At 30.4% G+C, this 118,463-nt stretch overlaps 4 protein-coding genes and 3 pseudogenes across 8 annotated transcripts; 4 read left to right on the plus strand and 3 right to left on the minus strand.

The window, feature by feature from the left end:
• The first annotated feature begins 9,684 nt into the window (after positions 1-9,684).
• LOC149889283 (uncharacterized) lies at positions 9,685-39,029 on the plus strand. Of its 2 annotated transcripts, XR_016451993.1 has the most exons (8): positions 9,685-9,823; positions 10,323-10,583; positions 18,646-19,953; positions 20,217-20,632; positions 20,813-20,958; positions 21,138-21,247; positions 21,318-21,494; positions 38,755-39,029. XR_016451993.1 is itself a non-coding variant. In XM_090085873.1 (4 exons), exon 4 carries the CDS (start codon positions 24,074-24,076, stop codon positions 25,160-25,162), a length of 1,089 nt encoding a protein of 362 aa, XP_089941999.1. In that variant the 5' UTR covers positions 9,736-9,823; positions 10,323-10,583; positions 18,646-19,638; positions 23,993-24,073; the 3' UTR covers positions 25,163-25,973. The 2 variants fall into 2 exon arrangements, 1 of the variants encoding a protein (XP_089941999.1); XM_090085873.1 differs by lacking the exons at positions 20,217-20,632; positions 20,813-20,958; positions 21,138-21,247; positions 21,318-21,494; positions 38,755-39,029 and adding an exon at positions 23,993-25,973 and having other exon boundaries at positions 9,736-9,823; positions 18,646-19,638.
• On the plus strand, positions 19,035-23,125 carry LOC149889284 (uncharacterized; annotated as a pseudogene).
• A 3,092-nt stretch (positions 39,030-42,121) lies between the features above and the next one.
• On the minus strand, positions 42,122-43,579 carry LOC149889285 (uncharacterized). The gene has a single exon (XM_090084139.1). It carries the CDS (start codon positions 43,577-43,579, stop codon positions 42,122-42,124), a length of 1,458 nt encoding a protein of 485 aa, XP_089940265.1.
• Positions 43,580-54,310: 10,731 nt separating this feature from the next.
• LOC149889286 (uncharacterized) lies at positions 54,311-78,613 on the plus strand. Of its 3 annotated transcripts, none has more exons than XM_090086342.1 (5): positions 54,341-54,428; positions 54,896-55,037; positions 55,959-56,219; positions 67,225-68,535; positions 72,502-78,613. In XM_090086342.1, the coding sequence occupies exons 3-5, from the start codon at positions 55,970-55,972 to the stop codon at positions 78,036-78,038; spliced, it is 7,098 nt and encodes a 2,365-aa protein (XP_089942468.1). In that variant the 5' UTR covers positions 54,341-54,428; positions 54,896-55,037; positions 55,959-55,969; the 3' UTR covers positions 78,039-78,613. The 3 variants fall into 3 exon arrangements, with proteins under 3 accessions (XP_089942466.1, XP_089942468.1, XP_089942469.1); XM_090086343.1 differs by having other exon boundaries at positions 54,896-55,033; XM_090086340.1 differs by lacking the exon at positions 54,896-55,037 and having other exon boundaries at positions 54,311-54,428.
• LOC149889287 (uncharacterized) lies at positions 68,577-72,174 on the plus strand (annotated as a pseudogene). Its single transcript, XR_016452199.1, has 4 exons — positions 68,577-70,079; positions 70,178-70,208; positions 70,387-70,606; positions 70,701-72,174. The product of XR_016452199.1 is annotated as an uncharacterized LOC149889287 (transcript).
• A 20,841-nt stretch (positions 78,614-99,454) lies between the features above and the next one.
• LOC145181406 (uncharacterized) lies at positions 99,455-102,006 on the minus strand (annotated as a pseudogene).
• A 3,431-nt stretch (positions 102,007-105,437) lies between these two features.
• Positions 105,438-108,957, minus strand: LOC149889288 (uncharacterized). Its single transcript, XM_090083653.1, has 3 exons — positions 106,658-108,957; positions 106,287-106,407; positions 105,438-105,552 (listed from the first exon to the last, which is right to left on the minus strand). Exon 1 carries the CDS (start codon positions 108,840-108,842, stop codon positions 107,061-107,063), a length of 1,782 nt encoding a protein of 593 aa, XP_089939779.1. The 5' UTR covers positions 108,843-108,957; the 3' UTR covers positions 105,438-105,552; positions 106,287-106,407; positions 106,658-107,060.
• Between the last annotated feature and the right edge of the window lie 9,506 nt (positions 108,958-118,463).

A 118,463-nucleotide genomic window follows, 5' to 3' on the forward strand; every position in this document is an offset into this window, starting at 1 on the left:
TTTTTGGACAAAATCGTTTTTGAAAAAGAAAAAAAATATGAGATGACTTTTCTCGGCCTTGAGACGTACAACAGCTTTCCAAACATCACCAGCAAAAACAATTCTTTCCGATACAGCATGACCAACGGTGCCAATTGGGAAAACGTCATCATTCCAGAAGGAAGCTACGACATCATCGACATCAACAATTTTTTGCAAAAAACCGTCTCAAACACAATCAAAAATTACGCGTCTCAAAGCGCAAGTTACGTCACCACAAATAAAATCAGTTACTCTCCAGAAAACATCAAATTTGGATCCAATTCAAACACTTTAAAATAAACCATCAAACTTGGATTGAACTATATGATGGACCTGAACGTGGAAAACAGCATCGCATCCCTTTTGGGTTTCACATAAAGACAATTGGACTCCAATTCCGAATACGAGTCCGACGACATTGTCAGAATCACGAACGTCAACACGATCAGAATCGTCAACAACGTCATCGGATCAGCATACATCAACGGATCACAATTAAATTGCATTTACTCCTTTTACCCCTCTGTTGGTCTTGGCTTTAAAATCATCGAAAGACCCACCCATTTGGTTTACCTCCCTGTCAAAGTCCATGAGATCTCAACGATGATCACACGTGTTGTCGATCAAAACGGTAATCTAACCAATTTTCGCGGCGAGGACATCACGATCCGTTACCACATTCGAGAAGTAAAATAAATATTTTTTTTCCGACATTTCAAAATTGAGCAATTACATTCGTGTCAAATTAAATGTGTCTCAGGGACAGATCGACAAAATAAAAAAATCAATCATTGAAGGAAAACCCGCCAGCATCCGCATTTCAAATGAAAATCTGCACGGAAACGACATTTTGCTTTTAACAGAAAGCCAACATCGAAAAATTGTGGACGCTCTCAATCGAGGAGTTGGAGTCACCATAAAAATGAGCAAAACTCAATTGGAACACAACACAAAAGTTGAAGGAAGATTTCTTGGTGCTCTTTTGCCTTTATTGGGAAGGGTTGCAGCCAAAGCCGTCCCAGCTTTTGGAAAGGCCGCTTTGGGCGGTGTCGCCTCTTCTCTTGGTTCCAATATGATCGACAAAATTTTGGGAAATGGAATAAAATCAGAAGGAGGGTTTCTTCCTTTTCTTTTACCTTTATTGGGAGCTCTTGCACCCACTTTGATCGAAAAAATTGTTGGAAATGGCATTGCTTACCTCAAAAGCAATGGAAAAGGAATGAAAATTGTCACATACAAAGGTGACGGACTCTTTTTGACACCTTGGGTCACTGGATGCTCAATCAACGATGGATTGTACTTCAAGAAAAACAGAAAATATGTTCCCATCTTATCATGATTGCTTCTGAGACACATCCTTCAAAAAATTTTTTTCTTGGCTTAATAAAATGAACGCAAAAACAAGGATCTTGAGAAATGAGGACGGAAAAATTAAAAGCATAAAAAACACTCAACCCCATTCAATACTTAAGGAACAAAGGATTTGGATGGCGCGAAATTGAAATTTGCAAATCAATTCTCGAACAAAAACATGATTAAGAGAATGAACAAAGAAAAAAAGAAATTTTACGAGAAAGATTTCAACACCTTTACAACCATTAAACTTTTTTCATCACGCGTTTTATCACGTCATGAAAAAAAAAACTCACAACGGGCTGCAAAAATTCAAAAATCGTTTTTGCCCGCGATTATCAAAAAAAACTCAAAACGGGCTGCAAAATGGTTTTGTCCCAGAACTCCCCTTTTCTAGTAGTAGTATCAGTGTTGAAATTAGATTTTCAGCTGCTTTCTTTCCTTCTTGTAACATTTATTCCTTGTATTTCATGCAAGATTGTTAAACAAATTGTTTCCCAAGTCACCTCAATTTTTAAATGCTTTCAAATAAAGCGTTTAGCGATTTCTTAGTGCTAATAACAGAGAGTGTGCACACGAGATTTCAAGTTCGTCTGTTTAAATATTATTTATTATTTTTTATAAAAACTTTTGACAAGTGGTCTTACTTTAAATAGAAAGCTTGAAACTAAGGTCCTTTGAGAACAATATTAAACTTTTTAAAAAAAGGTCGCTGATTTATGAGTATTTGTTTAGAGTGTAATTTCTTCTTTCAATTTTTTTTTTTTTTTAAGAAAACATTTAATTATTTTGTTTCGTTTTTTTTTTTTTTTTTCTTTTTTTTTGAAGTTGATGAAAGCTCTCATAAATTAAATACTGTTGTTAGGTCATACTCTAGTTCATACATGTTACAAATACTAAAAAAAGTTAAATAATAAAAAGTCATTAAATAACTAAAATGAATCAAATTACTTTCAATTGATAATGAAAAATAGACATAAAAACCTTTGACGTCCTCCTTTTTTATTAAACTACATTGGAAAATGCAGAAAAGCAATGGTATCTTATTATGTAACCCCATAATTTTTTGCAAAACATAAATGCAACTAACAAGTGCGAAATTACGAAAAAAAATTTTTTTCGAAACAATAAATCTACTTCGCTTAATTTAATTGGAAAAGTCGCATTTGTTACGTTTGACTTCAAAAAAAAAATCAAAAAACCATAAACTTTAACTACCTTCCTTTTAACCAGAAGAGATTTTTTTTCGGATTATATCATTTGATTGCAAAAACATTGCTTGGTGAAATTCAGGACTTTGATTAAAACCCGTCTAACAAAAACAATCGGATAGACCAGGCCTCTGCGTTTAACTTTAGATTTTTTTACCAGAAAATTTCAGAAATCACATGGAACCTTCGTTCTTAGCTAATTCAATTTCCAGTGAAGTAACAGTAACAGTAACAGTATTAGGGCATAAAGCGAGTGCCATAATACTACACTTCTATGCTCTTTTACAAACTTTTACTGACCTGCAAGTAGGATTAGCAGGGCTAGTTGAGCATAGGGGCAAGTTGGGCAACTAAAATATCTCAAAAACTACGCAACAAATGACAAATCATCTAATAGATGAAAGATAGGTATATATAATAGTAATACAACGCGCATTAAATGATTGTTAGACTGCGATCAAGTGAGATTGGACTTTTACACTTTTGGACCAAAAAAGTAAAAATAAAATTTTTCTTTTCTTATTTTACATTCTTAAAAAGATATTTATCTGGCATCACTTAAGTTTTGATATTTTGCCAATAGATTTGACTTTCATTAAACTTAGCCATTTTTCCCTAAGTATTACAGCTCTTTTTATAACCTAGCTTTTTTGTCACCTAGTCTCGTCGGGGTAAGTTGATCAGGTTTGAAAAAAATTTGTAAAACGGCATTATCGGATACGGAGAAACAAACTTCGTTGGGTAAACTTTTAAGGTCCTTAAACACATTTGATTTAATCATATTTAAATAGTGTGAAAAATTTTAAATGACATCTGAAATCCATTACTTAAAATGATATGTTAATGTGATTTAAAACTATTAAATTTTTGCTTCTTTTAAAAATATATTTACTTAAAAATTACTTTTACCATAAATTACGAAAGTCAAAAAATAGGGAAAAAATTTTTAAATAACAAACTTTACTTTTAACTTGACCCACACAGCAGCTCAACTTCCCCGCTGGGGTATGAGGTATGTAGTTTGAGCAGCTTGGTAAACTTTAGAGAATATTTTCACAAACAAATCTAAAAGCTTTTTATTTTTTTAAAGTAATTTTTAGCAGATAAAATTATCTTTCGAATAGAGAAATAATTATATAATCCGAGAAAGAATCAAGCGATAGAATGAAAATCTATTAGTTTTAGTAAAAGTGGCTCAACTAGCCCCACCCTACCCTATGAAAAAACATTAAAAAAAAAAAAACAGCTACAGAACTAGAGTAAAAAATAAAGCAACAGGAGAAGACTGGTTTACCGCTTACCTCAAATATTATACTATTTCCAGTTTAGTCCGCTTCAGATCATAAAAATTGAATCAAGAAATGAGTTTGTAGCAGTTAAGATGGGTTAAATTTGACCATGTTTAGATCAATTGTCAATATTCTGAATGAAAACAAAGAAGGTTGTGGGCAAACAATAAAAGTGATAAGAGTGATGATATAATTGGGGTAAAAAGAAAAAAAAAATAACAAGTCAAAAATAAAAATTCTTCAGATTTCAGACATTACAGAAGAGAAAGATAACCATCGTTAGGAAGATATCACAGAATCTACAGATATATATTAAAGGGTACAATTAAGAAATGGTGAAAATCTGCAGGTCCCAAAGTAAGTGCGAATGTCATTCAACCATTACATTTGTTTAAACTTATTTTATACCAACCAGCTAGTTGAAGAAATAGTAACTGAAACTAATAAAAGTGTGCATAAAAAAATGAAAAAGAAAGAGTCTGGAAAACAGGAAAGATTTAACAATACAAGAATTTCGTGCATTGGTTACGGTAATCCTTAACATGGGAATAATGCGCGGGTTGTAACCATGATGTCGAATCGTGGCGATTCCAGACTGACTACCGTAAAAAAGTTTCAACGAGGTGGTGTTGAAATTGCTGTTAAAAAATCAAATGTTATTTTTAAATACAATGAACATCTAAGTGCTGTTTTATGCGGAAAAAGTAAAAAAGGTTGCGAAAGTTATCTTTTTGGGGATTGGAAATATGTGTGATCATTTCTATATTTCAAATAAATTGGTGAAAAAGAAAAGAAACGAGTGATCAATCAGTAATTTAAAATATGTGACATTGTTAGTGAATCATCTAAAAGGAGATGGGTAGCTAACTACCAATACAAATAAATGGTTTGGGTGCAAAGGGTTCATCCATCCAAAGTTAGAATGTTTTTAAAAAAACATAAAAACTGTTCTAATTCGTTTAAAGCAGAAAATTGAAGGTTTTAACAACATGGGTAAAGCTGGTATTACCACAGTTCAAGTTCCAGATTGCTTTGTAGCTCGAATAGGTTTTAAACATATTGGACAAGTGCTGAAAGAGGCATTTTACTTGTTACTGCAGTTGCCACTACCTCCAACCCACAGTCTGATTTTAGTGCACAAGTTCTTTTCTAAAAATATGTATGTAAAACTTGCGATGCATGGATGCCAATGCACCTTCTTTTAAGAACTTATGATATAGTTGGAATTGTTATTCATTTCCACTGGCATTTAGCTTAAAATAATTAAAAAACGAAGTATATAGCCTGTAAAAAAAAACTTTGATGACGAGGAGTGTTCGTGATTGCTTTGTGTTTTAATTTTTTTCTAAAAACACTGACCTGAAAAAAACTGGGTTTAGTGCTATTATCCCTAGTCTCCCAAGTCTCCCCTGCATTTTTGTTATTAAAGTGGGTCAGATTTAACATTAAGTGGCAAAAAGTTCAATATATTTTCCAAAAAACGCCTTGTTTTAGTGTATAATACTGATGAATAATAGTTCTAATTTTTTATGTGTGGCATGTGAGGATGATGATTGAGCCATATGCATTTAACAATATCATTTCATACACAATGAAACACTAAAGTACGAACAATTGTTATTATTATTAATATTACTATTATTATTATTAATATTACTTCTATTATTATTATTATTATTATTATTATTATTATTAATATTATTATTATTATTATTATTATTATTATTATTATTATTATTATTATTATTATTATTATTATTATTATTATTATTATTATTATTATTATTATTATTATTATTATTATTATTATTATTATTATTATCATTATTATTATCATTATTATTATCATTATTATTATCATTATTATTATCATTATCATTATCATTATTATCATCATTATTATTATCATTATTATTATCATTATTTTTATCATTATTATTATCATTATTATTATTATTATTATTAGTCTTTACTGTTAATTCGTATATTATTAATGTCATTATTGGTATTCATATTATTATCGTCACAGTTTTTTAATGTCTACTGTTACAGTAAAAAACTATTATAACACGATGCTGTCTTGCCGTTGCATAAGTGCATTTATACTAAGTTCATCCTCACAGCCGATCATGGCTAATTCGAGTATCTTCGAATTCAAGCCCCACTTTCTCTATCTCTCCACCATCCGTTTTTATATGGACTTTTCTCTTCGTTTTTTGAGTAACACTTTACTTTACTAACACTTATTTCATTAGAATTCAATCTTTCTTCTTCTCTTGCTTCTACAATTGTATGTGTTCCATTAATGTAGCTAAACTTTAAGCTTTTGTTGTGGAGTCCAAAAAACAAGCCCTGACTTTATTGTCCAGTTGCGAATGTAAACTATCTCTAACCTTTAAGTTTTGTCATAAGCCTAATTTTTTTTTTTATTATTTTTTAATGTATCAACTGTTTCTTATTACATTCAATTGTTTGTTATAGAATTTGGGGAAGCAATAAAATATTAGTTGTTATTTCATTTGTTATAAGTTCTCTAGTTATCATACCACCTTCTTTTTTGCCTCCTAAACCTTTATAGCTTTTAAACTTGTTTGAACCCTAACATCTAATTTCAAAACGAGATATTGATAAATACAATATTAATCCAAAAACTCATCTAATAACCAGTTCTTAATCTATTTTCTCTATCATTCAAAACTAGTAAACTATAAAGTTTTTAAAATGTTTTAATATTCATCTATTAGAATATTTAGTTGAATTCATTTCACCCCAATTCTTCGTCAAAATGTTGTCATAGATATTGTAAGTTACCACTGACCTGTTCATGAAATGAGCAATATCAAAGGAATCTGTCTTGCATAATGAAAGTTTGCCGAGTTTACTTTAACCAACTACATGTAAATTCTACCTTATATTAGTAACATCAGAAACACTTCTATACCAGGTGCTTGAGTTTTTAATTTGTGCAAATGCAGACTTTGTATATCAAGGTAAGTAACAGGTTTCAAGAACTTCTCTTTTTATCTAATGAAAGAAACTTAAATTTCTATGTATCAAATTATATGAGCAGTGTTTAAAAGTCCTCTTGCTCGTTGTGTATTCACACTTTAATAAGCATGATGAAAAGCTTTACGAAGTTAAAGGTTTAAACGATGCCATTTGGTCAATGTTCAGCATTTCCGAAGATAAAAAACTTTAGTCGCGACATTATATAAACTATGTTCGATGTACTTATGCATTTTTTTTCTCTACATTTTTAATGATTTTATAAAGTTATTTATTTATCTATATATTTATCAATTTATCTCCAATTTTGTTATCTAATATTTATTTTTCTATATATTTTCTATATATTTATAGATTGTTTTTGCATTATCTGTATATTTCAATATTTGTTTAAATATCTATTTAAATATATGTATTTGTTAGTTTATTTCAATATTTATTCCTATATCTATGTTTTTTAGAGTATCCAATTCTGGTCAAAAAATCAGGACGGGTATTTCTGTGTTATAAGAATATAATACAGGAATACCGGTTTTAATAATTAAATTTTTTAAAGCAAAGTAAGTAAATTTAAGAATCACGACAACTTTAAACGAGTGCAAATTTATTGATCTATTAAGTAAAACCGTTTTCTTTTATTCCATGAAAGTAACCTCTTAAAAAAACAAAGAGAATCCAGGGTTTTGTCGTCCATTCTGCACCGCAACTTGTTTAAAATAATACTGGCAACAGAAAATGCTCTTTCCGATTCAACGCTAGCTGGCCGAATCGTTAAAAGAAAATCATAAACCTGTTAGAGATACTTTTCTCGCACACCTTCATCTTTGAAGATACTCATTTCTTTTTTTACACACTGGATTATATCACCAGCGCGTTGTAGTTGTTTCCCGACAACCTTTTAGTTTATTTGTTTATTTGTTTCTCATAATTTTTTAAATATTAGTTTCTTTGTTTATTTGTTTATTTGTTTCTCATAATCTCAACTTCGCTAACCTCAAAGTGAAGAATTTCCCGGGTTCTTTTTTCAACAGCAGTGCTTTGATTCCAAATTCCTTTCTTATTAAAATGCCCATGTTTTGATTCGGAACCCTAAACCTCAATTGATTCGGAGAAGTCCTAAATTTCAAAACTATGTCTCCGAGTGAACATTCACGCTTATGTATCGCCGGTTCCTAATGGAAGTTCACTTTTCAAAATTAATTCTTAAACCTTTTCCATTAAATTTATTTCTGATATTTCTTTAATTACTAACTATTGAATAATTTCGCTATAACTAGTGGCAATTTTTAGTATAGTCGTGGCATATTTTTGAAGTTTATTACTTAAATTTAAAGTTTTTAACGATTTTCGAAGATCATTGGATGTTATGAAAAATCTGAATGGAAGCCCATCAAGTGCTGTCATACTAGATAAGATAGCTGCCAGCGAGTATTCTGTAGTTTTTTTAAAATATTTAGTAACTTTTGGAGGAGGCGTATCAGATATTGAACTAGATTCACCAAGAGGTTCAATAGTGTTGAGCCATATGCTATTTTTATAACTTTAGCGCACATCTTACACTTTGCGCTATGCCCTTTTTTCATATTTGAGAAAGAAACACCAAACAGAATATTTTTCTCCGCCCTTTGATTGCTTAATAAACTTTTTAATTTCACTCTCCATTGGCTAAATTAAAATATTATCTCTATTTGTAAATATGTGTCACATATTTTATCCTCACAATGTTTATATCAGTTACATAATTTGACTGATATAAACATTCAATATTTAAATGAAATGAATTTAAATAACTTTAAACTTAAAATGTTAATTTTTAAAACTTACCAAAGTTGTTCTTGGTAATTGTTTTTAAAAATGCTATTAAAGAAACAGTTATATAAAGATATTGTTATTTGTAAAAACGAGAAACCGTTATTTACCTTTAGATCCTCGCCGTATAACTAAAAATATAACATGAAGAACTCAAGAAATAAAGAGTTTTTAACAAATTGCTTTAAAGTATACGCACTTATGATTGTTTCAAAAAAGAATAAAAACAGCAACCCGTAACTATAAACCTCCTGGGAATTTAAATGATTTGAAAAATGAGTCAAGTTATAATGGGCAGAGTTTCATCAAAAAGTTTTCAAGGAATTAGAATTTGACAACTTTACTATTGTATATCAGGCTTTTACCCAAACAAAGAGCTTAAACACATGATAGAATAAAAAATATTTTAAAAATAAGCAACAAATGTTTACGAACTTTTGTATATTTATAATCTGAAATACGACAATGCAATACGTCTCAAATGTAGTTGTATCTTAATATCTACTTAAATGTTGTAATACTTTAATTAAGACTTTCGTTATAAATCAAATATTGCTAAAATAATATATAACAAAACAGCCATTCAAAGCGAAATACCGGTATATAAGCCTTTTAAACCGGTATTCGAAACTAGACAAAATCGACCGAAATCCCTGTTTTTGGTATCCCGGTACACCGGCATTGGATTCTCTAATAATTTTATTCATTTATCCATAATTTCAATTTTAATTTTTTTAATTTTAATTTTAATTTTCATTTTTATTTTTTTATTTTTTAAGTTTATGAACTTTTTTAAAACAAAAGATTTAATTAGTAAATTTAAATTATCAGCAAATTTACATTATCAGAACATTTTACCATCACAAAAATAAAAATAGTGATGAGCATTTCAACCGATCAGTTTATGACATTTTCCATATCTTCTATCATGCTGTTATCTCACTGACTTTAAACAAACATCAGCGCGATTATTTGTTTCGTAGCATGTGCTCAATGAGTGTAATTGCAAAGTTATTGTATAAACCTGTGATGAGATATTCAATAATAGCAATTTAAAAATAGCGATTGATTTTAACTGATGTTTGCATATTTTTTTAAAGATACGTAGCAAAAAGTAGAAAAGGAAGTGAATCGGTGGGTATGCAATTTTTGTTTAAAGATCTCTATGATCGACTCAGATTCAAATATAGATTTTTAAACTACTTTACAGCAAAAATGTTTACTTTCTTCGTTTTTTACTCTAAAAGATAAATTCAGTACTCCATTATCTTCTTCGTCAAAACTAATTATAAAGTACCAAATAATAAAGCCATTTAAATGATCATCGTTGGTATTCTCAATGCTTAAGAATAGCTTTTGCCACCACCACATTCTATAGTAACAGTCTATAGTAACAGTCGCCTCATATCTATATTAACAGTCATGCTAATGAGGGACCTCTTGTAAAAATAAAGTTTATTTCAGGCTATCTTACCTATATTACAAATAATTTTTAAAAAGGGTGTTTTAACAACGGTGTGATATGAAATGGCTTTAAAGATACTAACATTAGAAATAAGATGAAAAATCGACTTTACAAAATGAATGACCGATTTGTTAGAAACTAAGTGCAGGACATCTGTCATTGTTTTAGAAAAATTCATCATGGATCCAAAAATAAAATGCATTTTGGTTGACAACATCTCTCCGGAATGGAAAAGATTTGCACGTGATGCTGCTTTTGATAAAGCTGTGATTGATTATATCGATCTCGATGAACAGAGTGATCAGCTTAAAATGGACGAGCTGCTAAAAAAGTTGGTTTTACGAAATCCTTCCGACTTTATATCTGTGATCGAAAAATCTCTCACGCTGATGGGTAAAGTAGATGTTTTGAATGAAATCCAAATGATTTGTAAGTAATGCTTTCGAAATAGAAATACTTTAGAAACTTTGTTCTATAATTCAAGTTGGCTAAGGATTGAAGTAACAGAATTTATAAATGATTAAGAAATAACTTAACAAAAAAAACGCTTTTAAAATATATTTAGTTAGATAAGCAGAAAATTTAATTGAATAATTAGTTGCAGGATGATAAAATGGGAACAACTAAAGTGTTCTATTTCTCAGACCTTCAAAGAAGTTTTATAATGGTTTTTTCAAAAGTGGTTGAGTTACATTCTTCAAACTTGAAAAATAACCAAAAAATTAATTTTTGCAAAGTTTGTTAATAAAATATTAGTAAAAAAGAAATGCAAGAGCTTGCTCAACCCCGTTTGACCAATGTTTAACCATTAAGCGATGATCAAATTTATGGTTAAAAAATTGAAATCTAGCATTTAATCTTTTGACTACATGTTCAAGCATTAAGCTTTTATAAATTATTATAAAATTTCTACCATTATAAGAAACTTGGAATAGAACTTATATGACGTGAATGACCCATTATGGTCATTTGTTTAACATTTCAGCAATGATTAAAAATATGGTTAAAATTTTTAACCTGAAAACGCGTTTTAAAAATCGATCCAACCATTAAGCTTAGCTTCAATTTAATCATTAGTTTTATTTTTGACACAGAAATCAATTATTAATTTGAACCATATGTCCAACTATTGATCGATGGTAAACTTTCAATCATTGCAGAGATTTTATGATATTAAAAGAAAATGAGAGGAAATGTAGACATTGAAGATTTCACAAAGTAAGGAATGCTTGAGTGAGGGAAAAGTTAAATAAGGGTTTTGCATTCACATTGGAATTAAAAATCATTGTAAAAAAATATAAAGGTGCATTTAGAAAATGGAAATTTTGAAAGAGACTTTTTAGTAAAATTAGTAAGGTGTGATATATTTCTTTTTATTAAATAATAATATATAAAAGCTTGCGTTAGTACAGTGGTTTTTTATATTTAAGCATTTTTGGTGAAGGAACAGACGTATGAATCAATCAGATGGCAAATTTTAATTACCATCTAAATATCCACCAAAATTATCACTCTCTTTTACATTTATTTTTGATAATATTATTGATATACCAATTCTTTAAATGTTAATGAAGTCATTTTTAAATATGGAGTCCCACGCACCAATGTTCTCTAATTATATCTGCCACTAACAATAAAAGAATAAAATAGTAAACGCATCTCATTACACTTGTTACCAATAACAAACTGATAAAGTTGCTATTAAATGAGATCAAATATACCTTATAAGAATTTTAATTAGGTATAGTTTTCACCTAATTATAACAAATTGCTTGACGAAAAACATATGTAACCTCATGCATTTTTTTCATAATTCTTTGTAGCAGCAGCTTGGTTATTATTTCATTCATTTACACTTGTTATCATATTACATCCCATATCCTACACACCATTAATTGTGCCACGAGATTTTCTTATAAAACTTTTTTCTAAATATGATGGTGATACTCCAACCTCAGTTGAATTTGTTTCAGATTTAGCACTATCAATTTTTTCAGCAGTTTTTTTTTTTTATATAAAATAGTTAACTGTAAAATTATTCTCACCATGGCAAGTTAGCCTAAACTATAACTAGATTACACTTAACAAAATATCTCGAAAAATTCATCACTGACAAAAAACTGTGAAAAATTGTTTATCTCTATTTAGAAATCAAATCATGTTGGGTTTAAATAACTTATGTTAATTTTGTACGTCCAATTAATGAAAGTGAAGTAAAGTTAACTAATCTTTTTTGATTACATCATACTTAACAAGCTAATAAGCCATTTAGTACATTCCATTATATTGAATAACAAATCTTTTTACTTTGGCTTCAGGATTACTTTAGCTTGATATATTGCATTGGGACCATCATTTAAATCAGGAACACTTCCAAATATCATATAATTTGTCGAGTACGATGATAAACAACAATGATGGATTACTTTAGACATAAAAAATTTAACAACATTAAAATCAGCATACTTCTCAAAAGCTGCATCTCTTTTATTTTCAGAACTAAACTTAATTATGCAAGAATTTTTAGATGATTAAATAATTTAGTGCAAAGGCTACATACCATGACACTTTCATAAAGGAATTGATAATCAACCAAGTTCATAAGATCCTAAAATGTTACCCATGTGAATATGAACACTATCTACTCTTAGTAAAGGATATTCTTAACAAACATATACCTGATTGATATTTTTAAACCCTTAGACTGATGAAGTGGATTTTGCGTCTGTATTATCTACTTGATATTTGTTTTCCATCATTAGCAAATAGATTTAGTGTTATTTAATTTACTTATATGGAAATATAGTATTGATCGTTAACACCATCAAAATGCACATTCACCTTCACTAACGGTGTATGCCAGCTCAGAACTACCTTCTGGTATGTAAATGACATACCATGTGACTCCACTATTTGGTGATGACCTGAATAAAATTTAAGAAAGGGTCAATGTTTAGAAACGATTATTATGTTGCAAAGCTAGACAATGTATAATAATAGATCTATTTTCAATTGATAAGAAAGATTAAATTTGGATAGGCTAGAAATACATTTGTGCTTTACACCATTCGAAGCTCTATAAATATTTTGTATATTAATATATTAAGGTATGAAACAAAAAAATATACATTTTAGATAAGTATTAGTTTATGAGAATGGAATCAGCGAGGATGACTTAAGGAGGGCATCATTTTGGTTTTAAAATAATACCAGAAAAACACCTTTAAGACATTACCAATATAGAAGGTGCTGGTAAAAAATACTTTGCTTTAATGACTTTGTTTATCTTTCAGAGTCTTTTTGAGATCTGAATGATTCTTTCAAAGAAATAAGCGTAAAAATCTTATGTATCCATTTTAAAGTCTATTACCGTAAATATTATTATACTAAGCAATAATCATGCATTTGAAATTGAGTTACTAACTATAGTTAAACGTAGCGAGTCAGCTTTTAGTACTCCGCACAATTAAAAAAGATTGAAATATGTTTGTGACAGAAATTGAATTATACGACTATTAAATATAGAAAATGGCAAGATAATGGAAACAGTAACAAAAATTATTGTTAAATCCTTATTGCTATAATTTAAAAAAAGAGATCTTAAAAACGTTTAAGAGGTTTTGTAAATTTAAGCGGTGGAAGCAAAATTCTAAAAGTTCTAAGAGTAGACGAAAAACATATTTCTTTTAATATCAAATTATCAGATGAATATCAATTAGATGCATATGCTTCTGAAGTGAAATAAGAAAAAAGAAAAGGAACTCGAAAGAGATTTTGAAAAAATAAGAGTAAAGACCAAACTACCAGTTTCAATAGTCATAGTAGATAACTTACTAATTATATTAAAAAACTGAAGGAGTCTCTAACAGAAATCAAAAAACCATGTTATATATCCCAATACGAACATGTTAAAGATCCAATTAAGTGTAATAACTTACACCTTTAAAAACCATGATATCAATGAATAAAGAAAATTATCAGAGAATCAAAACGTAAATTGTTTTTAGCACAATGGTGCTTTCAGCGCCATATTAAATATTTTTTTAATTTTAAATTATTATATTCAAATAAAGTTAACTATTCCAAAGTAAAAACTAAATTTTCTGAAAGGCATTAACAAAACATGTGAGACGCTCTCAAATCAGTTTGAACTGTGTTTAATTGTCAAAATTATGAAGGAAAATGCGAATCCATCTGATAACAATGATTTGCATGTTTTTTGAAATTCATAACTAAAAATAAATGAAAGCGCATTTGAGAATGGTAAAAGAGTTAAAATGAGTTGTGAAAGTGACAAAATGTCGAGTAGCTTGTAATATCTAAATTGAAAAAGGATTTATAAGTGTATTAGCAGGTGTTGCAGCAAGTCTTTTACCAACTAGTGCAAAAACTGTCTTACCTGCTCTTAGAGTTGGTGCTCTATCTGGTCAAGCCACTGCTGGTGTTGAAAATTTACTTGGAAATAGAACACTTGGATAAGGTTTCAATCAGAAAAAGGGTTATAAATGTGCTATTCACAATTTTCAAAGTGATGGAGTAGGTTTATATTTATCTCGATGCAAAGGATGTGAAATCGGATTGAGATGATGGAAGAAATGTTAGTCATGCAGGTAAAAGGTATGGACAAGGTTTACTACTAGCAACAAGTTTTGTTTTTAGCTTTATACCTCTATTGGAAATGATCTAAAAAAAATATTTATAGTATAAAAAAAGTTTACTCATAAAGTTCTTCAAGAAGCCAAATCAAATTGTGCAAAAAGCTACTATGCAGGCATGACCGGTTTCGTATGAGACATATCTATAAAAAAAAAATTTTTAATTGGTTAATAAAAAGGTAATTAAAAAGGCTGAAAAGCATGAATAGAGAAGTACGATTGCAGAAGCCAAGATAATTAATCATATTATTTCAAACTTCAATAATCAATAATTTTGTTTGACAATTGACGTTTGCTATAGTACTAAGTGAGTTGTCAAAGTATAACAGTTGAGGGAAGGGATTAAGTCAAATACTCGTACTATATTTGATGAAAATGTAAAAAATGTCGCTCAATAGTAACGGAAGAATTTCGGAAAATTGTTTTCTAAACCTTACGATGATGATCATGCTAATGCTGGTAATGCTACATTTGCAAACAACTGTTTGACCTAGCTTTGTAACCATATAATGTATCAACTAGGAGATGAAGGGTGTGAGACTATAAATCATCATAGTCAATATACAACTATGTTTGCTTTGTATAAGTATACTGATTGATGATGATCCAAACATAACACCATCTTACTTTGTAACAATTCACCTTATATTTGTTGTCCATGTAGTATCTGTGACTAACATTCATGTAAAATGCTACTTTTCACCAAGATAAAAAATTTTCCAACTAATACTAATACATACCTGTCACTAATAAAAGCCTTTAAAGCTTTTATTAGTGACAGGAATGTAAAATATAGATTTAATGGAGAGAAAATTAGCTTCATGTGCTAGCGCTTTGCGCAACTATTGGGAGCACTAAAATCAGTTATTTCGTTGAAATATCTGCGCAATTATGCGTAATAGTAAAAGCCCAAATTATTTAGTTTAACAATTTCAATGAATGATACCTTGATAATAAAAATTGCTATTTACAAGAAAGTGATAAAGCTAGAAGAATTAAGAACAGTACTTAGAGATAAACAGATCAAATTTCAAAGGAAAAGCACTTGAAAATTTCATTGAACTTTTTTAAGAAAGGTTTCAAAATATCCGTTACAAGTAAAGCTTATATTTCTCTAATTAAAAAAGTCAACGCTAAAAGAACTACAACGTGTTGAAAAGAGTTTAGGCCTAACTGGTTATACAAAACTAAAGGGTTAAATCACTTTGCGAAGTACTGCGCAGCCCTTAAGAAAAATGTCCGCTATTTCAAATGCAAAGAGATAGATTGAGTAGGATTTCTTCAGGCTCATGAATATGCTGTTTACGGAAAAACTATGAAAAAAAATACCAAGTAGACAAAATATTAGCACACTTTATGATGAAGTTAAAGCAAAGAAACAAGCTGCTGAGCCATATTCTAAGCAATCTAATATAATTGCTGATAATCAAATAACTCTAAATATGAAAAATAAGAAGGATATATGTTAAAAAGCAATATATCTAGGCATTTTTGTTCTCCGTTTTTGAAGGACATAAATGTTTAAGTTTCTTTAATATTTGAAGAAGATTAAATACGGAGAAAAAGCAGAGCAAATCAGATTTTTGTATCGATTTAGTTGAGGATAATGAGTTTAAATTTGACAATAACTGATTTGTAAACCGTCTAGTGTCACAAGCCATGGCACCTTCAGTGCTAGTGTTTTTTCAAATGGAAGATAGATTAAAAGGCTAGTGAAAAGAAAATAGGTTAAAATAAAAGCTATTCTTTGTGATGTGCATGAAAGATGAGCGGCAGATCTTATTGATATGCAAACGTTCTCCAAACTTAACGAACGTATAAGATACTTTTCAGCAGGAATTAATGTTTTTTTTAATAACGGCTACTTAATTTCTCTAAAAGATAAAATTGGAAACACTGTTGCCAAAGCTTATAAAACATTATTCATTGAAAAAAAGCCTAGTAAAATTTGGGTTGGTAAAGGTAAAGAATTTCATAATAAAGGTTTACAAAGTCTAGTGGAACTGCACTTTACAGAAAATGAGTAAAATTTGAGTGTAGTAGAAAGATTGACTTGTACAATGAAAGCGAAAGTAAGGATACATTTTACAACCAATTCAACTCATGCATACATTTGGATGATCTAGTTAAAGACTATAATACTATTCATTCTTTGATAAATGCGACAACTGTTGAAACAGGCATTATGAGAAATGAAAATATAGTTTGGAAAAGTCAATTCGCAGAAAACTTTCAAATTATAGAACGAAAACTAAAACCAAATGTTTCAGTTGGTGAAAAGTTAGAATGAGCAAGAAAAAGTCCATTTTCAAAAAGGCTGCGTCACTAATTAGACTGAAGAAGTATTCACATTATCTGCAGTGTGAAATACAACCCCAGTTTTAGGTGAGGTTACATTATTGGAGTTGTATTTTACATTCATTCAGCTGGATAAGAAATCAATATTTATTTGACAATCCTCGTAAATTTAAGTTGTAAAAGTTGTGGTTTTTTAAAAGTTTTCAGTTTTTGAATGATAAAATGCAGGCTCCTTATTAAAATTTCTATGTTTAAAAAGCATTTTTTAAACTTTTGACAGTTAAGATCAACTGTACATAATTTTAAGAGAGAAGCACTCTAAGCATTCAGTTTTGACTAATTTTTTACATTTTTAATTATAATTAAAAATGTAAAAAATTAGTCAAAACTGAATGAAAAGCTAGAATATTTTTTGTGTTTCGTTAGTTATTTAAGAAACCTAATATTGCCAGAATTTTGTTGTTTAAATTAACTGGTGTTTAACGCGTTATTTGCAAAATAAAGTTGCATAAAACTGAATATTAGCAAAAATATCTAAAACATAAAGATATCTTATCTATATGGATTTCATAACTATGACCTATAGTTAAGTGAAGACAAGTAAAAAAATGAAGTGAAAACAAGTATAAAAATTGAATTAATCAAACCCAGAGATCTTTCCAACATGGAGAGTTTCTTCATCTTTTTCAAATTATAATGTTTATAAAAACTGAAAAGCTGTTTGAAAACTATTGATTTGATTATGCTTTTAATTTTTTCATTTACAGCTAAATCAAAATATTGATTCTGACTCTTATAGGAGAACTTGAAAAGAAAAAGCTGAAAAACTTGCCTCAGCTTCTTTTAACAATAGTTTAAACTTTATGATGTCGAAATTCCGATTTGAACCACATGTAACAAAGCAGACAAGGTTCATAAAAATCAATTAATATTTTTATTGGGATCATTATCAATAACCACAGCAGTATTGTCTTTTATTGAAAATGTTGAAAATAATTTTACATACATACCAAGTTTTTTAAATTCAAATTCCATTTGATATTAAAAGGCTGCTTTCACTTGTGTCTTTCAATCATTATTTTCACATATGGTACATTATTCTACAAGTTTGTTAAACGTAAAAAACGTAACTCAAAAGTCTATTGTCCTAATGTTTAGTGCAACAATCTCAATGAAGTTAAATCCAACCAAAATTTCTCAACTCTTTATTTAGCTAAACAACTTCTTATAATCATCATTAGATAATCCTCTCACTTAAAAAATATTCCATGAATCTTCTACAAGTTTTTAAGATTTAATCAAAAATAAAGTTAAATAAAATAAGGAATAAAAACTTAGCTGAAAGTAAGTTAGCTTCTCAAGTGTTTCAAAACTGTTTCCCAATTATCCAGAGAGTTTTACTCCTGTGCTAAAATTTAAGAATTGCCCATTCAAAGAATGATTAGCTGAATGGTTAAAGCACATTTTCCGATTTTTTTGAGAAAACAAAAAATTAAGTAATACACTTAAGTGGTGCATATTCATATAATTCTATTTAGATGCAAGCGGTCTACTGAAAGCTTATTACCAAAGCACTTACGGGACAATTAACCGACATGGACAGAGTCAAAGAAAAGATCTCGAACTTCTCTTTAGTAACTTAAAGTTTGCTTCAGTAGCAAAAGCAGACATTACGATTCCTAATGATGACTTTAATGAATGGGAGTACTTTTGTCAAAGTCAAAACAGTTACAGAACAATGAAATATGAAGAGGTACTGGATAAAAACTCAGAGTTGATTATGATTTCAGGACCTAAAGGTGTTGGGAAAACAAACCTTCTGCAAAGTTTTCTTTTTTATTGGTCAAACGGTCTACTTTGGCAAGATTTAAATTTTGTTTTTTATTTCGAGTTCAAGAAATTGAACTAGCATCTAAATGTTTCAAACATGAAACAACTGGTAAAGAAGTTTTATAAAAACATTCTAAAAGGATATGAAATTTCTTCGTTTAAAGCAACAATATTTATTATGGATGGATTAGATGAGTTCAATTACTTTGAACATTTAATCGATCCAAAACATTCAAATACGACTCCTATAACAACAACGCTCACGGATGTCTTTCGTTCAAAAACTTCCAGGTGTGTTATTAGTGGGAATATTGCTGTTGCATATAGACTCTGGAGCGCAATTAAAGATTACAAAGATGCCGCAAGCATGCAAGTTATGGGCCTTAACGTTAAAGGAACAAAAAGTTTTTTAGAAGATCTACTACCGAGTAAAACTCTGATTACTGACCTGGAGAAGTTATTTAGCTTATCTCGAAATGAGGCGGCTTTATTCTCTGTGTCATTTTATTTAAAAGCAGCCTGTTCAACGTTGCTTACTTTAAAAATTGAGTCTGCTAAAACCATGACCGAACTACAAATGCTGATTTTCCTACACATCGTGCAACAAGACTGCGAAAAAAATGCTCCAATTTCGCTTTTTATACAAACAAAGCAGCATATTTTAAATGTCTGCAAAGTGGTCTTCACGCTTATAAATACAGGTAAAGTGAATCTTTCGCATAGTGAGCTTGGCCTTATTTTAGATGAGAACGGCTTTGAACCACTTGGTCTTTTAAAAAAATCGGTTGTAAGTCATCAATATCATTTTGTCCATTTCTTTTTAATGAGGATTTGCGCCTCAATCCATCTTTTGTTCAACGCTTCTCTTTCTGATATTATTAATAACGAAAGATTGCACTGCTGCTTACCTTTTATTATCGGTTTTGTACACCGTAACGAGAGAAACATTTTGAGTTTAATTTGCAAGCTTAAGGAACTGTCACACCAACATGTTTTTTGGCTCAGAGACATCTGCGGTAAGACATATTCTTTCTTTCATAGGCCAACTTATTTTTGACATTGGAGCATTTGTTTCTGTATTTTTTGTCGATTCTTCTAAAATAAAACATTAACGACGGTAGTCACCTTTATTAATAAATTTTTGTGGGACTGTTCTAAAGTTTTGTCAAGGAATGAGAACGATGATTAGAATATAAGGTTTTCTCTATTTAAAGAGATTGCTTAACAGTTCGTTTTACATTACCTCTTGGATAATTAAGTTTGTTTTTTTTTTATTTAGAATGGGAGGATAGTTGATTTGGGAAGGAATTTAAAAATAAAATAAAAATTTCGGGTTACTATTCGGTTTTTGTTCACTCAATATCAAAATAAATTACTTAGGTTTCAAAAATCAGGATAGATAGAAGGATTTTTTTAAAAACAAAATATTCAAATATGATAATAAAATATCTTGGTTTTTGCAGAATTTTCATTTTAAGAAATACTTTACCGTGTTTTAGCTTTAAAGTTGCTGTAGTACTGTTATTGTTAAAATCTTATTCTCTAAAAATATTGAGAGATATTATCTTAAACGGTTAGCCTTAAGTAAATTTAGGTTTTCTGAATTGTGTCCAAACTAATTTCAACGTTTACTGAAAGAGTATAGTTTACTGATCACTATGTGTATAGTCCACCAAATATGAAAACTCCTATTAAGTAATTATGGCATTTTTATGATTTTTTCGCGCCATATTTTCGCGCCTTTTTTGTCTTTTATGACCATCTTTAATCCACTATTTTTTCTGCCACAAATTTAATTGAAAAAGACAATCATAGAACAAATTTTGTTTAAAAAAATGTTAAGAATCGGTAAATCACATCCTCAGACAATTTTAGATCATCAAAAGAATAGAGAAAAAGTTTGTCTTTTTTGTGGTCGCAAATGTCATATGAAAATAAACAGCCAAAGCCATATAATCTCTAAAGTTCAGAGCTGTTTTTCGAATATTAACATTGCTGATGATGATTGGATTGTGTTCAAGGTTGGTATACTTAATTATTTTTAACTAAATGAATATATATAAAAAGTATATATGTTATAGACGTAAAGCCATTCACATAACTGAAAAATTGGACACCATGTTGAACTCAAAGAAATAAGATTTGATAAATGAATCAAATCTCATTTTGCTTGGTACTAGCATATCTTTATCTTTTTAAGGTGTAGGGGTATAGTTGAAAGAACAAGTGTTGATCTCAGGCAGAAAATTGATTTTGACATTATTTGGTCAAAGATGACACGAAAAGCTAAAACACTGAAACATGAAATGGGTAAAATGTTATTTTATTTGTGTATCTGTTGTAAAGAAATATAAAATTATAACTTTTTATATAATTTCAGGAAACTAAAAACTTACAGCTGTGAAATATGGAAAATCGCATGAACGCAGGGAAGGATACCCTAGAAAAAATCTGGTATAAAGAGTTTTAAAATGGCAGCTATTAGTCCGCGGTGTAGTTCTTTTCTGACTAAAGTTAAAAGAGGATTGCATCTTAAATGAAATGCAACTACACTCAGGTAGAAAACTTTTTTATAACTTTGATTATTTCACTGTGAAAGGTTGTATACCATGTTCTATAGAAAACAAGTTCATAAATGTAACTTTTTTTTAAGAAATAACATATCAGCTGCATCCGATATCAAGGTATTAGAAAAACCGCATTAATTTGCGTTACTAAAAGTTATGTTAAGAATAATAAATCGAAAATGATAATTTTAATTTAAATAAGCCTTTGTAAGCTTTTGAACCGATAGCCTTTTTAACAATACAAAGTTGTCGAAACCTTTTTCATTCAGTCTACATAGATTTGTAACTTATTTAGATGTCAAGGAACAAATGGCTTCTCACGTTTTTAATGAAAAACTATGTAGTGAAAGTGGTAACACCATTTTATTGAAGACAGGAGGTAGTAAACTGAAACTATCTATTGGATCTGAGAATACTCCAAAAACAACCAATTTTACTCACAAAAATCTTCTTTATATTCAGAATTCTCTTTCCTTAAGTAACCATCAAACGATAAAACTTGCTAATATGATAAGGTAAAATCACAATACTAATACAAATTTAATTCAGCACAATAAAATGATGCAATACTTGGAGTAAAACTTATTATATAAAGATTGTTAATTACAGAGTTGTTGAAACAAGAAAAAACGCTGTAGAACTATATAGACTGAATAATATAGACTATATAGACTAATAGACTGAAAGACTGTGTCTCTAATTTAGCCAGTTATCTTCTCCCATTATTTACCGAAAAAAATATTTTATTTGAACTTAAAAACAAAGATAAAACTTTGGAATAAAAAATATTACAGTAGCGTACTGCAATGATGTTATTCTTTTTGTTAAACTACTCCTGGATCTTAAACGTGTTGATTCTAAGAAATAGTTCCTAAAAACTACTGTTGACGGGGGAAGTGATTTTATCAAACTTTGTTTAAATATAGTTAATCTCAATGAAATTTTTGAAAATTACGGCAAAGTTGAAGTAGAATACCTTAAAACAAAAGCGGTAACAGCTTGCAGGTCATTATAGAAAGATGGTCTAAAAAAGATATTTAAAGATTCTTCAGTAAATGCTTTATTTCTTCTTCTGGTTGCTTCAGAAATCCCAGAAAGATGTTTAAACATTAAAATATTATTTGAAAAATTAAATCTTGAAAAAGCTGAGAAAATTGTGGTATACGACATAAAACTTAGTCAAATTCTGACAGGTATATCTCCAAGTAGCGGTTCAATTCATCCCTGTTATATATGTAAGTGGGTTAGAAGAGAAAATTGGATAAATGCTCCTTACAGAACTTTCGAGAGCTGTCAAAACAACTATACAAAATTCAAAGAATCTGGTTCAAATCCTAAGTGTGCACAACATTTTAAGAATTGTATAAACCCTGTATTAGTACATGGAAACCCCTCTGAATTTCTTGTAGATAAACTTGTTTTACCGGAGCTTCATATAATGGAAATTTTTCTCGAAAAATTCTTAAAAAGTGGGAAGTCTTTAATGATAAGCTGCCAATTAAACTAAAGTCTTTCGGAGAATGCTTAAGGTTGTAAAATTTAGCTGTTTAGTCTTGCTTAGGATCCGGACTTGATGAAAACTTTCAAACTAATATCGAAAACTTAAAAGCCTGCTATAAAAATTTGATGTTGGAACATGGTATTACTTTAACACCAAAATTTCATATCCTGTTCAATCATGTGTCTGAATTCTGTAAGACAATAAAAAAGGGCCTTAGAGTTTATTTAGAGCAATCAAGAGAAAGTGTTCACTACCTCTTCAAAACTGCCTCGTAGAACCGGTACAAAGTGTCCGCAAATAATTCTAAGTATGGACATAATTTAGTAAGGGATTTTGAGTTCTTATAATGAAAAACATCTTGTTTCTCTTAGGCATGTTGATCTAAATGTTGATATTTTTTAGTGATTCAATTCAAGAAGAAATAGTTTTTTAATTTATATTTATAAATATTTTGATGATTTAAAACATTCCGACTATGTGATTATCCATTCTTAAACTATGTAATATAACACAATACCATCTGCATTATTAATTTCCAATAAATTGTCTGTAACTTTTACAATAAAGTTTTGAATAAAAACATGGCGGACCAAAAAAAGGCGAAAAACACTTGCAAAAAAAGGCGCAAAACAAAACACGCGAAAACAAGGCGCGAAATAATCTTGAAAATTTTTACCATAATTACTTAATAGGATTTGTATGATTTGGTGAAGTAAATACACAGTGATCTGTAAACTGAGCTCTTTCAGAAAACGTTGAAATTAATTTGTATACAACTCAGAAAACCTAAATTAAGATAAGGCTAACTGTGCTTATAATTATTATTAAAAATTTAGAAACTTATAGAATGGTTTACTTGGTAAAAAAGATATTTGTTAAAGTTAACTAATTTTCGACGAGAGTAAAAAAAGAAAAAAAAAAGCTATATATTATCTGTTTTCAACAGCACACAGTGATCGCGAGCTCTTCATAGAATGTTTCATTTAGGCACAGGTTTCAATTGATGAGGAGTTGAAAAAAGCAATAAATAAACATAAAGGATGGTTCAAGGAGGCAGAAGATGAAAATATGGCTGCTCATAATTCAAAACAAAAATATTTTACAGAAAAAGTAATTGAGGCAGGAATCCATTTAAATTGCATAGAAAACCACAAACATCTTTCATCAATAAAAAAAAATTACATTTCAGATTCCCAGAGATTAAAAGTATCAAACGAAGATAAAAAGGAAACTGATATATCACATTTCAATAACGCAAAAAAACGGTTTTGCGATACAGAAGATATACAAATTGAGGATTTAGGAGTAAAACATCGACATATAGTAACTACTGAAAACTGCACTGCTAAGTGGTTATATAATAAAAAGCAATATTATAATGCTGAAATGCTATTTAGAAATGTAGAAATAATGCAAAAAGAAGTTTTAGGAGAAAAACATGCAGATACAATAAATGCTAAACACTGGATTGCAAGGTGCTTATATGAAAAACAGCAATATGATAATGCTGAAAAGCTATTTAGAGATGTAGAAATTATGCAAAAAGAAGTTTTAGGAGAAAAGCATGCAGATACAATAAATGCTAAGTACTGGATTACAAGGTACCTATATGAAAAACGGAAATATAATGCTGAAATGCTATTTAGAGATGTAGAAGTTATGCAAAAAGAAGTTTTAGGAGAAAAACATGCAGATACAATATATGCTAAACACTGGATTGCAAGTTGCTTATATCAAAAACGGCGATATGATAATGCTGGAAAGCTATTTAGAGATGTAGAAATTATGCAAAAGGAAGTTTTAGGAGAAAAACATGCAGATACAATAACTTCTCAAAACTGGATTACAAGGTGCTTATATGAAAAACGGCAATATGATAATGCTGAAACGCTATTTAGAGATGTAGAAATTATGCGAAACGAAGTTTTAGGAGAAAAACATGCAGATACAGTAACTGCTAAACACTGGATTGCAAGGTGTTTTTATGAAAAACAGCAATATGATAATGCTGAAAAGCTATTTAGAGATGTAGAAATTATGCAAAAAGAAGTTTTAGGAGAACAACATGCAGATACGATTACTACAAAAGAGTGGATTAAAAGTTGTTTAAATAAAAAACAACGAGTCCAATATGCTGGAAAATGTTTTCTAATGTAGATTATGTGCAAAAATAAATTGTAAAAGTTAACACTCTGTTGCTTATTTCCTAGGTAGCGATTAAACACTTATTTAAAAAGCTTGGAACATTCCTTGGTGAATGTGTTGGGTAGAGTTTTTTCTTAGAAAAAATCCAATAGGTAATGTCAAATGGTGACTATGTAGTATTCGACTCTGTGTTGCAGATATGATCCAAATGTTCTACAACGAGTTCGCTTATTTATTTAAATCACAAGTATTTAAAGCAACTGAACTATAGTATGCATGAGGTTTTCTAGTTTATATTGCTGAAAGATAACTTTTTCTTTTTTGAAATTTATATTTTAAGGAACAGGTTAAAAATGGGATTGGATATTTATCCAAAAAAATTTTGGGTTTTCTTTGGAAAGAGGGTTTAAAGTGAGCGGTGTTGAAATTTATGTTTATACTTTATTGAATATTTATGAACAATTAGTAATCCTTTGCCCACTCTTTTTGTTAAGTAGAAAATAATTTTTTAGATCTATTGACCTTAACATTCATATAATATCTTTAAGCATATTAAGAGAAACTTTATTGACATTATCGATCTTATAGACTACCATTTAGCAATGGTTAAAGATTACGGTGAAAAAATATAGAAAATTCATTAAAAGAGTCATTTTTAAACAAATGCCAGGCTAGTAACACATGATTATTTTTAACCATTTGAAAGAAGTGTGCCAGAAACTCATTCATAAGTCTTCTTCAAACCAAATTGAAATATTTAACAAATGATACAAATTCAACTATTTTAAAAACTAAAATACCTATAAAAATTGAAAAAATCATAAAAAAATATGCATTCAACAATTTGTAAAAATTGAAAAAAAATAATTTTTTTGTCAAAATCAAAACTGAACAACCTATAACAATTTTTGAAAACTAATAACTTTAACAAATTAGATTAAGGTGGAGTGTAAAATTAATCTTAACTACTTTTCCATGAGCTGAATGAATCTGGGTTGCAAATCCATTTTACTGAAGACTATGTTTAACTTTCTTTCAGATCTTTTCTATTCTATAAATATCTTGTTCTGTTTATTAGTAATTCTTTTTAATAAAATGCTCCAATTATTTCATCTTCATTTTAATTTTCAATCATAAATGTGACTGGAATTGTTTTTTAGCCTGCAGAAAATGTGAATACCTTTTCTGTTCATCTAGAGGCGCAGCCGCTTTCGAAAATGGACTTTTTTCTTGCTTATTCTTACTTTGTCTCTTAATGAATCTTTTGGTTAGGGTTTTCGTTCTGATATGTCAAATTTTTCTGCGAATCGACTTTTCCACTCAACATTTTCATTTTCCATAGTGCCAGTTTAAACAGTTGTCATGCTTATTAAAGAATGAATAGTTCTATAGTCTTTAACTAGATCATCCAAAAAGTTTATGTAATCATGAGTTGAATTGGTATTAATGTATTTCCTCTTTTTTGTTTTCATTGTACGAGTCCATTTTTCTACTACACTCAACTTTTACTCATTTTCTGTAAGGTGAAGTTCCAATAGATTTTGTAAACCTTTACCTTTACGAACCCAAGTTTTACTTTATTTTTAATGAATAAATATATAAAAGCTTTGGCAACAGTCTTACCAATTATTTCTTTTAGAGGAATTAAGTAGCCGTTATTAGAAAAAACATTAATAACTGCTGGCAAGTATTTTATATCTATGATCAGTTTGGAGAATGTTTGCATATGAATGAAATCAGCAGCTCATATTTCATCCACACCATTTGTAATAACTTTTATGTTGACCTATTTTCTTTTTACTAAGTTTATATTGCATCTACCAATTGAGAAAAACTAGCCCCAAAGGTACCTTGACTTGTGATTTACAAATTCCTAACACCAAAGGTACCATGGCAAATGATTTACAAATTACTTATTGTTAATTATAAATTTATTATCCTCAAATAATTTCTTACAAATATCTCATTTGCTCTACTTTTGCTCAATGCTAACTCGTTATTTAATATTATTGAAATCTAAACATTAATGTCTTCCTCAAGTCAAGATCACAAATATCTAGATATACTGGTTTATTATATAATAGCTTCTTTTTTTTTCACTTGTTCAGTGACTTGGTTTTAAGCAATAATTTTACAGTTTAAATTTTGGCTCTGCATCTAGTTTCTACGCTTACATAGCTAAGTATTTAAATAACTTGCATATTTCTAATGTTTTTCATGGTTTTTCAAATATCAGCATTATTCATGAGCTTGAAGAAATCCTTTTCAAAATCTTTGTTGGCATTTGTCATTAACTTAGCATTCAAACCAATAAGATTCTTTAGCCATTGACTTTCCTTAAATGTTATTGTTCTATGACTTTTTTCGACAGTAAAACGTAAACGTTGTTTTAATGTCCTGTTAAAAAAACGTAAACGTTTTTTTAATGCCTGATGATAACCAATATAAATTATGTGATCATTCTTCAGCATTTAGATTGGATATAAATTTTGGAGGTTCATTTTTTATTTTATATATCTCTTATGTACTTGTTATTAGCTTTGGCATATTTTTAGAAGCAATGACATTCCGAGAGCAGTGTTATACCATGCAGGATCCTAACCATACATTTAACTTCACCTATCTTTAACATTCTCAAAAATATCACCAAAGAGTAAAATTTTCTGGCTGATTTTAAAAAGATGATATTCTCTAAAAGTTTTCATTCCAAACGTTTTTCGCGCTTTTGCTAATGAATCTTTAGTACGGAATGGATTTATTTGATATTTTTGATGCTAACAACTTTCTCATTTCAATAATTAGTCATTAGTTATTTATCGTGGAAATGTCCGAGTCTGCTTCTTCTGACATAAGTAATTGTTTCACACATAGTTCAGCACCATATTATTTTACTTTTTCTAAGCTCGCCTACACATTTTTCTTAATCAAATGCGTTGATATATTTGGATTTTTCTTTTTAACATTTGTCTATAAAATTAAAATTTGTAGAATACTTAATACCAGTTTTATCAAAAACATTCTCATGGATGTTTAGACTAGGATCAATTTGTTCATCGTTTAGATATTCAGGATAAGTTGTTCTCAATAATTTATGAAGTGGTAATAATAAGCTACATTATTTGACTTGGTTCATAAATGGAATGGTTCATATTTAACAGTGTGAATATTAACAGATGTTATTGAGTTTAATAACTAACAAATACCATTTCTAATAAAGCTAGTAAAACTCTCAATAAAACGATGACTCATGGTATCATCTTAATACTAGTTTTATCAAAGTCATACAAGTCATGTAAATCAGTAGCTTTTAAACTTTTATCTTAAAATGAAAACTTAGCATCTGTTTCAAAAAAGTGAAAATCACCAGACATTCATTTGCTTTTTTCGTTATACATTTGAAAATCACTTACACTTTTGGTTTTTGTGTTATTAGCCAGACAACGTTTTATTGTTGTTCTAACAGATGCCAAAAAAGAAAGAACATCATTATTTCACCATTAAGCTGTTGCACTACATCAACATCAATAGAAACATTTGCACATTTTTTCAAAGCAGATTTTTCTCTTATGGTTGGAGATAATCCTAAATGCTGTTTTTGTTTGTTTTGCTTTTCTAATACCGTTTTAATCAGTTTTTTCAGCAACGGTAGGTTATTTTTAAATATCAATATTTTTCACATTTTTTACTTTCTTATCAACATCAACTAACCACTTTCCAGACAACAACATTTTGTTTGTCTGAGGTAATTCCACTTCTTATTGTCTCTAATAATTTAAGAATGTTTTAGACGTCTGATTCTTTCGTGAATACCTCGATGAACCTATAGGTTTCTTTCTATTCTACGACCAACCGAAGTTTATTTTTTTTGTTTTCTTGAACCACTACCATAAGTGGTAGCTGGCCTTTTCGTGGTTCTATCGTGGAACATTCAGTATCAATAATAGCTCTTGCATTTCTACCATCCACCTTGAAGTGAATGACAAGAAGGGTGCTTTACACACGAGTATTCGAGAGCGAGCTAGCGCACAGCGGCTGCTATGTGCATTTTTCCGCCCCTTATCCCATCTCTTCACATGTGAAGCACAGGATTTTCATCCCTGCGGCTGCGCAATAGTTTCGCGACCTGATTTAACTCTCGACAATTAAAGCATACTTCGAACTTAGGTAACTTTGTTCTCATAACGTTCCGGTTGGTGGTTGAAGCGGTACTACTAGGAAATGCGGATTCTGGCAACTTGGATTATAAATTTCCCAAAATCATACCTATCGTTTTCCACAATTTGTCTGGCTACGACAGCCATTTGTTCATCAAAAAATTAGTTGGAAGACTCAATTGTATACCCAACAATGTAGAAAAATATATCAGCTTCTCTAAAAAAATCAAAATGAGAGAATTTATTAAAAATGGTAAACTTCGAGAAGTGTGGAAAGAATTGAGGTTTATTGACAGCTTCAGATTTTTACCCTTCGGTTTAGACAAACTGTCTAAAAATCTAAACAACGATCAGTGTAAAAACGTGGCTGAATATTACAAAGAAAAAAAAAACAGCTTGATTTGATAAGGAAAAAAGGGATTTACCCTTACGATTTGGTAGATCCGTTAAAAAATTCTCTGAAACGCAATTACCACCTATTGAAGCATTCCATTCAAAACTAAAAGATGAACCAGCAAAAGTTGAAGACTATGCACATGCGCAAAACGTTTGGAACGAATTTAAATGTAACACCTTTAGAGATTATCACGATTTATATAATATTTCAGACGTGTTGATACTTGCAGATGCATTTGAAGATTTCAGAAACACATGTTGCACTCATTACGGCCTTGATTCTGCTTGGTATTACACCTCCCCTGGTTTGGCCTGGGATGCTATGTTAAAGAAAACTGAAGTCGTGATAGAGCTTCTAACCGATATTGATATGCTCAACATGGTTTAAAAAGGAATACGCTGTGGAATCAGCATGATCTCCAATCAATATGGAACTGCTAACAACAAATACATGGGAGACTCGTACGATCCTTCAAAACCTTCGAAATTCATTCAGTATTTAGACGCTAATAATCTTAATGGGTGGGCCATGAGCAAACCTATTCCCGTTAGAGGATTTATATGGATGACTGAAGACGAACTCACCCATTGGAAATCCATGTCTTGCATTCTTGGAGTCGACTTGACCTACCCCGATCAACTTCACGATGATCACAACAATTATCCTTTGGCTCCTGAAAGAATGCTCATTGGAAAAGTAGAAAAACTAGTTCCCAATTTAAACAACAAGGAAAAATATGTCATTCACCACCAAAACCTAAAACTCTATGAACTAATGGGTTTAATCATTACCAAAGTTCATCGTGGTATCACCTTTGAAGAAGAACCTTTCATGAAAAAGTACATTGACCTCAACACTAGATTAAAAACCGAAGCTAAAAACGAATCTGATAAAGAATTTTTTAAGCTCATGAACAACTCTGTCTTTGGAAAAACCATGGAGAATATTCTAAAACGCGTTGATGTTAAACTCGTTACCACGAAAAAAGAAGCTCTAAAATTATCTAAAAGCCCTCGATATGAACGAAACACCATTTTTGATGAAAACTTAATCGCGGTTCACATGAAAAGAACAGATGTCTTTTACGACAAGCCTGTTTTCTTGGGAATGAGCATCCTCGACATCAGCAAGACTCTCATTTTTGAGAGTCACTACCAAAACAGACCCCGTCCTGAAGAATCATTGCGGGAAGAAATATTTTAGAACTTAACGGAAAGCAATATTTTAGAACTTCAAAACGGAAAAAAAAAAGTTAAGGCAACAAAAACTTTCTTCCCGCAAGAATATTTTATTCACGATCTTAACACTTTCCATTAAAACACGACGCCATCTTGAATCCTTAAGTATGGGAAATGAGCCAGAATCCGCATTTCCTAGTAGTAGCGGTGATATTCAGCTCATTCGCATTCTTACAATTCAAAGCGACCCTTACCTTAGACAAAATCACCTCTATGTTCTCTTTCATCTCCCTAAAGCAAAATGAATTTGCTTCGGACAATCCAACCATAAATGCCTAACGTAATACCTTGTCTGGCAACCTCGCCAGATACGTAAAATGTTTGAAATCCACCGAAAATACGTCCACTCGTTCCTCATCGTTCTTCGATACGCTTGGAAAATAACTCACATACTTGTTTCGCTGCAACGAATTTGCGCCATACGACGTACCATTTTATTTTTTGAAGATTTCCGAGAATTTCTAGATGATTCCATCACGCTCGGTTGGCTTGTAGCTTTATCACAGAGAACACAGCGTTGCATATGTAAATCTTCATTACTCAAAAAAACTCTCCTCTACATAAGTTTCCCATTCATTTTACACTTACCGAAAACATCTCAAATATGCTCATCAAAAACCACTCAAACTAAATTTTCAGGTTTTCAAGGAATTCGATTTATACTTTATGTAATTGCTTTCGCGTAAAAACATTGAAGCTAATAGGTTTTTACAACAATCATCTTTGAATTTAATCAACTCAACCTTTCTTAGTTTTGAAAAACCAGTCCGGCTTAATTTTTTTTCAACAATTCGTGCTCATTTACGATTGACTTTTCTAAATAAGAAGGTATTATTTGAACTTGTTACAAAAGTTGCAAAACTATTCTTAAAAAGCTACTTTGTAATTTACCAGTGCTTTTTGCGTTAGATAAATTTTAAGTTCATAGATCGAATGAAACTTTTAAGTGTTTTTAATGTCAATTGCATATTTTTTGTTCCATACACGACCATCCCAATACGATGACACTTTAGATCCTTTCACTGTAAAAAGAGAACTTTGCGCAAGCTAGAAAATTTAATTTCTCCTCAAGTTTCAACAGATTTCAATGAGAATGATCTTGGATTTTTTCTTGCTATACTGAAACATCGATAAGATTTTGATTCAATGGAATTTCTTGATCATTAGATTTATTTTCGTTAAACTTATAAAAGATTTTAACCCTAAGCAAGTCTAATTTTTTTTTTTTAAATATAACCAACGTGATCTTGTTATCTCCAAATATCCTCTTTAACTCTTCTAGTTATACCTCTTTCCGTACCACTGTAAATAAAAGTGTTTATCGAGATACGAATCAGTGAAAAGTAATATATCTAAGTTTGTTGATAATATTGGGAGAATTAAATTAAAAGCAAAGATCGGAAAAAACTTATAAAAGATGACTAGTCAACTCTTCTTATAAATAAATGATAAAGCGAAAAGATATAAGTTAAATACAACAACTAAAAAAAGACGTACACACGGAGACTTATTCAACCTGTCATTTAAATGAACTTTGAGCGAAAAGAAAAAAAGTTAAAAAAAAAAACAAATGGGAAAAGATGTAAACGCGAAGACTCTTAAACGATAAAGCAAAAAGAAGAAAGGTTAAAAATAACGACAGGGAGAAGACTTATACTCGATTATTCATCAAACTATCACATAAGAATATGATAAAACGGAAAGAAAAGAAGTTAAAATGACGTGAAAGACCTAAACACGAAGAAGACTTAACGACGTAAGTCATAAAAGACGTAAGCACGAAGACTCAACAACCTCCCATGTAAATAAATGATTAATAGGCATCGAACAGAAAACAACCAAATGCTCAAAAAAAAGAGTTTTACGAGAGAGAAATGAGGTTGTTTTAAAGAAAAGTAAGAGAGAGTTTTCAAGAAAGTTTTTAAGAAGAATTTTAAAACAGAGAGAATTTTGGTCATTGAAAAATGCCTTGACGAACAAACAGTTTTATGAATGAACAAAAGAGAAAAAGAAGAAACTTTTGATAATCGGAAGAAGTAAAGAATTTAATGGAAATCAGAAGAAATATCGATTAAAGAAGAATTACCAGAAGTTTTAAATAAAGAAGAGATATTCGTATAGAAAAAGAAGAACAAGGAGAGGAGTAATTGATAAGAACAGTATCGAAGAATACAAGTAGAGTAAGAGAGTATTATTTGTAATTTAAAAACGTAATGAATAAAAGGTTGCTAATCATAACACAGTAATAGAAAGTTTATTAAGTTATACTGTATAATAGAATATACTGAGGACGGTAAACACAAACCCCAATCCTTTAACGATTAAACCTTGACCATTCCTAACCAAACTATACCCAAACCTTCTTTTTCCTAACAAGAACTTACCATCAACCTCGATTCTAACCTCCATTTACCCTTCCACATAAACCAAGAACCCACATCACTTTATCTCTTACACTTTACCATCATCATACAGACAAACATTAAAAACGCTCTCACACGTTACGTTTAATAAATTAGGTTTTTCAACGAAAAAACTCATATCGGTGCATCGTTAAATGGTGCTTAGCGCTTGTACCTTAATCTAAATTTCTCTCCATCAGACCGACATTTTACAACTCTGTCAAATATAACACCAACAAAGGCTTGTGTATTTGCTTGAACCTTTGGTGAAAAGTAGCACCTCACATGAAAGTTAGTTGACTACATTCATGTACGGGCTACACAGATGACTACATGGAGCACAAAAATATATAAAAAGGGTTATAAATTGAGATAGTGTAATGTCTGGATTTGATAAAAGTTCATTCATTTTGTAAAAAATTAATCTGAATGAAATAGAGAGTTCATAAACACGTCTAGTTCTTTGTCGAGAAAAATTAATATCATAGACAGCAGCACGATATCTAATTGATATCCATTTGACGTATACGTTTGCCACATTATCAAAAATAGCAGGAGTCTGAAGCTGATGATTATCTTTATCCATTTGGGATCAAAATAAATCTAGGTATCTTTGGTGATGACTTTACAGAGAGTCTTCAATTAAAGTATGATGATGCAAGCACTTATCTATGATTAAGTGATCATATTGTCTCATTCTATAAAATAATCACTATTGTTTTCAAAAATGTTAACTTTTCTTCTAATGAAGTTGTAGCTTTTGGCTTCCACTGCTGTATTCTATCTATTGTTTCTTTTCCAGCAGTTTATTCATTGTATTTCACAATCATCAGACTTTTTTGTGAGTGTAATTATATATAATAACAACCATTACACAGTGTAATTGTATGTTATAATAACCATTACAGATTCCAAAGAAATAATGTAATCGTACTTTCAAGCAAATTGCACTCTTTGGACCTGGACATTCAGTTATAAAGGCTAGTCTTACAGCAAAATTAATAATATCGGTTATGGTATAGCTGTTGAGGTATCTTTGATCAATTCCTGATTCAATCTATGGGACTTAGAAAAGTCATCAGTATATTTAAGCATAGCAGAAGTTAGATTAAGCAATTGTTTGCAATAAAAGCATTATCATAATATATCAACATTAGCATAATTATCATTATTAGAACTAACATAATTATCGCCAGTAGGTTCAGATAACAATATTCTAGTTTCCATAATCTGTATCTATAATATTTGACAACTCACAACCTTTTTAGCTTAGTTCGGCATTCTTTTTGACTAATGGACAAGTACTGAACTTTTGAAATTCAAAAAGACAAAACTTTTTTTTTATACATGCTAGAAAAATGTTTTCATTAGTTTCACAGAGTTTAATTGTTCATCATAATAACCATTACAGATTTCAAAGAAATGACGCAATCGTACTTTCAAACTAATTGCACTCTTTGGACCTTTAGTAAGAAAGGCTTGTCTTAAAGCAAAACTAATAATATCGGCTTTGGTATAGGTGTTGATGTATCTTTAATCAATTCTTGATTCAATCTATAAGACTTAGAAAAGTCATCAGTATATTTAAGCTTGTTAGCAATAGAAGCATTATCACAATATATCAACATTAGCATAATTATCTTTATCAGAACTAACATAATTATCGCCAGTAGGTTCAGACAACAATCTTCTAGTTTCCATATTCTGTATCTATAATTTTTGATCACTCACAACCTTTTTAGCTTAGGTTAGCATTCTTTATGACTAATGGACAAGTACTGAACTTTTGAAATTCAAAAAGACAAAACTTTTTTTTTATACATGCTAGAAAAATGTTTTCATTAGTAAATAAACAAAATTTTATAATCACAACTTTTTGTGCAGGTCCTCCTTTCGATCGAATGGATCTATTTAACTTAAGGACTATCAATGCATTATTATCTTCTAAACCCATATTTAAGTCGATCAGCATTTCATTACTTGAAAATTTATTCTTTGGTATTCCAGTTTTCTATTCCATCGTAGGTTGTTGCTTGGATGTTATTGTTTAAGATGCAGTTTATCTACCACTTCTATCTATTGAAGCAGTCTTACAATTAATTATTCATGCATTAACAGCTATTTTACTAACCATTAGCAATCAAATTTATCCAGAAACCCATTTTGATCACTAAGAATAGAGCGTTTGTCATACCTTAATCAGTTGCTTTGGATTCATTTCAAATTGGTTTTGTTTGTTGTTTCGTTATGAAATTTTACTTGATCTAGGAGTTGTGACATTTTTTTAATATTTTTTCATTTAAGTACAATTCTTGTTCACTTAATTTCCGAATACTTTTTATACCCTTCAGCAGTTTAATTTTTATCATCTGGCTTCTTTATCATAAATAATTTCTAAATGACTTTGAGTACCTTCATATCCTTTATCACATACTGTAAAATTATCATTAGAAGAACAAACTTCAGAGACACCTATGTTTAGTTTCCCATTATTTGTTCACTAATAGCAAGAGTTTAGTCAACTCTATTTAATGCAAATATTTTCAAATATTTAGCTCCAGTTAGTCCAAGAAGACAAAGCATATCTTCTTTTTTAATATAATATATAGCCTCTCTCATTCCGGTGAAATTCTCTCTTTTAAGGAAATCTAGCAACTCGAATATTATAAGACATGTACCAGAAAAATTCTGCGCGTGTTCTGATGTGGTGTTTACGGTAACTGCGCATCATTTTAAATAGCTAATTGTTTTAAAATGTCATTGTATTTATGTTATTCAAAATTTAAACAATTCTGTTATTAAAACAATTAGTTTTAATTGAAATGTTATCAAATCAAGATAAGAAGCGAGAAAAATTTTTGCATTTTCTCGTTGAAAATCCTGGTGAATCAAACAAAACAATTTCTAAAGAGCTGCAGATTGCTTTGAGAACGGTGCGTTGTGAAACAATTTAAGGACAATGGTACAATCAAAAGAAAATCAGGAAGTGGAAAAAAAAATGTTTTGTTAGACGAGATCTTGGTAAAAAAGTGAAAGATGCCATAGACAGAAAACCGGAGATTTCTGCTCGAGCTTTGGCGAATATATTTAAGACAAGTGCTTCCACTATAAAAAGAGTAAAGAAAAATTGTGGCTATATATCTTATTAAGAGAAAAAAAGTTCCTCGTCGTGAACAAAAGCTAGAAAATGTCACAGTTCGATGTTCAAAGCTGCTCCATAAAGAATTATGTGCTAAAAAATCTTGTTTCATTATTGACGATAAAACTTATTGTGCTGCATATTTCCGATCTTTTCCAGGACACCAATTTTATTCAGCAATTAATTGCAAGAAACTGAATTCCAATTATAAATGCTTTGGAATGCAAAAATTCGCTAAAAAATTCTCAGTTTGAAAAAGGCTCTTGTTTTGTGACTACGGACAATTAACACAAAAATATTCATAAAAGAAACGTTTTTCGCCGTTTTTAAGAACACACACGGGTAACCCGTTATTTTAGCCCGATTTAACATCATGTCACTACTCTGGGACAACTTTAAACCGGCTTAGAGAACACAAAGTAGATTTCGTTGAAAAACACTGCAATCCACCAAATTGTCCCGAACTATGTCCTATCGAAAGATATTGGGCTCTTGTCAAAAGAAAACTGAGGTTCAATGTAAAAGAAGTAAAAAACATTAAAGACTTCAAAAATAAATGGATTAGAGCTGCTAGTAATGTCCGGCCCAAGACTGTGCAAAAGCTGATGTCAAGTGTAAAACGCAAAGTGCGTGCGTTCTTACGTGCCAAACATCACAAACTTTCTGAAAAGAAATATAATAATATTAACATATGTACTTTCAAAATATATATAACATTCAATATTGAAATACAAAAGTTAAATAAATATCCTTTGTAATGTTCGTGCGGATTTTTTCTGGTACATGTCTTATTTCTAACTTCTATTGTTTTTTTTCCAAAATGTATTCTTTAGTGATTTTCTTTTGATAAGGTTTTTGCAAAGTGTTTTGGGTTTCGATTTTTTGTATGGATGTGGATATGCATGAATGTTCTGTAAAATGATTGGAATGTTGTTTATTTATACTTTGCATTTACTTTTTTGACACCCTATTTTCCTTTGAATTCTAACATTGTCAAGTGGTGATGTGTATACAGAGTAAGAAAAGATCATTGCGCACCACTTTCCTATTGGTTGTCTGAAGTCATTAGATCACTTATGACATCGCCTATTTGCTCAGCTGTGCAAGCACAATCTCGCAAATAGCCTCGTTGTCATCGGTCACATTGCTTCAATCAACCAATGGGAAGTAGGTGCAGAATGATCTTTTCTTACTTTATCATACAGTTTTTTGAAGCAGAGCAGAGCTGAAATGAAAAATATCCCAAGTAACAACCATTAAGTGCAAAAAAGATCTAAACCAACAAACAAACCGTTCAAAAAACAGCAAAGACCCGGTCAAAAAATAAAAGTTAACAAAATGAAAAACCACTTACTGAGTCCTTGGTTAGCAGAATTGAGCTGAAATGAAAAACCTGAAGCAGCAACCATTTAAAAGTCGAAAAAAACACAAAAATATATATAATTCAATAATAGTAAAAAAACGCATCATAAAGTACCAAAAAACCGTTCAAAATGCGCAACAAATACGCGTTCCCAGTCGCAAACCGCGTATTTTTGAAAAAAGGACAAAAAATAAAATACAAAAAAAGAAAAGGCCGCTAACCTGTTCTTCGCCGCGATGTAAATATAGTATATTGAAAATTCGGGTAGAGTCTCCGCATCCGTTTATCTCTGGGGCATTCTTGAACAGAGATTTTTTTTATTTGCTCAAGTATTTATACCCTTCGAAAATCGACGGCCTTTAAGTAAAAAAAAGCTTTTTTTTTTTGCAGAACAGACAAAAATAAACCAATCAGATTGCAGGGAAAAGTAAACAAAAAAAAAAACGAACTCGACCAATTAGAAACGAGCAAGTGCCAATAAATCTAAAAATAGCGACCAGTCAGAAAATTCGAAACAGGTTCTGTGATGCAACTTTAGCGGGTGCAAAGTGCGCCTTCTTCGCATTCTTTTCTTTTGTGTGTTATGTTTCCTTCATGTTGTAATTGTTTTTGTTTTCTTATTTTCTCTTTTTCTATTTGCTCGAGTAAGTTTCTTTCTTTTTTTTTTTGCTCTGTTGCTTCGACTTTCCCGCTCTGTTGCTTCGACTTTTTTCTTTTTCCTTTTTGGGCATGTTTTGCCATCTCTTTTCGCATTTTTTCCTGTGAGCTTGCAATTTTTCTTTGTATATTTTCCAGTCTTAGTAATTTATTATTGTTTTATTTTATTATTTGCTAAAACGAAACGTGTTAAAATGTCATAAAAGCAAAGTGACAAGTTAAATAATGAACGATTTTTTTGTATTTATACTTAGAAACGAAATATAAAAAAAAGTTTTTTGAAAATGTTGGGAGAAGAAGTGTTGGACAAATCGCTTAACGAACAGACGCATTTTATAACTCGGAAACTCGTGGGGATCGTTCTTCGACGAAAGACCATTTCAATGTTTTCGACAAATTTTCTTTACCATTTGTTGATTTCAGAAAAGGCGTGGGACGAAATACTTTTTAAAAAAACTCATTCATTCACTTGCAGTCCATGATGATTCCGGCTTATATGTCGCAGATGGAAAAAAAAGAAAAAAAAAAACTATCCCTTGATTCAATAAGTCACGAATTATTTCAAAAATAATTCTTTTGAGTTTTTTCACGCACTGGTTTTAATGACAAACCTGTAATATTGGATTATATCACCGAAAAGGTGATTGTGGCAAACGGTTTATTGGGAGATTATTGGAAGAAACCAAACATTTGTAATAGCATTTCAATGTTGATCAACGACCAATATTTGAAAAGGACCAACTTGAACAACGGAACAAAATGGGAACGATTGTGGAGCAAAATTAACGACAATTTTCAAATGCAAGGATTGATGCATTGCGAACCGTAGTATGCAAAAGACCCGAAAAGCGTAAAAAAGAATGGATTCAATAAAGTTTACAAAAAGCTTTTAGTTTATTAGAAACCTTATTTGAAATATATTTTCATTTTAAAAAGTTTAACAGGTGTTGATCTTCTTCTGCTACTTTGTGCTCCCTTGAAATCTCCATCAAACGTTTTTAGGAGAGATCAATTTTTCGTTTTCTTTTAAGGTGTTGACTGAATCGTTTAACCAATAAACAGGTAATTTGCTTAAATCATTTTTATGTAAGAACATTAAGTTTTTTAGACTTTCTTGCGTTCTTAACCAATAAAAACAACGAAGCAGGTCCTTCGTGTTGTTGTTTTTCAAGATGTTCATTTCGTTTTTTAATATATCCTTTACATCGTAAACAAAAGCGTTGGAAAGTTTGTCTTCGCCTTTGATTTGTTGATTTTCGCTCTGCAAATCTATTAAAAACGGTTTTTTTGCTAAAGGTTTGTAAAATTTCGAAAATTGGTTTTTGTCAAAGTCGTTGAAATTGTAAATGAACCATTGACAACGTCATAAGATACTTGTATTTCATCATTTGATATATTCCAAAGTTTAGCTGTTTTTACAAAAGTTGACGAATTTTTTAACTTTGTTATGTTTTTATCTAAGATTGGTAAAAATATATTTACTAGATATTGTGATATTCCATAACTTGGTGTCCCGATGGTTGAAACTACTAATCGCATAGGGTATGATTTTTCCGGTTTGTGCGCTTTAATTACACCATACATACGTGGCGGTACTGGGTCGCTTGGGTAAAGACTTTCATATTCTTTTTTGGTAAATCGCCCTTTTTTATTCAATTTTGATAGGTAAGTTCTAATTTTAGTAGCAAATGAAATGGTAGGGTCCTCTTTAATTATCTTTGTTTTGCCAATCTCTTGACGAATTTTGTCAATGGCTTTGTTGTGTTCTATTCTAACAAAGCCTGCTCCTTTATCAAAAGAGTATATATCAATGTTTCTGTCCTCTTTTATTTGTTTTAATGCTTCCCTCTGTTTATAATTTAAGTTATTGTTTTTTTGCGGTTTAAGCATTTTAAGTTGCCTCAACACGTTTCTGCGTAAGTCTTGTGAACTCTCAATTTTGTTGCAATACTCTAGTTTTAACGCAGTGGATTCTGTTATTGAAATAATGTCTAATTAGGGTATATTTTGTATAGTTGGAACAAATTTTGGTCCTAGTTCTTAAAGATTCCTGTGGTTTTCAGGTATTTCCGTTTCACATAGGTTTAATACAACATCTTTAAGAATTGAAGGAGTCTCAGCTTTTTCTTTTAAATAGCAACAAGAACAAAACAACACCAAAAAAATGTTTTTGAAGAAAAATTAGAACAATATGCAATTGGCCATCATAAAATTAAATATTCAGGTAATATAAAATGGGATCAAGTAAAGACGCTAAAAGTAGAACCCAAAAAATTTGAAAGAAAAGTTCGAGAGGCAATCGAAATTCAGTTCAACAAATGCGGACCTAAAAATGGAGGTATGAATTTAGATGACGGTCAATATGTAAAAACGCAATTCTGGACGCCATACTTTTTATACCTACGAAATATTAAAGAAGCCCAACTAAAGCGAAGTTTAAAGAAGCCATTAAAAAGTGACATTACCGTTAATGTTTGTTTGTAATTTAATTTAATAATATTTGTAATTAAAGCTGAAGATGCTAGTATCAATAATCTAGCGAAAATTTCTTAGATAAAATAAAAAATTAGTATTGAGAGAATTCGTATTTATTGAAGTTCATATATTAAATTTATTCAACTCTCATACAAGATGTCGTCATTTAAAATATATATATATATATATATATATATATATATATATATATATATATATATATATATATATATATATATATATTTGGGTGGTGCTCAAAAAACTTTTTCAAAGTAAATTGATGGGACAACCTCTATTTTTGTTCCTTTTAGCATAACAAACTTATGTGCAAAATTTGAGAAGGATATTTCATCATTAAGGGGTGCCACACGGGGTTGAAAGTTTCACTAAGGTTGACGCTAATGGCTGTAAGCACTTTAAAAAATTTTTTCAATATAAACTATTTTAATTCAAAAGTTTTTAAATAACAAAGTTATGAGCATTGAAAACCATGAAAAAATAACTATAATTTCAATATCATTTTAGTTTTTCATTTTGTTTTGAATGGAAAAATGACTATTTAGTCCTGTTTAACAACAGTGGATTTCTTGGCATCTGGAAACTGTTTTCGATGCTCAGACACAACATGGAGAAGTGCTTGCTTTTGTCCTTCATCTTTTGTAAGAATTTGGTTAAAGTCTTGGATAAGAGCAACTCCTCTCTCTGCTCTGTCATTCACAACGCTCAAACCGGCTACAAAATGCTTAGCTGCAATAAAAACTTGGTCCTCGTTCCACAAAGATGAATCCAATTCGAGCCAAGAAGTTGAGATGCCCAGTATAACAAAAAACCTCATGGTGTTCGAGTTAATGAAATCAGCAAGCTTTGATGATGAAATGTTGTTTTCACGTAGTTGAACACGTTTTGCAGGAATTCCATTTCCAGTTTTTGTTTTCATTGCATTTACCATCTCGTATTTTGTAGCTGTATCAACACGATCATCAAAAGAACTAAAGGCAATCAGTTCCTCACTGAGGTACCACATATGACGAGACAATGTCTTTATCGCTACATTTGCAACATTTAAATTTATTGTCCTGAATGTGTGAGTCGTTTAAGGCACATGAGATCATTCAGTGGAGCTTGAATGGACAGCGAAGCAGTAAACTATGAGTTGAGATAGACAAAGCAGACAAAAATATTCAAGAAACGTGATAAATTTATTTCACGCTTTGTCATGCGAAACTGGGATCTGAAGAGAAAAATTTTGATTGAATAAATAGCCATGGCCATCCATCTGGCCCGATGCATAGCCCCAGGAGCCATAAAATGAACCCCGCGAGGAGGAACATGACCCAGGTAGATCAAAGACAGTTCTAAAAGTTCCCTATAATCATCACAAGGCTGGTTCTCTGTTAGCAAGCAGTTTTGAATGATATCAATAGCTTCTTTCATCATTTCTCTGTTGCTGTTAAAAACTAAAGCTGTTTCAGGATCTGATATACCGTCTTCATATCTGTCACGAACGATTGATAGCCATGCTGTTTGAAACCTTTTAAACATCAAAATGTCTGGTCCAGTAGATGGTCCAGCTAATGAGTTAAACACATCTCCAAAAACAACTTCAAAAATATGGTGCCGACATGCAAGATGGAGCAGCTCTTTATTCATCTTTTGTTCAATAAGAACTGCTGCACCAGAGCGAATCCCAGAATTACTGGCTGTAGTGTCAAAAGACATGGCTTTTATATTCTCTGCAAGATTCCAGTCGTCGATTGCTGTTACAACTGCATTTGCCATTGCCTCTCCAGTGCCATTTGGGAGCTTAGGCACATTCAATAGACGTTCTACACCTTGACCTGAAACAAGAATAGGCAAGCGATCTATTTTTTCATGTTTTCCTGATATATCAGGGAGTAACTTGCCGTCCCAATGCACTACGAGTGGAACATCCCTAATATTTTCACCAAAACTTTCCTTCAATTTCAAAATTGTTTCGTATCTATGTTTCATTTTATTGCGTCGAATTGACCAGCGATTTAGAGCTAGTTCACTTGGGTTTTGACCAACAGCAACTGAGAATGAAGCCAAAGCATAAACCGCATTTCGGTCGCTGATCTTCGTTCGATCTAAAGCTGCTGCAACTTGTGGACTGACAATATTTTTTGGACGAGGTCGTTTTGTCTGCGGTGTCACTGCTGAGTCATGGTCAGAATCTACGTTCTCATTGCAACTTTTTTCTGAATCTGATTCAAATGTTTCAACTACAGCTTCACCGCTGCTGACAGTATGTCTCAATTCTTCTCGTTCTGTTAAGGCTTTTATAGCCTCTTGTCTCTCATGTTTACGCTTCAACTTGACTGCCAATTTTCTGTCTATTTGTGCCATTGAACTTGAGTGTCTTCCATTTCCAAGCTGAGCTTTAAGAAAAAGTTTGTCTTCTGGATTTTGTATAAGCCTCTCGGCATCAACATGAGAAATGTCGAACGTATCTTCCAATGATGCAACAAAGGCTGTTTCTTTCGCTATCTGAGTTGCTCCTCCTCTTTTTGAAGCCTTTTGTAGCTTTCTCCACTCATTGTATATTTTCTCTAGCCTCGCAATTGCATGTTGCAATGTTGTCATTGGCACGTAAGCTTTGTTCCAAAAATCAGCAACTGTTTTAATAGTAATGTCCGAACTTTCTCGCACGGTTTTTTTGTTTATTTTCAATTGATGGAAGAAAAACTGTAATGCTTGCTTTCGTGACGGTAATCTAGTACCATTAATGGAGGCATTTGTGAAACCGAGAAGGTAAATTTTGGTTGCAGATCTAGTTGCAGGTTTTGATTGTGACATTTTCTGATATTTGTTAATCTAGAAAAATACAAATAAAGTTATGCAATAAGCATGATGTGAATTGCAAAAGTTATAAAATTTTATTCAATTAGTATATATTCAGTGATATCCATTATTCAGTATCTTTTTTGAGTTTAGATATATGAATTTATACAAAATAAAATTCAAAGTAGTTTACATAATTTATATTACAAAATAACAACTTAAATGTATACTGACTTTTCACAATTGAGATGTTCCACTGCAAAAATGTTAAAAATGAAAAATTTTAGTTAAAATAATTAATTTGGTAGTCTGATAGTGATAAACATACAAAATGGCGATTTGGTGGCAAATTAAAAGGAATTCTGGGATAGAAAAAATAAGTAAGTGGGCTGCAGCTAAGTAATTAATATATAAGCACTATAAAAATTTAACTATTTGAATGTAACAAATTTCTAAAAATGCTATGAAGTAAAATTTCTGTTTTTTTTATCTGTATTTTGAAATTTATAAATATTTTTCATATACAGAACATTAATTAGTTGATAAATTTAACAACTGGTCAGATTCTCAAAAAAAACATAAAGAGTACACCTCATTGAAAAGACATCTGGTTGTGTTCAAAATGGGTTTACAGATAAAAAAATTTATTTAAAGATTTCAATAATATTCAACAACACATTAATTTACACGGCTATCTTTTCTATCACGTACATGTGATTTTATCAATTGGCATGTGGCACCCTTTAATGAAAGAATATTTTTATGAAATTTTGCACCTGAGTTCATGAGATCAATAGGAACAGGACTAGAGGTTGTCCCAGACAAAATCTGAACATTTAATTTTTGACTACCACCCTAATATATATATATATATGTATATATATATATATATATATATATATATATATATATATTATATATCTGTTAGATATAATTCACTTTAATTAGTCTTCTAATGAACAGCAGATTATTAGAGGGTTAATAAAAAAGAATTTAAATATGCAAATAAAAAAGAGAGTAAATATATAAATAAAATAGAATAATTTTTTTATAAAAATTATTAACATTTAAATTTTCAATAACAGATTTAAAACATTTATTTGGAAATTTATTTTTCTATTTTGTGTAAAAAATAAAGGCTTTTGTATTGAAAAAGGGAGAAGTTACCAAATATAATTGACACTAACAAAATCTTTAATTCCTAGTATAAGTTTTTCTTACTTCTCTTCTAGTACCCATTCATTTACAAATAAATGGCGAATTAGAAGATATAAAGAATCATTCAGAAGCTGATTCTTCTATATCTTTTATTTACTTTTGGGCAGTTTCTGTTCTTAATCTTATTCTCTCACTGCTAACATTAGAAGATATAAAGAATCATTCAGAAGCTGATTCTTCTATATCTTTTATTTACTTTTGGGCAGTTTCTGTTCTTAATCTTATTCTCTCACTGCTAACATTGCAACAAGCCATAAATGCCAAATTTCCAATTTCTTCCAGGTATTTCTTTCACTAGTCTACTGCAGTGATTATTTTCAAAAAAAATTTTTATCATGGGTTTAATTTTGATTATAAAAATTGAAATGTCAATCTTTCCATTGTCTTCAAACAAAAATTCTACTAAGTGAATTATTACATCCAGTTTAAAAATTCAGGCATGAAGATTTGTGACAATAGTTAAACACAATTTCTAAGAAAACTTACAACCAAACTTTATAATTTTCATTTCTTTCTGTATCATTCATACATTCAAACAAAAGTTTTCAATTAAGCACCAATCTTTTTCTAAAAAATATATTTATATATAATTAAATATACATACAAATTTTTGCTTGAAACGAAGATAAACTGATATTAAATTTTTTTGCTAAGTCTTTTTATGGACTAGACAAAAATTTTGCGTAGAATCATAGGTTTTACTTTGCATAATTTTAACTGCTGAACTCTGGATTTGATCCACCTACTAGTTCTCATTTGATGGTGATATGCTAAGACAAATGATGTTTTAACATATCTGCTGATTTCCCTTTATAGAGTCCATTGGAAACAATATCAGGTGTTTAATATTTTAAAAGAACGTTGATTTGTGACCATTTGTTTTATTTGATTTGTTCAGAGTGTAATTACTTCTTTGAACTTTTTTTTTTTTTTTAAAGAAAACAATTAAACATTCTGTTTCGTTTAGCTTTATTGTTATTTTTGCTTTTGTTTTTGTTTTTGTTTTTTTGTCCCAAAAAATCATAATAAAATCTTTAATTTTGATGAAAGCTCTCTTAAGTTAAACATTGTTGTTAGGTCATACTTTTCTCTTACATACCTTATCATTATTTAAGAAAGTAAATTTATTTAATTTATTTATTTAGAATTAAAAAAAATCATTAGATAAATAAAATGAATCAAACTATTTTCAACTGCTAATGAAAAAAGAGATAAAAACCTTTTACGTTGCTCCTTTTCATTAAACTACAGTGGAAAATGCAGAAAAGCAATGCTATTTCATCAAATAACCACATTAATTTTTGGAAAACATTAATGTAACTACCACGTGCGAAATTAGGAAAAATATTTTTTTTTTTTCGAAACAATTCATCTACTTTGCTTTATTCCATTGAGAACATCGCATTTGTTACCTTTGTATTGAAAAAAAAAACCCAGAAAAAGATGAAATAAAAAAACTCCCTTTCATCCAAAAGCGATTTTTCCTCGGATTGCATCCTTTGATTGTAAAAAAATTATTTAGTCGAATCCAGGACTTTGATTAAAACCCGCCTAACAAAAACAGTCGTAAAGACCGGGCCCGGTTGGCTCAAGGAATGATTTGACACTGCGTTTAACTTTGGAGTTTTTCACCAGAAATATAAGAAATCACATGGAATCTCCAAACTTAGCTCATTCATTTTCCAGTGAAGCATTAACTTATTGATTTTCCAGTGCAATATTAGCGCAATTAGCGAGTGTTCTAATAATACGCTGTTAAAGTTAGAAGATAAAGCAATTTTTGTGTTTTTTTTAGAAACTTTTAATAACCTACAGGTATGCGAAAGAATAGGAGTAAGAAGTAAGCAAGAATTGGAGTAAAAAATAAAGCAGTAGACGAAGGCTGGTCTACCGCTTACCTCAATAGACAAGAAGCTGTCAATAATTCGTAGCAAAAGCTTTTGGCGCTCTGTTTAGTGAAAATAATGCTAAGTAAAATTAATTGATATAAAAAATCGAAACAAACGTTTTTTTGATTTCTACGTACATCTATTTATTTATTATTTTTTATGTTTATTATTTATGTAATTTTTTTTTGTGTAGTCCATCTTTTTGAAAAACCTCTTTCAAGTGAAGGTAAGTGATTTGTGAACTTATCAAAATATTATACTTTTTCCAATTCACTACGCTTAACGTCATAAGAATCTAATCAACAAACGCAATTTGTAGCATCGAAGATGAGTTTAAATCAATTTTTAATACTCTGAATCAAAACAAAGAGTGTTGTGAACACTTGAAAATGTTTTCTTTTTTTGGTTTTTTTTTTTTTTTTTGCAGTCAATTTTATGCATCATTTGATCACAATGTAATAACAGAATATAATAATAAATAAATAACACAACTAAGTTAATATTTTTTGCCTAAATTGAGCGAACTAAACAATTAAACTGGAAGGTAAAAAAGAAAATAGCTAACAAAAACATTTTCGTCCGAGAAACAAATGCTATATAGCTTTTCAGCAAAACTGAATCAAGAAAACAAATTTGTCTTTCCATTAAAGAAGTCTCGTATTTATTTTTCCTCGATTTAAAAAATCAAGGAAAATCATACTGTCCAATCCAAAAAGAAATTAGAATTCCATTTACCGCAGCGTCCTCAATCATTAAGAAACATGATCTGACTAGAACTGTTGCTAGTATGGCTGACAGAGGACGAAAATGCAAGACTGTTCCTTATGCTGCAAAAGCAGGGACGTATTGGATTACTTTCTGCAGTTTACACAAAATTAAATGAGGGAGAATATTAATAATTGAAAAGAAGAATGTTAGAGAAAAAAGTGCAGCACCAGTTGTCTCTTCAACAACATCTGCCTTAAGTGTTAAATCGCTATAACTTTGTTCTGCAATTAAAATGGCTGCCCGGAAGATGATGATACAACAATCATGATACCTTAACACTGAAATTACAAGATTGGTTCCGTTTCTAATAAATTTCTAGCTAATGAATAAGCAAGTTCTAGCTTATTAATAAGCGAGTCAATAATTATCAAGACTATTCATATTTCAAACTTAAGAAACATTTTCTTCTTTTAGCCTCGTTTGCATGCTACATAAACGTCATGCAAAACAAATTGCGAAAGATACAATCATCAGGGAGAGAATGCTTCATAAAAATGGATTATGTTTAGATGCCTTAAAATAAATAATGCTTAACACTGTCATTAAAAAGGTCCACAGTCATTGTGTTTGTTATTTTTATTTATACAACATTAAGAGAAAAATAAATTGCCTTAAAATATTCTCAGAATCAGATATATATTTTTGGGCAACAAACCACACAATCGTTTTAATAACATCTTTATGTGTTTCAAAATGTTTAACAAGTTTACTAAAAACATGTAAGTAAATATATAAATGTAATATATATGCATTTTTTAAAGTATACTTAAAAAGAAAATTATATATATATATATATATATATATATATATATATATATATATATATATATATATATATATATATATATATTACATTATATTATATTTCTCTGTGTGTATACAGCTATTGATTAGTGCTTCATTTGACAAGATCTTGAATTCTTTCTTGATCCTGGTGACAAACTCCACCTTTGGAATTGCATGGGGATAGAATATAATTCTCGGACAAAAAGTATTTATAAGCTATTTTCTTTTTTACTTTCCAGTTTAATTGTTTTGTTCGCTCGATTTATGCAAAAAATGTTGACTTATTTTTGTTATATATTTGGTATTATATTGTGTTATTATATTGTGATTAAATGACGCATAAAGCTGACAGCAAAAAAAAAAAAAAAAAAAAAATAGAAAACACTTTCAAGTGTTCACAACAATCTTTGTTACTGAACACTTGAAAGTGTCATTAACTTTTTTTTTTTTTTTGCAGTCAATTTTATGCATCATTTGATCAATCGTGTAAGTATAAAAAGGTTCAATAATCACTTTATTGCACAACAACTATATTACAATGCACAATAAGTTCTTAAACAATACTTAATTAGATATCAAGCAAAAAAAAATTCAAACATTTGACGGACAACTTTAATACGCAATTTTTAAACTTATGGGAGTTTTTTTTGAAAGTACGATTTTTTTTATTTTTATGCACACCATCAAATGGTGTACACAATATTTGGGAAATTTTGAAAAAGCTTATCATGGTTTTTCAAATAATCGAAATAAGTTTCAATCTGGCTTCAGTCTGAAAAACCGACTTTGATTTTTTGATGCACTTTTTTATTTTACTGTGTAGTGTGAGAAATGTATGAAATTTGTGAAAAATGTATGAATTAATAAGAAATTTTACACTTTACTTCTGTTAAAAGGTTGTGCATTGAATTAGAGCAAGTTCGGGCGACTGATCTTTTCTGCTTTCATATATACCTATTCTTGGGAAAATGCTAAAACTACCATGGAATCTTGCGGAATTTTAGTTTTTCATTGGAACTCATAATTAATAAACAAAAAATTACTTTAAACATATGCCTTCAAATTAAATTTTGAACTGTTTTTACCCATACCAACCATAAAAGTGTGATATTAAAGCAAGCGTTTTGTGCCCAAGTTTCGCAATGAAAATAAAATAAAATAATACTTTTCAGGAATATGTGCAAAAACTGGAGAATTCCTAAAAATCAAACAAGAAGTAATTAATTCGAGTCTTTTGCTTCAGACAGTTGCTAAAAAAAGTCTTTTAGAGTATAAGTTGGATTGTGACTCAGTTTATTAGTTCCTAACAATTGTGTTTTTAGGAGGTTTTGTGCTTAACTAAAACAATAAAAAAAAAATTTTTTTAATTGCTTTTCAAGGTTATATATTTTAGGTAAATATTACCATAATCATTTAGCTAAAAAAGAATTTTAATATTATTACTATTATTATTATTATTATTATTATTACTATTATTATTATTATTATTATTATTATTATTATTATTATAATAATAATAATTATTATTATTATTATTATTATTATTATTATTATTATTATTATTATTATTATTATTATTATTATTATTATTATTATTATTGTTATTATTATTATTATTATTATTACTATTATCATTATTACTATTATTATTGTTATTATTATTATTATTACTATTATTATTATTATTATTGTTATTATTATTGCTATTATTATTATTATTACTATTATTATTATTATTATTATTGTTATTATTATTATTATTATTATTACTATTATTATTATTATTATTATTGTTATTATTATTATTATTATTATTATTATTATTATTATTATTATTATTATTATTATTATTATTATTATTATTATTATTAGAAGTATTATTATTATTATTATTATTATTAGAAGTATTATTATTATTATTATTATTATTATTATTATTATTATTATTATTATTATTATTATTATTATTATTATTATTATTATTATTATTATTATTATTATTATTATTATTATTATTATTATTATTATTATTATTATTATTATTATTAGAAGTATTAGAAGTATTATTATTACTAGCAAAAAGCAACCCGTAATACGGGTTATGGTCGGTCTGTTACTTAATTTATAGGGGCTTTTTCCACAAATTACAGTTACGAAACGTTAACTAATATCTTTTCAGAAAAACGCCTTCAAATAGAAAAAATTAAACCATATATTAAATTAAAATTTAAAGTATGCGGAGGTAAAATAATTTACTAATTATTTAAAACTATTTGAGTAATTTATAGCTGACATAGGTCATATCAGTGTAAGGCAGAACCATTTTCCTTGACATTACTAAGTTCAAAACAATAAGTTTTTAGTTACTGACACATAGTAATAACACTTCATCATGCTTTAAATTGACGAAACAGTAAGACTAAATTCTTACTATGTTTTTTACAACATGAACTTTAATAAGATTAATAAAAAGCAAACGCAAATCATGCAAGAGTTATTAATTTTTTGGTATCCCGTTGATACATGTTCCTATAAAGAAGGAAATTGCCTTTAAAACGTTAAATGCACGAAACGAAGTAACTTTACTAAAAATAACTGACCGTTTGACCATTACTATATAAGGCACTAATCTGACCATTTTCATATATGCCCTCTTCGTTTCAATAGTTTTTAGTAAACGGTAATTTGCTACTTAAAGTTTTGTTTACTTTTGTACTACTTTGTTTACCTTTTGTTACTCGAAATTTAATTCTCTTAAATATTTTTTCACTCCCTTCCCTGTTTTTGTCTTATTTGTGGTCAGGAGAATAGAGTTAGTTTTATTAAGAGTTATCAAGTTTTCGATGAAGACCTTTTACCAGAAAAAAAAAAAGTAAAATAATTATTTACATGAATAACAATTTTTTCTATTTGTAATGTATATAAGAATTTAACATATATAAGAATTTTTTCTTTCTTCAAAAGTGTTGCAAATGCAAACTAAGCTAATTAATTAGTTAAACACCTTATAAAATTTAAGTAACTCGATATTTGACAAATGCGCAAAACTACAATATTCACCCCCCTCCCCCCGTAAAAAAAGATCCCCTAAGTTACATACAACAAATTATTAGGCATAAAATAGAGAAAATTTAAAAAAAAAATTGCATATATTTATACCATTTTAACTGACAAAAATTTACAATAAAAGGTAATCATGTTTTCCTTCATAAATCGTATAAATGCGTCAATCGTAAACCTTACAGAAAAAAAAAAAAGGAATTATGATACCATAATTACAACAACAACAAAATAAGAAAACACAACATAAAAACTGAAAATCGATTTACCTATTTATAGTAACCTACTTTGACATGGCAGTTAATATAAACATTTATCAAAAATGTAACTATAAAATCTGTTTTGAAGTACAAAAGGATTAAAAATACTAACAAACAAAAAAACAAACAAAAAAAAGTTCCAATAATGAAACTTCCTATTATTCATTTTTAACAATAGTCACCAACGTAAAGGTAAGCCAAGCAGTCTATCAACACAAAACATCACAACAATAACACATAACAATAGAATATTTACACCCTTGATCCTAAAATCCAGCGAAAATATCAAACCAAACTAAAATATGAAAGGCAAAATTATATATATATATATATATAACTTATAAATATTTAAAGGGAAATAATAAAAAATTATTAAATAACTATAATGGATCAATCTATTTTCAATGGCTAATGAAAAAAAGAATTAAAACCTTTGACGTTGCTCCTTTTCATTAAAGTACAGTGAAAAATGCAGAAAAACTATGCTATCTCATCAATTAACCCCATAGTTTTACCAGGTGCGAAATTACGAAAAATTTTTTTTTTTTAAAATAAACATCTTTTTCGCTTTATTTCATTGGTAACAACGCATTTGTTACCTTTGATTTGAAAAAAAAAATTCAAAAACTTTAGCTACCTCCCTTTCAACCATTAGCGATTTTTCCTGTGTTTATTTCCTTTGATTTTATAAAAAATTTTTTAAAACCCACTTAACAAAAACAATCGGAGAGACCGAACCCGGCTGGCTCAAGGGATAACTTGACACCGCGTTTAACTTTGGAGTTTTTCACCAGAAACTTGCAGAAATCACGTGGAACCTTCCTACTTAGCTAATTCATCTTCCACTGTAGTATAAGGGCAATTAGCGTGTGTCCTTATACTACACTGTTACAATTAGAAGATAAAGCAACATTTGTGTTTTTTTAAAAGCTTTTACTGACCTGCATGAATGCAAAACTATTAAAAGAAAAAAAAAACAGCTTAAGAACTGGAGTAAAATTAAAGCAGCAGGGGAATGCTGGGTTGCCACTTACCTCAATAGAAAAGAAGCTGTGAATAAGAAATTTTTCCTTTGCATCCGAACGGCGCTCCTCAAGTGTCATACTATACTTTACTAAATTCGAACGGTGCCATTACTAACTATACTAATATGTACCTTAAACCATTCACGCATTAAAAATATTTTTCCTAGGAGCGAGATTTGTCCAGTGTATATCAGATGGTTGAAATTTAGATCTTTCAGTCTGAACACTGTTAGTTTTTTAAGCAAATTCGTTGCAAAAGTGTTTGGCGCTCAGTTTAGTGAAAAAACTGATAAAGCAAAATTAGTTGAAATGCAAAATCGAAACAAACATTTTTTTGATATTCTAATAAGCAAAGGAATTGGTATAGAAACCTTTTTTCTTGTGTGTAGTACATCTTTTTGAAAAACTTTTAAGTGAATTGTGAGCATATTAAAATATTATACTATTTCTAATTCCGTCCGCTGATGGTCAAAAAAATTGAATCGAAAAATAAATTTTGTAGCAGCGAAGATGAGTTTAATTTGGCGATGTTTTCATCGATTATTAATATTCTGAATGAAAACAAAGACGTTTGTGGTCAAAAACAATGCAAGTGATGAGTGATGATGTAATTGTGATAAAAAGAAAAAAACAAGGAATAATGAAAAGCAAAAATGAAAATTCTTCATATTCAGACGTCACTGAAGAAAAAGATAATTCTAAATGGGAAGATATCACTTAAACTACAGTAATATCTTAAAGTGTACAATTTAGAAGTGGTGAAAATCTGCAGGTTCTAAAGTTAGTGCGCATGTCATTGAACCATTAAATTTTTTACAATTATATTATACCAACCAGCTAGTTGAAGAAATTTTGGCTGATACTAGTAAATATGAGCATAATAAAATGAAAGATAGTATTAAAAAGTAATATAAAAATAAATTGAAAGAGAAAGATTTATTGAAGTAGTCTACTTGGATAATCGGGAAAGAATTCGCAACACAAAAATTTTGTGCATTCATCGAAGTAATCCTTAACATGGGAGTAATTCCGATTGTAAATGAAAACAGTCAAGTTCCTGTTTATCGAAATAATATTATAAAGTATAAAGAACTTATGAGCAGCGTTGATTGTCCCGATCAATTTAAATCTAAATTCGGAGGTCGTTAAAATTATCTTTTTAGGGACTTGAAATATGCGTAATCATTTCCATATTTTATATGAAATGGAGAAAAAGCAGAAAAACGAATGATCAAATAGTCATTTAAAATATGTTAAACTGTTAGTGAGTCATCAAAAAAGAGATATTAAGTTTAGTTTAAAAATCTTATGCTTGATGACTTTTTGTTAAAACTATTGTCAGGTAGCTGATTACCCTTACTAAAAAATGGTTTCTTTATAAAATCTTAAAGCTGTTAAAGAATAGAACTTACTTTACATAATAAAATATATATCAAATAAAGAATCGGGTTTTATACTTGAACAAAGAGCTTAAGTATGTCTTCATAAAGTCGGATTAGATGATTTAAAGGAACACCTAAAACCGGTATTTACTCTTTAATTAAATAGGCGAAAAGCTTTTCGAATTGAAACGTTTAAACGATGCCTTTAGGTCAATATTGCACATTTCCAAAGATAAAAAACTTTGAATACGACATTATGTAAAGTAAGTTCGACGTACTTTTGAATTTTTTTCTTCGCATTTTAACCATTGTAAATACTTTTATAAATTTATTAAATATCTATATATTTATCTATTCATCGACGTAGTTTTTATCTCATATTTTTCTATATATTTTAAATAAATTTACAGATTATTTTTGCATTATATGTATATATCAATATTTGTTTGATCATTTATGTATTAATTAGTGTATTTCAATATTTCTTCTTATATCTATAATTTTATTCATTTATCCCTATTTTCAATTGTTTTTTTATTTTTTAATTTTATGAACTTATTTACTATAAAAGTGTTAACAATTAAATTTAAGTTATCACAACATTTTACCATCACAAAAGTAACAATTAGTGATAAACATTTCAACACATCAGTTTATGTCATTTAACATATCTACTATCATGCTTTTACGTCACTGACTTTAAGCTTACATCAGCGCGATTGTTTTGTAGCATTAACCTCGATGAGTTTAATTCCGAAGTGTTTTATATAAACCTGTGATGAGTTATTCAACAATAACGATTGTTTTTAACTGAAGTTTGCAAATTTTTCTAAAGATACGTAGCAAAAAGTAAAAAAGAAGTGAACCGGTGGGTATGTATTTTTTGTTTAAAGATCTCTGCGATCGATTCAGATTTAAATATAGAATTTTAAACTACTTTACAGCAATAATATTTACTTTCTTCTTCTCCTTAAAAAGATACACTCAGCACTCCATTATCTTCTTTGTCGACAACTAATCATAAAGAACCAAGTTAAAAAAAAAACCATTTAAATGATCATCGTTGGTATTTTTAATGCTAAAGAATAGCTATGGCCATCGCCACATTTACTCTTTACTTTTATTTTTAACGATTATGTTATCATTTTGTTATTAATACTTTTTCTATACATTGAGTGTATATCAAGAATACCAAAACAACATCCCAGCTAACAAAAACGTTCAAGCACCATTGGAAACGTTCTTAGAACGTTTTTAGAACGTGCCCCACCGTTTCTAACGTTCTACGAAAGTTTCTTGAACGTTTTGTGTTAGCTGGGATATGGCTATTCATTTTACACTATATATTGCAATATTGTATCAACTTTTCTTTATTCATTGGAATCATTATTACTTTTTTCCATCATTTGGTCGACAAAGACCTGTTCTTTTGAATCGAAACGACTGCCATATTATTTTTTATTTGGTAATGAACCAATTAAATCTGCATTTTCTCTAAGTTTACGTTCCATTTCATCTCTTTGTTTCTAACCAACTCCCACTTAAAACTAAAAGTCCCACCTCAATTTTTATCTTTGCATTTTTACGTTTCATATCTATATGAAGAGTCATGCTTATGATGTGAACTTCTAATCTAGATTACAAATAGTTTTTAACAAGGTTGTTTTTACAACGAATTTGATATCAAATGGCTTTAAAGATACCAACATTAGTAATAAAATGAAAAATCGACTTTGCAAAATAAATAACGAATTTGTTTAAAACTAAGTGCAGCAAATCTGTCCATGTTTTAGAAAAGTTCATCATGGATCCAAAAATAAAATGCATTTTGGTTGACAACATCTCTCCAGAATGGAAAAGATTTGCACGTGATGCAGCATTTGATAAAGCTGTCATTGATTATATCGATCTCGATGAACAGAGTGATCAGCTTAAAATGGACGAGCTGCTAATAAAGTTGGTTTTACGAAATCCTTCCGACTTTATATCTGTGATCGAAAAATCTCTCACGCTGATGGGTAAAGTAGATGTTTTGAATGAAATCCAAATGATTTGTAAGTAATGCTTTCGAAATAGAAATACTTTAGAAACTTTGTTCTATAATTCAAGTTGGCTAAGGATTGAAGTAACAGAATTTATAAATGATTAAGAAATAACTTAACAAAAAAAACGCTTTTAAAATATATTTAGTTAGATAAGCAGAAAATTTAATTGAATAATTAGTTGCAGGATGATAAAATGGGAACAACTAAATTTGTTCTATTTCTCAGACCTTCAAAGAAGTTTCGGAATGGTTTTTTCAAAAGTGGTTGAGTTACATTTATCAAACTTGAAAAGAAACCAAAAAATAAACTTTCGCTAAAGTTTGTTAATAGAATATTAACATGTTATTAACAATATGTTAATAGTAAAAGAGAAATGCAAGAGCTGGCTCAACCCCGTTTGACCAATGTTTAACCATAGGCGATGATCAAATATATGGTTAAAAAATTGAAATCTAGCATTTCAACTTTTAACTACATGTTCAAACGTTAAGCTTCAATAAATTATTATAAAATTTCCACCACTAAAAAAAACTTGGAACAGAACTTATATGACCTGAATGGCCCTTTTTGGTCATATGTTTAACTTTTCAGCTATGATTAAAATTATGGTTAAAATTTTAAACCTGGAAACCCGTTTTAACACTCTGTCCCACTTTTCAGCTTTGGTTCAATTTAATCATTAGTTTTATTTTTACAGCAGAAATCAATTAGTAATTTCAACCATATGTTTAACTATTGAGCTATGGTAAACTTTCAATAATTGCAGAGGTTTTATAATATTAAAAAAAATGAGAGGAAATGTGGATATTGAAGATTTGCACAAAGTAAGGAATGCTTGAGAGAGGGTAAAGTTAAATATGGGTTTTGCATTCACTTTAGAGTTAAAAATCAGTGTAAAAAATGTAAAGGTGCATTTAGAAAATGGAAATTTTGAAAGAGACTATTTAGTAAAATTAGGAAGGTGTGGTATATTACTTTTTATTAAATAATAATATATTAAATCTTGCGTTAGTATCCAAGCATTTTTGGTGAAAGAACAGATGAATGAACCAATCAGATGGCAATTTTTAATTGCCACTCATTATCCACAAAAATTATCACTCTCTTTTACATTTATTTTTGATATTATTATTGATATACCAATTCTTTAAATGTTAACGAAGTCATTTTTAAATATGGAGTCAGAAGCATTAAAGTTCTCTCGTTATATCAGTTACTAACAATAAAAGAATAAGATAATAAACGCATCTCATTACACTTGTTACTAACAATAAACTTATAAAGTTGCTTTTAAATGAGATCAAATAAACCTTATAAGAATTTTAAATAGGTATTGTTTTCACTGATAAACCATAACAAATTGCTTGACGAAAAACATATGTAACCTCAAGCATTTTACTGTAAACATAATTCTTTGTAGCAGCAGCTTGGTTATTATTTCATTCATTTACAATTGTTATCAAATTACATCCCATATCCTACACACCATTTATTTATTGTACTACGAGATTTTCTTATAAAACTTTATTCTAAATATGTTAGTGACACGCCAACCTCAGTTGAATTTGTTGCAGAATAAGCACTGTCGATTTTATCAACAGTTTTTTTTTATTTATATAAATTAATAAACTGTAAAAATCTTCTCACCATGACAAAAAACTCCACTATAACTAGATTACACTTTACAAAATATCTAGAAAAAATCATCACTAACGACAAATCCTTAACAAATTGTGAAAAATTGTTCATCTCTATTTAAAATTTAAATCCCGTCGGGTTTAAATAATTAGTTAATTAATGTTTATTTTGTACGTCCAATTAATAAAAGTAAATTAAAGCTCAATAATCTTTTTTGATTACATCATACTGAACAAGCTAAAAGCCACTTTGTATATTCCATTGTATTGAAAAGCAAATCTATTTATTTTGGCTTCAGGATTACTTTAGCTTGATATATTGCAGTAGGACCATCATTTAAATCGGAACACTTCGAATTGTCTATAAAGTATGAAATAAAAAAAGTATACGTTTTAGATAAGTAGTAGATTTAGAGAATGGAATCAGCGATGATGACTTAAGGAGGGCATCATTTAGGTTTAAATACAATATCACATATCCACCTTTAAGACTTTGCCTATATAGATGGTGCTGGTGAAAAAATACTTTTCTTTAATGACTTTATTATATTTGTGACGGAATTTGAATTATACGACTATTAAATATAGAAAATGAGTAGGAGTAATGAATTCCAAATATCATATTAGATACCTTACTGATTATATTTAACAACTGAAGGAATCTCTAACAGAATTCAAAAAACCATGTTATATATCCCAATACGAATATGTTAAAGATCCTATTGAGTTTAATAAATCACACCTTTAAGAACTATGATATTGAAGAATAACGAAAGTTGTTTGAGAACCAAAATATAAATTATTCTTTGCACAATGGTGCTATTAGCGCCATATGGAATACTTTTGTCATTATAAAATTATTATATTTAAATGAAATTAACAATACCAAAGTAAAAATTAATTTTTTGAAAGGGCATCAACAAAAGACGCTCTCAAATCAGTTAGAACAATTATCAAAATTATGAAATAAATACGAATCCATCTGATAACAATGATGTGCATGTCTTTTGAAATTCATTACAAAAAATAATTAAAAGCGCATTTGAGAATGGTGAAAGAGTTAAAATGAGTAGTTAAAATGACCAAAACTCATATAGCTTGTAATATCTAAATTGAAGATGGATTTATAAGTGTATTAGCAGGTGTTGCAGCAAGTCTTTTACCAACTAGTGCAAAAAAAATCTTACCTGCACTTGGAGTTTGTGCTCTATCTAGTCTAGCCACTGCTTGAGCTCAAAAGTTAATCGGAAGTCGAACACTTGGATAAAGTTTCTATCAGAAAAGGGTTATAAATGTGCTATTTACACTTTTCAAAGTGATGGAGTATGTTTATATTTGTTTCGATGCTAAGGATGTGAAATTGGTGGTGAATTAGATGATGGATGAATTGTCCCGCCTTAAAAAAACTTCAGGGTCCCCTAAGGGCAAACCCTTAAGGGACCCTTATGAAAACGTCCGAGCCAATTTTCAGGATCCCTTAAGGGCTACCCCTAAAGCGGCCAAAAAAACAACCACACTTTACTACTCATCCTGTATGAATAGTAAAGCGTGGTTGTTTTTTTAAACTAGTAATATTCAATAGTTTAACACAGTTTATTTAATAATATTTATATAAATCATCATTAAATATCTTTATTTATAAAAGTGTTTTCTAAGTCTTTTGCTTTTTTTGTCGAGGATCTTTGTTTTCACTGTCGTCTTCGTTTTTACTGTTGTCATTATTTCCTTCATAGTCGTCGTCTTTACTCTCTTCCTCAATCGAAACTTCAAGTGTCTTTTTCTTACAGCGCTGCAAACGACCACCAGACCGATCCTGGCGTTATTAAAAAATCGTGCTACTTTCAGTTCTATCTTTTTAGACGTGGTGCCAGGGAAAATGTGAACAGTTGAAACTATAAACATTTAAATAAATACTTATAAAAAAAAAGAGAAAAAATATGTAAATAGTCATTTAAATCTATAATTACATAACCAATTACTATAGTTATGCCTAAATATATGGATTCAAATGTATTAGAGATTCACATTTATTAGAGATTGTATTGTTTGATATAGCCGCATTGACAATATAAATTATATCTGCATATAAAAAGATATTAATAGTTTTACTTTATTTTACTGTTAAGTCAAACACCACAAGTCAAACTGTGGACTCACTGTCAAACAGATTCATATTTGTACAACTGTTCACAGTAGATGTAGATTACACTGATTTTCTTACGCTGATTTTCCAGGCTATCAAAAACTTCAGCTTCCTATGTGTTCCAAGCCAATTGATCAACCCTCCTTCACTCTTCATCAATGCTAACTAAAAAAGATCAGTTAACAACTTAAATATATTACACCATCATTCACACTATGTTCCCTTGTCAAGAACAACACATCATGGCTATTCTTACATAATCAGAAATTGATAAAAACTTACCATATTATTTGGGTGCTTTTCAATCTCAGAATATTGCTGCAGAGAAGTAAAGATAGGAAATTATGTATGACAGGCATTCTGATCAACGAGATCACTAGCAACACATGCCTCCAATCTTCCCTGTCTTTGCTCAAGATTGGTCAACTTATATTCAGTTCACGAAGAATGAACATATTCATAAGAAATTTATCAGTCTTACTAAGGTTATCAATCTTGCTCAACATAATGCCAAGTTACACCACTTTGAAAACATGGAAACAACATAATTTAAACATATATACAACTATAAACAAATATGGTTTTATATAACACATATACACACATTTTATAACAATATTAAACGACAGATATATTTATAAAAAACTATGAAAAAAATATTAAAATAAAGTTGTACATATAAAATGTAACATATAAAGTTGTACATATAAAGTTGTACATATACAAATAAAGTTGTACATATAAAATGTGCTTAAAACCTACAAACAGTAAATTTTCGAAATGAAAATCTGAAGACTATAAAATAAGAACATTAGAATATATGACATTATTTTTGAAATATTTTTTACCTACCATACCTTAAATGAGATGTTTGTCCATTTTGAAAAACAAACTACTAAATGCTCTATGTCTTGAGCCTGCAACATATATGGCCATGAGACAAACACGGGTTTTTGAGAAATACCCCAACTCTCTCAAATCTTTGACCTTGACTTTTATTAATTGTTATTAAATAAGCCAATCTGACAGGAAACTGAAGACGTTTAAGAACAAAAGGTAAATTAGAACGTGATGGAGCCAACTGAATTCGAGGAACAAAAACCTGTTTACCACCAGAAACACCTGTCAAAACCTCTGCATCAATATGATTATTTTGAAGAGCACAAACTTTCCTTCAAGTACTATTGCATAACCCAGCTTTGAGTTCTAAATTTCTAAGTAGCATAATTACACAAAGAATTTTCAATTTTTAACAATGAGGTGGCATACCTAAGGGAGTTAACCTATTCAAAAACTCAATAAGAAAATTATTTCTCTCATTAAGATTATCAGTATCAATTTGATCAGCATGTAAATAAGTTTTGACATCATCCGGCAAACATTCAAGCACTTCTTCATTGATTGATAATGAATCAACATTAGTTGGTGTTAAAATCATGCGTTTAGAATAATAATTTTGATCAGCATCGGTTCATTTTCTCTAATAATGCACTGCTTTGGTATTTCAATGCATTCTTTAAAAAGATCCTCTTCTTTGACATGTATTGTTCCATTCCCAAGTTTTAGTAGCCCTTGGGAAAATTCACCTTACCCATCTTGTACTCTCATATTTTTAGTTAATGCAAACTTCTGCACCCATTGCCAATGCAAAGAACATTTTATACACGACTCTTATATTTCAGCTGGTTGTCCTCTTTTCACAACAGGCAGAATTTGCCTAAAGTCACCGCCAAAAAGAATGATTTTTCCTCCAAACAGAAAGTTGTTTTTGCAAATATCTTTTAACAACCTATCAATTGCATTTAAGGCATGTTTAGGTATCATGGATGTTTCAACAAGCAAAAACAAACTAACTTTTCTTAAAAAATGCCCGTGTATAAAGTTAGGAGTTACATTACATGTGCTATTATCCAATATTGGAATAGGAAGTTTGAATAAGCCATGCAATGTAGATCCTTTTGTAAGAATTGCTGCTCTGCCAGTCCATGCAGCTGTAGCAGATTTAAAGCCTCTACTTATGGTTTCAGCAATGAAATAATTATAAGTAAAGGTTTTTCCTCTACCAGCTGGTCCATCTATGAAAAACAATCCAGAATGTTGATTTTTTACACTTGGTTGCTCATTCAGTACTGAAGGATAGCATTACATACATTTAATTGATTGACATTAAGCAACAGTCTTATTTTTATACCTTAAATACATATTTAAACACATTTTTAAAACAATTATATAACACATATTAACACATACACAAACAAAAAAACACTTTACATTATTATAAAAACACATTGATAAAACAACTATAAAGTACTTATTACCAAATACATATCAAAAAAACATATATGCAAACAAAAAACCTGTGCAAACAAAAATTTTAAAAACGAAGCGAGAAAATTTAAAAAGATTCAATGTAAACAAAATATACATTTACAAACAATACTCTTTATCTTCTTTTTTTTTCAAAAGAACCGTAATCCTCATAACAAAATTTAACCTTTACATAAAAAACATGTGACATGCCATGTCAGTGTTGGCACATAAGTTTAATTTATTTTTCTAAATTTTCTAAAAAAGAATAAAAGTAGTTAATAGCATCACAGAAACTTCAAAGTAGTAAACACCATTTTATGGAAATAGCATTAGTATAGCTTTAAATAACGTCCATACCCCTATATTCTTTCTAAAAAATAAAATAACAAAAATAAAACTGTTAAAAGAAAAACTAAAACAAACAAAATGTAAACGATTTAAAAAATTAAAATCCTTTCTACTTTTAATCCTTTCTACTTTATCTAATAAAAATTTAAACCCTTTCTACTTTATCTAATAAAAATGTGTATATAACTATTTTGGCGCTACTCCACTTTCTCCCTTCCCCTAATTTTATGATTGATTCTGATAGAGAATTTTATGCTGATTAAGAGTCGTATAAAAACATGGGTCTCAAAATCAACGGAAAGTGCTCTAATCTGAAGTTGAAAGTACAAAAATATACCACAAATCGCTAATATTCGCCATCTTGAATTCACTAACTTTACGATTGATATTATTTCTAACCGCAAAACATTGCCAGCCTGGTTTTTACTATAAGTAATTGTTTCTGGTTTAATATAGATGCGTAAGTTCTTTCCAGAGCTATCAGGCAGACGATCGAGTTATAAAGTTATAAAACGTGTTGCTCTTGCGAAAATGCGATTCCTTCTTATGAATTTTAGTTTTATAACAGAATTTACGATTATTTTTTCGATTAATTTTTTTTTTGTTATTAAAGAAAAAAAATAATTGGAAAGACAAACTTTCATTAAGTAAAGAAAAAGGGCTTTCTTAACGTTCTTTGCAAAAAATGTTCTTAATAATTTTTTGTGGCTATGAAAATAGCCGTTTTTTGATTTACACAACCTTAGACATGAATTATAATGTATGCTACGTTTGATGCACACAGGATATCAAACAGGATATGCTGTTAAAACTTGATCCCAAAAGTGAAAAAACCGATGTTCGGAAAATCTCTGCATCCACAAACTCGGATAAATAATCAGCTACCATTTCACAATTAGTTGGCCCCATCATTGATTTAAATTTTGTTTTTGCTCGACACCACATAGCTTCCAAGTGATTTATTGTTACACTTGTCTGTGGATCTACAAAGTTTAGGGTGTGGTTAACGGTACCATGTAAATATGCAGGAGCTTGCAAATCATTGTATGCTGCCCACATATCACTCCACACAATAGAGCCAGGAAGTATCCATTGATGTATGATTGGAATCAATGTTGCAGCATCGCGATTTTGGACAGGAACCAAAAAGCCTTTCTTCGTTGCAGGTTCATACCCACCAAATACCCACTGCTGCTGGATTATTCTACCAACTTGATATTTTCTTCGACAAAAAACAGATTCATCTATTTCAACAATGCACCCTGGACCGCCTATTGGATCAGGGTTATTAAGGAAATATGAGACGCAAATGTCTCTGCAAAATTGATTCCAATCAACAATGGTACTGTCGTTTCCGATATTTAACTCTTGCCTTAAATCACTTATTGATAATCCCCGGCTCTTACCTGCACTTCTACTCCAAGCGTAAGTTAAGCCCAATATTTGCCACAATTGTAGGTGAGATTTCTCAAAGAAGCTGCCTTTTCTATTGTTGAAGGTTCTTTTGCAGCGCTTGACTGGACATCTCCAAATAACTTGATCAACTGACCCATTCTTTGTTTGCTGTGTGCAGGGCACGTTACATACACTACAATTCATACTTTCAGCGAGTAAACCATAAGTTCTGCACCAGTGAATTGTAGCTTCGATATCGTATTTGAATTTCGCTCCTATTTCTGTCAAAGAAAGTGAGTCAAAAGCGTCTATTGTTGGTCTTCGAAGAGCCATGATATGTAGAAAAATGAAGAAGCAGAAAAAATATTCTGAAGCATTCCTTTTTATATGACAAACATAATGAAAATAAATTCACGGGGTGTTAACTTGAGGTATTAAAAGAAAGTCCATAGTTTTAAAGAATTAATTTTTTAATTAAAAAAGTTTTAATAAACACTCAAGCTAACAAACTAAGAATCCAGTTAAAGCAAATTGACGCGATAAGAGTAAATGCCATTGAATTCCATTACCTGCTAGTAAAAAAAAATGCGGTCAATACACCTGATTATGAACTTAACGCACCGGTTCTTTGTTCTATTATTCGAAATCCTAAATAAAAACCAGGTTGTTGATACTTTGAAAAGATAACTTTTAAACAAAAAAAATCACTTTTCAAGATGACGAATATTAGCGATTTGTGGTATATTTTTGTACTTTCAACTTCAGATTAGAGCACTTTCCGTTGATTTTGAGACCCATGTTTTTATACGATTCTTAATCAGCATAAAATTCTCTATCAGAATCAATCATAAAATTAGGGGGGGGGGGGGGAGAAAGTGGAGTAGCGCCACTATTTTTTATACTTACTTCAATTATAATATGACCTTATGATCTTAACGATGATTATTTATCTTGATATGATTCTTTATGTATTATATCTAAACTAATAATTAAATTCCAAAAGAAAAAAAGTTTTAACCCGCTTAAAAGATTTTTCTCCAATTACCGCGTGCATTAACAGAACGCGCTCTTTCAAAGCCTTGTAACTAATTCAAGGCCCAGTAACTAATGACGAATTGACGTTAAATATTAAACATTAAGCATTTCTGTAGGAATTATGTTAAGATTATATTAAGATAATCCAGTCGCACCATCAAAAATAGTAGGCACACTTCTATCAAAGTTATCTTCACGAATTTTAATATTCTCCCCCTCTACAACAGGTTCACCCTGCGTCATATAATTGGAAGATTCTCCTAAAATGAATATATTTGACCAAAAATATTTTTAAAAAAAGTTACAAAAGTTTAGATAAAAAAAAGCAGTCAAATATTTGTCTGACAGTCTATAAATAGGATGAGATAAAAGCAACGATGTACTATAATTACTTCATAACATTACTTTGATATTTTTAAATTAGCAAGATTATTAGCTACCTATTTATATTGCTGTATTACCTTTTCATCTTGAGACAAAAATATCAAGTTGATTACGACGTTTTCTTCTTTCAGTTCTTGAAGCCATTTTTAAATTATACAACAAATATTTTGTTGCTATTATAGGATTATATCTTTATTATATTAAATAACTCATGAAAAATAGTTTAAATAAAAATTGATCATCATGATTAATGTCTATCAATACTTAGAAGCTATATGAAAGGACAAAAATCTTTGAAGCAAATCTATTTTCTAACCATGTAGCTTTCTCGTAGAGAACACAACGGTTCAATTCTATATTTCCTCTTATACTAAAAAACTCTTCTCTACTTAAGTTTTGCATACAACTTATACTTATAAAAATCCGTAAGAATATTTTAATTACTATCATAAAAAAAGCCACTCAAACTATATTTACAATTTTTTAAGGAAACAACGTAAATATACGCTTTACGGAGTTTCTTTCTGAATGGTTCAAAATTGTTCTGTTAAATCGTTTTTTTCCGAGTTTTAAAATTCCAGAAGACTAGAGCCGATTTCGGGCTAGCCCGAGTTTATCCCTAAGCCACCCCTTATTAGGATCTGCCCTAAACACACCCTAATTTTAAAAAATCATCAAAAGTATACTAATTTTGTGCTGAAAAGAAATGTAAGCTAATATTTTTTAGTCTTGTTAAAAATTTGTTTGAGAAAATTCGCCCTTAGAATACCCTGAACCACGAAGGGACCCTTAAGGGGCCCATAAGTCATTTTAAGGCGGGGTTAGTCATACAGGTAACAGGTATGGACAAGGTTTACTACTAGCAACATGTTGTCTTTTTAGCTTTATACCTTTATTGGAAATTATCTAAAAAAATATTTAAAGTAAAAAAACAAACTACATAAGAAGGTCTTTAGAGCGTATTTTTATCAAGACTAAGGCTAGTTTGGAAACATAAACTCTACAAATAAGATATCTTTTTTAAAGAAAAATCTTAAAATCTTGCCTCAGCTTCATTTAACTTTATTTCAAATTTCCAACTTGACCCACAAAAAAATAATAAATATTTTTAATGGGTTCAATATAATTAGCCACAGCAACACTTTCTTTATTAAAAATATTGAAAATAGTTTTAGAAATTATCACTATTTAATGCCATTTGATATTAAAAGGCTGTATTAATATGTGTTTTTCAGTCATTGTTTTCACATATGGTACATGAATCTAGAAGCACAGTTAAACGTAAAAAACTTTACTCTAAAGTCTATCGTCCCAATGTTTAGTGCGACTAAACATTGGGACGATAGACTTTAGAGAAAAGTTTTTTACATCTCAATGAAGTGAAATTCAACCAAAATTTCTCAACTCTTTATTTAGCTCATTTCCTATAAATACTCGATAAACAACTACATATCATCATCATTAGATGTTCCTCTCCCTTAAAAGTTATTGCATGGATCTTCTACAAGATTTTAAGATTCAAACAAAAATAAAGTTAAATAAAATAAGGAATAAAAACTTAGCTGAAAGTAAGTTAGCTTCTCAAGTGTTTCAAAACTGTTTCCCAATTATCCAGAGAGTTTTACTCCTGTGCTAAAATTTAAGAATTGCCCATTCAAAGAATGATTAGCTGAATGGTTAAAGCACATTTTCCGATTTTTTTGAGAAAACAAAAAATTAAGTAATACACTTAAGTGGTGCATATTCATATAATTCTATTTAGATGCAAGCGGTCTACTGAAAGCTTATTACCAAAGCACTTACGGGACAATTAACCGACATGGACAGAGTCAAAGAAAAGATCTCGAACTTCTCTTTAGTAACTTAAAGTTTGCTTCAGTAGCAAAAGCAGACATTACGATTCCTAATGATGACTTTAATGAATGGGAGTACTTTTGTCAAAGTCAAAACAGTTACAGAACAATGAAGTATGAAGAGGTACTGGATAAAAACTCAGAGTTGATTATGATTTCAGGACCTAAAGGTGTTGGGAAAACAAACCTTCTGCAAAGTGTTCTTTTTTATTGGTCAAACGGTCTACTTTGGCAAGATTTAAATTTTGTTTTTTATTTCGAGTTCAAGAAATTGAACGAGCATCTAAATGTTTCAAACATGAAACAACTGGTAAAGAAGTTTTATAAAAACATTCTAAAAGGATATGAAATTTCTTCGTTTAAAGCAACAATATTTATTATGGATGGATTAGATGAGTTCATATACTTTGAACATTTAATCGATTTCAAACATTCAAATACCACTTCTATAACAAGAGCGCTAATGGATGTCTTTTGTTCAAAAACATGCAAGTGTGTTATTAGTGGGAATATTGCTGTTGCATATAGATTCTGGAGCGCAATTAAAGATTACAAAGATGCCGCAAGCATGCAAGTTATGGGTCTTAACGTTAATGGAACAAAGAGTTTTTTAGAAGATCTAATACCGATTAAAACTCTGATAACTGACCTGGAAAAGTTATTTAGCTTATTTCGAAATGAGGCGGCTTTATTCTCTGTGTCACTTTATTTAAAAGCAGCCTGTTCAACGTTGCTTACTTTAAACATTGAGTCTGTTAAAACCATGACCGAACTGCAGATGCTGATTTTCCTACACATCGTGCAACAAGACTGCGAAAAAAATGCTCCAATTTCGCGTTTTATACAAACAAATCAGCAGCATATTTTAAATGTCTGCAAAGTGGCCTTCACGCTTATAAATACAGGAAAAGTGAATCTTTCGCATAGTGAGCTTGGCTTTATTTTAGATGAGAACGGCTTTGAACCACTTGGTCTTTTAAAAAAATCGGTTGTAAGTCATCAATATCATTTTGTGCATTTCTTTTTAATGAGGTTTTGCGCCTCTATCCATCTTTTATTCAACGCTTGTACTTCTGATATTATTAATAACGAAAGATTGCACTGCTGCTTACCTTTTATTAGTGGTTTTGTACACCGTAACGAGAGAAACTTTTTGAGTTTAGTTTGCAAACTAAAGGAACCGTCACACCAACATGCTTTTTGGCTCAGAGACATCTGCGGTAAGAAATATTCTTACTTTCATAGGCAAGCTTATGTTTGATATTGGAGCATTTCTTTATGTATATTTAGTCAATTGTTCTAAAATAAAACACTAACAACGGTAACAACCTTTATGAATAAGTTTTTCTGGGACTTTCTTAAAGTTTTGTCGAGGAATGATTACGATGATTAGAATATTAGGGATTCTCTATTTAAAAAGATTGCTTTACAGTTCGTTTTTCATTACCTCTTGGATAAATTAGTTTTTTTTTTTTTATTTAGAATGGGTGAATAGTTGAAAAAAGGAAGGAATTTAAAAATAAATAAAAATTTTGGGTTACTATTCGGTTTTTGTACACTCAATTCCAAAATAAATTACTTAGGTTTTAAGAATCAGGATAGATAGAAGGATTTTTTTAAAAACAAAATATTCAAATATGATAATAAAATATCTTGGTTTTTGCAGGCTTTTGATTTTAAGAAATAAATTACCGTATTTTAGCTTTAAAGTTGCTGTAGCACTGTTATTGTTAAAATCTTATTCTATATTAATATTGAGAGATACTATCTTAAACGGTTAACCTTAAGTAAATTTAGGTTTTCTGAATTGTGTCCAAACTAACTTTAACGATTTCTAAAAGAGTATAGTTTACTGATCACTATGTGTATAGTCCACCAAATCAGAAAACTCCTATTAAGTAATTATGGCCTTTTTTTAGATTTTTTCGCGCCTTTTTTTCGCACCTTGTTTGTCTTTTATGACCATCTTTAATCCACCATTTTTTCTGCCACAAATTTATTTGCAAAAGACAATCATAGAACAAGTTTTGTTTAAAAAAATGTTAAGAATTGGTAAATCACATCCTCAGACTATTTTAGATCATCAAAAGAATAGAGAAAATTTTGTCTTTTTTGTTGTCGCAAATGTCATATGAAAATAAACAGCCAAAGCCATATAATCTCTAAAGTTCAGAGCTGTTTCTCAAATTATAACATTGCTGGTGATCGATGCCTTACTGGATTGTGTCCAAGGTTGGTATACTTAGTTATTTTGAACTAAATAAATATATATAAAAAGTATATGTTATAAACGTAAAGCCATTCACATAACTGATATATTGGATACCTTGTTGAACTCAAAGAAATAAGATTTGATAAATGAATCAAATCTCATTTTGCTTAGTACTAGCATATCTTTATCTTTTTAAGGTGTAGGGCTATAGTTGAAAGAACAAGTGTTGATCTCAGGCAGAAAATTGATTTTGACATTGACTGGTCAAAGATGACACGAAAAACTAAAACACTGAAACACGAAATGGGAAAATGCTATTTTATTTGTGTATCTGTTGGAAAGAAATATAAAATTATAATTTTTTATATAATTTCAGGAAACTAAAAACTTGCAGCTTTGAAATATGCAAAATTGCTTGAACGCAGTGAGGGATACCCAAGAAAAAAACTGTTATAAAGAGTTTTAAATGGCAGCTATTAGTCCGCGGTGTAGTTCTTGTCTGACTAAAGTTAAACGAGGATTGCATCATAAATGCAATGCAACAACACTCAGGTAGAAAACTTTTTTATAACTTTGATTATTTGACTGTGAAAGGTTGTATACCATGTTCTATAGAAAACAAATTCGTAAATGTAATTTTTTTTTTTCAGAAACAACATATCAGCTGCATCCGATATCAAGGTATTAGAAAAACCCCATTAATTTGCGTTACTGAAAGAAATGTTAAGTATAATAAATCAAAAATGATAATTTTAATTTAAAAAAACCTTTGTAAGCTTTTGAACCTATAGCCTTTTTAACAATGCAAAGTTGTCGAAACCTTTTTCATTCAGTCTACAAAGTTTTGTAACTTATTTAGATGTCAAGGAACAAATGGCTTCTCACGTTATTAAAGAAAAGCTATGGAGTGAAAGTGGTAACACCATTTTATTGAAAACAGGAGGTAGTAAACTGAAATTATCTATTGGATCTGAGAATACTCCAAAAGCAACCAACTTTACTCACAAAAATCTTCTTTATATTCAGAATTCTCTTTCCTTAAGTAACCATCTAACGATAAATTCTGCTAATATTATAAGGTAAAATCACAATACAAATACAAATTTAACTCTGCACAATAAAATGATGCAATATTTGGAGTAAAACTTATTATATAAAGATAAATAATTACAGAGTTGTTGAAACAAGAAAAAACGCTGTAGAACATAGACTGAAAGACTGTGTCTCTGATTCGGACAGTTATCTTCTCATATTATTTACCGAAGAAAATATTATATTTGAATTTAAAAACAAAGATAAAACTTTGGAATAAAAAAATATTACAGTGGCGTACTGCAATGATGTTACTCTTTTTGTTAAACTTCTCCTGGATCTTAAACGTGTTGATTCTAAGAATCAGTTGTTAAAAACTGCTGTTGACGTGGGAAGTGGTTTTATCAAATTTTGTTTAAATATAGTTAATCTCAATGAAATTTTTCAAAATTACGGCAAAGTTGAAATAGATCACCTGAAACCAAAACCGGTAGCAGCTTGCAGGTCTTTATACAAAGATGGTCTGAAAAAGATATTTAAAGATTCGTCAGTAAATGCTTCATTTCCTCTTCTGGTAGCTCCAGAAATCCCAAAAAGATAATTAAACATTAAAATATTATTTGAAAAATTAAATCTTGAAAAAGCTGAGCACATTGTGGTATGCGACATAAAACTTAGTCAAATTCTGACAGGTGTATCTCCAAGTAGCTGTTCAATTCATCCCTATTATGTATGTGAGTGGGTTAGAAAAGAAAATTGGACAAATGCTCTATACAGAAATTTCGAGAGCTGTCAAAATAACTATACAAAATTCAAAGAATTTGGTTCAAATCCTTAGTGTGCACAACATATTAAGAATTGTATTGACCTAAGTGTGCAAACATTTTAAGAATAATATTATTACATGGAAACCCCTCTGAATTTCTTGTAGATAAGCTTGTTTTACCAGTGCTTCATATAATGGAAATTCTTCTCGAAAAAATCTTAAAAAGTGGGAAGTCTTTAATGAAAAGCTGCCAATTAAACTAAAGTCTTTTGGAGAATGCTTAAGGTTGTAAAATTTAGTTGTTTAGTCTTGCTTAGGATCCGGACTTGATGAAAACTTTCAAACTATTATCGAAAATTTAAAAGCCTGCTATAAAAATTTGATGTTGGAACAAGATATTACTTTAACACCAAAATTTCATATCCTGTTCAATCATGTGTCTGAATTCTGTAAGACAAAAAAATGGGCCTTGGAATTTATTTGGAACAATAAGGAGAAAGGTTCACTACCTCTTAAAACTGCCTCGTAGAACCGGTACAGTGTCCGCAAATAATTCTAAGTATGGACATAACTTAGTAAGGATTTTAAGTTCTTTTAATGGAAAACATCTTATTTCTCTTGGACATAATGATCTAAATGTTGATATTTTTTAGTGATTCAATTCAAGAAGAAATAGTTTTTAATTTTATATTTGTAAATATTTTGATGATTTAAAACATTCCGACAATGTGATTATCCATTCTTAAACTATGTAATATAACAAAACACCATCTGCATTATTCATTTCCAATAAATTGTCTGTAACTTTTACAATAAAGTTTTGAATAAAAACATGGCGGACCAAAAAAAGGCTAAAAACATTTGCAAAAAATTGCGCAAACCAAAACGCGCGAAAACAAGGCGCGAAAAAATCTTTAATATACCATAATTATTTAATAGTTTGCTGATTTGGTGAAATAAATACATAGTGAGCAGTAAACTATACTCTTACAGAAAACATTTGGACACAAATCAGAAAACCTAAATTTAGTAAAGGCAAGGATTAAGATTTAGGATAAGATTTAGAAACCCATAGAATGGTTTTATTCCGTTAAAAAGATATTTTTTAAAGTTAACTAATTTTCGACGAATGTAAAAAAAGAAAAAAAAAGAATATAAATTTTCTGTTTTCAATAGCACACATTGATCGCGAGCTCTTCATAGAATGTTTCATTGAGGCACAGGTTTCAATTGACGAGGATTTGAAAAAAGCAATAAATAAACAAATAGGATGGTTCAAGGAAGCAGAAGATGAAAATATGGCTGCTCATAATTCAAAACAAAAATATTTTACAGAAAAAGTAGTTGAGGCAGGAATCCATTTAAATTGCATAGAAAACCGCAAAGATCTTACATCAAAAAAAAAAAAATCCATTTCAGATTCCCAGAGATTAATTGCATCATACGAAGATAAAAAGAAAACTGACATTATTATTATAACTCCCAAGTGCGCGAAAAAAGAATATGCTAAATCACATTTGAATAACGCAGAAAAACGGTTTCGTAATAAAGAAAACAAAGCTGAAAAGCTATTTAGAGATGTACAAAGTATGCGAAAAGAAGTGTTAGAAGAAAAATATGCAGATACAATAAATGCTAAAAAGCGGATTGCAAACTGCTTATATAAAAAACGGCAATATGATAATGCTGAAAAGCTATTTAGAGTTGTGGAAGTTACTGAAAAAGAAGTGTTAGGAGAAAAACATGCAGATACAATAAATGCTAAATACTGGATTGCAAGTTGCTTATATAAAAAACAGCAATATGATAATGCTGAAAAGCTACTTAGAGATGTAGAATGTATGCGAAAAGAAGTTTTAGGAGAAAAACATGCAAATACAATAACTGCTATATACCGGATTGCAAGTTGCTTATATGAAAAACAGCAATATGATAATGCTGAAAAGCTATTTAGAGATGTGGAAGTTATGGAAAAAGAAGTTTTAGGAGAAAAACATGCAAAAACAATAAATGCTAAATTCTGGATTGCAAGTTGCTTATATAAAAAACAGCAATATGATAATGCTGAAAAGCTATTTAGAGATGTAGAATGTATGCGAAAAGAAGTTTTAGGAGAAAAACATGCAGATACAATAAATGCTAAATACTGGATTGCAAGTTGCTTATATGGAAAACAGCAATATGATGATGCTGAAAAACTATTTATAGATGTGGAAGTTATGAAAAAAGAAGTTTTAGGAGAAAAACATGCCGATACAATAACTGCTATATACCGGATTGCAAGTTGCTTATATGAAAAACAGCAATATGATAATGCTGAAAAGCTATTTAGAGTTGTGGAATATATTGAAAAAGAAGTGTTAGGAGAAAAACATGAAGATGCAATAAATGCTAAATATTGGATTGCAAGTTGCTTATATAAAAAACAGCAATATGATAATGCTGAAACGCTATTTAGAGATATAGAAATTAAGCGAAAAGAAGTTTTAGGAGAAAAACATGCAGATACAATAACTGTTGTATACCGGATTGCAAGTTGCTTATATGAAAAACAGCAATATGATAATGCTGAAAAGCTATTTAGAGATGTGGAAGTTATGGAAAAAGAAGTTTTAGGAGGAAAACATGCAAAAACAATAAATGCTAAATACTGGATTGCAAGTTGCTTATATAAAAAACAGCAATATGAAAATGCTGAAAAGCTATTTAGAGATGTAGAATGTATGCGAAAAGAAGTTTTAGGAGAAAAACATGCAGATACAGTAAATGCAAAATATTGGATTGCAAGGTGCTTATTTGAAAAACAGCAATATGATAATGCTGAAAAGCTACTTAGAGTTGTAGAATGTATGCGAAAAGAAGTTTTAGGAGAAAAACATGCAGATACAATAAATGCTAAATACTGGATTGCAAGTTGCTTATATGGAAAACAGCAATATGATAATGCTGAAAAGCTATTTATAGATGTGGAAGTCATGGAAAAAGAACTTTTAGGAGAAAAACATGCAGATACAGTAAATGCTAAATATTGGATTGCAAGGTGCTTATTTGAAAAACAGCAATATGATAATGCTGAAAAGCTACTTAGAGTTGTAGAATGTATGCGAAAAGAAGTTTTAGGAGAAAAACATGCAGATACAATAAATGCTAAATACTGGATTGCAAGTTGCTTATATGGAAAACAGCAATATGATAATGCTGAAAAGCTATTTATAGATGTGGAAGTCATGGAAAAAGAACTTTTAGGAGAAAAACATGCAGATACAGTAAATGCTAAATATTGGATTGCAAGGTGCTTATTTGAAAAACAGCAATATGATAATGCTGAAAAGCTACTTAGAGATGTAGAATGTATGCGAAAAGAAGTTTTAGGAGAAAAACATGCAGATACAATAAATGCTAAATATTTGATTGCAATGTGCATATATAAAAAACAGCAATATGATAATGCTGAAAAGCTATTTAGAGATGTAGAATGTATGCGAAAAGAAGTTTTAGGAGAAAAACATGCAGATACAATAAATGCTAAACATTGGATTGCAAGTTTCTTATATGAAAAACAGCAATATGATTATGCTGAAAAGCTATTTAGAGATGTGGAAGTTATGGAAAAAGAAGTTTTAGGAGAAAAGCATGCAGATACAATAAATGCTAAATATTGGATTGCAAGTTGCTTATACAAAAAACAGCAATATGATAATGCTGAAACGCAATTTAGAGATGTAGAATGTATGCAAAAAGAAATTTTAGGAGAAAAACATGCAGATACAGTAAATGCAAAATATTGGATAGCAAGGTGCTTATTTGAAAAACAGCAATATGATAATGCTGAAAAGCTACTTAGAGATGTAGAATGTATGCGAAAAGAAGTTTTAGGAGAAAAACATGCAGATATAATAAATGCTAAATATTTGATTGCAATTTGCTTATATGAAAAACAGCAATATGATAATGCTGAAAAGCTATTTAGAGATGTAGAATGTATGCAAAAAGAAGTGTTAGGAGAAAAACATGCAGATACAATAAATGCTAAATATTTGATTGCAAGGTGCATATATAAAAAACAGCAATATGATAATGCTGAAAAGCTATTTAGAGATGTAGAATGTATGCGAAAAGAAGTTTTAGGAGAAAAACATGCAGATACAATAAATGCTAAATACTGGATTGCAAGTTGCTTATATGGAAAACAGCAATATGATAATGCTGAAACGCTATTTAGAGTTGTAGAATGTATGCGAGAAGAAGTTTTAGGAGAAAAACATGCAGATACAATAAATGCTAAATACTGGATTGCAAGTTGCTTATATGGAAAACAGCAATATGATAATGCTGAAAAGCTATTTATAGATGTGGAAGTCATGGAAAAAGAACTTTTAGGAGAAAAACATGCAGATACAGTAAATGCTAAATATTGGATTGCAAGGTGCTTATTTGAAAAACAGCAATATGATAATGCTGAGAAGCTATTTAGAGATGTGGAAGTTATGGAAAAAGAAGTTTTAGGAGAAAAGCATGCAGATACAATAAATGCTAAATATTGGATTGCAAGTTGCTTATACAAAAAACAGCAATATGATAATGCTGAAAAGCTATTTAGAGATGTAGAATGTATGCGAAAAGAAGTTTTAGGAGAAAAACATGCAGATACAATAAATGCTAAATATTTGATTGCAAGGTGCATATATAAAAAACAGCAATATGATAATGCTGAAACGCTATTTAGAGATGTAGAATGTATGCGAAAAGAAGTTTTAGGAGGAAAACATGCAGATACAGTAAATGCTAAATATTGGATTGCAAGGTGCTTATTTGAAAAACAGCAATATGATAATGCTGAAAAGCTATTTAGAGATGTAGAATGTATGCAAAAAGAAGTTTTAGGAGAAAAACATGCAGATACAATAAATACTAAATATTGGATTGCAAGGTGCATATATAAAAAACAGCAATATGATAATGCTGAAAAGCTATTTAGAGATGTGGAAGTTATGGAAAAAGAAGTTTTAGGAGAAAAACATGCAGATACAATAAATACTAAATATTGGATTGCAAGGTGCATATATAAAAAACAGCAATATGATAATGCTGAAAAGCTATTTAGAGATGTGGAAGTTATGGAAAAAGAAGTTTTAGGAGAAAAACATGCAGATACAATAAATGCTAAATATTGGATTGCAAGTTGCTTATATGAAAAACAGCAATATGATAATGCTGAAAAGCTATTTAGAGATGTAGAATGTATGCAAAAAGAAGTGTTAGGAGAAAAACATGCAGATACGATTAATGCTATATACTGGATTGCAAGATGCTTATATGGAAAACAGCAATATGATAATGCTGAAAAGCTATTTAGAGATGTGGAAGTTATGGAAAAAGAACTTTTAGGAGAAACACATGCAGATACAATAAATACTAAATATTGGATTGCAAGGTGCATATATAAAAAACAGCAATATGATAATGCTGAAACGCTATTTAGAGATGTAGAATGTATGCGAAAAGAAGTTTTAGGAGAAAAACATGCAGAAACAATAAATGCTAAATACTGGATTGCAATTTGCTTATTTGGAAAACAGCAATATGATAATGCTGAAAAGCTATTTATAGATGTGGAAGTTATAGAAAAAGAACTTTTAGGAGAAAAACATTCAGATAAAATAATTGCTAAATATTGGATTGCAATTTGCTTATATAAAAAACAGCAATATGATAATGCTGAAAAGCTACTTAGAGATGTAGAATGCATGCGAAAAGAAGTTTTAGGAGAAAAACATGCAGATACAATAAATGCTAAATATTGGATTGCAAGGTGCATATATAAAAAACAGCAATATGGTAATGCTGAAACGCTATTTAGAGATGTAGAATGTATGCAAAAAGAAGTTTTAGGAGAAAAACATGCAGATACAGTAAATGCTAAATATTGGATTGCAAGGTGCTTATTTGAAAAACAGCAATATGATAATGCTGAAAAGCTATTTAGAGATGTAGAATGTATGCGAAAAGAAGTTTTAGGAGAAAAACATGCAAAAGCAATAAATGCTAAATACTGGATTGCAAGTTGCTTATATAGAAAACAGCAATATGATATTGCTGAAAATCTATTTAGAGATGTGGAATGTATGCGAAAAGAAGTTTTAGGAGAAAAACATGCAGATACAATAAATGCTAAATACTGGATTGCAAGTTGCTTATATGGAAAACAGCAATATGTTAATGCTGAAAAGCTATTTATTGATGTGGAAGTTATGAAAAAAGAAGTTTTAGGAGAAAAACATGCAGATACAATAACTGCTATATACCGGATTGCAAGTTGCTTATATGAAAAACAGCAATATGATAATGCTGAAAAGCTATTTAGAGTTGTGGAAGTTATTGAAAAAGAAGTGTTAGGAGAAAAACATGCAGATACAATAAATGCTAAATACTGGATTGCAAGTTGCTTATATAAAAAACATCAATATGATAATGCTGAAACGCTATTTAGAGATGTAGAATGTTTGCGAAAAGAAGTTTTAGGAGAAAAACATGCAGATACAATAAATGCTAAATACTTGATTGCAAGTTGCTTATATGAAAAACAGCAATATGATAATGCTGAAAAGCTATTTAGAGATGTAGAAATTATGCAAAAGGAAGTTTTAGGAGTGCAACATGCAGATACGAATGTTACAAAAGAGTGGATTACAAGTTTTTTAAATAAAAAATAACGTTTTCTAAATGCTGGGAAATGTTTCCTGATGTAGATTATGTTTAAAATTAAATTGTTGAAGTAAACACTCTGGTGCTTTTAGCGATTAAACACTTATTTAAAAAGCTTGAAACATTTCTTTGTGAATGAGTTGGGTAGAGTTTTAGTCAGACACTATATTCTAAATGCTTGATTGCTAATTTTTAGTTTGCAAAAGAATTATGTGATAGTCATAATAGGGTGTGTTTAATTTAGAATGGGTATGTAAAGAAATTATTGGAGGGAGACTTGTCGTGCAGTGTTTTGATAAAAATTGGATTTCAAGCTGCTTTTAATATAACAATTAGTTTATTACGATGGAAACTTATTTTTGTTTAGAAAAATACCAATAGGTATTGTCATCTGGGGATTAAATAGTTTACGACTTTGCGTAACAGAAATGATCCAAATGTTCCATAACGAGTTTGCTTATTTATTAAAATCACAAGTGGTTAAAGCATCTGAACTATAGCATGCATTAGGTTTCATAGTTTATATTGCTGAAAGATCACTTTTTCTTTTTTGAAATATATATTTTAAGGAAGAGGTTAAAAATAGGATTGGATATTTATCAAAAGAAATTTTCGGTTTTCTTTGGAAAGAGGTTTTAAAGTGATCGGGATGAATTTAATTTTTATACTTTATTGAATATTTATGAACAATTAGTAATCCTTTGCCCATTCTTTTTGTTAAGTAGAAACTTCTTTTATTAAATCTATTGACCTTAACATTCATACAATATTGTTAAGCATATTAAGAGAAACTTTATTGACTTTATCGATTTTATATACAACCATTTAGCTATGGTTAAAGATTACGGTGAAAAAATATAGAATATTCATTAAAAGAGTCAATTTTAAACAAATGTCAGGCTAGGAACACATGATTATTTTTAACCATTTGAAAGAAGTGTGCCAGAAACTCATTCATAAGTCTTTTTCAAACCAAATAGAAATTATAATTAAATGATAAAAATTCAAGTATTTTAAAAACTAAAGTAACTATAACAATTGAAAGAACCATAAAAAAATTTGCAATCAACAATTTGAAAAATTTGAAAAAAAAAAAAAATTTTTTGGTCAAAATCAAAACTGAACAACTGATAACAATTTTTGAAAAACAATAACTTTAACAAATTAGATTAAGGTGGAGTGTAAAATTAATCTTAATTACTTATCCATGAGCTGAATGAATCTGGGTTGCAAATCCATTTTACTGAAGACTATGTTTAACTTTCCTTGAGACCTTTTCTATTCTATAAACATCTTGCTCTGTTTATTAGTAATTCTTTTTAATAAAATGCTTCAATTATTTCTTCTTCATTATAATTTTCAATCTTATATGTGTCTGGAATTGTATTTTAGCCTGCAGAAAATGTGAATACTTTTTCTGTACATCTTGAGGCGCAGCCGTTTTCGAAAATGGACTCTGTTCTTGCTTATTCTAACTTTGTCACCAGATGATATTTTTGGTTTTGGTTTTCGTTCTGATATCTCAAATTATTCTTCGAACCGACTTTTCCACTCTACTTTCTCATTTTTATTAATTCCAGTTTAAACAGTTGTCAATTTTATTAAAGAATGAGTACTATTATAGTCTTTAACTAGATATCCAAAACATTTTTGTATTCATGATTTGAATTGGTAGTGATGTATTTCCTCATTTTTGATTTCAGTTTACGAGTCCATTTTTCCACTACACTCAACTCTTACTCATTTTCTGTAAAGTGAAGTTCTACTAGATTTTGTAAACCTTTATTGTAAAATTCTTTACCTTTACCAAACCAAGTTTTACTTTTTTTTAATGAATAAAGTTTTAAAAGCTTTGGCAACAGTCTTACCAACTTTATCTTTTAGAGGAATTAAGCAGCCAAAGTTAGAGAAAGTATCAATAACTGCTGACAAGTATTTTATACCTTCGTTAAGTTTGAAGAATGTTTGCATGTCAGTGAAATCAGCAGCTAATATTTCATCCCAGCCATTAACACTAACTTTTATATTAACCTATTTTCTTTTCACTAAGCTAATAATGCATCTGCCAATTTCCAAAGGTACCATGGCTTGTGATTTACAAATTACTAACACCAAAGGTACCATGGCAAATGATTTACAAATTACTTATTGTTAATTATAAATTTATTTTCCTCAAATAAATTCTTACAAATAACTCATTTGCTCTTCTTTTGCAGAATATTTACTCTTCATTTAATTGTATTGAAATCTAAACATTAACGTTTACCTCAAGTCAAGATCACAAATATCTAGATATACTGGTTTATTATATAGCTTCTATTTACTAACTTCTTTTTTTTCACTTGTATAGTGACTTATAAGCAATTATATTACACTGTTTAAAGTTTGGCTCAGCATCTAGTTTCTATGCTTACAAAATTAAGTATTCAAATAACTTGCCTTTTTCTAATGTTTTTCTTGTATTTTCAAAAATCAGCATTATTCATGAGCTTAAAGAAATCCTTTTCAAAATCTTTGTTGGCCTTTGCCATTAACTTTGCATTCAAACAAATAAGTTTCTTTAGCCGTTGACTTTCCTTTAATGTTATTGTTCTATGACTTTTTTCGACAGTAAAACGTAAACGTTGTTTTAACGTCTCATTAAAAAAACGTAAATGTTGTTTTAATGCCTGATGATAACCAATATACATTACGTGATCATTCTACAGCATCTAGATAGGTTATAAACTTTGGAGGTTCATTTTTTATTTTATATATATATCCTTTGTACTTGCTATTAGCTTTAGCATATTTTTTAGAAGCAATGACATTACGAGAACAGTGTTATACCATGCAGGATCCCAACCATACGTTTAACTTCACCTATCCTTAAAATTCTCAAAAGTATCACCAACGAGTAAATTATCTAGCTGATTTTAAAGAATTGATATTCTCTAGAAGTTTTAATTGTAAACCTTTTCCGCGCTTTTGGTAATGAATCTTTGTACGGAATGGATTTATTTGATATTTTTGATGATAACAACTTACTCATCTCAATAATTTGACATTAGTTTTACTTCGGGGAAATGTCCGAGTCCGCTTTTTCTGACATAAGTAATTGTTTCACACATAGTTCAGCACCATATTTTTTTACTTTTTCTAAGCTCGCCTACACATTTTTCTTAATCAAAGACGTTGATATATTTGGATTTTTCTTTTTAACATTTGTCTATAAAATTAAAATTGGTAAAATACTTAATACCAGTTTTATCAAAATAATTCAATTGTATAAATAGCTTAGTATCAATAAGTTAATCGTTGTGATTTTCAGGATAATTTGCTCTCAATAATTTAGGAAGTGGTAATAATAAGCTACCTTATTTGACTTGGTTCATAAATGGAATGGTTCATATTTAACAGTGTGAATATTAACAGATGTTATTGAGTTTAATGACTAACAACTACCATTTCTAATAAAGCTTGTAAAACTCTAAATAAAATGATGACTTATGGTATCATCTTAATACATAAAAATCATAAAAGTCAAGTAAATCTGTAGCTTTTAAACTTTTATCTTAAAATGAAAACTTAGCATCTGATTCAAAAAAGTGAAAATCACCAGACATTCATTTTCTTTTTTCGTTATACATTTTAGAATCACTTTTACTTTTGGTTTTTGTGTTATTAGCCAGACAACGTTTTATTGTTGTTCTAACAGATGCTAAAAATGAAAGAACATCATTATTTCACCATTAAGCTGTTGCACTACATCAACATCAATAGAAACATTTGCACATTTTTTCAAAGCAGATTTTTCTCTAATGGTTGGAGATATTCTTAAATGCTGCTTTTGTTTGTTTTGCTTTTCTAATACCGTTTTAATCAGTTTTTTCAGCAACGGTAGGTTATTTTTAAATATCAATATTTTTCACATTTTTTACTTTCTTATCAACATCAACTAACCACTTTCCAGTCAACAAAATTTTGCTTGTCTGAGGTAATTCCACTTCTTATTGTCTCTAATAATTTAAGAATGTTTTAGACGTCTTATTCTTTCGTGAATACCTCGATGAACTTATAGGTTTCTTTCTATTCTACGACCAACCGAAGTTTTTTTTTTTTGTTTTCTTGAACCACTACCATTAGTGGTAGCTGGCCTTTTGGTGAATCTATCGTGGAACATTCAGTATCAATAATAGCTCTTGCATTTCTACCATCCACCTTGAAGTGAATGACCAGAAGGGTGCTTTACACACGATTGTTCAAGAGCGAGCTAGCGCACAGCGGCTGCTTTGTGCATTTTTCCGCCCCTTATCCCATCTCTTCACATGTGAAGCAAAGGACATATATCCCTGCGGCTGCGCAATAGTTTCGCGACCTGATTTAACTCTCGACAACTAAAGCATACTTCGAACTTAGGTGACTTTGTTCTCATAACGTTCCGGTTGGTGGTTGAAGCGGTTTTACTAGGAAATGCGGATTCTGGCTCATTGATACATTTCCCATACTTAAGGATTCAAGATGGCGTCGTGTTTTAATGGAAAGTGTTAGGATCATGAATAAAATATTCTTGCGGGAAGTAAGTTTTTGTTGCCTTACCTTTTTTTTTTCCGTTTTGAAGTTCTAAAATATTCTTTTCCGTTAAGTTCTAAAATATTTCTTCCCGCAATGATTCTTCAGGACGGGGTCTGTTTTGGAAGTGTCCAATAGCCAAGGTGTGAATGCCGTCCTCTTGAATGATTCTTTTGTCGTCGTTAGCGCTGAGTGCGACTTTGTTAATTTCTTCAGTGTGAACATTGTGAAGACGTGATCGTATGACGTTCATGGTTGCAAGTTTTTCTTTCTTTTCCATTAAGCTTTCGTAATAATCTTGGTCAGTGATGTGATTTTCAACCACAGCTTTCTGAACCCCTTTGCATCTTTTGTGTTCTTCTTTTTCATTAAAGACTTCATAGGAGTAGAGTTTTGGTCTCAGCCCAACAAACTCTTTAATTTGCTTACCAGCAGTCTCATCCTTGAACTTTCCAATAACCTTTTTGTTGAGGCCCACTTTGAACCCAACGCTTTGAATGGCTGGATGGTCTTTAGGAAAGTCGCTTGTGTCAAACTTGCTCTCTACTTCTGCGGCAATGTCTTTATAAAAATCTTCCGTTTCGATTTCGTAAAAGAGCGAGTCGGTATCAGTCATTAATAATTTTGTGCGATCGCCGTATTTAGGCTTCATGTAGTCGTAATAATGCTCAAACATGAGAGTCTTGCTGATGTCGAAGATGCTCATTCCCAAGAAAACAGGCTTGTCGTAAAAGACATTTGGTCTTAGACCATTGCCATTTGACCGGAAAGTACCGTGGAGTTGCGCATAACAAATGCAACTTGGATTATAAAATTCCAAAATTCATACCCATCGTTTTCCACAATTTGTCTGGCTACGACAGCCATTTGTTCATCAAAAAATTAGTTGGAAGACTCAATTGTATACCCAACAATGTAGAAAAATATATCAGCTTCTCTAAAAAAATCAAAGTGAGAGAATTTATTAAAAATGGTAAACTTCGAGAAGTGTGGAAAGAATTGAGGTTTATTGACAGCTTCAGATTTTTACCCTTCGATTTAGACAAACTGTCTAAAAATCTAAACAACGATCAGTGTAAAAACATGGCTGAATATTACAAAGAAAAAAAACAGTTTGATTTGATAAGGAAAAAAGGGATTTACCCTTACGATTGGGTAGACTCCGTTGAAAAATTCTCTGAAACGCAATTACCACCTATTGAAGCATTCCATTCAAAACTAAAAGATGAACCAGCAAAAGTTGAAGACTATGCGCATGCGCAAAACGTTTGGGACGAATTTAAATGTAACACCTTTAGAGATTATCACGATTTATGTAATATTTCAGACGTGTTGATACTTGCAGATGCATTTGAAGATTTCAGAAACACATGTTGCACTCATTACGGCCTTGATCCTGCTTGGTATTACACCTCCCCTGGTTTGGCCTGGGATACTATGTTAAAGAAAACTGAAGTCGTGATAGAGCTTCTAACCGATATTGATATGCTCAACATGGTTTAAAAAGGAATACGCTGTGGAATCAGCATGATCTCCAATCAATATGGAACTGCTAACAACAAATACATGGGAGACTCGTACGATCCTTCAAAACCTTCGAAATTCATTCAGTATTTAGACGCTAATAATCTTAATGGGTGGGCCATGAGCAAACCTATTCCCGTTAGAGGATTTATATGGATGACTGAAGACGAACTCACCCATTGGAAATCCATGTCTTGCATTCTTGGAGTCGACTTGACCTACCCCGATCAACTTCACGATGATCACAACAATTATCCTTTGGCTCCTGAAAGAATGCTCATTGGAAAAGTAGAAAAACTAGTTCCCAATTTAAACAACAAGGAAAAATATGTCATTCACCACCAAAACCTAAAACTCTATGAACTAATGGGTTTAATCATTACCAAAGTTCATCGTGGTATCACCTTTGAAGAAGAACCTTTCATGAAAAAGTACATTGACCTCAACACTAGATTAAAAACCGAAGCTAAAAACGAATCTGATAAAGAATTTTTTAAGCTCATGAACAACTCTGTCTTTGGAAAAACCATGGAGAATATTCTAAAACGCGTTGATGTTAAACTCGTTACCACGAAAAAAGAAGCTCTAAAATTATCTAAAAGCCCTCGATATGAACGAAACACCATTTTTGATGAAAACTTAATCGCGGTTCACATGAAAAGAACAGATGTCTTTTACGACAAGCCTGTTTTCTTGGGAATGAGCATCCTCGACATCAGCAAGACTCTCATTTTTGAGAGTCACTACCAAAACAGACCCCGTCCTGAAGAATCATTGCGGGAAGAAATATTTTAGAACTTAACGGAAAGCAATATTTTAGAACTTCAAAACGGAAAAAAAAAAGTTAAGGCAACAAAAACTTTCTTCCCGCAAGAATATTTTATTCACGATCTTAACACTTTCCATTAAAACACGACGCCATCTTGAATCCTTAAGTATGGGAAATGAGCCAGAATCCGCATTTCCTAGTAGTAGCGGTGATATTCAGCTCATTCGCATTCTTACAATTCAAAGCGACCCTTACCTTAGACAAAATCACCTCTATGTTCTCTTTCATCTCCCTAAAGCAAAATGAATTTGCTTCGGACAATCCAACCATAAATGCCTAACGTAATACCTTGTCTGGCAACCTCGCCAGATACGTAAAATGTTTGAAATCCACCGAAAATACGTCCACTCGTTCCTCATCGTTCTTCGATACGCTTGGAAAATAACTCACATACTTGTTTCGCTGCAACGAATTTGCGCCATACGACGTACCATTTTATTTTTTGAAGATTTCCGAGAATTTCTAGATGATTCCATCACGCTCGGTTGGCTTGTAGCTTTATCACAGAGAACACAGCGTTGCATATGTAAATCTTCATTACTCAAAAAAACTCTCCTCTACATAAGTTTCCCATTCATTTTACACTTACCGAAAACATCTCAAATATGCTCATCAAAAACCACTCAAACTAAATTTTCAGGTTTTCAAGGAATTCGATTTATACTTTATGTAATTGCTTTCGCGTAAAAACATTGAAGCTAATAGGTTTTTACAACAATCATCTTTGAATTTAATCAACTCAACCTTTCTTAGTTTTGAAAAACCAGTCCGGCTTAATTTTTTTTCAACAATTCGTGCTCATTTACGATTGACTTTTCTAAATAAGAAGGTATTATTTGAACTTGTTACAAAAGTTGCAAAACTATTCTTAAAAAGCTACTTTGTAATTTACCAGTGCTTTTTGCGTTAGATAAATTTTAAGTTCATAGATCGAATGAAACTTTTAAGTGTTTTTAATGTCAATTGCATATTTTTTGTTCCATACACGACCATCCCAATACGATGACACTTTAGATCCTTTCACTGTAAAAAGAGAACTTTGCGCAAGCTAGAAAATTTAATTTCTCCTCAAGTTTCAACAGATTTCAATGAGAATGATCTTGGATTTTTTCTTGCTATACTGAAACATCGATAAGATTTTGATTCAATGGAATTTCTTGATCATTAGATTTATTTTCGTTAAACTTATAAAAGATTTTAACCCTAAGCAAGTCTAATTTTTTTTTTTTAAATATAACCAACGTGATCTTGTTATCTCCAAATATCCTCTTTAACTCTTCTAGTTATACCTCTTTCCGTACCACTGTAAATAAAAGTGTTTATCGAGATACGAATCAGTGAAAAGTAATATATCTAAGTTTGTTGATAATATTGGGAGAATTAAATTAAAAGCAAAGATCGGAAAAAACTTATAAAAGATGACTAGTCAACTCTTCTTATAAATAAATGATAAAGCGAAAAGATATAAGTTAAATACAACAACTAAAAAAAGACGTACACACGGAGACTTATTCAACCTGTCATTTAAATGAACTTTGAGCGAAAAGAAAAAAAGTTAAAAAAAAAAACAAATGGGAAAAGATGTAAACGCGAAGACTCTTAAACGATAAAGCAAAAAGAAGAAAGGTTAAAAATAACGACAGGGAGAAGACTTATACTCGATTATTCATCAAACTATCACATAAGAATATGATAAAACGGAAAGAAAAGAAGTTAAAATGACGTGAAAGACCTAAACACGAAGAAGACTTAACGACGTAAGTCATAAAAGACGTAAGCACGAAGACTCAACAACCTCCCATGTAAATAAATGATTAATAGGCATCGAACAGAAAACAACCAAATGCTCAAAAAAAAGAGTTTTACGAGAGAGAAATGAGGTTGTTTTAAAGAAAAGTAAGAGAGAGTTTTCAAGAAAGTTTTTAAGAAGAATTTTAAAACAGAGAGAATTTTGGTCATTGAAAAATGCCTTGACGAACAAACAGTTTTATGAATGAACAAAAGAGAAAAAGAAGAAACTTTTGATAATCGGAAGAAGTAAAGAATTTAATGGAAATCAGAAGAAATATCGATTAAAGAAGAATTACCAGAAGTTTTAAATAAAGAAGAGATATTCGTATAGAAAAAGAAGAACAAGGAGAGGAGTAATTGATAAGAACAGTATCGAAGAATACAAGTAGAGTAAGAGAGTATTATTTGTAATTTAAAAACGTAATGAATAAAAGGTTGCTAATCATAACACAGTAATAGAAAGTTTATTAAGTTATACTGTATAATAGAATATACTGAGGACGGTAAACACAAACCCCAATCCTTTAACGATTAAACCTTGACCATTCCTAACCAAACTATACCCAAACCTTCTTTTTCCTAACAAGAACTTACCATCAACCTCGATTCTAACCTCCATTTACCCTTCCACATAAACCAAGAACCCACATCACTTTATCTCTTACACTTTACCATCATCATACAGACAAACATTAAAAACGCTCTCACACGTTACGTTTAATAAATTAGGTTTTTCAACGAAAAAACTCATATCGGTGCATCGTTAAATGGTGCTTAGCGCTTGTACCTTAATCTAAATTTCTCTCCATCAGACCGACATTTTACAACTCTGTCAAATATAACACCAACAAAGGCTTGTGTATTTGCTTGAACCTTTGGTGAAAAGTAGCACCTCACATGAAAGTTAGTTGACTACATTCATGTACGGGCTACACAGATGACTACATGGAGCACAAAAATATATAAAAAGGGTTATAAATTGAGATAGTGTAATGTCTGGATTTGATAAAAGTTCATTCATTTTGTAAAAAATTAATCTGAATGAAATAGAGAGTTCATAAACACGTCTAGTTCTTTGTCGAGAAAAATTAATATCATAGACAGCAGCACGATATCTAATTGATATCCATTTGACGTATACGTTTGCCACATTATCAAAAATAGCAGGAGTCTGAAGCTGATGATTATCTTTATCCATTTGGGATCAAAATAAATCTAGGTATCTTTGGTGATGACTTTACAGAGAGTCTTCAATTAAAGTATGATGATGCAAGCACTTATCTATGATTAAGTGATCATATTGTCTCATTCTATAAAATAATCACTATTGTTTTCAAAAATGTTAACTTTTCTTCTAATGAAGTTGTAGCTTTTGGCTTCCACTGCTGTATTCTATCTATTGTTTCTTTTCCAGCAGTTTATTCATTGTATTTCACAATCATCAGACTTTTTTGTGAGTGTAATTATATATAATAACAACCATTACACAGTGTAATTGTATGTTATAATAACCATTACAGATTCCAAAGAAATAATGTAATCGTACTTTCAAGCAAATTGCACTCTTTGGACCTGGACATTCAGTTATAAAGGCTAGTCTTACAGCAAAATTAATAATATCGGTTATGGTATAGCTGTTGAGGTATCTTTGATCAATTCCTGATTCAATCTATGGGACTTAGAAAAGTCATCAGTATATTTAAGCATAGCAGAAGTTAGATTAAGCAATTGTTTGCAATAAAAGCATTATCATAATATATCAACATTAGCATAATTATCATTATTAGAACTAACATAATTATCGCCAGTAGGTTCAGATAACAATATTCTAGTTTCCATAATCTGTATCTATAATATTTGACAACTCACAACCTTTTTAGCTTAGTTCGGCATTCTTTTTGACTAATGGACAAGTACTGAACTTTTGAAATTCAAAAAGACAAAACTTTTTTTTTATACATGCTAGAAAAATGTTTTCATTAGTTTCACAGAGTTTAATTGTTCATCATAATAACCATTACAGATTTCAAAGAAATGACGCAATCGTACTTTCAAACTAATTGCACTCTTTGGACCTTTAGTAAGAAAGGCTTGTCTTAAAGCAAAACTAATAATATCGGCTTTGGTATAGGTGTTGATGTATCTTTAATCAATTCTTGATTCAATCTATAAGACTTAGAAAAGTCATCAGTATATTTAAGCTTGTTAGCAATAGAAGCATTATCACAATATATCAACATTAGCATAATTATCTTTATCAGAACTAACATAATTATCGCCAGTAGGTTCAGACAACAATCTTCTAGTTTCCATATTCTGTATCTATAATTTTTGATCACTCACAACCTTTTTAGCTTAGGTTAGCATTCTTTATGACTAATGGACAAGTACTGAACTTTTGAAATTCAAAAAGACAAAACTTTTTTTTTATACATGCTAGAAAAATGTTTTCATTAGTAAATAAACAAAATTTTATAATCACAACTTTTTGTGCAGGTCCTCCTTTCGATCGAATGGATCTATTTAACTTAAGGACTATCAATGCATTATTATCTTCTAAACCCATATTTAAGTCGATCAGCATTTCATTACTTGAAAATTTATTCTTTGGTATTCCAGTTTTCTATTCCATCGTAGGTTGTTGCTTGGATGTTATTGTTTAAGATGCAGTTTATCTACCACTTCTATCTATTGAAGCAGTCTTACAATTAATTATTCATGCATTAACAGCTATTTTACTAACCATTAGCAATCAAATTTATCCAGAAACCCATTTTGATCACTAAGAATAGAGCGTTTGTCATACCTTAATCAGTTGCTTTGGATTCATTTCAAATTGGTTTTGTTTGTTGTTTCGTTATGAAATTTTACTTGATCTAGGAGTTGTGACATTTTTTTAATATTTTTTCATTTAAGTACAATTCTTGTTCACTTAATTTCCGAATACTTTTTATACCCTTCAGCAGTTTAATTTTTATCATCTGGCTTCTTTATCATAAATAATTTCTAAATGACTTTGAGTACCTTCATATCCTTTATCACATACTGTAAAATTATCATTAGAAGAACAAACTTCAGAGACACCTATGTTTAGTTTCCCATTATTTGTTCACTAATAGCAAGAGTTTAGTCAACTCTATTTAATGCAAATATTTTCAAATATTTAGCTCCAGTTAGTCCAAGAAGACAAAGCATATCTTCTTTTTTAATATAATATATAGCCTCTCTCATTCCGGTGAAATTCTCTCTTTTAAGGAAATCTAGCAACTCGAATATTATAAGACATGTACCAGAAAAATTCTGCGCGTGTTCTGATGTGGTGTTTACGGTAACTGCGCATCATTTTAAATAGCTAATTGTTTTAAAATGTCATTGTATTTATGTTATTCAAAATTTAAACAATTCTGTTATTAAAACAATTAGTTTTAATTGAAATGTTATCAAATCAAGATAAGAAGCGAGAAAAATTTTTGCATTTTCTCGTTGAAAATCCTGGTGAATCAAACAAAACAATTTCTAAAGAGCTGCAGATTGCTTTGAGAACGGTGCGTTGTGAAACAATTTAAGGACAATGGTACAATCAAAAGAAAATCAGGAAGTGGAAAAAAAAATGTTTTGTTAGACGAGATCTTGGTAAAAAAGTGAAAGATGCCATAGACAGAAAACCGGAGATTTCTGCTCGAGCTTTGGCGAATATATTTAAGACAAGTGCTTCCACTATAAAAAGAGTAAAGAAAAATTGTGGCTATATATCTTATTAAGAGAAAAAAAGTTCCTCGTCGTGAACAAAAGCTAGAAAATGTCACAGTTCGATGTTCAAAGCTGCTCCATAAAGAATTATGTGCTAAAAAATCTTGTTTCATTATTGACGATAAAACTTATTGTGCTGCATATTTCCGATCTTTTCCAGGACACCAATTTTATTCAGCAATTAATTGCAAGAAACTGAATTCCAATTATAAATGCTTTGGAATGCAAAAATTCGCTAAAAAATTCTCAGTTTGAAAAAGGCTCTTGTTTTGTGACTACGGACAATTAACACAAAAATATTCATAAAAGAAACGTTTTTCGCCGTTTTTAAGAACACACACGGGTAACCCGTTATTTTAGCCCGATTTAACATCATGTCACTACTCTGGGACAACTTTAAACCGGCTTAGAGAACACAAAGTAGATTTCGTTGAAAAACACTGCAATCCACCAAATTGTCCCGAACTATGTCCTATCGAAAGATATTGGGCTCTTGTCAAAAGAAAACTGAGGTTCAATGTAAAAGAAGTAAAAAACATTAAAGACTTCAAAAATAAATGGATTAGAGCTGCTAGTAATGTCCGGCCCAAGACTGTGCAAAAGCTGATGTCAAGTGTAAAACGCAAAGTGCGTGCGTTCTTACGTGCCAAACATCACAAACTTTCTGAAAAGAAATATAATAATATTAACATATGTACTTTCAAAATATATATAACATTCAATATTGAAATACAAAAGTTAAATAAATATCCTTTGTAATGTTCGTGCGGATTTTTTCTGGTACATGTCTTATTTCTAACTTCTATTGTTTTTTTTCCAAAATGTATTCTTTAGTGATTTTCTTTTGATAAGGTTTTTGCAAAGTGTTTTGGGTTTCGATTTTTTGTATGGATGTGGATATGCATGAATGTTCTGTAAAATGATTGGAATGTTGTTTATTTATACTTTGCATTTACTTTTTTGACACCCTATTTTCCTTTGAATTCTAACATTGTCAAGTGGTGATGTGTATACAGAGTAAGAAAAGATCATTGCGCACCACTTTCCTATTGGTTGTCTGAAGTCATTAGATCACTTATGACATCGCCTATTTGCTCAGCTGTGCAAGCACAATCTCGCAAATAGCCTCGTTGTCATCGGTCACATTGCTTCAATCAACCAATGGGAAGTAGGTGCAGAATGATCTTTTCTTACTTTATCATACAGTTTTTTGAAGCAGAGCAGAGCTGAAATGAAAAATATCCCAAGTAACAACCATTAAGTGCAAAAAAGATCTAAACCAACAAACAAACCGTTCAAAAAACAGCAAAGACCCGGTCAAAAAATAAAAGTTAACAAAATGAAAAACCACTTACTGAGTCCTTGGTTAGCAGAATTGAGCTGAAATGAAAAACCTGAAGCAGCAACCATTTAAAAGTCGAAAAAAACACAAAAATATATATAATTCAATAATAGTAAAAAAACGCATCATAAAGTACCAAAAAACCGTTCAAAATGCGCAACAAATACGCGTTCCCAGTCGCAAACCGCGTATTTTTGAAAAAAGGACAAAAAATAAAATACAAAAAAAGAAAAGGCCGCTAACCTGTTCTTCGCCGCGATGTAAATATAGTATATTGAAAATTCGGGTAGAGTCTCCGCATCCGTTTATCTCTGGGGCATTCTTGAACAGAGATTTTTTTTATTTGCTCAAGTATTTATACCCTTCGAAAATCGACGGCCTTTAAGTTTAAAAAAGCGTGTATTTTGCAGAACAGACAAAAATAAACCAATCAGATTGCAGAGAAAAGTAAACAAAAAAAAAAACGAAATCGACCAATTAGAAATGAGCTAGTGCCAATAAATATAAATATAGCGACCAGTCAGAAAATTCGAAACAGGTTCTGTGATGCAACTTCAGCGGGTTCATTTTTCACATTCTTTTCTTTTGTGTGTTATGTTTCTTTCATGTTGTAATTGTTTTTGTTTTCTTATTTTCTCTTTTTCTATTTGCACGAGTGAGATATTTTTTTCTTTTTTTTTTTTGCTCTGTTGCTTCGACTTTCCCTGCCTTGACTGCATGCTTTGAAATATTGTCTTTTTTTTTCTATTTCCGTTTTGGACATGTTTTACCATCTATTTTTGCATTTTTTCCTGTGAGCTTGCAATTTTTCTTTGTGGCAAATTAAATAATGAACGATTTTTTTGTATTTATACTTAAAGACGAAAAATAAAAATGTTGGGAGAAGATGTGTTGGACAATTCGCTAATCGAACCGACGCTTTTTATAACTCGGATAATTGTGGGGATTGTTCGACGAAAGACCATTTCAATATTGTCGACAAATTTTCTTCACCACTTGTTAGTTTCAAAAAGAGCGTGGGACGAAATACTTCTTAAAAAAGATCCTATCATTCACTTGCAGTCCATGATGATTCCGGCTAATATGTTGCAGATGGAAAAAGAAGAAAACAAAAAAAAAACAATCCCTTGATTCAAAAAGTCACGAATTATTTTAAAAACAATTCTTTTGAGTTATTTCACGCGCTTGTTTGAACGACGAACCTGTAATGTTAGATTGGATCACCGAAAAAGAGATTGTAGCAAACGGATGAGACGTGAAAGTGTTTGGTTTTAGAAAAGGCATTCGAAAGAAACCTTACAATTGCCATTGCACTACAATGTTGATGGACGACCAATATTTGAAAAAGATCAACTTGAACAACGGAATAAAATAGCTGAGGTGGAACGGTTTGCGGAGCGAAATTAACGACAATTTTTAAATGCAAGGATTGAGATAAAACAATTCTTTTTTGGAACGATCTAATTCCTTTTCCGAAAGACTCTCGCAAAATGAGCGAACCAGAATCCGATAAATTGAACATGAAGCAGTTCAATTCTTGTAATCAGTTTTTTTTTCCGAAGCCGAGCTTGTTGCCAAACAAAAAACCTCTTTTTGAAGAATTGAAGTGCGTGATGAATTATGCTTACATTTCAACTCATTTGCAATAGTTTAGGAATATTCATAATAATAATAATATTTAGCAATATCACGATTCTCAATACAATCTGAACAGCGCTAACGACAATTTGCACAGTTTCGCCAGACAAGGGTACAAAAAGTTTGAAAACGGAAAGAATTTTTAAAAAAACCCTATTGAATATCACCCTATCGAATATCACAACTTGCCTTTTTTATTTTCTGCTGAGCATGACAACAATTCGAGAGAACACAGCGTTTTAGACTTTATCAATCCTGAGAAAGGAAGTTTACCTATTTCTTTTCTATTAGCATCGAACCTCTAAATAAAGCAATAAAAAGCGGTAATGTGAGTTTAATTCGAACTACTGCTCGCGTTTCAAATGCGGGTCGTGTTTTTGGTGAAGATTCAAAAACAGATTTTCATTTCCCGTTTTTGTTCCAACGACTTTTGCAAGTTTGTTCAATGACATAAATCGTTCAAAAGTAGGTACGGGTGTGAAATATTATTACAAGTTTAATAAAAATAAACATTTGGACGATTTGTAGTATTAGAGCGATTATGGCTACAATTTTAAAATTGAAATGCACAAGTACGGAAGACCGAACAAATGTTTGTCAATCGAAACGATGTACGGTTATTTATACGGTGAGGACAACATCTGAGTTATAAAAAACCAAACAGAAATCGAAAGCAACTTTAGAGACTGGCAACACTTGTTATATCAAGATATGAAGGCTTGGGAGCATTTTCCTTGTTTACCGCCTCGCGCGTTCTTTTGAACATGTTTAAACTTTTGAAAGAAAAAAATCCTGTGGGAAGTTTCAAATACGATTTGAAAAATAACGACGAATTCAAAATGTTCATAAACGGTGATTTCAAAACTGCTAAGTTTAAACCTTATATGTACAACAAGAAAACCAATTTTGAAGCAAGGCTGTATCGCGATCAGGTGAAAGAAAGCTATTCGACGTCGGTGAAGCTTTCTTTGGTGACTTCGGGACTTTGGAAAAAAGAAACTCCCAAGCCGAACAAATCAAGTTATCTCTATTCGCTACAACTTCAAATGAACTTTTTGAGCGACGACGTCGTTCAAAAACTTATCTTTTATTGCACATACATATAACATCGATTGCTGGTGCAAATAAGACACGACGGAACAATTATAGCCAATCGGAGAAAATATCATCCAATCAAATGTGTGCATTTGATCTTGTAATAGCCGAAAGACGGAGGGAAAAAAACATAAAACTGACGACTCTGTTCGAAACTTTGCTTTTGCACGGCGGCAATTACAGCATGAACTATGAAAGAAATCTTTTTGCTTTGATACTGTGTTAGTTGATGGTTAACGAGATTCAGCAAAAAAATTAAAAGAAAAAGTATTACCGTTTCGGGTGAACATTTACTTTTTTCTTTCTCCATAACTTTCTCCTCCCTCGCTCCCCCAAAGAAGATTGTTGAGTTCAATTGACTCCTGAGATGGTTGAAAAATATGAGGTTTATTTGAACAACGTGAAGATGAAACACGTGGTTGCATCGTTCAACTTGAATAGCTATTCCACGAAAAACAAAAAAAGAGTAAACGTTTCGTTTTTGACTAACCACCAACCTCTTTTGGAAGGTTAAACGTGCTATTTTGTGGTGAGGGACACCCTTGATTTTTCTAAATTCAGATGAACGTTTTTAAACTCTAAAAACGAAAAATTGTTATGTCAGAATCCTATCGATCCCATATTTTTGATGCAATGAACCCCATTTTTTTAAAATCGACTTTTGTTTTGCGCAGAGATTTGTCAAAAGAAACGAAAGAAAAGAATCCGCTTCCGGTATTTAATATTCTAGTTGGAGGAAATTGTTTAAAAAAAGAGAAAAATGAGTCACATCAAAGCGTATTTGAAGACAGCTTTGGAATGAGGATGGTAAAAAACGAATGAATGAATGATTTGAAGAGTTGAAGGAAAAACTGGAACGGCTAAAAAAAAGAAAAAGAAATATGTGGCAGAAGAAATGAGGAAGTGGAAAAAGCGAGAAAGAGAAAAATCGAAATGAAGAGCGATGAAGGTGAAAGCTATGTAGAAAGTAAATAAAAATTGAAAAGAAAAGAAAAAGAAAAGAAAAAAAAGAGCTTATTGTGCAGCACGTTGGAAAATGTGGAAGAGGCAAACGTGGAAAGACAAATTCGAGCATGCGCAATGCAAACCGTAGTATGCAAAAGACCCGAAAAGCGTAAAAAAGAATGGGTTCAATAAAGTTTACAAAAAACTTTTAGTTTATTAGAAACCTAATTTAAAATATATTTTCATTTTAAAAAGTTTAACAGGTGTTGATCTTCTTCTGTTACTTTGTGCTCCCTTGAAATCTCGATCAAACGTTTTATAAGGGAGATCAATTTTTCGTTTTCTTTTATAGTGTTGACTGAATCGCGTAACCAATAAACAGGTAATTTACTTAAATCATTTTCATGTAAGAACATTAAGTTTTTTAGACTTTCTTGCGTTCTTAACCAGTAAAAATTACGTAGCAGGTTTTTCGTGTTCTTGTTTTTCAAGATGTTCATTTCGTTTTTTAATATTTGCTTCACATCGTAAACAAAAGCGTTGGAAAGTTTGTCTTCGCCTTTGATTTGTTGATTTTCGCTCTGCAAATCTATTAAAAACGGTTTTTTTGCTAAAGGTTTGTAAAATTTCGAAAATTGGTTTTTGTCAAAGTCGTTGAAATTGTAAATGAACCATTGATCGCAAAAATTGTTTTCTCGAAAAATGAGTCGATGGGATTCGCTAGAAATGAGACAAATGAAATTTGGTTTTGTATTTTGAGAAGATGTCGATGAAATGCGAAAAGAATCACCAACGTCCACACAATACGGTGTTTGGATTTTGATAAGGTAAGTGGATGGATTTTATAATTTCTCTTTCTTTGAAAGAAAAAAGCATTAACGATGAAGAGAGTGATAATGACAGTGACGACGTTGATATTTGTGTCGCGTCTTCGGTTCCCGCATATTCACGAAAACGGTAAAAAAAAAAAAAAAAAAAAAGAAACGGAGAAAAAAAAACTTCCTGAGAAAAAAAAAAAGGAATTCAAAACGCTCATATTTTGTAAACGAAAAACAAAATCAAGATATGTCGATAACGAAAAGAACAAAAGATTTAACTGATTCTAAAAAACGTTTACAAAATGGGTATTAGCGAGTTGCTACGAAAACATTAAAGTGATGCGATAACAATGCAACAAAAAAGATTTTTTTAATTATGGAGTTGTTTGTTATTTATGGTATAAATATAATCCATTTTGAACAAGATGCAATTTTGAGTTTTTTTAAATGCATTTTACCAACAGGGGGCTTCGGACAAGTGTTAAAACGGGTAATAACCACCGCGTTGTCTTTTTGTTTTCTGTTTTTTTAATTCGTTGTCTGTGGCTAGGTGGATGATTTGATGTATTTTTTTCTTTTCTTTCCAGCCACTCAATATTCTCTCATTTAATTTCTGTCACCGTTTCCACCGGGATAAGAAAAAAACAAGTCCCAAACGCCTCAATAAGTGAAAACTCTTCCGCTCAATTCCTTTTTTTCTTTTTTTCTTTTTTTTTTTTTTTGTGAATTTTTTTTCAAAGCGTCACGTGATTAAAAAAGTTTTTCTCCTTATTCTCGAAAGTGTCAAAATAAAGGTTTTTATTCCTTGAATTGACGAGATACAAATCTTTTCTGCGAACAGCTATTTTTCTTTAGTTAACGGTGTGCTCGACAAAGTGGCGATGCGTGGGGGCGTAAAAGTTGTTGACTTGATCTTTCGTAGCAACAATTTTGGCTAATCGGTAATTGATTCTCAAAACGATGGCCTCGTTGCTGTTTTTGTGCAACTGATCGGGCGTGACACCGCTGTAAGAAGTGGAATTGATGATGTTATGCAAATCGTCGAGATACAAATCATAGTGTTATAAGAGGTAAGTTGCTCGCTCATTTGCAAACGCCTGAGGAGTGTTTTCAAAGTGCAAATAGCTTTTTCAGATCGATAGGCATGTCCGGTCTTTCTCGAAAAATGTGTAATTTGGTTTTCTTCGCACCATTCTTTGAACGAAGAATTAAAAAACTCACCGCCATTATAGATTCACAGAAAAACACGGTCTCTGAATTCTCTCTCGATGCCGCCTAAAATGTTTTGAAGAGCTTTCAAACGGCTTTGGGTTTTTTGTTCAAGCATCTTTGCAAATTATTTTTTCTGGAAACGCCGTCTTTTCTGAATATTTTATGTCGATGTAGCAAATGTCCGAGAGATTGCCGTGAAAATAGGTTCTCGGATCGGTTTATATTTTCATTTCCATTTCATAAGAATAAGAATTTCTCAAAGCCTCCTTCTTGTCAAATTTGGTTTTGGTCTCAATTTTTTTGGTTCCGTGACCAAGCTTTGAGAATGTTTTTTGTCGAAGCGTGTTCGGTTTGAGGAATACAGTTGTTGAAAATGTTCGGCAGCTTTTCGTCCATTTTGTTTTTGAATTGCTTTTCGTCGGTCAGATAACGAAAAGTTTTTTTCTCGTCGACCCGCAAAACGAATTCGCTTTTGATGATGTTCTTCCACTTTTCGATGCGAAGTGCGGGATACGATCAATTTTCGATGATTTTTCGGATGACTTTTCAAATTGAACTTGACTTTCAGTTTTCTGAGAAGTTCGTGAGCAAAAGCTAGTACTCTTTCTTTGGAATCGATTTCGTATGGCTTGAAATATTCTTCAATGGTTTTATGGGTGTGTTTGAGCTTGTCATTTAAGAGGCAACCAACGGCGATAAATAATAACGAAATGGGTAATAAAGGTTGAAAGTTCCACGTAACATTTCGTTAAAGGACGAGATGATGTTGTTTTTCATATTGTCAAAAAAAGTAAAAATTTTTAAATAAAAAAGTATTTTGCTAAACGCAAAAAAAACCGTTTGTTTTATCTGCTCTTAGTTTTTGAGACATTTCATTTTAAAATTTGTTTCCCTTTATACTTGTTATCTTATGCCACCCCTTATATTAATTCGTGCGCAACATCTTCTTTTGAGCGCAATATCATCTTTAATCCCTTTAATGATAAGAAATCTTTCGAACACAGATTTTCTTAGAACAAGTTCACACATTCTAAACTTTTAAAATGAAAATATTTATATGTTTACTCTGGCTAATCATTTCTCTTGCATGTTTTTCTATTTGCGTTAAGCTGACCCTGATTTCCGTTATATCTCACCTAGGTACATCACGGTGCATAGGAACATACTCTAAGACCTTGCAACACATCCCCAGAAATTTTATTTTTGATAATCATTAGAAAACATTTCCTCATTCAAAAAATGCAAACGACAACTTTTTTTAGTGGGGGCCAGGGGAGAAAACACATATTTTAGGACAGTGCCCAGGATTTTTGTTGTTCAAGATAGGTAACTAAGAAGCATGTGGCATACTCAAACTTTTAGTATGTTGATACTGGTAGCAAATGAGGATGACTTGCAAAAAATTAGGGTAATTGGAGCTCAACCAACCCCGCCCCGATCCCTAACTGCCTCCTTCCTAGAACTACGTCTCCTTTAATCGTAAAATTTTTTTTTGTTCTATCATAAACTAGATCAAATTTCATCGACAGATTTCAAATTTCATCGAAAAATCTCTTTTCGTTTAAGATTTATAACAATGCAAAGCTTAAAATTACCCCCTAAAATAACTTTAAATGGTCTCAACTTTTAAACGAAAAATTTTTTTTTAATGTAATTTGAAATCTGTCGATGAACTTTGATCTAGTTTAATATAAAACAAGCAAAAAATGGAAAAGTGTTTTTTGGAACCATACCCTGGGGAGGGCTATTAGGGGTCGAGAAGGGTTTGCTACAATTAATTATTACAGTAAAAAAAAAAAAAAAAACTCTGATTTTTATGGTTACATTATGATTGATATTTTACATTTCAAAGTCATACTAAAAGTTTGTTCATAGGAGATTTAACACTTTACTTTTTACAAACTACATTCCTGCAAATAGAAAGCTACTTTAAAAGTGCTTGTAGTTGTAAGTAACAACCGCGTTTTTCAGCGCCTCTATATAGTTTGGGCTGTGCTCTCCAACTTTTCTCATTCGCCTAAACTGATTGAAATCCTGATGAATGGATTCGAGAGCTTGTTCAGTCCAGTAACCTAAGCCTATAGAATAGTAGAAGTACAAAAGAAATGCAAAAATTAATATTTATTCGTTGTAAATTATGCAAATTTTACGATTCAACTGTTGAAATAGAGCATTTAATTACTAAGATTATAAATTATTTTTAATCAAACTTAAAAGTTATTTATCATACCAAAGTCTCCACCTTTCATGTTGATAAATTCAATAACACGTTGTTCAATTATGTGTACCTTCAAAGGAATTGTAGCCCTTAGATTTCTATAGCTCGTAGAGAACGCCTCTACATCTTTAACATACGTGGAACTTAATGATTTTCCAAAACAACCATGGACTATTTTTTCAAAATCTCTAAGTACCTTAATATATTTGGCAGCGGAAACTCCAAGACTAAACTCTTGAAAAAACAGTTCAAAGCTGTCTATGTTTTTAAGCAATTTATGACAAGCATTGCCTTCCAAACGATGCTGCCCTTGGTGGGACACTCTGCAGATGTTTATTTTAGACAGATATTGGTTAACAAACTGTAACCCACACTCCTTGTTTTCAAATAAATTTTTTTCAATCTCTTTTAGAATTTTGTCTACAACACCTAGCAGTATATGTAGTCCAGGAATATTTACAAGTTCAAGTATTTTTTTGTCTTTGTTGCCTGTTAATTAAGGGGGGTTAACAACATTAGTGTACTTTTTTGCTTTTTTTAAATTTGCACCATCAGCCATCCATTGGTCGTACAATGTACACAAAGACTCTAGAGTGTAATGATCAGCATTTTGAACGTCAGGAGATGACGTCATGCAATACAGACAAGGGTGTTTTGATGTTGCAGTTTGTTTTCCAACCATTTGAAGCAAAACCTTTAGATCTTCAGAAACCGTGTAATCTAAGGATGAAATGTTTAGCTTATCCAATATTAACCGCAAATTATGGTATTTTTCGTTCAATGAAGGCAAAATGGCCAATATAATAGTTTTGTGAACGCTTGAATCTTTAAAATCTTTGCACGCATATCCGTCACACTTGCTCAGTTTCTCTGGAATTTTATTATTTTTTAGCTCTGGTTTTAGAGTTATTGACAGTGTAACATTTAGGAATCCCTGCCCTCCATCTACACCTAATTTGATATCAACATCATTTGTTTCTTGACTTCTGTGATGAAGTACCATTGCTACGAGTTCTTGAATGTTATTGCTATACACAATAGGAGTCTCTTTTTCTACCAACTATACATTCATAAAAAATCAAAATGAATAATACAAATTGCAATCTAGCTATAAAAATTTTTTTTTGGAAATATTTTACTTACCTCTTCGCTTTCCTTTAACTCTAATAGCAATGGGAGTTTATCACAATTGAATAATTTTCCAATTATTTCGTTGTTCTCAATCAGTTTAATATTGAAACCAGATTCCACACTTTTTCGTCCTGCCTCACTTCTTAGAAATCGTGCAACTTAAATCATGTTGCGATTACTTAGAAATCACAATAAAGTTATTACAAAAATTGGCTTTAAACTCATAACAAATTTATTTTTAAAAGTATTTTTAAGCAACAAAAACTTACCTGGAATGTAGTTTTAATTGAAGTTTGTTCAATTTATCTAAAGAAAAGAAAGGTTTCTTAACCTCAGTCTTTCCGAAAGAGACAGTGAGTTGCTTCGGACCAAAGGTTTTCAAAGCTAAGGTGTTCTCTGAGACATTTGTGCTGAAATCTTTGATAGAGCTGGACAGAACTTTTCCTTGCATTGTTGGGGATGTTGATTTTACAATGGCAGTCAAATTCTTTTGTCTTTCTAATCTCGTACAGGGATGTGGAATTCCTTGTCCCACTTGGGCATAGCAATGTTGACAAACTAGTCTTTCTGCAGGTTTATTTGAAACATCTTCAGTGCCTTGATAAACAAGCTTTCCCGAAACACATTCAACCATAGGGGCCAATATTTCTTCCATTTTTAATTTGCGCCCATTTTTTACAAATAAAACATTCACATTTTTTTCCCTCTAATAACTCTGGTATTCAGGGCTAAATTTTATAGCACATGTTTAGCAACTATAATAACTAAAATAGCGAAACTAAATTTTAAATGAAGTAAATTAAACATCAATATAGTTATAATTACCTTCATAACACGGCCGCATAATGAAGTAAGGATCAGTCCCTGCAAGCCTTTTTCTACATTTTGAGCAAAGCATGGTAGGAAGGTCAGGATTATCCGCTGAATAATCTTTCCAGAATATAGTTTTGATATGTCATTTTTATATGTCATTTGAAATGATATGTCATATGAAAATGTCATTTTTCTTTTTATTTAGATTTAAATAAGGTGTTTCAGGATTATTTATTGGTCTTAAATCCGTGCCTTTCCTGAAGCAGCAAATGCAAAATTTTTTTACAAAATCACTATGTTCTTTTGCATGTTTAGGCATTTTAAATGAATGCTTCAAATAAAAACTTCTGATAAGGATTGATAATATTTGCATGATATATCTGTCATATCAATCAAATGTCAATATAATGGCTATAAACACATGTCAATATAATGGCTAAAAACATGCTTTCAGTTCGTATATCAACGCGTGCAAAGAGTTATTATGCAACTGTTATCAATTAGCAACTGCAAGCTTTTACTAATTGTTAATAATTAAAGGTTGCTTTGCTTTGTTTTTATTTCAATAAAAATGTAAATAGAAAGTAATAAAAATTATTTATCCGTCTGTAAATTTCAATGTTAAACAAAAATTTTTAAATGCTTTAAAAAAAAAAGTTGATAAATCTATCACAAACATTTCTGAAAATCTAAATATGGGGCATGGGCTTGATTTTGTGGTATTCGAGAAGATCCCCCAAATCCCCTCAGGGTATGGTTCCAAAAAACACTTTTCCATTTTTTGCTTGTTTTATATTAAACTAGATCAAAGTTCATCGACAGATTTCAAATTACATTAAAAAAAAATTTTTCGTTTAAAAGTTGAGACCATTTAAAGTTATTTTAGGGGGTAATTTTAAGCTTTGCATTGTTATAAATCTTAAACGAAAAGAGATTTTTCGATGAAATTTGAAATCTGTCGATGAAATTTGATCTAGTTTATGATAGAACAAAAAAAAATTTTACGATTAAAGGAGACGTAGTTCTAGGAAGGAGGCAGTTAGGGATCGGGGCGGGGTTGGTTGAGCTCCAATTACCCTAATTTTTTGCAAGTCATCCTCATTTGCTACCAGTATCAACATACTAAAAGTTTGAGTATGCCACATGCTTCTTAGTTACCTATCTTGAACAACAAAAATCCTGGGCACTGTCCTAAAATATGTGTTTTCTCCCCTGGCCCCCACTAAAAAAAGTTGTCGTTTGCATTTTTTGAATGAGGAAATGTTTTCTAATGATTATCAAAAATAAAATTTCTGGGGATGTGTTGCAAGGTCTTAGAGTATGTTCCTGTGCACCGTGACATTCTCTATTTCTTCCCTATATATCTCCAAAAATACTCGTCTCGTTCTTTTAAAATAATTTTTTAATGATCATTTTTTTGGTCGAGCGTTGGAATCATTCGTTGGAGTTGTATAATTGATGTTTTAAGTTGCATTACTTTCCTCTCAGAATAAAAATTATAATCGTTTTCTTTTAGAGAAAATGTTTATTTGTTATATTTATATGGCTTGTTTCACTTGAAGTTGTTACAGTGCTTAAGTAATTAAATGTCACAGAAAGTTCTTATCTCTTTATTTTCCGTAATCATTCAGTTAAAGAAATATTTATTTAAAGTAAATATACGAAGAAATTAAAATTAAACAATCACTTTATTATTTGTTCCTATTCTTCATAAATCTTTTTTGAAATAAAGATAGCAAGATTTTTGGCACAATATGCATTCTAAAATGTTATTTTTTTGCACGCTACTGTAGGCCAACTACTCAGACCTACTGCAAAAAACAAGACTACCAAGGATAAGATTTTAAAATTGAAAAGTTCGCTAGTAAGAAATATTGCAAGTAAACATTTGAAAGTCCAACGTTAAAATAAAAAATGAACAAACTGTTCATTTATTGAAACATTAACTGAAACTCAAAAATAAAATTTCATTGATACTGATTTGTTCTTACTTCATTTTCCTTTTTCTTTTTCTCATCATTTTAAAAATAGTTATTAAAGTTGACATAATAAACATTAACACAATTGATGTATAAGTTCTCATCCTTAGGAGTAAAATTTTTTAATAAGGAAAATAATTAGAGGCCATCCATTAATCACATTCTCCGTGTAATTTTCTTCATTTAATATTAAACGAGCAGTTTTTACGCGTTTTCATATCTCCAACAAGTTTTTGACGAGTAATCTAATCAAATTCTCTATCGATGATTTCTGGGTTTTACAGAGACATTTGATGTAAATTTTTTGATTGCTTGAAGTTGAGCAAAGTAGTTATAACTTTATTGAATGAACAAATTTTTGATATCAATACTTGTGTTTTAATCGCAACATGGTGTTTAATAATTTGCTAATAGTAGCAACACAATGTTAAATTCGATACTTTGTAACACAAAAATAATTTGCTAATAGTAGCAACACAATGTTAAATTCGATATTTTGCAACACAAAAATTCTTAAATTGAAAAAAGATCCCTGAAATACAAATTTCACTTTTTCTTATAATAAAACCAGAAAATAATAGATTTGATGATATTTATCTTTAAAATTAATAAATAAAGTATCAAATTAAAGTAATTGACGTTTGACTCTGCGACGTTACGTTTAAATCACGCGTTCGAATTAAAAAGCAACAGTTAACTTTGATATTACTGCAGAGATTCTTTAATTTTCCACGGTTCCGAGTACTGCAAAAGCTAGTTCAGATAAACAAGGAAGTAGTTGCTCCCAGTGAAAGTGTAACCAGGATAAAAGTGTAAAAGTTAAAAGGAGTTTTTTTGATAGAGAAAAAATATACATAACAGAGTGAATTTATTAACATTTTATTAATAAGATAAGTTTGTATCTGTGTAAGAGAGAGAGAGAAATTTAACTGAATTCTAAAATATTTTAACTGAGTTTGCAGATTCGTTTACTGAAATTAAGGTCAGTTTGGATAACGCGAGGTTCTTACATAATAAAATCCCCCTAAGTGAGGTGACCCATGCGTAGTCTGACTTACACCCGCACTCACTGGTTATATAGCAATTTTTCAGATGAGTAAATTTAGATATTAAAATATCCGATAATTGGTTTTCATGTTTGAAAAGCTAAGTTTTATGTTACCTCAATAAAATCATTTTGATTCCCAGAGCATAGATCTTTTAACGACCGATTTTTTAGTATCCACAGAGGCCTATATTTAGCTACAGCTATTTTTAAAGATTGTATTTTTGACATTTGCTTGATGCTTGAAAGATATTTTTGATTATATTATTAACATACATATCGGCTTAACTATATTAATCGACATAATTTATGCTTAAAACATTTATTACAGTTATGTTCAGAAAATTAGAGGAGCAAAGGTGAACACTTTTTAAAAAGAACACATTTTAAATATTATTCCAATTTTATTTACAATAAATATAAACTTTCTTCTGCTGCATAAAACTCTTTCAAATAAAAACTTTCATAAATATTAAAACTTATTTACAATAAAGTACAATAAAAATCTCTACAAAAACAAAAAAATCTACTTAAAAAAAGACGATTGCTCAAAATCACGATAATTCACGATTAATCACGATAATTTACGATAAATCACGATAAATCACGATAAATCACGATTAATCACGATAAATCACGATAAATCACGATTAATCACGATTAATCACGATAAATCACAATTAATCACGAAAAATCATGATTAATCACGATAAATCACGATAAATTTTTGAATCAAAAAGTAAAAACAAAGAATATCCTAAACTAAATAGTTGAAAATTTACATTTTCTTTAAATTTTGAAGAATTCCTTCCTCTTCCCAACTCCTTATCTTTTTCCCTATCTAAATAAACATGCAAAACAAATTTTGTTATAAATAATAAACAAATGCCGTAATAAAAAAGAAAAAAATGTTATCAATAATAAACGAATTTTATAAATAATAAACGAATGTTATAAATAATAAACAAATGTTATAAATAATAAACGAATGTTGTTATAAATAATAAACGAATTATTAGTTTGGTAAAGTACACAAGTCATTGCCTTTTTTTGTTTTCTTTTTTTCAACAAAATAATGATCAACTTACACAAGGCCCAAGATTTTCAATTGAACAAAAAAGAAATAAGTCATGGTGAGGTAAAATTTGTCTGCTGGGTGAAATGAATGTGATCAGCTTGTTTGCTTCTAAAATCGAACATTTTTGGAATTAAATGCACCAGTGTTGTATGATGTTGAAGATGATGCAAATGTCATTATGCCGCACAACTTTTAGACAGATCGTGAGCAAAAAATGCTTCACCAAGGTGTGAAGCCGGAAACGCTGGGCTGGTATGTAAGTGTGAGGGATATTTTGAGTAGAGTGGAAAAAGAAATTGAAAATTTATTTTTTACAGTGTAAATCTATTTAGAAATGAAATATTATATTTTTTGGAATAGTATAAAATCTTTGTAGCATAATATCTTTATAGATTTATCTTTTCCCACCCCCCACCCCCCAACCCCACCCCCAGACAAACTTTAAAAAATTATTCATATACAGCTGAGAAAAACACAAAACTGCAAATTGAGCTTACCAAGTCCAGTTGAATTGCAGGCGAAAGATAGAATAAAGTTTCGTCTTTGGAACTGCATTGACTGTTGGTAGGTGCATTACTATCAATCCCATTTGGCAATCTGTTTTTTACAGCTAACAGTCTATGATGAAAATCAGTGCATGTGTTGGCTTTTTTGTTTATTTAGTTAATGCATAACTGAATAACTGATAATGAATAGAAAATACTAAGGTGGCTCACCCCCTCTAAATCTAACTTTTTATTTATAAAGGTTAAAAACTTGTTTTTTATTTTTTATATAAGGAAATTCTATTAAAACTTTAACTTCTTAAAAGAAAAATGAAATTTCTATTTTTTGATGCTGAGTCAGCATAATTTGTCTAAAATCTTACCTTAGCTAAAACAATGATATCTTGAGTAAAATTTGCACTGAATACACCATATTTTGCCAAATGGTAGCTAAATAGTTGCTCCAGGGCTGGAACTAAAATTTTTTTCAAATGTTAAAAAAAACTAATATGGCAGCAATAAAGGTGCAGAAATTGATTTAGTGCCTGTGTCAGTCTAACAAACTACATTCAAACTAATTTATTTATGCTTAAAATGTTATAATTCTAGTCCCAGCCCTCATAAATAAGTTAATCAACATACTGTGAAAATTTGAAGATAAAAGCTTTAACCAAACTGAAGATATTAACGTTTTCGTAAGAAAAATATATTAAAATAAGAAAGTCTTAAAAAACACATTTTAAAAAAAAAAACATAAAAACAAAAAGTTTTTTTTATAAAAAGTTACTAAAAACTGCCACTAGCATAAGATTTCATATCATCATTCTCCTTGTCAATGTCTAAATAACCTTTGTTTATTGATCTTATATGTTTTCTTCGTGTTTTACTAACATCAGTCGATTTTCTTGACATATTTGATAGTCGGTTTTTATCTTTTTTGAAAGCTCCTTTTTCAAAATAAACACCTCCAGAAAACCCAAGCATTTTAAAAATGCAACTTAAAGAAGAAAATCCATCATTGTAATTTAAAATAGAAGAATAAACAGATATTTCAAGAATTTTCCTTGCAGTAAAAGTAGTTTTAGGGCATCGCTGCCATATCAAACCATTAAATGACTCATTGCAGTTTTGTGTCATCCCATGTAAACACTTTCTTAGCATTTCAGGGTTTGATAATTCTTGAAAAATAGGTTTAATTTCCTCCATAATTGCTACAGGTAAATTTATTTTTTGTCTATAGCTTGTTTTACCCGTAACTTTATCTGATTGCCATTTGCACCAACTGCTTTTCCCTTTTAAACAAAATTGATGACGAGTGACTTCATATGGAAAGTTTGTACAATGGTAAAGTACAGCTATTACAGAATTTCTCATACTCAGTAGGTTATTTTTATTTTGTCTTATAGCCATTCCAACAAAGTTCTGCATTGTGTTAATAGTTTTATTGGTCAACCTTCCTTTTCCGGATATTTTTAAGCCATCGCTTAACAACCTGCCTTTAAAATCTTTAATTTTTTGACGCAAACGAGAGCCTACTCTTTTCTGATAATGGCCAATACATTCTAGCTTTTCAATAACATAATCACCGTATGGTTTACTTTTAACAACATTAGAAAATGAACTTGAGTCACCATCTCCAAGGTACTTAATATATCTTAAATTATACTTTTGTATGGACGAATGGAATATTTCTTGAGCTCCAGCAGCTTCCATTGAACCTGCTGAGCCAAAATGATTTACTTGACAAGTGTGTGTAGCTTTCCAATATTCAAAATCAATAGGATTATTAATTCTTCTATGTACTTCACACTGCATACAAAACTTAGATAAAGAACAAACATCAATCACCTTTTTATTTTCATGCGAAAGACCAGCAACAACACCATTTAGGGAGGAGTACCCACGACGTTGCCATGTTCCATCTATTGATATGCCACAGTCAATAATTTCATCATCAGAAGCATTTGCATTTATAATTTCCCTTAGTTCTGATACAGCAGCTTTCATACTCTGAGAACTGCTTTCTTTATAAACTTTATGTAGTTTGTTTGTAATATTATAACTGTGATTCGTAAGAGGTGGAGGCATATTCATTATAGCAGTAAAAGTAGACATAGCTTCTCTACCACGTCCAATTTCACGAAATGCCATAACAGCACGTAAATTTATTTCATATGGTTTTGAACTAGAAACACTTTGATTTACAGATGGTGATGAATAAAATGTACTTTCAAAATCACAGTTTGAACATTGTATTATAATTCCAATAGAAAATCCCATACGTATAGATTCATTATGAAAAAAAGTTAGCTTGCTATTACACTCACTGCATGTGGAATACTGTTCAAATATATTTTTAATAATTCTAAAGCTACAAATAAAGAAAAAATTGTCAACTTCGGAATCACAATTTGTTGCAGCACTAAAGTTATGTTTTTTCTTAAGCTTTGATGCACTTGTTGTTTCTGATTTCCTGCTACAACCATTTACTTCCTCTGCTCTCCTTGTGTACCTATTTCCATGATATTTTCTCTTTAAATTTCTAATTTTATTCCTTTTGTTCGCCATATCCAGATAGATAGTTTTCAGTTAAATTACATTAAATTAATAATACAGAGCACATTTTTAAGAAATATTACATTTTACAGAACAGTCGAAAAGCATAATAGATCTAACATTGAAAAATAGTTCAAAACTTTAAGTTAAAACCTTCAAGAAGTAATGAATAAATTTGTTGTTTACACCGTTGCTATGGCGTTGCTAAGGAGTAGGAAACTGTATTAACCACAATAACGGTATTTTTTGTTACTTTTTAAGCATATAATAGTAAAAATATATTATGAATTTTGTACTTCGATGCTTAATATAACATAATTCAAAAAAAAAAAAAAAAATTTTTTTTTTGATTTTTAATGGGGTGAGCCACCTTAAAACATTAAAATATGATAAAATCTTAAATAATTGTTAACAAAGGTCAAAGCCAAGGATTTAACATCTAAAGTCGATAAATAGATTAAAAAAAGGTCTAGCGCCCTGGGGTTTTATAAAAAAAATCCCCCATCCTTTGGCATCATACATTACAAAATAAAGTAAAATGGTTATTATTGTTATGCACATAATACAGCTTATTTGAAACATTTTTGACTTATCAATAACTAATGTTATCACCTCTTGATGTTATTACAGCCTGATTGCGCCATGGCATACTTTCAATTAGGGATCTAATTGTCTCTTAAGAGATATCTCCCCACATGCATAAGACTTTATTGCAGCTCGTCAAGGCTTGTCAACATCCACCACATAACAACGTGGTGGATATTGACTTTTAACACGGCGTCCCATTATGTCCCAAAGATGCCCTATTGGGTTCATACCTAAACTATAAGCTGGCCACTTCAAAATTTCAATATTAACATTATTTAAATATTCAGTAACAATATGTGCTGTATGTGGTCTTGAATTATCCTGCATAATAAAGAATCCATCTCCAATGTATGGTGCAAAAGTCCAACATCCACCATCAACAATAAGAAGCTCTGCACAAGCTAATAAAGATATTCTACCCCATTTCATCAATGAGCCACCTCCACATAAAGTGGTTTCTTAAATGTTACAAGCAAAATATCTTTCATTTAGTCTTCTGTACACTCTTGGGTGGGGATCAGTACTTACAAGGCAAAACCTTGACTCCTCTGTTAATAAGACCTGTCTCCAATAATGTATTTCCCAATTCATTTGCCCCCTGAGGTTGTAAATTTAAAGCACAAAGTCTTCTTATCTTAGTTACCAGCAGTTCCGTGAACCACAACAAGTTCTATTTGGAGACTTTGTGCAGTAGTGAACTGTTCTCTCAGTGTTCGAAGCAATAAAAATCAAACCTCAACAACATTGGTAGCTCATGGTCTGCCTTAGTCATGTCATCTAGTGTGATCATTGGTCTCTACAAACTTTAGTAGAACCCTACCAACTGTTGCATAAGACACTCCAATTCTTCTACCAAGTTGGCAATTTGTTAATTCTTCATTGGACAAAATAACAATTGTAACACATTCGTCTCAACATAGATTTTCTCTAGAACGCTGCATTGCGAACAGAAGTGTTGTTCAAATGACAGTTACCTTTTCTACTGTTAAAACAATTTAAAACCAATACATACTTTTCTTTTAGAAATGAGTTTTAATTACAGCAAAACATGCTACTTATGAAAAGCTGCTTTAATTTCAAAGTTAATTAAGGGAAATGGAATATAACCTACAAAAGGCATAACAATAATCATTATTATCGCCTTGTTAATTGATTAATCAGGGAAATAAGTAATATTTTTCAAAATAAGTCGGAATTTATAAGTGATGCATTAATTTTGCAGATTAGTGTATATATATTGAATTTATATTTAAACATTAGCATAAATAATGACTCTATATATGTGATGCTGTTTTCTCATAAATAAGATATTACAATCATAATTTTGCAGAATGTTTTGTGCTGATGGCCGACTTTACATTCGAGTCATTATTTATGTAACGCCATTTTGCATTCAAAGATATTGTTAATTTTAAAACCCTTTACGATTAATATTCATAAATTACCATTTTTATGTGGTAAAAAGGTGATGTGGATTCCTCATAATAATTTTTTTTTTTTTGAAAAAATGACCCTTTGATACTTCTCTTGGTGAAGTTCAGTAAGACACCTCTAGGTGTATTACTCAGCTTCATCAAGTAAAGGTTTCTTCTACTACTACCAGAGCAAACTGTAATTGATTAATATCAAGGAAATACCCTGGGGGTATATAAAGCTTCAACAGATCTATTGTTAAATTTACAAGAGATGAAAGATTTGATCTTCCACTAAAGAACTTCTAGTAGTTGTAGCAAAGAGCATTTAGTTTAAGAATAGCTGTTGACTGGTTTACCAGTCTTCAGAAGCCATACTATTTCATTGAGCCCTAAGCATTTTAAACCTGCACAAAAAATATAAAGGTCTTGTTTAAAATGATAACTAGTTGAAAATATCAAATGATGACTAGGTGAAAATATAAAAGTTCAGAAAAAGTGTATAGAATTTTCAAAAAAAATGGGAATTTTATTGTATCATTTAAAGTAAGATATTGAGTTCTTTACAGACTTCAGTTTCAACCTTACGATTTTAATTTTTCATAGTTTCAAAGTTTTTACTAAGATCTTTTTCTTTTTTATGAATTTTTTTTATCAATTTTTGATTAGGTGTCAATACATATAACTTGGTGGTCTATCTTGTTCACAGTGTAAAGTTATTTGTTCAAATATGTTTATGCTAAACATTAGCTTAAATAATATCAACTAAGAATTAAAATTATTAACTTTAGAAACAATTTTTGAAACAACATTTTATAGATCTGGTACTTTATCATTTTGGTATTTGACTTTATTTGTCATCACTTAACCTAAATGGACACAGCAAACAATCATTTAGCTATTGAATATTGAGGAAAGTCCCAGTATAGATACACCAAGTAGCTTCTTAGAATAAATCGAATGCAAAACATTGCAAGAACATGGAACATCCTGAAAAATATTATAGCTCTTATTGATAGATAGGTGATAATGATATGACTGATATCTAGTTTTAAAACAACAAAAATTCAAACAGTATGTTACTACTAGGAAATGCCGATTCCAGCTCATTGGTACCGTATTATATTGAGGGGTTCGATGTTACCCAAGATGGCTCCGAGAATATTCTTATCAGGTTTAATTTTTTAGGAGATGCCAGAATCGACAATGAAGTAGTAAAAATTGTGGTTCATTCCATGCCAAAGACTTTATCATAATCCATAAATTTAAAACAAGGTCTTTTTTTGTAGTGTCCAATAGCCAAGGTGTGTATTCCATCTTCCAAGATGAATCTTTTGTCGTCGTTAGCGCTGAGTGCTACTTTGTTGATTTCTTCAGTGTAGATATTGTGAAGATGAGATCGGATGACGTTCATGGTTGCAAGCTTTTCTTTGTTATTTATTAAGCAGTCTTTATAGTCTTGGTGAGTGATAAGCCTAACATCAACATGCTTTTGAATATTCTCCATGGTTTGTTATATTTAAAAAACTTTATTCTTTAAAAATTTCACCACAAGGTATTGATATCTTCTTGAAAGTCATCCCCTTCATTCAATTTTTTCAAGACGTAAAAACACAAGTGACCGCAATAAGATGTATCACCAAATTGAACCCTTTCGCTGTTGTAAAAGACAGGACTTTTTAAATAATAAATCAGCTCTACAAGAGGAGGTTGAGCGTAAGAGTCAAAACTGTATTTCATGTCGCCGTCTTTGTAACAACAGACCCAATGAAATCCATCGGTACTCGAATCTCCCGTATTCACGATTCCACATTCTTTTTTCATTGTCTTTTTTGGTAAATCATCCCTCACAAAAACACCTCTAAAGTTTTTAATTTTAAGCTTTTTAGCAGCATCTATTAATTGAAAGTTAGTTAAAGCCTCATTAGGTAAAACAATTCCTTCTACGTCAATCCATTGAAAGTCGATCATTTTTTTAAATTTCTTAAGGTGGTATATCCCTCAGAAATATCAAATTTTTCAAAAAAATTTTTGTTGTTTTATTTAATCTAAAATTTATCATAGAATCATATTCTGAAAACCATTTTTTAAAATTCAGTATGTAACTTGAGGAAAACAAACTTTACTAAACCTTACTTTTTAAAGCGCCCTTGACAACCTCCATAGCAACGGTTAAATTTTTACTTGGCCAAGAAATTCTCCCCAAATATAACTTTTGATACTGAGAAAAAGCTTGTTGAAATGAGTTTATAATTTATTTCTATTTTCCATTAATCAAAACATTTGTAAGATTAAAAGCAATAACTGGATTTCTCATAAATTTCTTCCAGAAGTTTCTTTAAAACGAATTGCCATCTTAAAAGTTATATATATATCTAGGTATCTGTTTATGTTTATATAATTTAAACCTTATACTTTTAATGGGTAGAGAACGTGTGAAATTTGCTACTCAATACAAAAAGAAAAAAAGATTTCATGGAAATCAATATACTTTAAATAAAAAAAATTCAGCAAATACTAGTCTTCTACTAACAGATTCACAGAGCTCAATAAATGTATCTAATTCGAAGGTAAACCCTATTAATACTTTTGCAAGTTCTAATAAAAAAAACATATGTGGATACAGAATTATTGATAGCACTTTATTAGCCATTGTTGTTCAGTTGTTATGTTGTCCAGAATGTAAAACTTGTCGACTTAATTTAGCTGAAAATGCAAAAAAAAAATTTGGACTTTCCAGCTCATTGATTATATTTTGTAAATGTGGATTCAATCATGAATTTTTTACTGAGTTACTAAAGCCAATTTATAAAGAACTTAGCTCTAATGAATTACTTGCAAAATGTATGCATGGAAAAACTCAGAACCAAAATGAGAGTCTTAACATGATGATATGGGAAAGAGTACCGAAAACTAAATTCTGTTCATTGTTACATTTGAAATTTGCAACATATGATGCTATTGCAAACTTTAATATTGGAAGAAAAGCATCAGTGATGACTTATGAAAAACTCAATATGATTCCAGGAACATTTATGATAGATGGCTGCAATAAAGAAAATAAAATACGCTTGTATCAATCGTCATACAAAAATAAATCCGATGTTAAGTTGCGTAGAAAAACAATCAGGGGCAATAAAAAGAACAAAAATGATAAGGAAAAGCAAAAACAAGGAACTCTTTATGCTGCTGGTAGCTTTTAAACATTTTGCTTTAAAATTTACAGACATTGTTTATTTTAAAAATATTTTTCTGCATTTTTTTCTCTTTTTTAATTTTTAAAGTGTTTTTTTGCTAACTTCTATTTTTCAATCTCCCGTCACAGTTATTTGATTTTCTAGTAATCAGTTTTTAATCAAATTTTCAGCAATGATGTGTTTTTATATGATGTATGCAATCTGCCAAAAGTTAATTATAAAACATTTCAGGGTTTGAGATATTGCTGTTTCAGCACTAAAAATTGGCTTATTTAAAAATCTTCATAATCCGTGTAGTGCTACATGGAAACTAATAGTCAGATTTAAAAACTTTTGGCAGATTGCATAGATCAAACTGTTTTTTATCATTGGGCCAAGTTTTACTTTGAATACTCTATTAGAATCTGAGATATTTTTGACAGTGCGACGTGCATATTTTCCTATATCCGCCATTTTAGGTGATTGTCATGACAACATAACCACCTGTAATTTTATAAATCGATTTCATTTAATAAGATCTTTCATAGGCTTAATTTTAATTTTGAGTATAAGATTTCACTTCCAAGATAATTTTGAAGGGGATATACCACCTTAAAAAGTTTATATTAGTTTTTGAAAAAGGTGAAAGAAGTTTCATAGAATGGCACCTAAAAAAGGAATGCTTGAGAAGGGTGAGTTAGGTCCGAGTAATAATCCAAAACTAGTGCTAATACGTTTGTAACCTTTTCCAGTTTTAATGAAGAGTCCATCACCGTGAACATTTTTAGTCCATGGGGTGATAAACAATCCTTCTCCACCTACAGTTTTTATCTTCATTCCTTTTCCATTTTTGCTCATGTAAAAAAGACCTCTCCCAGCGATTTCGTCAACCATAGCAGAGCCGGCAGAGGCTCCAACACCTGAAAGCAAACCAGTGGCGAGAGCAGGAACAACCTTTGTGGCTAGAGTTCCTAATAACGGTAAAAGAGCCCCAATGAAGCCACCTTCGACTTTCGAGTTGTATGCAATTTGTCTTTTGCTCAATTTAAGAGCAACCCCTTTTCCAGCTTCATACGCTTTTCTAATTTTGTTCAATTGCGTATTAGTGATAGCGAGAACATGTTCACCGTTCAAGTCTTGATGAGAAAGCTTAATGCTAGTATCGGTTTTATTATGCATGGCTTTTTTAATTTTATCAGATTGGCTCTGCGAGATGTTAATTTTGATGTTTTGATAATTGCTCATTTTTTATGTATTAAAAAATTATTTATTTCACTTCTCGAATATGATATCGTATTGCAATATCCTCTCCACGAAAATCAACCAAATCTCCATTCTGATCAATGATGCGAGTAACCATTGTTGAAATTTCAAACAGTTTAACAGGAAGATAAATCAAATGCATTAGTCTCTCGATGATTTTAAAACCTGGGCTAACATTTGGATAAAAGGAGTAAATGCAATTTAATTGGGTTCCATTAATATAGGATGATCCGATAACGTTGTTAACGATTCTGATGGTGTTAATGCTTGAAATTCTAACGATATGATCCGACTCGTATTCGGAATTGGAATTTAATTTTCTTTTAGTAAACCCTAAAACTGAAGAGATGCTGTTCTCCACGTTAAAGTCAATCAAATAATTCAAGCCAAGTTTAATGGTTGATTTTAAAGTATTAAGATTGATTCCAATTTGAAAGTTGTTTGGAGAGTAATTAATTTTATTTGCAATAATATAACTTCCACGTTGAGCTGTTTTTATTGTGTTTAAAATAGACCTTTGCAAATACTCATTGATGTCTTTAATGTCATAGCTTCCTGATGGAATGATAATGTTCTCCCAATGAGCTCCATTGTTCATGCTGTATTTGAAAGAATTGTTTTTACTGTTTACATTTGGAATGCTGTTGTAAGTCTCAAGACCGAGAAAAGCCATTTCATAACTTTTTCCTTCGTCAAAAACGATTTTATCTAAAAAATCAGTGGTGATAACACTTGATTTTCCATCTACATCAATGATTATACCTGACATTTTTTAAATGAGAATTATTTTTTAAATTGTTTTAGAAAAATAAAAAATCATCAAACCCGCTTCGATAATTTCCCTCGTTCTTTTTAGAAGAGAGATCAATGACGGCAAATCCGTGAGGTTCATTCCAGCAATGATTGCAAAAGGCTTTAAATTCTTCTATTTTCATATCGCTTGATACATGATCTTGGTAAATGTGGTTAATGTTTTTTGAGTCTTGTTTAAAGAGACAAATGAAATTAGCGTTTTCTCGAATGGTTTGTCTAGGTAGCATAAACTAATTTTGAGCGAGATAAAAGCAGTCGACGTTAGAATGTCTTCCTCGGATGTAATATTTTTCACATTTGTTTTGATTGGTCAATTGTAAATCATCAAAGATCATTAAATTGTTTTTGGTCGAGTCTAAGGATTCAGGTTCAGGTACATCGTCAGCAGTTTCGAAAAATTGACACTCTATATCATCGTTACTAGGATATTTTTTTGAAAGATCGTTAATAACATTTTCATGGATTAAATTCAATTTTTCCATTTCGTCTTGTACATCATCCGTTAACAAATCAAGAATAACCTCTTTCGGTAATTTCTTTTCGAACGAGTTTTTTAATATTTTATATTCTGGCTGAAAAAGAGATTTTCCAAAGACTTGTAAATGATTGTAGTCTAACCATCCAGGTCTTAAAAGTAAATTGAGTAGCAGCGTTGTTTTTCCATATCCAGATTTTCCAACGATGATTCCTCGAATGCTTCTCGGTAAAAGCTTGCTGTTGTTTCTTTTGGTTTTTCCAATTTTACACGACAATTTCATCACTTCCATTTTTTTATATAAACTTTTTTATATATGTTAAAATGTACTGCGTTAAGTGTAAAAGAGAGACTGAAACCATTCACTTGAAAAACGAGATGACAAAAAACAACAGACCTATGTTGAAAGGGACTTGCAACTCTTGTGGGATAACAAAATGCAAGTTTGTTTCTTCGCATACGCCCAAAGGATCATCTTCGCATGCGGTCAATGGAGGAGACTTGGTGGAATCGATCAACAAGCTGTCGAGCAAAATTAAGCTTCCATGGGCAAAATTTCCAGGAGAAATGCACATTCCAGGAATGAACTTTGCAGGACCTGGAACCAATTTAGACAAAAGACTAACTTCCACAGACATGTATCAAGATTGGAGTAAACCGGTAGACAGAGTGGACAATGCAGCGTATCACCAAGATTTGGCATATAAATATTTAAACGACGTTCAAAGCAGAAATTTGGCTGATCAAATGATGCTTGAAGAAATGAATTCGATTCCCAATCCCACTCAAAAAGAAATGAACGAAAGAAAACTTATCGCTCCCATCATCAAAGCCAAAGCTAAATTTGGATTGGGTGTGAGTGATTTGAAATGGACGGATCAGCTTGCAGAGGAGCTTCATAAACCGGTGATTCATCATTTTAAAAGAAGAAAAGTGTTTGTGAATGACATTGATGAAATATGGGCCGCAGATTTGGTGGACATGCAGTCAGTTTCAAAATTCAACAAGGGCGTAAAATATTTGCTCATGGTGATTGGCGTGTTTTCAAAGTATGGATGGATCGTTCCGTTAAAAAGCAAAACGGGTCTTGAAGTGGCAGAATCGTTGCAAAAGATTTTTGGTGAAAGAAAATGCGTCAAATTGTGGGTAGATATAGGAAAAGAGTTTTACAACAAGCACGTGAGAGCATTGGGTGTGCAATTGTATTCCACTGAAAACGAGGAAAAAAGTTCTGTTGTCGAGCGATGGAACAGAATGATGAAAGAGAGAATGTTTAAATATTTTTCAGCCAACAATACCAATAAATATGTTGTCGTATTAGATGAGATGGTGAAAAATTACAACAACACAAAGCACTCTTCTATCAAAATGACACCAGTTGAAGCTAGCGATGAAAAGAATAAAGGTAGGGTATGGTGGAATCTGTATGGAAAGGATCAAACATTACCAGCAAAACCAAAATTTTCCATAGGTGATCAAGTGAGGATCGTAAAAAAGAAGTCTAATTTTGAAAAAGGGTATACGCCGAGATGGACTGAAGAGGTTTTTACCGTGTCAAATGTTCAGCATACGAATCCACCCACGTAAAAAATCGCTGATGCTAACGGTGAAGAAATTCAAGGCACTTTTTACGAGCAGGAGATGCAAAAGACGCAACAAGACGTATTCAGAATTGAAAAAATCATTCGCAAAACCAAGAGCAAGTCGTTAGTCAAATGGTTGGGATATCCAGACCCGTTTAATTCATGGGTAGATAATAATGAATTGTTAAGTTTGCAAAAATGATCTAAAAATTTATTTTTAATATGTAAAATGGATGCTCCTCACAAGTTTTTTAGAAATGTTGCCTCAGCAGAAGTCCACAGTTTGGATTTGCAATTAAAAATTTTGGAAGAGAGGGTTAGAG

Source organism: Hydra viridissima, unplaced genomic scaffold, assembly GCF_058129835.1.
Source record: "Hydra viridissima isolate aposymbiotic clone 2 unplaced genomic scaffold, HvirCarnegie_v1 scaffold_4, whole genome shotgun sequence".
In the NCBI taxonomy this organism is placed as follows: Eukaryota; Metazoa; Cnidaria; class Hydrozoa; order Anthoathecata; family Hydridae; genus Hydra; species Hydra viridissima.

Bases quoted from the DNA above. Each gene is read 5' to 3' on its own strand.
- LOC149889283 (XM_090085873.1), top strand. From the start codon at position 24,074: ATGGCTGCTCATAATTCAAAACAAAAATATTTTACAGAAAAAGTAATT.
- LOC149889285 (XM_090084139.1), bottom strand. From the start codon at position 43,579: ATGACAACATTGCAACATGCAATTGCGAGGCTAGAGAAAATATACAAT.
- LOC149889286 (XM_090086340.1), top strand. From the start codon at position 55,970: ATGGATCCAAAAATAAAATGCATTTTGGTTGACAACATCTCTCCAGAA. The intron at 56,220-67,224 runs GTAAGTAATGCT...AATTCTATTTAG, and splicing joins GAATGAAATCCAAATGATTT to ATGCAAGCGGTCTACTGAAA. The intron at 68,536-72,501 runs GTAAGAAATATT...TGTTTTCAATAG, and splicing joins TTGGCTCAGAGACATCTGCG to CACACATTGATCGCGAGCTC.
- LOC149889288 (XM_090083653.1), bottom strand. From the start codon at position 108,842: ATGGCGAACAAAAGGAATAAAATTAGAAATTTAAAGAGAAAATATCAT.